Below are 141,290 nucleotides of genomic sequence, written 5' to 3' on the forward strand. Positions count from 1 at the left end.
AATACCAAAGGTGGCAATGTCGTTCATTTCGACGTCTGTTGTTCGTTGTCGCCAATGTTTGTTTAATTTGTTCGCCGGTTGTTGTTAAAAAATTGCTTATCAATATTTTTGCTCAACGATTAGCGGGTGATTTCACGTTAGAGATAGGGGTAGTGTTGACAGGGAAGGATTGAAGGGATGTACATTGATTTCAGATAATAATATTAAATGCCACTGCAGCTTAAGCTCGTTCGACTTAATTCATAAAAACATGTTTAGCTGAGTGTATCGAAGATGACGAGGGGATGGTGTAACGTTCGTTAACTTATGCCCCGAAAAAAGCATGAATTCTGAAATAAATTTTTGGGTTATGTTCTCATAAGCCCAAATTGAATATGGAGAATGAATAAAATTAAGGTCAGAGATCCCGATCAGTTAGCTCTTGAATTTCGTACAAAGAATGATTTCTTATAGATATGAAATTTTTTCAGTTAAACCGGCAAAATAAAAATTTAAAACTAAGTATTTGGATACCACTAAAGCATATTGATCCATTCCTAGTAAAAATTAAAAACAAATAAACAATATGACCGATATTTTGACTTAATAGCTTACAAATTGAATGGCACAACTGTGTGCCACCTAATCAACCTAACATTCCTTAATCGTATGTGTCGAATGACGGCTTTTAAGGCATCCAGCTTAGCTGATTTAACCTACAGTAGACCAATGATTTGCTATATCATAGCCAGACGACCCATTTCTTGAGTTGATTCGGTCACCTAAAGGCTGTCCCGGAAAAGTAATGGTTTTGTACGCTGCATAACACAATACACCACCCTCTGCAGCGTTCATCATTGAGGGTACTGCGTCTTCATCTGCAGTTTAAATGACGCAGGTGTATGATTGTATTTGTATGTTTTGAATGAATTTGTGCAAAGGAATTTTAAGCGCTCGCTTTTTACTTGTTGGCTATTAAATTTACATACATAAATACGTACATTCGATGCCGACTACAGATGATACTTAATCATTCCATAATACGCATATGCTCGCATGTATGTTCATAAACACGCATTCCTACATAAATAACTTCAATTGATAATATTTGTTTCTCATGTTTACCTCTTTACAAATATGTATTTTGCGCTCCGATTATATGCAACTGTTTTCCTCTCATCCTCGTGTGAGTTAACTTAATTATTCAAATTTAATTATATTTGAGTTATTTCGTTTACGAGTATATGTATATTTATATACTTCAGGTTAATAACGCATTAAAACATATTTCATATGAAATGATCTTATTTTGGCGTTTTCAACAGCATTTTCGGAAAAAATTAGCTAATTATGCCACTACTACAAGATTCGAACCGAAGGGGGGTTTCGATCTCCAAATGCAGCCACTTTATTTTTTAACATTGCTGTCGAAATAACATTGCTCCTCACTGAAGAAGTTAACTTTTGGGTAATATTCCACATCCGATAGGAAACACTTTAAAATCTGAGCTTAAGTGCTGTTACTGAAGTGGATAGGCATTTAACTTCAATCGGCTTTTGTAAAGGGGTAATCCAATATCTTACTGCGTGCAATGTTGGGTTGCTGATATTTCTCATACGTTTTTCCCTCCTCCAATTCGCGTAAAATTAACATACCAGGGATAAGGAACAATAGTCATACCTCCATCTTGAATGGATGTTGAACATAAAAGTAGTTACTATTAGTTCAAGAAAATTGGCATTGGACATCCACTCTCCCAACGGGAAGGCTGAGGATCTGACTTTTCAAAAATGAATATTGGAGCAGTTTCAGCATCTTCTACCAGTAACTCTCACTGGGGTAAGCTTAGAAACAGTCAAGCAACTTTTGTATTCTCAAATCGAGATCTGTACTATTGACATGGAAGCGAAACTCGTGAGCAATATAGACTTCTCTCCTTTAAAACTCGGCTTCTTTCTTTGTTAATAGACAGTAGTCAGTGCGTGGAAGAATTTCGGTCTAATGTCTTCGGCAACACAACGTAATAATATTATATATAGTTACACAAATGGATTAATGCATGACTACCATTCGAATCTCCGTACATGAAACGCCAAATAATAAAAAAAGTTTTTTCTAATAAAGGTCGCCCCTCGGCATTTGGGGTGTTCGTCTTGATGTTGTTTCACAAATGTAGGAAATGGCAAATGGTTTTTTGTGGCGAGGGTTTTTCACAGTAGAAATACTCACGGAGGTTTGCCATTGCCTGTTAGGGGCGGCAGCTACTAGGAAACCCTTTTTTTTTGATTATTCGATGATTCATGCCCGAAGTGGGTGCCGAACCCATTTCCCAAATGGTAGTCACGCACAAATCCTATCGACAACGACGGCCGCCAATCTATACTTAACTCTTAGAATTAATGATGTTCGCCGAAGCAAACGAGTATACATGAAGAGGATCTTGGGGGAATCAAGTCCAAGCATAGAAGCTTCTCCATATTTTCAGCCAGTAACAGTAGACTGACTGGGTTGATTGTGCTAATATCGCTTATCACGAAAAATACAAGCTAATTTTCTACTTGCCAATATTTGAATAATAAACTCACGAAATTAGCACCAAATTTGTTATTAAATAGACGCTTATGAAAACGACTAATAGCAACAATAAATGCACTGAATAATAATTTGAAACTAATTAATTTGGCATATATTTTTGTAAATAATAAAAAGGTGTATACTCGTATGAATGCACACATCCAGTTTGCTCCGGGCTAAAAGAGATGTCAATGAAATTATAATAGCAGAAATATTTGTTTTTGTATTATATTATTTATGTGTGCACTTGGGCACTCTTTTCTCTCTTCTTCCTCATTGGCGTAGTAACCACTTAAGCAAATTTCGCTGAATTCAACAGAAGGTTCCAGACGGCAATTAAAGGCACCAAATGAGGCTTAGGTCTTCCTCATTTAATTTTGCTTCTTTCTCTGACACCAGATGGTACAAAGATGCTTCATGAATTATCTTTTCCAACATCATATTGAAGAAATTACGTGATTGGGAAAAATATCGTGCGATATCAAATGGCCAAAGAGAAGTCTTTCCCACAACAGAATAGCCACAAAATGCGGGGATACAAAATTTGTACTCTCATGGCATATAGAGTAGTAGTTTTTTTGTTGTCCAAAGTAGGTTTTTTCTAACATTTGGTGAATAGTGAATATCTGGCCGATGGAATACAAGGTACAAGCAAATAAACTGGTACTACAAAATAGTTATAGTTCACTTTCGACCATATTCTCAACAAAAGTTGATGCATACTTCTTACCAGATCCTCGCCGAGTGTTTGCATAGATCAATTTACATTCCAACAGTTCATGTGAATTTTTGTTTCTTAGCTGCGTTATTCGAATTCGCACTTTATTATGGTCAGTTAAGTAATCGTCGGCTCCATGGTCCCCAAATTGGAGTTTCGGGGTCTTCACTATCGCTTAAGCTTTTCCCATTTACGTTTTTCTATTCGGCTCTCTAAAATTGCGCTCTGAGACCAACAGTGACTTAATGAATGAATGAATTATATTATATGATACTACAGCCTACCGTATTTCAGTACCATAAACTTACATATACGTTTTCACTTACGCCTTTTTTCAGTAAGTTGAAAACTTTATCTCGTCTAAAAGATGAAATTAACTCGTGAAAATGTTCGTGCGATGATTTACTACGTTTTTAAACGTGGATTATCGAGGCAGGATTGTATGGATCAATTTACTTTGACTTTTGGCGTTGAAGCATCACAATTAACCAACATGAAACTCTGGTACAACGAGTTCCAAAGGAGACGTCGATTCTTGCAGGGTGAATTTCGTGAAGGTTGTCCACGGTTGTTGTATCACAAACAAACGACGCTGTGCGTCAATCGATGACGTAAGATAGTCGTGTGACATATCGCCAGACAGAGGCATCGGTGGACATTAGTGGGCTCAGCATGCAATTAATATTTGATGAACATTTGGTGGTTAGGAAGATTTGTTCGCGGTGGATACCGCGTAACTTGACAATTACCCAAAAAAGGACTCGTGTCGGTAGGTATAAATAGATGTTAAAGAAATTCCGCCACAGTGGTTCAAAGCTTACGTGGGTTAACATCCTAACTGGTAATTAATCTTGGATCTATGCACATGAGCCGGAAACAAAACAGCAATCGCATAGTTTGGATGTTCCAAGACGAGATTAATCCAACAAAAGTTGTTCTTGGAAGAAGGACCTCAAAGCAAATGTTCGCTTGTTTTTTCAAAAACTCTGGTCATGTCGCACTGTACCACTACAGAAAATTACATTAGTCAATTCTAAGAGGTACACAACAATTTGTTTGCCAGAGTTTTCGTAGAATTAAGAGAAAGCAACCGGCAAATGCGAATCATCCTTCCCAAAACAATGCGTGCTCTCGCACAAGAGAGGTTTTGAGCACTCAAATGATCGAGTTAATGGGGCATCCACCTTACAGCCCTGATTTTGTGCTTAATGATTTATTTTTGTTCAGCACATCAAAAAAAACCTGCGGGGTCAAAGTCTTTCAACGCCTTAAAAAGCTGTTAAAACCTTTAAACCACTACCTTCAGATGCAGAAGTGTACTGATTTCCAAGTAAAATATTGTGAAAAAAATAAAGCCATTTTCATCAATATTTTACTGTATTTTCATTATTGGACGCAATATATAAAATGCAACTTGTTCATCAATGTATAACCATATGAACCAAACTGACCCTTCCCGATTAAGTTTTTTTCTTATTTTTTAACAGACTTGGCTCTTCTAAAAATGTTTTCTTTAGCTGCAACTCGATTGTTTTCTCGACATCCCTTTAAAATCTGAAACGATAAAGCGCCTGTCTATGCGGCAAACTGCGGGGATAGCTTCTGCGGTCAGCGAAGTCTAAGAGCCTTATTTTTCCATAATTACTCGGCAAGAAATAACATTTCGTAAGCCTTCCATTAAGTTTTTCTTCAAATCCGTATATATTTTTTATTTCACCATAAAATATATTCTTTCTCTTTTCATCGGCCAACAATTAAATAGAATCATATATAGTACATATTTTTACTTATTGGGTATGGGAATAAAGCTCCGTCCTTTCTTAGCCAAAGTTAGTTATGTGAAGTATGTGCCATTGGAAGCTACAACTTTACTCCATCTTTCAGGCAGCATACGGATTCCTCTGACGAACCGCTCTCCATACGGGCTGACTGCATTGATCGGAACAGAAGGTAATCCCAAAGTGCAATGACTGCGGAATCCGGCGGGTGGGGCAAGATTTCCCAATTCAGTCTCTCTAAATATTTCTGGACCGATTTAGCAACGTGTGGCCTGGCAAAATCAGTTTGTCATATCTACCGTCTCATTCCGGCCGCTTTTCTTTGAGATCTCGATTGAAACGCATTAGCTGCAGTAAAGTAACCATCGCCAGTGATGATTTCAGATGGTTTAAGGAGTTCATAATAGATGACGCACTTCTGATCCCACGAGATGCACAATATAACCTTTGAAGAAAGAATATTTTTTTCGCAGTCGATGGACCTGGTTCACCTGGCAAGCTCCAATTTTTTTACGCTTATGGCTATCATAATAGATCCATTTTTCATCGTCAGGACGAACGTAAACATTTTTGACGTCAGATAAAAACGGATCTTTACGCTTCAAACGAATGTCAATTACTCCGATCGAGACCTTACTTATACACCTTCACATTACCAGTATCTATATTACTAGAGCGAACACAAAAATAGTATCAGCAGCGACACCTCTTTTACGAGGGCTGAAACTTATTCCCATACCCAATACATTCCGCGTAGTTGACTTAAAATTGAAATAAAGTATTGAAAAAAAAACGTGAAGCGGTCAGTGCCGTTTACACGTGCACAAAATAGGAAAGCTGATGTTAATTTGAAAAAGAATTTCCAGATGATCGAATATAATATAATATATAATAGCATTCACTAGACAAATGATGTCAGACGGTTTTTATGTGAATTAAATAATATGCAAATATTCGTGAGCATATTCTCCCGTACTGTACCTTAGTGTTTTCATCCAAGTATTTTGTTTGTTTATATTTGCTACTGAGAAACTGTAGCACAACATTATTAAATAGATCGCTAATTTAAAATGTAAATTCATTTATTTAATGCGATAACTCAATCGGCTGAATAAATATGTCACCGTAATACATTTAAGTAGTATGAGGTGCACGGTTGAATCCCTCACCGAGCAAGGTGCGGTGGACCGGGGAAGAGACACTCGGAAGCGCTAAACAAGAATACTAGTATTTTTCAAGCGGAAGTCTACGCAATATAAACTTATGGTTTTTTGTGAAAACTTTCATAAACAAGGAAGAAATACGAAATAAATCAAAGAGGAGTTAAACAAATTAAATTAATTACAATACGTTACGAATTGCTTCTGTTTTTTCCAGAATGGCTCCGTATTTCGAAATTTTCGACAAATGAAGATGTAAGTGATCTATTTTTTATAGAGTTTAAGGGAGAATATAGTACTTTTCGAAAGGCATAAAAAATGAAAACGCTTTTGAAACACAAAATATGTTAAGTACATAGTCTACCATTAGTTACAGAGTAAGTAAGGAAGACTAAATTCGGTCCGGACCGAACTTTATATACTTATACATTTTTGGAAGCAAATAAACTCATTGACAATGAGAGTTATAGTTTGTAACACCAAACGGACAGAAGTATAGTCTTGACATATAAAAAGTGAGTGTGGGTTTAGCCGATCACAACAATAATTATATTGGATCTAAATGAGGTAAGGAGCAATAGTTGTATCAAAATTTGAATAATTTTTCTCTATTTATAACAGAGATATCACGTTTTCTTTATTTTTTAATTACCTTTATATGGAAGGTGGAGTCTATCTATTCTGTCTATTTACTTATATATCTACCTTCATTTCTTTATGCTATCATATAAACCCATTCTGCGAACAAAGTTATAATGACCTTGTGCACACACAAGTGCACGCCGGTATGATTTATATCTACATATGTGCGTACTTATGCTTCATTGTAAATACCTATAATTTTTATTATTATTGAACATTTTTTGCTCATAAATATTGCATATGCAGGGTCCTCCGAGTTCGAATTTAAACACATTCACTCCCTATTTATAGGCATAGGTATGTACGTAGTAGAAAATATACATACTTAGTCCTGCCATAATGAAGTTAGTTCTATTTAATCATATAAATATAAAAAAAAATAACATTTTTATTCGAAATGGTCACCATACGATGATTGATAAATAATATTTTCCAAGTGTCTTCTACGTTCAGGCTTACAGATGTTGATTATTTTGGTGAAATTTCCGATGGCATTCACGCACTCACAAGGCTTTATCTCGAATTTTGCGTGGACTTTTATGTTTCAAAGTTTCGTATACTTCGGTTTACTCACATATGATAAAATCTATCTTTGATTTGATTCTACAGAAAGTAGTCCAAAGGCGTTGAATTGGGTGAATTTTCCACCTAAAATACAACAGAATATGGGAAAATTTGCTACCCGGAAATTTTATTTACAATAAATTGATTATTTCGTTGGTTGGTGTGAAACCTCTCCTAACAGACACCTCTATTAGATGTGCATCTCCCTTGGAAGCAGATATTTTCTTATAACAAGTTTTAAGAATTAATTTCGGAGCAAACTACTCTCTCTTAAGCGGACACTCTCTTGGCCGCTCTGTTGAGCGGACGCGAATGCCTCATAGGCGGACAAAATATAAAAAATGTGAGTGAACAATTACTTGCATACATACTTACTAAAAGAGGAAAAAAAGGACTTCCCTGATAAGGTGTGATGATGCAGAGATTTTATTAACGCTTGCGAAGGAATATTTCTCCATACCTTTATCCGTTAAAAAAACGCAAAGTTACTATAAGCGATTTAGTAGAAACCCTACCGTCATCACAGCAAGGCACTCAGTTTACCAGCGTAAATATTTACAGAGTGCTTCATAAATGTCGTATAGAACAAATGTTCCATAGCATCAAAGTTTAGTGAAGGTCGCATAAAATCTTCGAGAAACTACGTATCTAAATATGGTTCTAGTGAAATCCAGCATTGTCAAAAACTCAATATTGAGCCAGGGAATTATTGTCAAGAAAATGTACTTGGATTCAAAGGATGTTTCGCAAATATATTTTTATTCATCTTAAAATTAACAGCTTAATTTGCCCTTACCAACAGGGATTCATCCCTTGTTTATTTACACTGGAAGTAATCTTTCAAAGGAATTTGTCCATTTGTTTAGCCCTTTGGGTAAAAAAAAATTGTTGTAAACTCTCGTCGAATGTGGCGAACTGAAGAGTTAAGCGTTAAAGAAATTTCCCTTATGATATAACAATGATTATGATATAACTGATTAACACATGGACTGAAAAGTCCCTGGCCCATCAAAGAAAAGACTTGAATTGTTTTTTGTCAATTTTGTTTAAATTTTACTCTAAAATATTACATTTTATTCACCTTTTCGGCATTTGGAAGTAAAAAACCAAGAACAAAATACACACTGATGCTTTTCATTTCAATTTAACCGGGCTATTCGGGTCATGTTCTTCGATTTCGATGTAACTTAAATATGTTGCTCTCTGGTCAAAATAATGAGGAACGTATTTTTTTGTTCGCCCGAAAAAATTTTTTTTCAAGATTTATCGGCAATTTTGTTTTTCGGCTCGAACTCGATTTTTTTTAATTATATAAGAAAAACATTTTTTTAAATGCCCATAACTTAGTCGAAAATGAACCGATTTAAATAATTCTGGGTTCAAAATGATCGTAATTACTTACACGAGCGACTTCATGTAGAAACAATTGCAAAAAAGTAGTTCGCAACAAGTTTGCTCTGTCCTTTTTATGTATTTTTTTATATTTTGTTTTTTTAATATGTAAAATACGAAAATTTTTGAGTTAATTGAAAACAAGCTAAAAGAATAGGTACGGAAACCAGACCGCCAATATACTGGAAATTTTTGAAAATGCATTTCAACACCTTTCGCCGATTTCACCATTGTAGGAGTGTGATGCCACGAGAAATTGAGGACTGGAAGAAGAAGAAGAATGCCGCGAGCAAGCAATTATAGTATATTAAAATTCATACCCATCCAACTACCCCATATATGGTATTCGACCAAATATTATTCGTTTGCGATATTTTTCAATGGAATTAAATTTTTTTTCAATCTATGTATGTATCTTTGTATATTTCGCTATGCATGTATATTTAATTATAATTGTATTAATTTAATTTTTTTATTTGCACTTCGTTTGATGATTTTTCCATAAAATTGTTTTATTTTTGCTAAAAATCATATCCACTGGGAGGGAAATGGTCACATCACAAAAAGAAGCGTTGCATATTTAAGCAATTTTACCCAGGTATCCTTGCGGCTGCCATAGCCGAATGGGTTGGTGCGTGACTACAATTCGGAATTCAGAGAGAGAATGTCGGTTCGAATCTCGGCGAAACACCAAAATTAAGAAAAACATTTTTGTAATAGCGGTCGCCCCTCGGCAGGCAATGGCAAACTTCCGAGTGTATTTCTGCCATGAAAAAGCTCCTCATAAAAATAGCTGCCGTTCGGAGTCGCCTTAAAACTGTAGGTCCCTCCATTTATGGAACAACATCAAGACGCACACCACAAATAGGAGGAGGAGCTCGACCAAACACCCAAAAAGGGTGTACGCGCCAATTATTATATCCTTGCACATATAATTTTGTTTTCTTTTTATTATTTTATTAAAAAGACTGTTTTTCCTTTTTTATCTTTTGTTTGATTTTTTTTAAGGTCTTGCAACATTATTTATTTATTGTAGCTGGTAGCTTAATTAAAATGAAGATGTCATAATGCCAGCAAAAGTCAAATGGGTAACACGGCAACCAATTCCTACCTATCAATCTCGCTTGCTTTTGATCAATCTAAAGTCTTTAGAAGTAAGTAGATCAGACCTCTCGCTTTCATTTCATTGACTGTTCATTTCTTTTGGAAAGAATTAACTTTAATATACCCCAGTGTAATCTTCGTAGCTCTTTACCTTTCTATGGTGCTAAATGTAAAACGGAGTATTCGAGTAATGCTTGTTCGAGCGTTAAGTGAATTTAAGGGGGGAAGCTGGTCTAGAGCGCAAAAAATGGGCATATTTTATGAATTTATTTTGACTCAACAAAGGAATCAATCGAAAATCTGTGAAATAGGTTTAATAATATAGCTTTCGTGGTACAAATACGAAATTTTTCGTCTGAATTAATTTCAAAATGGCCGCTGTCCAGCAGTTCTCCTAAGGCGCCTTTTTTCTAGTGGGTCCATTGCCGAAGACGTAAACTCCTTAATTTTTGTCCTGGATCAAAAAATAAAATTTTTTTAGTTTCTATATAACAACAGAAAGAGACGTACGTAGGATTTTTTCGATATTTTGTTTTTTCGCGAAATGGTGCACGTTTGAACAAAAAGTTACAATTTTCACTATAAAGAACGACATAAAATTGTTGATTAAAAAAAAAACTATGTAATATAAATAAAAAATCCTACGTACGTCTCCGGAGAAAGGTATTTCGAATGTATTGTCAAAATTTCGTAAGAATCGGTAAAGATTTGTTCGAGTTATGTCTTCGGCCAGTTTAAAAAAAGTGATTTCGAGAAAAACGCGTTTAAAGTTGTAAGTAGCGTTCGGGGCATACCTGCGAGGCACTGCCGTCGAATGAAAAATTTGGGCATTTAGACATTTTTGCTGGCATCCCTCATTTGGTATATTATTTCTGAGACCCTAAAGCACCTTTTAAGACAAAAAAAAATTTTTCGAATTTTTCAAAATTCTAGACCAGCTTCCCCCCTTAATTCGATCTCGGATGCGATCCAACTGGATTTTTCCTCCGAAGAGTGTATTTTTAATTACTTTATACTCTCTTTTTTAGATATTTAAATGCAAGAAGCTTGCGTTCATAAACTAAATAAATAAATAAAATCATTGAGTGGAACTACCTTTTATTTTTCCAATTTTTTTTATCATAATTTACTGCCTTTTTTGAAGCACGCGATTATAGGCCTCTTATATTCACAATTTCCCCACTCGCTATCCCTATGCTTAAGTAACGTGCGAAATATTTGCATGCGAAAGCAACAACAAAGCTATCGAGCATGATTCGCCGCTAGCGAGTATGGTTATACCTCATTAAACTGGTATAACTCACTGCCTTACAAGCACATGTAATATAAGGCAGCTCTATTCCAGCATTGCCAATATAAATTCATTTATACCAGTTGTTTCATCTATTCGCCACTTGCTAACTTTTGGCTAAAAGAAGAGGCCTTATGTCGCTAAATTCAGATTTTCGTATTCAAAATGGCGGATATATTCCGAGAAGGCCGCGAAGAATCGTTTCGATTTTCTATTTCTGAAGCTTGATATTCACGTTTTATATCGGAAATGATTTTGAAATATTAAAAGAATTAATATTTGCACATTAAGATATATATTTATTTATATGTACTTATATGCATGTATATACGACGAATTGAATATTCGAAATTTACAATATATTGAATATTACTTTATTTTATATGTAATTGAGTATGTTCTTATGCACAGATGGTGTAAAATTATTACCAGAAACAATAAAAAATAATCATGAACTGGTGGTAGCTCCTGTTACTAAGAACTATTTGAATCTGGTACTAAGAACTATTTAAATCACAAGGAATACGAGTGCAAATAAAAATTATTCTTAGACTTTTAACCACCTTCTTTAAATTTTAAACCTCCGTGTGCTTGTATATGTAAGGGATTTCATTTCACAAACTATTTTCATACAATTTTCTTACCTTCTCAATCAAACGTCCAATAATTTCACCACCACACATAGTTGACTCCATATTTTTGTTTTTTCACTGCACGAGTTAAACCCCGTTAGCATTTGTATGTGAATAATAAATTCAGTTTAAGAATACGTTCTTTAAGTTTAATCTACCTTTTTTCAAAATATTGGCTTCATGTAGTTTATTTCAATTTAAAAGAAATACTCCTTTTTTACTAAACACTCTGTCCAACTCGATTGATGCCTAATACACTAATAGTGGACTTAACAATAAAGTGAAATTGAATCAGCGGATCATCTAATGGTGATTTTTCTAATATTTGCATATAAAAATTACATACTGACGAATTAACATAAATATCAAAACCACAGGCGAACATAAATCACGATTTGCTGAAAAAGCTGATTGATGTTATAATAATAATAATAATATAATAGTATATTTGGGGCTTTCAGCCGTTGTTAGGTGTTGGGCTGAGTTCCTCCTCCGATTTGTGGTGTACGAATTGATGTTTTCCCACAAATATAGGGATCTACAGTTTTACGCCGTCTCCGAACGAGGAGAAGCTTTTTCATGGCAGAAATACGCTCGAAGGTTTGCCGTTGCCTCCCGAGAGAGACCACTATTAGGAAAAACATTTTCACTCATTTGGTGTTCAAAATACGCGGGGTCTCGAGCACCAACCCATTCGACTACGCCGGCCGATAGATATTATTACGGTCAATTAAATAAAATGTAAATATTTATATACATATATAAGTAATATGTATGTGCATATGTATAGTATTTACAAGTATATACTATATGGGTAGGCGTAAAAATTGTCACATTGTTAGATGACATGGTGTAAATCCCAACTTCAACTGTGAAAGCTCATTTTATACTATATTGAGTATTCATAAGGTTTTATATAAAACAAGAGAGCAAAGTTAAAACCTTTTTTTATTTATAATGTGCTTGAATCGGAAAAGTAGCTACATACATATGTACACTTAAGGTGACCTGGTGGTCTAGAAATTTCAAAAAATCGATTTTTCGTTTTTTCGATATTTCGAAAGTATAGTATCTTAAGAATATAGTGTGAAATTTTCATACGGAAATTCCCAATATTATAGCTTCTACAGCCCATTAACTAGGTAGAGAGCGGTCCGCGCGGTCCTGTACCTCAAACTTTATCTCGAAATGACTTTTTTCGGCTTGCTGTGGTAAAAAAAAAAACTATTAAACCGAATCGTCAGAAATTTTAATATGTTGTTCACAACATCAATCGCTATAATCATATTATTTTTTCAATTATTTCGTATTTTTTTGGTTAAAAAACTGAAAAAGCCCGATTTTTAGAGTGTCAAATTCAAAACCGTGCATTTTTTCAATTTTTTTTTTTTCTGGTAGCGGGAAATGGCTACAGTCGTGCTGATTAATAATTTTTTTGGTTTTTGTGTTTCAGATGAATAGAAGAGCCAAAATAGAAACACCGTTCAGTTCCAATTTTTCGGGAGAGTCAACTTCAACGCCATTTTTTAAATTATTAAAACTAAAAACATTTTTTTTTCAGTTTTGTATGAAGAAGAAGTTAAATAAAAAATTTAAATATCGTTTTCCATTTATTTATTATAAAAAACAATTTTTGAAAATACCCTAAATTTTCGAGCTCTAGAACCCGGGAACCCTTCATCAAGGTACTCGCACAGTATCTTAATATAAAAGAAGAAAAATGTTGTTATGTGGCAGCAATGAAAACGTGTACGGCATAACGAACCGCTGTTTGTTTTATTAAAATTTATTATCTCGCTTGTGAAACTCATTGCATTTGGTAAGTTTTGCTAATGATTACTAAGAATTTTAAAGATATAATTATTTCAGACTTAAAAATGGATATATAGGGTGGGCCATGTAAAATTTGCTTTTTGAATCGGCTATAAAAAAAAACTAATCAATATTTTTTCAAACTCTTTTTTTTTATTTTGAAGATTGAACATTGTCATTTATATATAAAAAATAATATCGTTCATATGACTGCCACGACTGGCTTTACAGTAGGCCATTCAATCAACCCAATTTTTAAGCACATTTTCGATTGTTTGGGCTCCAATTTCATGAATGGCAACTTCGATTTCGTGTTTTAAAGCATCAATTGTCTCTGGATGGTTCGCATAGCATTTGTCCTTAACGGCTCCCCACAAAAAATAGTCCAACGGGCTTAAATCACAGCTCCGAGGCGGCCAATTGATATCGGAATTCAAAAACGGTAGCCAAAAGTTCGAGTGTAACTTTGGCAGTGTGACAAGTTTCATCGTCCTGTTGAAACCAAATATCGTCCATGTCAGCCTCTTCAATTTTTGGAAACAAAAACTCGTTGAGTATGTCACGGTAACGCTCGCCATTTACTGTAACTGCGGAAGAAGAAGAAGACTCACCACTTTGGAAATAGGTTTTCAATATTTCCCAATTTTGTTCAAGCGTATAGCGTCCCATTTCGTAGATGTCAAACCTTGAAGTAAATTGTGAACACATTTGACATGTCATTTGTGTTACCATTCTCAGGAGGTCTGTCTCATCGTGTGCCATTTCAAAAGCACTATGGCCTCAATACGACATAAACAGAACGCTTAAGGTGATGGGAACCCCCCGCCATTCAATTTCCAAACTCATCGCGGTGATCACTGGCCACTGGGTGATCGGCACTCACGCGGAGAAGCTTGGAATTCCGTACAACCCCCATTGCAGAAGCTGTGGGGATCCTACAGAGAAAGAGACTGTGGAACACTTTCTCTGTAGATGTCCGGCTTTGGCGGCTAGGCGCTTGAGATTCCTCAGCGTCCCCTTTGGGGATGACTTGAAGAAATTCTCCAGCCTAGATCCCTTTTCTCTCCTCCGCTACATCAACAGCACTGGATGGCTGTAGACGGTCTTATCTCCTCCCTTAATCCTTTCACAGGTAGTGGTCCACTCTATGGTATCAAAACGGCACGTAAGTGCTACTTGTAGCGTACCTGGGGTACTCTTGCCATCTTACCTACCTACCTACCTACCATTCTCAAAAAAATAGGTGGTTCAAAAAGCAAACGCTATATGGCCCTCCCTGTAGATGGAGTTTTGTTAGAGGAAGTACGCAGTCGTCTACTGAGAAATTATTTTTCCTCCCGAGTCATTTTAACAGGCCGTCCCTCCAATCTACGCTTGCTTCCATTGAGCTTATTCTACGTCTACGCTTCGTATGCTGGGTTTGATATATATGCAATTTATTAATCGTTGCTGCGAAATTGGTTACAATTTCTGTTCGTTCATGTTTAGTTTCTTTTTTCCAAACATAAATGCTCGCCACATAAATTTTGAATTAATAAAATCCCACAACCTCCAAATAAGCTGTTTTGCTTGTAGCTCCCGCCTGGAAAATATTTATAGAACTAACCTTAAGACGGCATTGCCGGAAGTGCGGGGGCTCGAATCTCCGCGCCTAAAACACCAAAATTATGGACAACATTTTTCTAACAGCATTCGTCCCTCGGCAGCCAATGGAAAACCTCCGAGTGTATTTCTGCCATGAAAAAGCCTCTCATAAAAAATATCTCCCGTTCGGTGTCGGCTTCATACTGTGAGTCCCTCCATTTGTAGAACAATATCATAATGCACGCCTCAAATTTATTTATTTTATTATAATTATAATTATTAGTGCAAGTCACAACAGGTAACAATTTTCGTGGTAAAATTAACATGAGTTTCAAAGAAAACAAATCAAGTTAGCATTAATTGTGAATTAAATACTTATGATTAAAATTAAAATTATCTCTCTTATACTAATATATCTCTGAAGATCGCATCTAAATGTGTTCATGTTACTTATAGATACTAAATTCCAAAGTCGAGTCACATGCCAACCAAGAACTGTCTTTCCAATATTCATGTTTTGTAACTAGCAGCAACACGTTTTTAGTTTTTCACTGACTTCGTGGCAGTTATTCTGAGGGCGAGGTACAAAGGTACTTCCGAGTATTCGATTTTGTGAAAAGTAAGAGGGATTTGAAGAAGAGAAAAAGCTTATCTCAGGACATGGAGAAACGTAGTTTCTTGGCTTGATCCCGAACACATAACGAGTAATATTATAAAACAATACATTAAGCTTGTTTTTACGCGCATAACCACAATTTATAAAGATTTCACAACCATACAATAAATAGGAATGGGAGCTCGGCCAAACAGTCAAGAAGGGTGGTAACGCTGGTGTGAATGTAGGTGTAGGTCAAACTTTCTCTTTTTTCCGGTGTATACACTGATGTCTACCTTCTTACAAGGGGAAATAAATAGTTAATAATACAAAACCATTGAAATTGTAAACCGAACAGCTTCTTAGGGAATCTTAGGAACATAGCACTTAAAGTAAAAATATAGAACTATGTATTGAGCGCACAACTTGACCTAGACATAATTATTATTCAGGCTTGCTTGGAAGCTCACCTGAAATATTATTTTGGGTATAAATGTTTGTAATTACTATTGTGTTATCTGCTTAAATATAACCCATTCTATAGAGTTATAATTTCATTCTGAAAATATTTGATTTCGTACATATTCATATTTTATTTGGCTCATCGTAATTTACCCTAAATACTTTTCCGTTTTTTATTGCTTAATTTGACATTTTTGCCAGGGACGAATGAGTTTTAACCCATGATTCAATGATAAAAGGTTTGCTCAGTAAGCAGCTTTCTCGATCTCTCTTGACAAATCGGCTCCCTTAGCAAGACACTGGGTTGCTAGCTCTAGAAATTTTGAGTAAAAGTGGAGGAAAAGTAAAATTTGTACAAAAACATTTCATTTTCAAAATGGTCTGCTTACGAGCAACAACTCGCTAAATAGTTTTCATCGGTATGTTCCGGACTATGGTAGTATGACATGGAATACATACCGCTTAAGTCAGGACGAGATAGAGTAATTGACGCAGTCTGAGATTGATGAGTGTATTGTATTGAATAATTGGATAGTCCCGACACAATCGATAACATTGCAGACCTCATTATACAAAAGTTGGGATTGACAGAACTTGTTTGAGCCCACCTTCCAATGGATGGATGAAGCGTCCAGAGAAGGCTTAGCAAAGCACAGTACCAGCATGAAAAAGCTTCTCATAAAAAACCATCTACCAGAATCGGCTTAAAACTGTAGGTCCTTGCAATTGTGGAATGCGCGCTACAAAAAGGAGGAGGATCTCGGCGAAACACCTAACAGAATCGTACGTGCCAATTATTTATTCATTTTTAACAAAATAGTTTCATATTGGCGAAACTTCGCGATCGGTTTTAAATTTAAAAATTAATTCACAAAACAAAATCTTGGATTATGTGAAATAATTTCTTGTTTTAATATTAGACTTGGCAATTTCCGCTAATAACTTCTATCTACGAGTATACCATTATTTACATTCAAATATTAATTAAAATTTACTTTTTTAACCGTTCGCAGTTTGTTTCCATTTAAGTAAGAAAATACTTTTTTGCTACCATTTTTACCAAAAAGGATTTAATTTTTTCCACTTTAAGCACCTTCTTAAATGCAACCTTTTGTAAGGGAGTGTCAAAAATCGAATGTCACTAATGAGCAAACCTTTAATAATTGAATCATGGTTTTAACCTTTAATTATTTAGAAAAATCATCCCTAATACAATCCCACAATACATCCCTGATACTTTACACCCTGCTTGGACGAGTGGACGCTGATCCCATGCATATCGAGACCATTCATCGCAGACCTAATGGGATAAATCGCAGAGCTTATGGCATGAGGTTTATCTCATACAATGAACTGACACTTTGACTTTTTGACAGCTATATTTTCTTTATACGAAATATTTTTATTGACAGCATTATAAAATCAGAGGAAAATTTAAAGAAGATGATGTGTCGTCTAATTCCATTAGATTATTTAATCTTTTCATCGTATAAAGGCAGCGAATAGATTGGTTTCCCGCATTTTTGAAGGGAAACTTCTTAGACGTCGATGGACGAGCGAGAATGGAGAGTAAAATTTCAAGGTCATCCAACGTTTTGGGCATTTTCGTTCCGCAAGAGAGAAAAAAGATATAACGTAGAGGAAAAGGAGAGAGAGAGCTATACCTTACCATATATATATCTTATAATACGTTCACATATGCATTAATCATCTATAAATCCACCAAATTAATCTACCCGTTCACATATGGCAGATTACCTGCAAAATTGACAATCAGCTGTCAATACTGCTTTGAGAGGTTTTTCTGCATAGAAATTATTTTGGTGAAATATTCGGTGTTTTTGGTTTCTTTAATTATTATTAATGATATGAAGAAAATTCAAGGAGAAGGAATAGCTAATCTAATTTCGCAATTGGCTGCTAATAATAAACAATTTTTGGAGGAAATCCGTATGCGACATTTACTGAGGTAGCAAAAAATTATGGCGGCAATGCGCATGAGATATTCTATATTACATTTTATTGTATAATAAGTAATAAGAGGGCAAAACGTTTATGGGAACACGTTTTTTTCTGTAAAATGAATTCATAATTAATAATATTTAACAAAAATTGTATTACAATTATATTTACAGACCTGTTTTCTTTGCCGGCACCCATTTTATTCATTTAATTTTTATTTTGATGTTTCTCCTTACATTCGTAATAATAATTATCGATGATACAGAAAACACAGGCTTGTATGTCAAAACGTATCGTTATTATCTAGGACTATTTTATAATCTCAGATTTTGAGAGAGAAATTTTGTATGGGAAATCGCGATTTTTAATTACGGACTTTGAGTTAAGCGCGAAAAAGTAGAACATCTACTTATATGTGAACGTATTATTAGATACACTTTAGGCTATTTTTCCTGAGTTTTTCCTTGAGGTTGCTAATCTCTAGTTAGAAATAATACTGTCTACTTTTTGGCGCTTGTTTGTTGGTGCAAACCTGTAGAAAACATATTTTTGGTGCCTATTTTTTAGCGTTATATTTCCTTGGTACCTACTGTTTGGGGCGTTTTTTGGTCCCAATTTATTTGGCGTCTTTTTCTTTTGGTGCTTACTTTTTGGCGCTTATTTCCCTTTCCTGGCTAGTGCTTGTGCGTACTATAAAGTGCTTTCCATTCCGGCGTCGGATTTATTGGTATTGCCTTGCGGTAATTTGTGCCGTTGCAGCGGTCCTGGAATCGCTGCGCTTGTGCGGGTGATAAACGCTCGGAGTAGTGCGCGTTGTTGCCACGGTTTGTGTCCGGCGATTACCTACACCGGTCGACCCTTCTCTGTTTTTTGTAAATTTTTTCTATTTGTATTCTCTGCAAATGTTATGAATTTATTTAGATATATAGTATTTCTCTCTCCCTCTCTCTCATTTTCTCTCGGGTCTCTCCCTCTTTCTTTGTCTGCCCTGAACGTTTCACTTCTGTTGTGTGTACTACGCTACACGTACTTTTTTTTAACTTTCATTCAATAAAATGTTTCCTTTTGCTCGAAAAGCAATGAGTGTTTTGTACGGAATTTGAAATGAATGAAAAATTATGCTATAAAATGCCCACGTAAAACATATTTTTATGATAATTGATAGTGTCATGCGACCACAAAATTGGTAGTTCATATTAATAGCTTGTCGAAATTGGAGATGTGGGGTTATAGTTTGCGTTCCAGATATCTCTAATGCTATGATCTCACGCCATGTAATTTCTTCCCTCATTTGTTATTCACTTCCAAAATAACACCTCCGAATTACGTATGAATTACGTATTTCGTCATACAAAGTGAATTACCTCATTTACAAGTAATTCAGTCTCAATTACCTTGCGATTAGAAACAAATCGTTGTCTTCTCTAATTATGTCTTATCTAATTTATCGGAAATTTATTGAAATCAAGGCGCGTTCATTAAAAGTTGTGCCACTAGACCATCAACAATGTTTTGTACGTTTGATTGTCAAAGAAAAGTATTGGCAAAGTAGAAAACAAAAAATTAATTCGCCTTGTTTCACTCTGGGCTGACAGTCACATAAACACGGCGAAAGAAAAAAACCAAACCAGCTGATTTACCGATAACATCTTAATAGATTCGCATTGATTGAATTTTTCTGTCAAATAAAACGAAAACAAAATTCACAAACACCAATTAAATTTTTGATAATGGAAGCAAAATCACATATTATGAAAAAATATTATATTATGTCGCGAAATTTGTTGAACACCTTAAGAATTATGTTTTCTGAGGAAATGCTCCACTTCTATAAGGAGTAGTTACAACTATTGTAGCAAGGGCATCTTCCAGGAACTGTAAAATTATAATCTAAAATTTTGGTGAACTGCTGAATATTTTCATAAAATGTCTTATTACAAATACTTTAGGAATAACGCCAATCCTTCTGGGAGACATGCTGTCAGCACCGATGAACTTTCCTTTAAAAATAAATTTCGGATGAATCGACGACTTTTTTATAAATTGTGCGAGCTATAAGGTAAAATGAAATCTTAGTTTTAAATTACTTTTGATTTAAAAATAATAAAAATTAAGGAAGAAGAAAGAGATCTACCAAAGTGAATTATAAATGCGTCGTGGAAACAGGGTAAACGCGTATTACGCGTCATTTGAATATAGCATAATATATTTGTATTTTCTATTTCAGTCAAATACAAAAATATAATCTTTGCAAATGCGCATATTCAAAATCAATTACAGTACTGCCAACTCAATGAGTTCCAACAATCGATTAATCGTTGGGCAGCATGCCATCCACATGAGATTTCATTTTGACATTTCTACCTTGCTTCGCGTTAAATTAATTATCACCAACTTCGCATTCATTTACTATTTTCGTTTGTGAAGTTTTCTTCGTTTGTAATTTTTATTTAAACATTAAACTGTGAAAGATTTGAACAATATTTTCCATAATGCCGCCAACTATCATCAATACGACAACAAATGCCGAAAAGCGACCTGTTAGGCCTGCGGAACGCAAGTGGGTGTAAAAGCAACGTGCCAAAATCATTTAGAAATTGCCCGCATTAATTAATAATACTTACTTTTATTAGATCTGAACTGATTTGCCGCGTGAAATATGGCAATAGTCTGCCGGACATACCCTTCGACTTGAAATTTCTACAGTACCCGTTTGACAGTAATCGATTTGTGCAATATAATCCAACTTCCTTGGAGCGCAACTATAAATACGAAGTACTTACTGAGCATGACTTGGGTGTGACAATCGACTTAATTAACCGCGATCTATATCAAGCCGACCCATATGCTCAACTTGACCCAGGCGATGAAAAGCTTCTGGAAGAAGATGTGCACACACCTCATGATTCAATGCGTTCACGCCAGCATTCGCGAAGTGTTTCGTGGTTGCGAAAATCGGAATATATTTCGACAGAACAGACGCGCTTCCAACCTCAAAATCTTGAGAATATTGAAGCCAAAGTGGGTTATAATGTTAAGAAGTCGTTGCGCGAGGAAACGCTGTATCTTGATCGTGACGCACAAATCAAGGCTATTGAGAAAACATTTAATGACTCGAAACAAGAAATCAACAAGCACTACTCTAAACCTAATGTGGTACCTGTGGAGATACTTCCGGTGTATCCAGATTTCAAGAATTGGAAGTATCCATGCGCTCAAGTAATATTCGATAGTGATCCTGCGCCTGCCGGCAAAAACGTACCAGCACAACTGGAAGAGATGTCGCAGGCCATGATTCGTGGTGTAATGGACGAGAGTGGCGAACAGTTTGTTGCTTATTTTCTGCCTACTGAAGAAACTTTAGATAAAAGACGCAACGACTTTGCCGAAAGTGTTCTATACAAGGATGATGAAGACTACGAGTACAAGATCGCTCGTGAATATAACTGGAATGTTAAAAGTAAAGCTTCTAAAGGATACGAAGAAAATTACTTTTTTGTTGTGCGCCAAGATGGTGTATTCTATAATGAGTTGGAGACACGTGTACGTCTAAATAAGCGGCGTGTAAAAGCTGGACAACAGCCCAGTAACACTAAATTGGTAAGATTGTACATTGGAAAAATTATATACATACATAAGAAAATATTGCTATTTAATTTTTTAGGTTGTTAAACATCGTCCCCTGGACTCCAATGAGCATCGTATGCAACGCTACCGTGAAAGGCAATTGGAGCCAACCGGTGATGAAGAAGATGAAGAAATGGAAGAAGAGGAAGAGATTGAAACCCCCCCTCAAGTTTCAAATGAGAAAGACAATAATAAAGCCCCTGAAGTCGGTGATGCAGCCGAATCTGACAATGAAAATGCTGAAGCTGCTCAAAGTGCCAGAGATCGCCAATCTCGTTCACGTTCTAAGTCGCATGCAAAATCAAAATCTCGTTCACGTTCAAATTCTGGTTCCGGATCACGTTCAGGTTCAGGTTCTCGTGCTTCCCGTTCTCGTTCGCGCTCCAAATCAGGCAGCCGCAGTCGCAGTGGTTCCCGTTCTACAGCACATTCAGGTTCGCGTTCGCGTTCGCGTTCGCGTTCTCGTTCTGCATCTAAATCACCGTCACGATCTCGCTCAGCCACACCCGCCGGTTCCCATAAATCGGGTTCGCGTTCACGATCCGCTTCACGTTCACCATCGCGCTCCGTCAGCCGTTCTCGCTCACGCTCCGGCTCCCGATCGCGTTCGCCATCAAAAACACCTGCACGGTCACGGTCTCACTCCGGATCACGTTCGGGCAGCGCATCAGGTTCACGTTCTGGTTCAGCATCACGTACACCATCACGTTCAGGTAGCGCTACACCGAGCGGTTCCGGCAGCGCCTCGGGCAGTGGCTCAGAAGCCGAAGAATAAATATCTAAAAACTAACGATGAAAAATATGTTTTAAATTAGCGACCTTCTGACAGAGTATGCTATCTGTAAAATTATAATTGATGCAAAATTTTATTGAATAAAAATCAAGCGGACAAAAAATAGATTATTGAAAGCAATATTAAGGTTGGGAGAAATCAATCGATACAACTGAAGGTTGTATCGCGAGGCTGGTGCTTTCCGATGTAGATGAACGAGTGGTGGAGATGGGCATATCTGTAAGTTAAAAAAGAAGTATACAACGAACTATTTAAGAAATTGGTTGGCTAGCACCTCTGGAAGAAGAAGTTTCGGACAAATCGCTACGCCAGGAGGCAAAGCTACGCGTCTTCTGAAGCAGATGTGGCATTTTCAAACCTTTCTCTAACATTATGCGTATGGCTTTGGGACCGATGCCATCATCGTTCTCTGCCATATCGGCCAGTTGATTAAGTGCGCTGGAGTTGCGGTATTCGAGTTCACGCAAATCTAATTCACGTTCATAGCATGCGATAAACTCTTTACCCAAATTACGTTCTTTTACCCTCTTTAAAGAGTTTTTTACTTCACGCTCGGCGCGCTGTAATTTTATCCTCTGATCGTCAAGTTCCTTTTGCAGTTTCTCCAATATTTCGACATTCTCGACACTGAAAAAAGTAAAAAAAAAACATTTTAAAATTGTACGAAGATATTTAAAATCTATTTGCTGTACTTTTTGCCCGTGGAAATTTCCAATTGGCGTTGCAGGTCTTCGCATACTCTAAGATTTTTGTCATTATCTTTTTCTATTTGTCGATGCTTGCTACGCAGGGCCTTAAGTTGATTCAAAGCTTGGCAATAGTTGGATTGCAATTCTTTCATTTCTTCCAAAACTTGGTCTGAGGCGATATAAACACAATGGATGATGGATGATCTTTTGCGATTCTTCAAGCTGAGCCATTATTCTGTCAGTGTAAAGTTCTATACATTCAAAGTATTTTGGAGGCTCGTATTAAATATTCCAGTACTCCATTTAGAGAGTTTTGCAATTAGCGAAACGAAGGATACTCTGAGAGCGTAAATATTTTAGAATACTATTGGTTGAAAAACTGAACCAGACACAAATGCACATACTAAAGTCTCTTCATAGTTGATGCCCCCAAATTAGTGCGTTGGCTATACATTGTTGTGGTTAGGCCTACAATCGTAACATCAAGGTGCGTTGGGCCTGCACCTAGCATTTACGGAAGTAATGCATCTCCTATTGAACTTTTTACTCTAAGATATTCAGGTTTCAGGCGTATAGTCATACGACCAGGAGGTTTCTAAACTACGCTGTGCTTGTCTGGTGAAGCCACTTCCCAGGCACGTCAAAAGATGCCTCTTCAACTACTCCGACGAGATGCAGGACAAAACAGACCGACAATTACTGGACCGAACAGTGTTTAAACAGACAACAACATTCATCGGGAGACACTTACCACCTTCTTAAGCTCCCGACCCCCGAATGCCGTAATCGGAGTCCAACCACCTCTCACAGCAGATGAAGAGCTCCAAACACCCCGAGAGACCCGCGTAACCTTGGCACAACTACGTTCTAGATATTCTAGCAGGTTAAATCCCTACTTGCCCAAAATTGACCCCGACATACCAAACGTATGTCCAGCATGCGAAGGCACAACACACGACACTACCGACCTTTTCACATGCACCTTCAAACCCATTCATCTAACACCCCTCTCCCTCTGTACCCAACCTGTCGAAACAGCAAGTTTCCTAGACGAAGACGACCGGTAATTTTCATTGCACTGACCGGGTTCACTGTGCTGCTACAACAACAACGAGGAGGTTTCTGGACCTAGCGACGCTATTCGGCTTACACCGATATTGCCGTTGAGCTTAGTTAACGGCCTTTCATGAATCTTTGAAATATACGGCCAAGAGTAATTACAAAACTACAGCAAATATAGCCAAATAACTTCGAAAGCATTTCGCTATGTCTCAAGAAACTGTGTAACTGTAGTTATTTGAAGTAGATCTTTACAAACGGTTACAGTTCGCTTGCTCTTTGCCTGGCTCGGGTCGTGCCACAGCATATCAGACAAAAGGTCACCTCTGTTGCATGGTAAGGATTAGGAATGCCCATACGCATTTACAAGCTTATTTTAAAGACCGTTTTTTCTCAAAGAAGCGGGTATACGATTTAAATAAATTTCGCTATAATAACTATATTACCAACATCGAGTTAAACATTAAAGCAAACCCAAAACCTTCTGGAAATACATAAAATCTAGAAGGATTAGTGCCGGTGTTCCCACTGGTATCTTTTCCGATAATAGTCAAGCGCGAAGCCGAAGTGAAGCGGCAAACTTATTTGCTGAGATTTTTAAATCTAATTTTGTTGACGAAGAATTTGATCCTCCGTGCAACTTTTCTTCTGACTTAGTTTATGCCCTAAACTTTGGAGCTCTTTGCTTCTCTGCTGAGGATATTAGTAATGCTCATCCTCTCAAGCTGATGCTGATGTACTATCAGCAGTTTTGATAAAAAATTGTCCGATTTTGGTCTATCCTCTGAAAATTATTTTCAACAAATCTTTATCGTCGTAATGTTTCTTTGACGCATGGAAGGTCTCTTTCATTGCGCCCTTCTTTAAGAGTGGCAATAAAAATTACGTTAGAAATTATAGGCCGGTCAATGCTAAGCTGAGCTTTTCGGTTAAATCTTTAATTTGCCTGCATCAGCATGGTTTTGTTGCGAACAGATATACTTTGATTAATTCTTTCTCCCCTAGTTTCCAGGTCGACTGTATTTACACTAACTTTTCGAAATAAAAAAATTACCTTGTTTGGGTTTTTATTCTGCATTTCTGTAATGGATAAACTCTTATTTGAGTAATAGACGTTGTGTTGTAACGATCGAGGGTATTTGATCTACTCCCTTTGCTGGGATCGCTTGGGACCGCTTTTATTTGCTTATCATTTGCTAAATATTTGCTTTATGCTGATGACCTTAAGATCTTTTTAGCGATCACAACTCAAGAAGATGCCATTAAAATGCAAGCCAATATCGATAGGATTTACTTGTGGTGCCAGAATTAACGTCTTTCGCTGAACTTATCTAACTTATCTGCTTTCAAATATCTTACTCGAAAACATCTAACATTTTGTGCACTAAGTATAGTACCTCGACATGTGACCTGCTGGGTGTTAGCGAGTTTAAGGACTTTGGCGTTATCTTTGATAACAAATTTTCTTTTAATAACTATCATATATAAATTATATTACTTTAAAATCTTTCTCGATGTTGGGCTTCGTCAGACGTAACACCACTAAGTTCTCTGATCCATATACCATTAAGTTACTCTATACATATTTTTTTAGATCTCATTTAGAATATGCTGTTTTTATTTGGAGAGCTTGTAGTCAGCAAGCTACTGAATTTTATTGATCCCATGCCATCATATTGTGCTCGTCTCATGCTTATAAGTTTCATGTTCTTAGAAATTCGAAGGTTTATGTTGTGACTGTCTTTTACTCATAATACATACATATTATTACTGGACTAATTGATTGCCCCTACTTGTTGAAACGGACTCGATTTAATGTTCCCCAGCGATCTCTTAGGAACTTCTATCCTTTTTATGGGGGAAACTTTAAAACTAAGTATGCCAATAAACACCATTCATATTGATGTTGTTCTCGATTTTTCGCTTTCAAGAGTAGCATTTTTAAATATCTTGAATTCTATGTTATAGTTGCTTTTAAATACATGTATGTAATATATCAATAGTTTAATCTAAGCAACTTTTGTATCATAGTCTGTAAGGATTTTAATTCATAGACTTAAATAAAAAAATAAAGATGGAAACTCATTAGTCGTGCTCGGCAGCACAAAATTGTAATATTAATACATATTTCCAATTTTTGCAAGTGGGCGTTGGTTGGCGCCGAAACATTATCCATCATCAAAAATTGAGAGAGCAAAGTGATAGCTCGATAGAGGAGAGACGTTCATTTTGTGCTGGAGCGTGTTAAAAAAAGCATATGGAATCTATTCTAGGCACGTAACAAAATCGGAAGTAATACATCGCTTACAAAAGTTAGCAACCCTGTTGCAAATGCTAAGCTGATACTTTTCGATGTGCGGCACTTATTTTGCATAGACAGAGAATTTGAATACATACATATGTAAATAAAAATAATGGAGTTTTCTATAAATATTTTTCTTTATAATTTCGATATTTATAATAGGTCTGTTCATGAAGCAAATAATTTATAACAATTGTTACAAATTATCACATTTTGGTTTTCATGTTCCCAAAAAAATTTCAGAAAGTAGGGGAAAGTGAGAGAAAAAAATTACATTTCATTTCGAGGGGAAGCTGCAAGTTTTTATTTGTAAGAAATTGCAAGTGAGAAAAACAGCTGATATTCTTCTTCTTCTTAATTGGCGCGATAACCGCTTACGCGATTTTGGCCGAGTATAACAAAGCACGCCAGTTGTTTCTTTTGGCCTCTGGAGACGATACAGCATGCTTGACTGAGTTTTGTGTGTGTTAGTGCAGTCGGGTGTCGTCGTGTCACACATACTTGTTGTCGGCTTTTGAATGATGAAAATCAAAAATTTTAGATATTAGCGTCAATCAGCCGACACGCACACATATAAAGTTCTTGTCAAACAATGCTTGACCGTTACCAGAGGCCATTTCTCGTGCTAACCGGCACCAGTTGGACACACCAAGTGAAGGCAAGTCCTTCTCCACCTGATCTTTCCAACGCAGAGGAGGCCTTCAAAGGGAAAAATATCAAAAAAAAGTACATGAACACAAAACCAGTAACAATTTGCAAGTTTGACGAACAGCTGATTAAATTGTTGGCAGGAAAAACTACAAAAATTAAAATTTTTTTTCACCTGAGCTACCTCGTATTAAATAAAAAAAAGCAAATAAAATGCAAAATTATTTCTTCCATTTCATCATCGCTGTTTTGCAATTCGCCATTTTAATTCGTGTTTACTTTTACTTTGCGATCAGCTGTTTTCCTTACCTTCAATTTCTTTCAAGTAAAAATTTATCCAATAAAAACTTGCAATTTCCCCGCAAAATGAAATGACATTTTGCTCTCTCACTTTCCACTACTGTGCAACTTTTTTGGGTACATGAACACCAAAACGTGATAATTTATAACAATTGTTACAAACTATTTACTTCATGAACAGACCTGAAGTATAAAATAATGGGCAAATATAATATTTTGCTGCCGGTAGTTTGGTAAAATTCAAATATGGTTAAAAGCTTTATATAGTCTGATTAAATGTTATGAAAATTGTAACAGTAATTTGTTAGATAAAAATATTAAGTTCCAATTCAAATTTTCATTTCGTTTTCCGAACAACGTAGATTTGGCCAGGGACAACACTTAAGCAGTATTATGCAAAAAAATTTATTTGGAATGTTAGATAGATATATGTATGGATTAAGATTTGCACTTCGACCCCTGCTTCAGAATACCTCAGCCAGACTCCATCTACACTAATATTATAAAGAGGAAAACTTTGTTTGTTTGGTTGTAATGAATAGGCTCAAAAACTACTGGACCGATTATAAAAATTCTTTCACCATTCGAAAGCTACATCATCCACGAGTAACATGGATTATATTTTATTTTGGAAATAGGGCTCGAGATATAGGTCAAAACGTGGACCCGGGTAACCTTCGGATGTGCATGTACAATATGGGTATCAAATGGAAGCTGTTGGTGAATGCTTTAGTCCAGAGTATTTTTCATGCCGCTCCGTGACTAGGGTCTCGAGATAGAGACCAAAACGTGGACCCTAGAATGTGTTTGTACAATATGGATATCAAATTGAAGCTGTTGGTGAATGCTTTAGTACAGAGTATTTTTCATGCCGCTCCGTGACTGGGGTCTCGAGATATAGGTCAAAACGTGGACCCGGGTAACCTTTGGTTGTGTATGTACAATATGGGTATCAAATGAAAGCTGTTGATAAGTGCTTTAATACGGGGTAATTTTCATACCTATTGATGACTGGGGTCTGGAAATATATGCCAAAACGTGGACCCGCCGTGTCTTTGCACCAAATTAAACCAAACTTACACACATTGTTAATGAGGTATTGAAGATGGTTTCCGTATAGTTTGGATACCTATTGGTAGATAGGGTCTCGAGATATAGGTCAAAACGTGGACCCGGGTAACCTTCGGATGTGTATGTACAATATGGGTATCAAATGGAAGCTGTTGGTGAATGCTTTAGTTCAGAGTATTTCCATCCTCTCCGTGACTAGGGTCTCGAGATAGAGACCAAAACGTGGACCCTAGAATGTGTTTGTACAATATGGATATCAAATGAAAGCTGTTGATAAGTGCTTTAATACGGGGTAATTTTCATACCTATTGATGACTAGGGTCTCGAAATATATGCCAAAACGTGGACCCGCCGTGTCTTTAAACCGAATTAAACCAAACTTACACACATTGTTAAGTAGGTATTGAAGATGATTTCCGTATAGTTTGAATACTTATTGGTAGGTAGGGTCTCGAGATATAGGTCAAACCGTGGACCCGGGTAACCTTCGGACGTGTATGTACAACATGGGTATCAAATGAAAGCTGTTGATAAGTGCTTTGATACGGGGCAATTTTCATACCTATTGATGACTAGGGTCTCGAAATATATGCCAAAACGTGGACCCGCCGTGTCTTTGCACCGAATTAAACAAACTTACGCACATTGTTAAGTAAGCACTGAAAATGCGTTTCGTAAAGTTTGGTTGTAATTCGGAGCACTGGCAACGGGTACAGCGTTCTTTTGAACCAGAATGTCGCTTAATTTTTTAACGCTTGGGGCGGAACTGAACTGTCAAATTGACAGTGTGAGTTACAATGTGTCAATATTTCTTTCTGATTTGGATGCCATAAGGAAAAAACGTAAGTGCAACATGTGAAAATTGTTTGTGAATTTTTTTGGAGTGGATTTTGGAACAGTGAATAATTTCTGACGAAATTTGAGAATTTAATGTGAAGTCCGAATGAACTTATGTGTTCGTGGAAAAAAAAATTTTTTTCGTTTTTTTTTTTGAAAATATAAATGGATAATGGTTAAAAAAGCTCCAATGCTTAATAAAACATATAAATTGAAACGAAAAATTCATGGATGATCAGGAAAAAAGACGATTGTTTATTCATATGCGTTGATTTGAAATTTAAAAACAATCTTCTTTTTTCCTGATTTTCAATTTATATTTTATATTTACTCAAAAACAAATAGAAAAATAAAAAATATTGTTTATGCCAAAGCGCTTGAGTAAAGAATAAAGAAATAAATAATATGAAAATCATATATTTTCTGTTCTAAACCATATCTATTCTATTTTAGTGTGCCCAGCGAAGGGGGCCGGGTTTGCTAGTTCTTTCAATAAATCTAGAATGGCAATGGGTTTGGTTGAGCGCGTGTGCCTCCCTTCTTCTAGCAGACCGTTTTAAATTTATTATAGTCTCTATGTAATCGCAGAGATTTTACAAAGAAATTTTCTCTATGTTAATGTTTTCCAAAAACATTCAAAATGCCTACGTTATAGCTATACAAAAGCTAACTTTTCCAAATGACACGGCAGTGCATCCTACATCGGAGTCTCACTGTACATTACATGAGATATTCGCGTTCGAAGCCACTTATCGGCAATTAATATATGTATATTCAATTCCTGGGTTCTAAATATCACCTATTGAACAATTCTGATTCAGATTTCTGTATTTCCCACTCACCTTCATCTACTTTCTTATTCAAATTTCTTCGATAGGAATCATTCGAATTATTGAGCAACATCAAAGTATTTTCCATTGCTTTAATATCCTCTTCCGCTTTGATTACCTTTTCGTTCAAATTATTACCCTCATCCAATAGCATTTGCTTCTCTTGCGCTGCTTCCACCTTCAATTGTGTAGCCGTAACCAAGGTGCCGTCCTCATTGATACCCATTAGCTTGGAGGTCAATTCGAAGCGTGCCCGTATCACATCAATGTGTTTCGCACGTTCTCCGATATCAGCCAACAAAGTGCTTCTCTCATCATTCAAATGTTTACGCTTCAGATTTAATAAATCCATTTGACTTTTTATCTCCACCAAACGATCCTTCATTGTCCGATTTAATTGCAATCGGTGTTTACCCAAGTGATAGGTATTCGTTTGGCATGCAACTATTTCATTATCGAACTCTTTTATGCGCATCTTCAAAAGACTCAACTCGACTATCTTCTGTTGATTCTTATTCTTCTCGATGTTGAGACGTTTAACACCACCCTCGCAGTACATTTGCGCTTCTTTGATATCGAAAAGCTGCAAATAAAAATTAAATGTAAAATTTTTATTTTTGTCTTGAGGTAATCCATTAAACTCTCACCATGGTTTGCAAATTCTTGTAATCGGCATTGTAAACATCGGTTAAGCTACGCATGTTGTGATCCAGTTTTTTGTTCTGTGATTCCGTGGCTTGCAATCGTCTCTGTAGTAAATTATTTTGAGTCTCCAACTTAGCCAAATATTGCTCTGTCTCCTCCTCTTCCATCGGATCAAACTCCCCACCTTGCAATACAATAATTTTCCTTTCCATTTGCAGACATTTAAACGACTAAACAAATGATTTGGAGCATAGTTAAAAGAAAACGGGTGCTGTAACTGAACATTCAATTAAAAAGTAAGTAGCAATACGCACGGCTTCGTAGTACACTTCAGTTAAGCGGTTGAGCTCCTTTTCCATTTTTTTCGTGTTTCGGATTACGCTAGCGGTGCTTGCTGACAAACCGTTGTTAGAAATCTAAAAATGATATTGAAATTTGAAAACTATTGGGTTAGGTTAGACGAATAGTGCATTGAACCCATTGGAAGGCGGAAGAAAGACCTGTCCAATCATATTCCCACATATCGCTAAGCTATTCCGATAGGCGCATTGAATCAACCTCCACATCCGGGAAGAAATGATTACTTGGAAATCTAAAGCGCTTTATTCGAAGTAATGCAGAGTTTTCGCACGGGAAGTTTATCATTTTTAGGGGATAAGAAATTCATCTGCAGAACGATGGCGTCGAATGAGTATATCAAAACCCCAAAGGGTTCAACCCATAGAGGTCCAAATTTTTTTTTGTTGGTCAAATTTCATATTTGTAACTAAGGTTGTTTCAGAAATCAGAAATAATGGTTAAAGTATCAACCTGAATTAATATTATGTTTGAACACATGAAATAAAACTTTAAAAGAAAATTTTATTATCTTATCTTATTGACCCTAAATTGTACCTAAAATGTTATATTAAACAAGAAAAGAAACACATTTTCACAATATACCTGAATTATACTCCTACTTACAGCTCGTATAGACAACATTTTAATCCTTTACATCTAACGTTCCCCCACCCCGCCCGTAAGTCTTAATCATTAATAAATTCGACGAACAGTTTTAGGATGTTGCTTAGTAAGGCATTAGACCGGCATATGCTTTTAGTGAGGCACTAGCGCGCAAGAGAAAGATACTTTTCTGACACTACTCATCAAATCGACGAAGACTAGTAGCTAGTGTTAAGTGACTCCGAATCTGACAGTCATACGGTCAATTATCCAGTCCCTCAATAGTATTTATTACTGTCAATAATCGTCTTTTGACTTTTGAGAGTTGTTGTTCTTGTAGCAACATACTTAACCCTGTCAGTGTATTGTTTCGACAGGTTGCGTCCAGAGGGTGTTAGATGAGTGGGTTTGAAGGGACATGTGAAAAGGTGGTTAGTGTCGTGTGGGGTGCCTTCACATTCCGTACTTCACTTTTGAGAGTCTTTGAGATTGCCTTAATTTTCGCTCGTCAGACTAATGAACTAATTTAGTACCTCGTCTAGCGCTTTCTTCAGCTTGTGAATATATGAATTCAATTCATCAAATTCACTCTCAGACTTTTCGGGTGCCTTGGTAATATGTAGCTTGTGAAAGTTTGAGCTGAATTATTGTACAGCTTTTTGATAGTCCGTTAGATAACAAGGCTTTCAAAGTTACGTATGTTTATTTAGTTAAATAACAAAGTGAATCAAGAGCATTACAATAGTAACAAAAAGTGAACGATTAAAAAAAAAAAAAAATAACAGAACATAAGAAACTCAATGTATTAGCCTTGCAATTTAATCCATATATGTATAACAGAGAGAAGGATGAACTGTATAATGAGGCAGAAAATCTATTAAATATAATAAATATAACTGAAGGATGAGGAGACGTCTCAACATATTTTATGTAAGTCTCCAGGCCTTGCTGGATCTATACCGATTTTCCGCAATAAATTTATGTGCTCCTATTTCTGTTAGGAGTGCGGCAACCAAGAACCTTTTGGCCTTCAGTAGGGAGTCTGAATGTGGCTTGGATATAAATACAAAAGAGCTTTGGACTCTCTTTAAATACAAAAGAGCTTTGGACTCTCTTTGGATTAACCAATATCTGAACTTTTTATTATTACATTATCTTACGCCCTCAGATTTTTGCAAATTATAACGTTTTACTTACTTCCAAACTTTTACTTTCATCCTTTAAATCTTGCAATTGTTGCTGACTCCGATAGACCAAGCTATTAAAACGGATTTTGTCCTTATTTATTTCACTCTGCGCCTTCTGTTCTGTATCATTCATCTCTTCTAACATTTGCAGCCGCTGTTCAGCACTCATATGCTTATTCGCCGTATGGTTCAAACGACTTTCCAGCTTCAGAAGTAATGATTTGAAATCCTCCAACACTTTATTACGCTTATCTTTTTCTTTAGACATTTTACGGTTTTCCATACGTTGCTGTTGAACTTTATTTGAAAGATTTTGTAGATCTCTCTGCAGTAGTTCCACCTTTAAGAAAGAGAAGTGAAAAAGTATTTATATGATTTACCGTTTACCGTTAATTCTATTGGAGTACAAACCTCAGCTCCTTTTAAAATAGTCATATCTATGAATTTTTGAATTTGTTCTTTAACCTCCGAGGTTTCCTCGTTCAATACAGATATGGTACGCTCCACTTCATGATTATTATGGATAATATTATCCAATTTTTCATCACAACGTTTACTCTCTTTTAACATTCGTTCTGCCTCGCGCTCCAAATAGTACAGCTCATCCTCATTGCTCTCTATCTCGCGTTCTCGCTGCAACATTTGTTTCACAGCCAGCTTCCAGGTATCTATCATTTGGCGACGTTCTAAATGTGCTGCGCGATATAGTGTAGCCGTAGATTCAATACTCTGTTCGAGTGATTTTTGTTCATCATATAATTTCATCAAATCCTTGCGCAGCTTCTCCACCTCGTTATGCAGAAACTGGCGACGTGCGTCCTTCTGCCGAGCCAGCACTTCATCTTCTTTAAAGTACTTATCAATCAATTTGTATCCCTTGTTGGTGTCCTCCATGGCTTCGCGCCACTCCAATAGCACCGTTTTGGCCCACTTGACGCGTGAAGTCAAATCGTCGATTGCATTTTTGCGTCTACACAGCTCCTCTGGAAAAGAAAGTGGTGGAAAAGAAGGAACATAAACGGTTTTAAAAAAGTTTTCCATAACATTGTCGATGTATCTTACTCTCTGTAGTACTCAGATACTCAGTGTAGCTTTCAGTCTCCTTATTTATACGTTTAATGTCGGTTTTCAGTTTCGATTGCACTCGTTCAGCTACTTTGAAGAGGTGTACCTCAGTATGAACTTCAGTTTGATGGGCTTGCAGGAGTTTCTGCAATCACAATATATGCAAAGATGTGTGAAATGCATGCTAATGCATTTGAAGGCATTCTTACCATATTCTGATTCATGCACATTTCAGCATTTTTTGAATGCTGCAGCAATTTCTCCAAACGATCTTCGGATTGTATATTGGATTCCAACAACTGTATCTTCTCTTCAACCATCTGCTCCATTTCGGCTAGTATACACAAATTTTCTTTACTGGCCATGGGTATCTCCGAATTGGGGTCCCAACCCATGGCCAACATTGCCTTTTGTATTATTTCTTCTTGTACTGTATGAGGTTCCTCCGTAGGCGCCATTGCTCTTCTCTGGGATTGAACTTACAATACTTTACAATACAAATAATAATTATTTTATTTTTATGAGTACTCAATAGAAATATAAGTGGAGAAAGTTTTAATTTTGCTTCAAACGTTGACTATCAAAACTTGAATAAGTTTGAAATTGAAATCAGTTCTGAGTCGATTCACGTTTTCATTGCGTCTCTACGTTTTATCAATAACATGCTATGTCACTCGTATAGCAACATGTTTTGTAACCACACACAAATATTTGGATGTATCAATAAAGCAACCCCAATTTGCATACTCTCACAGTCGCTTGTGATTTCAAAGTGTTAGGGGTCAACACAAACAAAAACCAGATGAGCACGCAACAAGGGGTGGTAAAGGCATAAAATATGCAACTTAGAAAAATATTGGTAAAAAAATATAAATCAAGATTGGATCAAAAGGTCTTTCTAAATAAGAACCGTTTCATTTGTCACCATATCTCCTTTTTAACTCGATACAGTTTCTCGATACACCCAATGTTTCTCCAATTTTTTCATGTCCTTCAAATAATGCATGAAATTGTTCTCTAGTCCCTAATAATATGCGTTTGTTCTATCAGTAACCTGTACATTCGAACTAATTCACTTATTGTCGAGAAATTTCCTCGAATTGGAAACAAGAAGTAGTCAATGGGGGCTTTATCTAAGGTAGTAATTTGGAACCTCATTCATCCAATTTTGCCATTAAGGCAGGGGGCTTGTACACTGTATGTGGTAGCCATTGAAGTGTTTGAAAGAAGACTCCGCAAGCATGAGCGTTTGTGTCGCTAATGTAATGATCATTAGAAGAAGATTTTCGATTAGTTTGAGGGCCACGACAACTTTTATAGAAGCTACAAGAATGAAGACTGGTCAGATACCTTAAGGTACATGCTTTGTAAATGCCACACACTCTGCAGGAGAAGACGAAAATAAAAGGTATCGGATTTGTGTTTTTGGTTTTGGGCAAAACCCTTGAGTTCAGAATACAGCGATTGACACCATACGCTAGTTCCAATAGGAGGGCGACATGATTCCTGCAGCCACAGTAGAACAAATGGTCTAAAAGTATTTGGTGCAGTACTTGCTGTTGGCAGCCAAAGTTCTGACTATTGAATAAACGATGATGATTTGCTTGATCTTTGGCCTATTTACTTACAACCCAACCGGAAATGGTAATATGGTTTATGGTAACTGGTTTAAATAAGCAGCCATTTTATAATATATTGTAACATGAAGTTCTCACCTCTCTTCCCTACAACCGACCTCGCGTTTCCTAAGTATAAGGTATAAGTATATTCATACATTCCCATTCACATGAGAGTCAGTTTTCAGTCGCAGCGGACAGACCCAGTCGATTGTGAGCGGTGAGCTAACCTAACGGCTCTACTAAATTGATTTACGTCATTCCAACTAAAGAAGTATTCAAAAAGTGTTTCCTCCCCGAGGCCTACAACGACTCCGTACATTCAACCATAATACAATATTAAAACGATTACGAATCAATTGCAGTTAAAATGGTTTATATTACTTTAAAGTACAAAATTTACAATATTGACAGTACCTCTTAGCGCATATATCAGAATTGAGTTAAAAAATAGGAGCTTGGAAAGGAAAAAAGTGGGCCCTTTTTTGGCACACATTTCCCGCGTTCACAGCATACTGTTTCCCACATCGTCTAGGAGAAATCTTGGAAATATATTATCTACGCTATCACTGTCGCCGTTGCTCAGACCCGTCACCGGCAGCTGTGGAGAATACAATCGCATATTTTGGAGTTTCTGTGTTGGAGAATGGCAATCATCACTGCAGGCTATCGATGACTCCCCGGTGCGAGGCAAATTTGTTGGCGACAAGTGTTGACTGCCAACGTGATGATTACCAATACCCATTTTATTACAAGATTCCACAACTATATCATCAATAGCTTTGGTGAGCAGCGCCTCGTCGACATTGCCAGTGATAGCTGAAATCTCAGCGCTGGCCGGGGAATTGTGACCCTCATTTATATGCGCTTTCGTATTCTCTAGAAATTCTTTGATGAAACATTCCGATATATCATCGGCAGTATGGTCAGGTGTATGGTTATTCGTGCTATTTCCAGTTTCATTTTCAGGCGTACGACTTTCAGCTTCATCTGGAAAACTCGGTAGTGGCTGACATTTGTGCGTTCGCTGTGAGACCTTATAGCGAAAGCTCTTTTGACACACATCACATTTGTAGGGCATGATGCCGGTGTGGATGCGCGTATGTACCAGAAAAGAAACCCGTTGACGAAAACATTTGCCTAGAGGTATCAGAGAACTTAGAACTTGTCTTTTAAGTAAATGCCTAGAAACTTACCACACACTTCACACTTGAACGGTTTTTCTCCGCTATGTATTCGTTCGTGATTGTGTAGAGTCGAAAGCTCCTTGAAAGCTCGGCCACAAGTTGAACACACATGTGGTTTTTCATTGCTATGATAGAGCAAGTGCTTGTGATACGATTGCTGAAAGGTAAAGGTGCGCGCACAAATCACACAAGTGTAAGGCATCTCGCCTGAAAGTAAGTGAGTGCATATGAAGTGTTATTACTAAAATGTACAATAGAAAGTCGCAAATTATATATATTACTGATTTTAGCTTAACCGTTAATATGTTTTGTAACGTACTTTGAAAAATCTAGATTAAATAGCACATTAGGTAAAGGTTTTAAATTTTGCGATTACGGAATCGATTCTGACGTCAAGTTCAAGCGAAAGGATTGCTTGATAACCTTAAAGGAGGACCGGATCCAGCCTCAATAGGATTAATAAACCGGCAACGGGTTCAGAGAAAACTCGTATGATGTGAATGTTACCTTTAGAGGGGACCGGATCCAGCCTCAATAGGATTAATAAACCGGCAACGGGTTCAGAGAAAACTCGTATAATGTAAATATTACCTTTAGAGGGCACCCGATATGTTACTGAATCTCAGGTCTGACGCTACGAAGCTACCACACAAGGCAGAGTATATCTAATAATTATTACTCGTAGTTTCTTTTTCACGACAATGAACCGGCTCATACGCCTTAACTTATACGCGACCATTTGACTAAAAACAAAGACCTGTTCCCCATTATATGTCACCACTTGGCGGAACGCTTTTTGAGATGATTGAGGTTATAAAAGAGAATTGCGAAGAACTAACATGTTCTCGAAAGTTACAGCGCACAAAAATTCACTATTTGGTATACTTTATTCTTTGGTAGAATCAATTGCTCACATTTTTTCAAAGATGATGCCGGTTAAAACGTCTATGGTGAGCGCTTGAAGGCCCAGCATACCATATATCACGCCAAGTAGTCCTTTTACTAAAGAAAACCTTCAATGACCTCATAATTTCATGTATTAGACCTGTCAATTGGTCCTCTCGGTCGTTTTATAACACTCCTATGGCTGGAACCATCTGAGGCCAACATTTGTTACTTTATTCCCGATATACAGTTCCCTCAGCTCGTAAAAGTGCTTAAGAATCGGACCTCCAGGTTATGCTTCATTCAAGAAAGCCTCAACACCCATATACCCAAAAATATAAATAATATATATAAAAGTAAGTAAGTAAATACAATCACCGTTACTGTCATTTCATTTCAATGTCTTGTATACTCTTTGAATTGGAAAATCATAGTGAGATATGAAAGTACAACAGAGAATAGATTTTTTAGTCTTACCGGTACATTTCCAGCTGTTTGACGATTTTACTAAGATAGATTTTTAGTTTTGTATTTGGAAAGAGCGAACCATTAGAATATGCAACAGTTGATTTCTGTTGACTGTATTACTCAACCTGGTATCCTAGTAACGCTACCTTCAAAGTTCGAAAGAGCTTCATAACAAATAAAAGCGGACTGATGAATTAATTCTCATTTATACCATGGACTCTTTAACTGAAAATTTACTTTGGGAAGACAAAGAAATTAGATTCGACACACCAAATGTGTAAGTGCTCGTTAAATTAATTTACGAATTAAAATAGTAAACAAGTTCTTCATAAATATCAATTCAGACAAAACCAGCTACGTAAAGGCGAAAAGGTTTTGGACACCATTTACCATATTGAGGATACCAAAGGCAATCCCGGTAATACAGGTCGCCTCTTAGCAACCAATTTGCGCATTATTTGGTATTCCTTATCGCACAAGAAATATAATTTGTGTTAGTCAGTGAGAAGCTAAAATATTTATATAAAAAAATTAAGTACTTAATCACGTTCAATCGATTTTTCCCACAATTTAGCTATCGGATTTGGCCGCTTTGTCAATACCAACACACGTTCGGTGGTGTCAAAAGTGGGTGGCCCTACACAAGCTCTCTACATACTGGCCACCGGCAGTAATACGCGCTTTGAATTCCTCTTCACCGATGTCTCTGGAGATACGGCGCGTAGGAATGCGCCAATTTTTCAAGGCATTTTCGAAATCTATCAGTATTACAACATTTATTTGTATACATAATATTTATTCGCGTAACTGTACCGTATGGTTACCCTTTATCTTCAGATTATATCAACGCACATACCTGTATAGGGATTTGAAATTACGTGGCGCCATCGTACTATCGGGACAATTGATAATTATGCCAGATGAGTTGGTCTACAGTAATGTCAATGGGGTTTGGAATTTATCAAGCGATCAAGGCAACTTAGGTTCATTTGTGGTGACGAATATTCGTTTAGTATGGTTTGCTGATGCAAATGATACCTTCAATATTAGCTTGCCATATTTGCAAATCGCGAACGTAAGTGTTTAATCAAGAATAAACTTGTTTTTGTTTATATTCTATATTTATAAATTTCCATTTATTTCTCATTTATACTATCGATATTCCATGACAAGTAAAGCGGAATAGGTAGGAATCTTGCTCCACTTTAAATACAGTCTATGAAAAGGCTTCGATACCAGGCTGGCGCAATAACTGAGTGGGTTTGCATAACTACATATGTGACTGTCACTCAATTGCTCTGACAGCAGACGATAGAAAAAGTTCCTCTTATAGTAGTCGGTCCTCGATAAGCAGTTGTTGTTACTCAAGTGTATTTCTACCATTGAAAAGATTCTCATAAAAACTACTCGCCATTCGAAAGCGATATAAAACTATATGTAGGTCCCTCCATAAAGGCACACGCCACAAATTCGAAGAAATTTTCGGCTAAAAGATCTAACAATGTATGTTATTCTTCTAAGTCGGAACTTGCATGCAGTATATCTTTTGCACTAACTCCGCCTCTAACTGAAGTTGAAGGACTAAGTTCGCCAATAGCTGAATTAACCGTACATAAACAAAACAGCTCCAAAAACCGTTATTGTTTCGGCTCAGTCCAGTCGCCGTCACCGCTAAATTAAATCTTATGGGACTGAGAAATCATGTGTGATGTCTCAGCATTTATTCCTCGACTGTCCTGCTTTGTGAAGTAACCTAACCCTTAGTTTTTGATCGGTGTAAAAACCTTTTTAATTTTTTGTTCAGTTATTTAATTTCGTTGCCGATATCTACACCTTATACTTTCTATAGATCCGCATTCGTGAATCGAAATATGGACCTGCACTTGTTATTCAGACTGCCGAGACCGGAGGTGGATATGTACTCGGTTTTCGCATAGATCCCGCTGAACGTCTCAATGAAGTCTACAAGGAACTCATTTCGCTGCATACCATCTATTCGGAGAACCCAAACTTTGGTGTACGTTACGACTCAGCCGAAGCCCTAAAACGTCTAGCCATCATTAAAGAGGCCGAGGAGTTCAAAACCGATGAATTTCAAGAGATCGATGAGCGCCAAGAACGTGAGGTTAACTCGAAGCTTAATACCTACTTGGCCGAGGGCACAGTAGTAGCCGGTACTGAAGCACCTGTACGAGAACCTGTCTATTGCAAGGAGTTGGGCTTTGCTATGGAACGTATACGTGAAGGTTACAAACTGCAAGATTTGTGGGATGTTTTGCCAAGAGTAGAGGGAGACTAAGAAGAAAATATGTAGTCAAGCGCAATATACGCTTCAAATAAAGAATGAAAAATATTTAAATAAGTTGTTTTTTTACTCGATTTACTTCTCACCAGTATGCAAACGCTTGTGCTTTTTCAAAAAATATTTTGTAGTAAAGGTTTTCGCGCATTCATTACACTTCCACATTTTTGCACTTTCGACTGTGCATTTACTTTGCAACTCCACAGTCGTACCACTAGGAGCTGCAGTCACTGTCTCTGATCCTTGTCCAACAGTTGGATTTGTATTGATTACTAATAGAACATTTGAATTCAACGGCGCCCCATCCACAGTATGCACAAAATCGCCGTTACTATTCAAATTTAACAAACTACCCGTTGCATTAGCCGTAACAGTCGTCGGCGCCGGTAACAACGTCAATGTGCCAAACGTGAATCCATTAGGTACCTGTGCCGGCACTTGTGTTGTATTCGCGGCCAATGTTATTTGATGTTGCTGCAATGACGGTTGTGCGGCAGATGGCGGCTGCAATATTTGTGTGCCACTATTTTCCCCCTTCAATGGCGTAGGCTGCGCTATACTAGGCATACCCTTGCTGGCAGTGGTCCCAACCTTGGTTTCTTTGTGTCGTATGCGATCACATATGTTCAGCTTGGGACTGTTGCCCGTGTAGGGCAAACACATTAGGTGGACCACTTTTAAATGTACACGTAGTGAACCCTTCATTTTGAATGTTTTCGAACAAAGATGGCATTTGAAATCGGGTTCTGAAGCGGAAGCGGTGTTGGGATTCGTTGCGAGATCGTTGCTGGTATGACTGACATTCTGATGAACTAGGCGAAAGTGCATATCACGCAGTTGCTCATCACGAAAGGTAAATTCGCAAATATCACATTGGGAAAGAGTGACCTCTGGTGCATTGTTGGTTTTGTCATTGTTGCCGTCAGCAATTTGTGTATTACATGAAGCACTGACATTTGCCATTTCCACTATTTTGGGCATATCTACGACGATTTGTCGCGACTTTTTAGCATTTTTCCCCCTATTTATTCGTTTCGTTGCGGCAGGTGAAGAGATCGCCACATCTTCCGTTTCTAATTTAACCTCTGGCTTTACCGTTGCTGTCTTTTTCACTGTTTGACTTGTACATGGACGATTAGTATCTTTCGCTTCGGCAGCTGCTGCTGCAGTTGCTGCTTCAGTTGATCCGGTCATCATGTCGGTGGTGTGACTAAACAGGTGAATGGTCAACTTGTCCAAACCCAAAAACAGCTCATGACAAATCGGGCAGACCAGCGGTCCGTTGGCGGCCTTTATTAGACTGACACGTAGGGCGTCAATGTTCGGAAAATTTGTTTGCGCACAAAGCGGACACTTCAACGCCAACAATGAACACATTTTGCTGAAATTTCACAATATCACTTTTGGCTGTAAAATTAGACAAAATCTCTCACTTGACGTCTGATGCATTCACAGAAGGTTTCCAAACGTGCTACATATATACATGCCACATCCGTTATTCTTTTATAGTAAATTAACTGTAATTTTAAGTTTTAATAAACTATTTTATTAAATATCACAATCGGTACCGAAAAACAATTCGACTCAACAAGAACACGTCTTTCGTACACGTGAAAGAATTTCTTTTTAAGAAAGCGGCCCAACGAAATATATGCATATTTGAGTTTTCTAAAAATAAACTAAAATTCTGTATTAAAAATGAAAAACGAAAATTTTCTCTCTTTCGGCCTATAAAATTTTCATTTGGCCATTCGTTGTCGATCCTACAGCAACTGTTGGTGCCGTTGTTTTCATCGCTATCGATCCTCCTCATCTCATGCTGTTTGCACACATTCTTACATGTGTATATGTATATGGATATGTTTGCATTTTCCGAGCAACTTTATTCGTTACTTCCAAATTCTACTCAGCTATACTCTTTTGAAATGATTTTGTTGTGGTTAATTTTAACCTGATTCCAACTATGTAGCCACAATTTCTTTTTACCTTAACTTTTGTAAACAATTTAATTTAATGTTAGGCTCTGAGAGCTACGAAAATTCATGTATAGGAAATTTTTAAAATGTTTTCGAAAGAGCAGCAGCCGAGCAATGCTATGTATATAATTACACTGGTCGACATAGTTTTTGCCACTCGGATTACGTATGCTAATTACTTTACCGCATACTCTCATTATAAAACAGAAATATTTTTTTTATATCACCCAGATAGCTACTTATTATTTTACTCGATTTTCTTATAATTTACCGTACTTAGTGTCAAATTGTAAATTAATGCAATATCATGCAAAAGAAGTGCATCAATCATTGAGCGAAAAGTTTTTGCTGTGGATTTCGTGAACTAAATTCAAAAACCATGACACAAAATTGCGCCACATTTTGTCTATACCTGTTTTGAACCTTAAGGAGTTAAAATAAAGTAAGAATACCAAAAAAGCGCGTGTGACAAATTAAAAGTTAATTGTTTTTGTCGTTGGTGCAGCAGCATAAACATTCTCCATACATATACGGTGAATGCTGCTAAAGTGACAGTCCTTGGCCGGATATAAATCCGGGTCCTTTCGGTTACGTAGAACCGACTGTCGTGGGAACGAAAAAGTTAATTTTTGTCGATCAGTGTGATTTGCTGAGTTTGGTTTCAATACGATGTTTAGCTGTTAGTATGAGAGTATTCATGATAGATAGAGAGAGAACACTGCAGTAGTTAAAAAAAAACTATTTTGCATTAAATGTTCGTTAAAACTAAAATTTCAGTTAGTACATAAATTTATTACACCTTTCGATGTAAATCAACCTTGTTTCGTTATCCAGGAAAAACTTCATTTGCATGTGAAACTACAGAACTTATAGTAGGATGATCAGATTGAAGGTACTTTTTCCAATGGCTTTTTTGACAGTTCACGCGTGACTACTGTCAAACTGTGAAAAGTGATCATCGCGCACTCAGGCCTAATTATGGTGTACATAACCGTCCTATGTTTTCGGCTTAATGGCTACGTCAATACGCAAAATCGCCGTATTTGGGCTGAAAAGCAACCAGAAGTCATTCAAGAACAGCCAATACATTCATTTAAAACAACCGTTTTGTGTGGCCTATGGGCTGGAGGAATCATCGGCCAATATTTTTTCAAAGACGAGGCTGGCGCCAATGTAACAATTAATAGCGAACGCTATCGCGACATGATGAACAACTTTTTGATGCCAAAAGTTGAGATCCGTGATCTTCACAACATTTGACTTCAACAAGATGACGCTACTTGCCGTGGGTTATTTTCAGCTTTTTTAAAAGTTTCGAACGTCTTTTTATTTCGTCATGTGCGGCATTCGTAATTTATGTAAGTGGATGAAATTTCATGAAAGATGATACGCCGTCTTTTCCAATGCCTTCCACTTTTCATCACGAGTACGATAAATCCAATGTATGCGTTCGTGCCAAGCTTCAGTTACCAGCTTAATTGGTTGTATAGATATATGGATTTTCATATTTTGATCAATATGTCAATAAGTTATTTCCTTCTATTGGTGCATGTTTCATTGGGATCGGGCTAGCGATACACTCAGTAAAGGGGATTAAATATTTTAGTGTGGCATATTTATATAATTATGATATAGAAAACTGTATAAATACTAATGGGATGAAAAATTCCGGGTCTAACATGTTTTCTGTTCAAAATTAGCTTTATTCATCAACGTAATTTCCATCAAGAACAACGCAATCATTACAGAGCCGCTCTAACATTTCAATACCACTTTTGTAGAACGGTTTAACTTTTGCCTCGAAATAGGCTTCAGTTTCGGCGATAACCTCTTCATTCAAACAAAAATTTCTTACCGGCGAGCATTTTTTAGGTCTGCGAACAGCCAGCAGTCGCTGGGAGCCAAATCTGGCGAATATGGTGGACGCGGGAGCAATTCGAGGTTCAATCCACGTAGTTTTGACATTGTTTTGATTAAGTTGTGACACAGTGCGTTGTCTTGATAACAGTCTTTGAACAGAGCTTTCTCATAGTCAAATGCTCATGCAATATAAAGTCAACACATTCTTTAGATAACTTCAAGATGTCAGCTAACTCTCTCAATTTCACGTTTTGATTATTCAAAACGATTTTGTGGGTTTTTTTGATGTTTTTTCATATAAACGTCCACTGCATTATACATCATCGGTTCCACCATCATCTACGGCCACGTTAGAAGTCAGCAAACCATCGTTTTATTGTTGTTTGGGATGGAGAAGAGTCCCCATAACACTTTTCAAGCCATGGTTTCGCTTGAACGGTATTTTTCCCATCATTCATTTAATAGGCAGCCACGCTAGAAGGTTAGGACTCCCGTACTTCGATTTCTGTAGAAGCTGTCTTAATACAGAAGAAGAGGAAACAGTCAGACACCTTTTATGTGAGTGTGAAAGCCTAGCTATGAGAAGACTGCGCACTCTTCATACATCATTTCTAACCGATATAGCGGATATAGCGAATCTAAAACTAACGAAGCTCTGCTCGTTTATTAAAGCAACTGGATGGTTTGAAAAGGAACACGTAGAGTAAGGATAAGCTCCAGTGGTATCACAATGGACCTGCGGAAGGTCTAAGTGTGGCTATGTTCAGAAACGCATTATAATGCGCAGTACTTGCAGCGCTGGCAGCACTGTCAATGTGACAATTCATGCAACTGATAGATTTGTTGAAAAATTGCAAATAGATTTGTTGCATTTATGAACGCGCTGTGCAGTAAAATGGAATTGTTACTAAGTTTGGTCATGGACGATATATGTGAGGAAAAACCCGATAGTCTTTTATTAAATTTAAGAAAAAAAAAAACGTGTAAAGCTTAAAAGAAGGACATATCTTGTCAAAAGTTTAATATCAAAACGGAAAATACCCAAAAATAAGTCTTTTTTTGAAACAATAAAATCGTTTCCCGAGAATATATTGTATTTTATTCTCATTTTCGAATTTCGCTATTTGCAGTTTTTCGAGACTGTGCGGTTGTACGACTTGAAGTTTGTGGAGAATTTGATGGCTCAACATCATTAGGTTCCGTTAATATCGACATCGAGCAATCGGTCGAGTGGCGTTCGCCACTTTATCTCTGCTTCATCGACTTTGAAAAAGCTTTTGATACTCTTAACCACGAGGCAATCTGGGGAGCACTTTACTGCAAAGGAGTACCTGAAAAAATCATTTCACTTGTCAAAGAACTGTACAGTGAAGCAAGCTGCCGTGTGAGACATGAGGGCATCCTGAGCAACGCTATTCGAGTTCGAACAGGAGTAAGACAGGGATGCGTGCTATCTCCGCTCTTATTTAATCTGGTACTGGACTTAGTGATGCGACAAGCCTCAGCGGCGAACAGAGGCATATCCTGGGGCCTGAGCGGCAACCTTGAGGACTTAGACTACGCTGACGATATTTGCTTGCTATCACACAAACACTCACATATGCAAGCAAAAATAGAGGCGGTGAGCGAATTCGCAGCGAGGGCTGGACTGAAAATAAACATTGCGAAGACAAAGATAATGCGCATCAACACCACCTATTCACATATCTTTCAGATACGCGGCACTAACATCGAAGCTGTAGATGAATTCTGCTACCTAGGCAGTGTAATAAATAAAAACGGCGGTTCAGCGGCTGACATACGTAACCGGATATCGAAAGCTCGCGTAGTGTTTGGCATGCTTGATAAAGTTTGGAGAGCAACGCATATAACGAGGCGCACGAAACTGAGAATCTTCGAGTCCAATGTGAAATCTGTCCTCTTGTATGCATGCGAAACGTGGAACGCGTCAACACGTGACATACAAGCAATGCAAGTATTCATCAACCGCAGCCTTCGCAAGATCACGCACATTTTTTGGCCTAACGTCATATCAAACTTCGATCTGTGGACTATAACGAAACAGATACCAGTCTATCTCGAAATTCGACGCCGCAAATGGAAATGGATCGGTCACACACTTCGAAAGCCATATGGTAATATCACTAGAGCAGGATTGGAACCCCCAAGGCAGCCGCAGACCTGGCAGACCATCTAACACGTGGAGGCGACTAGTAGAAACAGAAGTGCAACAAGCAGGCCGCTCCTGGCGGCAAATAAAATTCCTAGCTTCTAATAGATTTAACTTTAACTTGTTTATTGAGGCCCTTTGTTCCACCTAGGAACCACGGGAAAAAAATATATATATAATATCGACATCGGCAGCTCAACTGAGCTTTGTAAATTTTGAGTGGGCACATTGATTGAGTGCCTGGTACCATACACCTCATCAAAGTCTTCGTAGTGAAGCCATGATGTTAATTCTCTACCGGATGTATTGTTTCTTTTTTTTATTCGCTTATATGTGATGAGTAAATTAGAAAATTTTCGCTGGGCGATGTTTCTATCTATTTTTAAATCTTTATTAACTTTTTTTACTTCATCTACGATCTTAGCCCAGAGCACGCTTTTTTTCCTCCTTCCCGACGTGAACTCGTTCTCCATGCTCAGTCGGACTCTGAGCAGTAATTTTATCTCCGATGTACTAAAGTAATCACTAAAACCAAGAAAAGTATAATAAAATAATAATAATAATAAAATAAAACAAGTTTAAATATCGTATTTTTCATCAATTTTTGTATTAAAAGCTAAAATAAATAATTAAATTCCCACTTTTCATCAGACATTGTACTAGCGTATTTATTGGCAGTGTGAAAATTTTTGCTGCAAATAATGCACTTTTGATACAAAAATGGCGTTTAAGAACGCGTTGCATTTGCAGTACTACCATATTTGCATTTTTGAACGCACTGCTCACTCTGAAATGGTATGTTGCGCATTATAATGCATTGTTGAACATACCCTGTGTCTTATGACAACCACCCTACCTATCTACCTACCTACGTTCTCTCTGAATTCCGAATGGTAGTCACGCACCAACCCATTCGGCTACGGCGACCGCTCCTACATTAACTTCAACAAAACTAATTGGGCCGGCTTCGCGGAATTCACCGAGGACACCTTCGCCGACCGATGTGCGCGTAGGCGGCAAAGACGCATTCCGCAAGGCGAAGTAGCCGTTCTAGCAAATGCGCGTGACAACCTACACCAGCCTGATCCCGGAAACCCGGAGATTCGGCAAACCCGTCAGCCACACAAGTGGAAAAAATTGGCTGAGTACCTGAAAACCTGCGATGAGAGTAAGCTCTGATCCACCGTAAGACCGCAGCACTCACAGTAAGCCACTGCACCTTGCCAGATAATATCCAATAGTCCACCCTCCCGCCGGTACTGAAAATGTGGTTCGCGATCCCTTGCACTCAAACATTTCATATTAAACCAAGCGCTTTTTAAAACAACTTTGTCTTCGGCACAGACATTTTTATTACACTGTCAAGTTTTTCAAGATTTATCATTTCTCCTCGATTTACTAAAAGATTTTTGTTTAGGTTTAATAGATATTTTGATACATCTTTTTCTTTAAGCATTACTTTTGTGAGCAGGTTTATATTTTCTATTTCATTCAGCGCTCTATCTATGTTTAATATCTGTTTAATTGGCATATGATCAGACCTTACTTTCGATTCGATTTCAAATATTTCAACATAGCTCAACCCTTCGTGCGAAACTACACAGAAGTCATTTACAAAGTGGCCTACTGCTCTTATAAGCGTAAAATTGTCTTCCTCATCAACTGTTCTGTCATTCAAAAGAGGTCCTTTTGCCGATGTCTGCTTTGAAAGTGGTTCTGTACATGTCCTCGATCTCTTGTTGTCTATTTCCAATTTTGACATTCAAGTCACCCATAACAACTGCAATTTTCTCTGGAGTTTTCTGGAAAATGCCTTCACTACCTCTGCTTCCTCATGCCAAGCTGCTCCTCTTATATACAAAGGGTATGGCCGGATAAAAATCCGGGTCGTTCCGGTTACGTAGAACCAACTGTCGTGGGAACGAAAAATAATGTTGGTCCCCTTTACGTTAAATCTTCGACTATATCGACGAGAGCCAGGACCAAATACAACTGCAACTAACATGCCCTCTTAAACCCATTCCCCTGTTGTTGTTGTTGTAGCAGCATAAACATTTCCCATACATGTACGGGGAATGCTGCTGAATTGACAGTCCTTGGCCGGGCAGTTCCGGTTTCGTAGAACCGACCGTCGTGGGAACGACATTCCCCTAACACCCCTCTCCGTCTGGACCCAATCCATCGAAACGTCATGTCTCGTGGGACTACCGTTACTATCCGCACTGGCATGGCTTAATGAACTAGTACAACAACAAAACAAACCGTATTTTCAAATATCAACTGAAGCCAACTCAATTAACACCACTTTTCGCCTTGGCACGATCTTGTCGAAGCGCTAAATTTCTTAGCCCGACCGTTAGATAGCTTCGTTAACCAAACTTAATAGGACACAAATCTAGGCGGGGCTTAACAAAGCCATTAAAACAGAAACAATAATAAGAAGCGAAAATAAATAAAAACCATTTGCTTTATTATTGAATTCAATATTGATTATATTTGTTATTGAGTTCTTTTATGTATTTTTATTTTCCGTTTAATACATTTCACTTTTTTGATTTGTTTAAACTAATGTTTAAATGTTATGCAATAGTTTACAACTAAATTACGAGTAAATATATTTCAAATATTCCATACATATATTTTTAAGTAATATTAATAATATTTGTATTTATATATATGTATATATTGAATGCATGTATGTATAGTTTACGCGAATTTTCATGTTTCAATTATCGATATTTCACTTATTAAACATTTAACTGATAAATAGAAGTAAATATATGTATTTAGGTATAGAATTATGAATGTTAAATATGTATTTTTCAGCTTTTTCCATGAAAAGTGTATAGCAAAAGGCGAGCAATAAAATCAAACATATACGTGTGGTACAAATAACAAACAAAAAAGCCTATAAGATACGTTAAGAGAAACCTAAAAAAGCCTATGATACGATAAGATAAAAAAAGATAAATAAAAATCTAAAAGAATGTTAACACCAACTTCAATTGTACGGGATTTTTGCAAGGGGGAGGGAAAATTTGGCGTCACGGCTAATATGGCGCAGGTGGGGAATTAAAGTGACAGCAATTAATTTGTGATTTTTCCAATTGATTTGTGCTAAACTAACAAATCTGCACTATTCATCAAGCCGGCAATCTGGTTTATGCGCGTTTTAGCTGTTTACAGTACACTTTGAGCATGGATCTTTGAAACGTTGCACAAAATCCTTGTATTCGCTTAGCCTAACCTATTAAATTTTTTGTATGTATGCTATACGACTATGTATGTTTGTATATTTTTTGTATAACTATGCATATGTTCCTTTACCGAATAACAACTCTCCCTCCTCCCCACTTATTAATAATTTCACTTTGCTTTGAGTTATGCTTAACAAATTGAACATTGAAAAAATCTGTATTCTTCTAAAGAATTTTGTTGCTGGTTGGTGGAAGTAAGAGCAGATAGATATTATCCACACATACAATTATATATATAATTGTATAGGGATGTAAACTAAGCAAATTGGAGTTTCTCTACTCTATGCTAGTAGTACATATTCTGGTAACTGCTTTTAGAATAAGCAAGTGGGCTTAGAATTATGCTGACTTCTTTATTCAGCTATTAAGATTATATAGGTATATTTTTTTATTTAAGCATTACTGGCAGACATTACAAAGCCTAGAATCGCGTGCTTGCAACAGTTGCAAGATTTTTCGTTTTGCTCTTGTATATGTAAGTATAAGTATATGTGTGTCAGACTACCACTACTTGTAAGCATGTACATGCACGTACCTGAAGAGAGTTGCACAAGAATATATGTATTAACAAAACGGCTACATGACATAAAACTTAGTAAAAAGAAATTAATTAACTAATCATAAAATAGTAAACATAACTACCTAGATGCGTTTTAAACAAAAGTAAAGCACTTCGCCATAATAACAACATATTCACATCTTCATTATTTTCAACAAAAAAAAACATGAATTGTATAATTTAATTATTAAAAAGTTTGATTATCTATGAAATTTTCGTTTTCTTTTATTACTCTGTTCCTCTCTTCTATTTCTAACTTTGGGTGTGTTCGACGAGCTGTAACAATTGCGGCCGTGTCACTTTTTATGAGATGCTAGCATTACGCGTTGCGTCAGTAAAATGTTGACAATTTGATGGTCATCACCAACTGGTCAAGTGCAATATGAAAGTTTGCACTGCGGAATTGAAACTAATGAGGAAAATTTAGTTTTATTTAATAAATACTACCTCGAAGTACGATATTGTTTATTTATTATTATTTTAGCGCAAAATTTATTCCGAATAAAACGAAGTTTTTGACGCATATTTCGATATTTTTAAGCAACACGTTCGACGCGAAATAACTTCTGCAATCTTCCGACGGCTATTGAGTCGAGTATCAGGAACAGACAACAGAAAAAGTAACAAGGTCGCAATATTGCTGTAATTATTGAGAGCGACGAACACATCCTTTACTCTCCATATTAATTTGCTTCAAAATGTTGCTGTCACATTTTAATTGATTTTAATTTATTTTTTATATACTTCTTACATTTCCTGTTTTTTTTCTGCATAAAAAATGTTTTCATCACAATATTAATAAAAATGTTAATTTATATGTATTTGCAATGCACATGGAAGTGCTACGAATTTACAACGGTGATAAGCACAATTACTGCCTAATTCTCTAGTAGGCTGCACTTGAGTTTCCTTCTCTTTATTCAAACTTTCATTCAAAAGTTTTGCCCATATACATACGCAGTTTACGAGCGCCTACAATTTTCGAAAACCTATAACATCACAATATCTTACCTCGTAATATCTATGCAGTATATATATTTATGTCGGGCGATTATACTTGTGCGTTACTCGCTGTTTTAATTCTATAACTTTGTAGCGCAAATTATGCTTGCAAGCTTTCTTTTTTGCTCAATTAATATTTTATTTATTCTTTTTCCGTTAAATTAATTTCATATTAAATACAGTAATTAAGAATATGTTTTAAATGTGTGTGAGTGTGTGTAGATGTGAATGTGTATTTTTTTACTATACATATAACGGTTTTTGCCTTTAAAATATTTCCTTTGCTTGCTGAATAATAATTCTACATAGTTTTCCAGTTTCTTCCAGTTTCATTTATATTAAACTAAAGTTTAACGATATCACCCTGCCATTCGAACTGATTTTCACAATTTTCATTTTCGATACATTCCTGTACTTACGATAAATGGAATGACATACTACCCTCATTTGCGGCGACTTTGAGTTTCTGTCGCATCACTTCTCGACTTGAATAATCGGGTAATTTTAAATAGTTCACACATGTCATCACCGATGGCAAATAATCGTTTGGATTTTGATTACCGTCTAGTGTTTTACGCACAATTGTTAGCGGTGGTGTTAGAGATTTAAAGCCGCCCGTTGGTAGGCGCGGCGAGCCGGTGACAAATTGCAAAAACAGTCGTTGCTCGTCGCGGTTATACGATGAGAGTATATCGTATAGATATTGTATAGCTTGTGAATCTTGTGTAAACCCGTGATCAGTGCGGCAACAATCTTGTAGCATTTTGATATCCCAACGTTGATAGTTGCTAGCACCAGAACCGCAAAAGACATTCTCCAACTCTTCAGGATAGAACATGCGCAGACGTTGTGTGGAAAACACTGAGTCGAAACCTATTACGAAAAGCGTAGGAAATACACAAATGATTAGATGAATGTTAAAACTTATGTTATTGCCATATTTTTTAAGCCGCGAATTTACCTTCGCGCAATGCCTCAAATTGTTTCTGCACGCCTTCGACGAGGAACCAATATGTCACTAATGAGATATACTGGTGTAGATTATGTATTGTAACTGGTGTATCACGACCACCCCGACACAGTTCAATGTTTGCATAGCCGGGTAAAACAAAGTCTAGGCCCAAATCGGCTATAGGACAGCCATCCAAGTCCAATGATTCAATCTGAGAGTAGCGAAAAAATTAGAGCATACAAATTTATAATTACCTATTTTAACATGTAATTGTGTTTTCTTACCTTTTCAGTCTTTTCCATTGCATCGAGATTGGTATCGGTTAGTATGACTTCGCGTTCATGTACTACGTCCTGCAGCCGTACTAACGTGCTTTGTACTTCGGGCGCAACACGTGATAAATCAGCTAGACCTACTGAGTGCTCCTCATTCAATAGCCAACGATAGAACGGTATTGAGAACGGTAAATCCAGCTGAAAGCGAAATAAAATATTTTGAGTTAGTTAAATACAATAAAAAAAAATTATTGTATTAAGAGCGAGTAAAATCGAAGTTCGTTTGAAGGAGATACGGTCGAAAAATATTAAAAATGTTTGGGTACGATTTTTTTATTATATAGATATATATAATTATATATGTAAGCGCTACACCCTTTTTGGGTGTTTGGCCGAGCTCCTCTCCTCCCCTATTTGTGGCGTGTGTCTTGATGTTGTTCCACAAATGAAGTGCATTTTTTTAATACGATTTGTTTTTGTAGAGAAAGGTTCATATCAACAAAAAAAAAATTAGATAAGTGCCATTTAGGTTGACATATTTCTAAGTTATTCATCGCGTTTGCTTATAGGATGCCGCCCAAGGTTTTCAGTTCAATTATTGCAAACACCCATTATATGCACAAATTTACAAAGTTTCTCTTGGTTTAAAAATTGTTATTCTAATGAGAGTTGTCGCGGTCACGTAAACCGGTGGATTAGAATAAAATAAAATAAATTTTACCTCATGATCTTTTGTGCCCTCTAACAGTACCCATACAAACCTCATTAAACTTAAGATAGATAAGAGAGCTAGGTTGGGCTGAGCATATGTTTTGCTTCTGGCTGCAATTGAGCGATATGATTCAACCTTATCTACGGTATGGCGCCACATTCAAGGAGAAGGAGAATCTGCAATGGCCTGTGAGAATGCCTGTGAGCAGTTATTGTCGACAAATGACCAGGTTGTTGTTGTAGCAGCATAAACATTCCCCATACTTACATACGGGGAATGGTGCTGGAGTGGTAGTCCTTGGCCGGATATAAATGCAGGTCGTTTCAGTAACGTAGAACCGACTGTCGTGGAAACGTCAAGTAATATTAGGCAAATTAAAATCGCCAAATACGCAAACGTTGCAGCCAGAATGAATACGCACAAGGGTTGTTACATTATCAATGATTTACCATGTACTAGGATGCAAAGCTGATCCAGAATTGAGTTCTCGTTGTCTAAGTGCACCAACGATGATCGATACTGACAACAAATAGCTGTTAAAACGGGGTGGAGGCCTTGACAGTCCGGTTTTTTGGCAATCTCGGTCTTTCCGGTATACATTAAAAAAAATTGGAGTCAAAGTATACATTTTCATTGAATTCAGCGTTTAACTAAGTTTCAATAAGAACATATACATATGTCATAGTCCAAGTGAGCACTCAGATTAAGTAGAGTCTTAGACTTAGTTCTGATTCCGGAAACATTTTGGAAATAAATCCTTAGAGGCTTAGAAAGAATTTCTTTGGGAACGGAATCTATTATAGTTTTACTGGTACAGAAGCTTCTTTCCGAAAAAAACTCGAACGGACGAACAATCACATCAGTAGGCCATAATGTTGAATTCAGAAGAATATCATAATTTGATGCCGGGATGTTTAGCTTAAAATTAATCCGCTTCAATGTTGAAACATTGACATATTTTTTAACAAGCATATGGCAAGAAATCAAGCTTGAATCGATTGACTTATGCTTTGAACTGTAAGATACGATACTATTAGTAGTGACAGAATTTGCAAATCACGCGACATGCGACCTTCAATTCACTATTCATATTACTACTCACTATGCCTTTTGATTTCCTACTGGAATGGTCGTCAATTTTATCATTACCCTTTTTGGCAATAGGAGCAAAGTTCGCACTAGAAGAGCGCAAAGTGACCGTATTAGCAGTAGCAGCATTAACAGCGTCAGCACCGAGTACATCTGCATAAGTAGAGATGGCTAGCCGCAGCCTACCTAGCCGATACATCCGCTACTTCGTTCCCAGTTATACTCCTGTGTCCTGAAACCCATATGAGCCGGATGCGATTGTGCGTTCCTAACAAGCTCTCGATACATTCAAGGACTAGTGAGGACTTAACCGTGAGTGTCTCAGAATGCCAATCCGCTTATTCCCGAGGCTTCTCTCTAAGTTCAACTCTTCACATCCACTTAGAAGATGCTTGGAAAACTACCCATCGGCACAAAATGCTTTATTTGGGAACCATGTATTCCATTATGGTCGATCTTTAGCACTTCGCCGATGTCAATTTTGACCATTTCTTTGATTTTGTCGACATTTTCGACGACGGGTCTGCCTAGGCGAGATGCATCTTTAAAATCAAAAAAATGCCTGAACGGAATAGTCATTTCCACGACAGTCGGTTACGTTACCGAAACGACCCGGATTTATATCCGGCCAAGGACTGTGACTCCAGCAGCATTCCCCGTATGTAAGTATGGGGAATGTTTATGCTGCTACAACAACAACAACGGAATCGCCGAAACCCAAACGATATATCGATCACTACAGCCATCTATCTACCGAGAAAATAATGGATTTCTGTTTCCCCAAACTAATATATTAGTTTTAATAATTAATTTAGTTTAATCTGCTTTAACTTCCACCAATGTTTCTAACGTTATCTAATTTGCGTAAAGTTTCTTATATTCATACTTGGGCAATTTACTTACCATTCGACTGTCCATTACAGCTTTACCCATAAATTTGCCGAGGAATTTGAATTTCGCCTTGGATTTTGATACATGTGGCAGCTTCGATGATTTGCCCAACGGCATTGGGAAAAGTCCATGTGGCGAATTTACATAGGACACCGATGTGCTTGTCGTTATTGTGGCAGCAGATGAGACACTATCACCGATTTCAGGCGGTGAGCTATCGCCAGCGTCGGAGGGCCCTAGATGTTGCTGTTGTGACTGTTGCGTTTGATGTTCCAATTCATCCCCGCCAATTTGTTGCTCAATTATCATATTCAAAGCATTCTCGTTTGATGTTGAGGTGCCAACAACATGATCCATTGACTGTTGGTATTGTTGTTGTTGTTGTTGCTGCAAATGTTGGTGGTGACTGCGAGTAGACACACCCATGCCACTGCCACTGCTGCTACCGCCGATGCTGACAGCGCTATTATTAGCATGTTGACCATCCCCACTACGATGAGCTCTAGTACTTGACCGCGTAACGGTGGTAGTACTTGCAGTCGTTGTGCTATTCGCATGCACAATTGTATTTGTTGCCACTGTCACAGCAACAGCGTCATCTTGCCGCGCTGTCGTAACTTCATTAACCTCATCGATGTGGACGCTGCTGCTTGATTTCACTACATCAGCTATGGTTGAGGAATTTTGCTTATAACTATCACTGCCATTCCAAAGTCCCAGATCACAACGCTGCAACTCAGCTGACACCAAAGCATAAAACTCCAATGTTGGACCAAGTCCAGTACCAACCTATATACAGTAATTATTAGTAAATGAATTAAAACACCTTGGCGCAATTCTATTTGGTACAACTTACCTCGTTCTCATATTGAATTTCCAGTAGTGCTTTCGAATGGCCGACATCTTGAATAATATGCTCCGCCTGTTTTAGTATATCCTCACGTGATATAGCACGTTTCCGTCTATCCAAACGTGGTGCCACACGCTCCGACGATTCAGCCGCATTTAAATCGGGCGTCGTATCCAAAAGCCGTTGCAAAGCACGATCGCGGTCAAAACTTGTCGCATAGAAGAGCAGATGACGTGTTTCGAAGGGGAAGAGGAACGCGCATGCCATACCAATTTGTGGCAACCACGGTGGCAAATTGCCAGTCATTATAACAAGTGGATCTTGCAGTTGACGATTGGCTTTAGCTGTGATTTTGGGATGCACAAACTCCGATTGCGGTATGATATGCTGTCGGTGTACGCATCCGTATAGCTGTTCCCAATGACGATTTAGCGCATTTATGATACGTAGCATACAGAGCGCATCTAAAGAAGCGTCTTGCACTGTTACCACATCGAGCGGTAGTGTGCTAGTAAGGAATGCTTTCAGCACCGATACTGTACTGGGCGCTATGCCTTCATGCCACAATTCGGTCTTCTTGCGCAACAACTTGGACGATAATTTACTGCTTTTCTTTGCAGAAGAGGGCGTGGCCGACGATGAAGTGCCACATATAGGTGCATGCAGTCCCGAGCCAGAAGCGCCAGCGGCAGTTGAAGATGACGCCCCTGATACACCGCCATGTTTGCCAATACTTAGGCTAGTTGTAGAACTGGTTGTCGCACTGACACTGCTGCTGTTCGCCTCATCCTCTACAGGTCGGTAGTAAATTGTGTGTTGTTGTACCCAAACACTGGCATTGCCCAAAGGCGTTTCGGTATCGGTGTCAGTTTCCGACTGATCATTGACCAAAGGCGAGAACTGTTTAACTGCCTGGTAAACAGTCATGTTGTAGGGCAAGGCGTGATCACCGATCATGAACTGTAATTTGTGCTTAAAGCCACTTTGTGACATCACAACAGCGGCCACGTTATCATCCATATCCTCCTCTGAGTCATCATCTGAGTCTCCGCGTATACCACCGTAGCCACGTACAACCAAATAGCGCTCGATCGCTTGTACCATGGCAAGAGGATCGATCTTGACGGTGCCACCTTTCCATTGTCTGAGATTAGTGCAGTCGGGGTGACGTTGCAAGTTGCACTTTAAAAAATAAAAAAGCAAAAACATCAAGAATAGTGAATTAAAAAATGTTTTTGAACGGATACGATACTACTTTAAAGGAATTAAATATTTTGGATATAACGCAACAATTAACAACATAAAATTACAATTTCTTCATTCATTACTCTGAACTCACCTTTAGTTGGTGTGTATTAAAGAATTTAAGCGCACTCGTGTTAGAACGTCCGCCTGGCCCAGAGGGAAAGTCGTGCACCTTTACAGGGAATTGTTCCAATTGAGTGACGCAACCATTTAACTTCGCAACGAATGCGTTGAATGCTACAGCATCTATGTTTGGCATTTGCCCAACCTTCTTTAATGGTTCTAATGGTAAACCCGCAAACACATGCATAAACGCTCGCAGGCGTCCATCTCGGTCCACGATGCCATCTTCACATGTCATGAAATTCAGCATTGCCTTAATCAAACCTGAATGATTCACCTCAAATGGTGATATATCACTTTCCAGTAAAATAGTTTTCAGTTCAAGCAACGCATCTAAGCAATCTTGGAAGCTTCCACTTAGCTTAAAGATAATGGTGGATAAACGGTGCAGCACATTGGTGCCTCCGCTAATGGTGCCAGCTGAACTACTGCCACTGGCACCCCCTTCAGCCTTAGCGCTTTCTTGTTCGGCATAACGTTTCACAAATGAAATGGCTTGTTCCCGCACCCATTGACGTGCCTTCTCACGATTGCCTGCAGCAATAAGATTCGCATTGGATATACTTTTGCTGATACTATTTGCTGCACTGTTCGCACTGTGGCTTGCAGCGTGCGCCGCGCTCACGGCGCTGCCGCTGGTGTTGCTCCCACTGCCGGCATGATTTGAGCTGCCCGCATCTTTGGTAAATGAACTGTGGTGAGATCCTTGACGTCCCCAACGTGCGGGATTCAGCGATGCGAGGAATGAAGTTTTCGTCGAACTACTTCCATTACTACTAGTTCCCGCGCTATTGGCAGTTCCGCCGCTACTGAAGCGTGATTTGCCGCTGCTTGCGCTGGGTGTACTGCGACCAGTGCTACTGCCAAGACCTAGAAAGTATACAAATATAGCATAAATATTCGCGGTAATGAATTTAAATACAATCAAAGGTATTCACTTGTAGCACGACTGAGCAGATCATGCATCGAAGACGTGGAGGAACCGCTTTCATCCTGACGTGATTTCGAGCGACTGCTCGATTGTGATTTTCGTTTCGGTGGGACCTTTCGTTTCAACATATCGGACATTTTGTGCTGCAACGCTGACGCGGACGAAGATGAAGGTGTGGATGAGCCTGTGCTTGTGACAGCCACACCACTATTACCACTGCTACCGTGATAGTGCGGATCGCAAACGCTTGGCGTTGGCGCGAACACCACTTGTGACAAATGCTGCTGAGGTGGCGGATGTGCCATCACAGTTGGTGAATTGACACTAATGGCTGCATTAGACGATGACGGCAGTAATTCAACATGGTGTGTTGACGGTGGTGGTGCATGAGGTTGGAAGTGCGGTGGCGGATGATGAAAGTGACCATGCACGTATTGCCGTGGATCGCCGGGGGGTAATGGTGGCGCCGCTGCGCTAGTAGAGTAAACAAAAAAATTGGGTGCCTGTGCAAGATGCGTGTGCGTGGGTGGTCCTGCAGCAGGCGGTGCAGAACTGCTGTAGTGATATTGCAATTCGGCGGTTGTGCCTGCAGCACCAATCACTGTGACCGGTGGAGTGATTCCAGCGCTGGAGTTAATAGTAAGGGCAAGTGAACCAGCAGATTGCTGACGTGGCTGCACACTTCCAGCAGGCAATTGTGGCATTAGCAGTGGACCAGTGCTTGGCGGCATAGCCAAGGTCACTTTTTGGCCATTGCCACTACCCTGCGCATTGGCAGTTAAAGCATTCATTGCGTGTGAAAAGCTCTTAACTGTGTATTGGTGATGATTGCCTTGACTTGCACCTGGCTTTGATGTATTGGGCGTAGAGTTGACTGCAGTTGAACAGCCTGCTAACGGCGCATTGTCCATGAAGAATGGATTCACTTGCAAGCCTGATGCGGATGGCGGTGCACTCTGCGAACCACTAGCTCCTGGTAGAGCTTTCGGTGAGGGATTGGCACATATAGGATTGCTGGGATCAGTGAGCTGTGTTATTTGATAAATTACACCCTCGCGTCGGAAATGTGTGCCAAACACGTCTGGCAGTTTTTGCATTAAAATCTCGGCCATTTGCAATGCACCGACTACAATGCGTAAATCGTTGCTGCCCATCATGCCAGCAATGTGACTGGAGACCAACTGATTTTTAAGCACATCTCTCAGCAATTCGGGTGTGGCATAGTACACCATCCTTAAAAGTGCACGCAAGCATTTATAGCGAACATTTGGTCCAGCAGATGAGCTATAAACTTCGTACAGTACATTGAAGAGGTTCTTGATGAACTCTGCTGCCAAACCGCGTTCCTCTTTAAGACAAGCAATACGTGCATCCACCGAGGCTCGACGGCGCTGCTGAGCGCTATTTGTTGCTGGCGTATTGGGCGTAGTACTAGGTGTACTAGATTGCGCTGATGTACTTGCCGATGTATTCGCTACTGTACTAGTTAGAGCTGTAATTGCTGTGGCCACCGCAGATGCCGACAAATCCTGGCCAGTTGATGCTGCAGATGCAGTCGGTGGTGGTGGCGGAGGCACGTAATTTGGATTTATCTTACGCTGCACTGGGCGCGTAGTGCCAGTGTCCTCGTTTATCTGCTGCATTGAATGAAAATCGACTGTGTATGTGCGACCCAGTGTACTCAAACTGAACTCATCATCGGAATTTAGGTGTGCTGCTTCAATCATTCGCGAATCAATGGTCGAATAGTTGTGCCAAGTGCCGCGATCGTCACGCCACTGCCATTGTACTTGGTCCTGAGTGTTGAGTGTTGGACGATCCAACAGTGCGTCCACAGTGAAAATACCATCTGTCGGTAGCCGTGGCATTAATTCACCTATCAGGCAAGTAATCTCGTACAGCTCAGATGGTGAGCGTGTGATAAGCTCTACATGCGATGTGGTCGATGTGTTGGGCTCTGCATTGCCGGTAAGCAAGTAAAGCAGTGTAGATGCAATATCGTTCTTCAGCAACGAAATGGCCAGGTCAGGGCAGTTGCCGCACATCAGACTCAGCATGCGTACGACGGATGTAAACGTGCCACTGTTGAGTATGGTCGGCGTAACAACCAACAATTGCTGGCAATTTTTTAGCAACTCTTTGCTAGCAATCTCTTGCAGACGCTTCGGATCATGCTGGAAACTTTCTACCAAACGGCAAAATGCCGAGCAAACACTCTCCACGCACTTCTTGTCCTGCTGTGACAGCAAACGAGCCAATAGTGACAGACTCTCCGCAGCGAAATGAAACTCCTCTGGGTGCAGGTTTAAGCAACAGTTCGCCGTTATTGCAAGAGCCGCACGCTGTGCATTGATCGAGAAGAAATCGAGAAAAGTCAGACATGCTGAAACACCATTGGCTTGCAGAATTGCTTTATTGTGGCGACGCGATAAAATTTCAAGCGCTGTCAAACTCTGCTCCGCAACATCCATACATTGAATAGCTTCCAGTTTTTCGAGGAATACCGGGACCGCTTCTACCACAGTGCCCGACGAGCGCGGCAGAGCTTCCAACATGTAGGCGAGAGCACGACATGCATTGTTCATAATATCGAAATTATTTTCCATACGCAGCAGCGTTATAAGCGCCGGTACCACTTGTTTAATTGGAAAACCAGCTAGCGTGTCTTCATTGCCCATTACCAACATTTGGCACATCTCGATGGCAGCCTGTAGTTGTTGGCTCTCATCGTGTGATTGCAATCCTTGCAGCAGTTGTTGTGCCTTCGACGAGCTGCTATTGCCAATGGTGCGATGCAGAATGTGCGTCATGCGTGGCCCCAAAGCGCCGAAAAGATGCGGCGGTAGACCACGCGCCTCCAATAACGCCTGCAGACGCCCCACTTCGCTGTCATCGCTCTCCGAATCGGCGTGCGAAGTGGCGGCGGTAGTGGCGCCCGTTCCGGTGTTTGTGGCCGTCGCGATAGAGGAAGCGGTGCCCACACCGGCACCCGCACCAACTGCCGCGCTTGCGTTATTTGCTAGATTTGTGTTGGCGGCGCCCAAGGCGGTAGAGACGCTGAGGTTTGCTGCAATACAAACAAATGAGAAAATTAATTCGATAAGTACATATGGACGAGTGCGCACATATGCATGTAAAGTACAAATGAATTTTAAATAAAATAGAAATAAATTAAAGAGTAAGTCTACAGTGCTGTCACCGCTTAGCAGAGCATGTATTGCGGTTCAGTCGAAGGAAACGGTTAGCGAGGATGAAAAAGAGGTGTTGTCATATAAAATAAAGAAATCAAACTCAGTATTTGTATTTTTGTGGGCAACCAAAGTTATTGTAGAATAATTACAAAGAATAAAAACTCAAAAATATGCATATGTGCATGCGTGCATACATACGAACATATATACATTATCGAAAAGAAAAGGGAAGTAAAACTTGTTGATAATGTGGATGATGAGAGGAGTTGGTTACAAGTATTCGGTTAGCACACGACTTATCGTCATCTGTTGTTGTTGTTTTTTCCTTTCTTTTTTAATTTACCTGTGGTCGATTGTCCACCAGTATTCGGCGGTCCGATCGGCGGTTGTTGTGCCATTAAATTATAACTTAACGCATCCGCAGAAGCTGTTGTGTACATACATATGTATATGCGTGCGTGGTGGTGTGGTGGTAGTGGGTGGAAGAGCAGAATACGCCATGAAAGTAGAGAATATTTCTAGGTTCTTATTAAAATCATTTAATATACTTATAAATTACTACACAAAGCTTAAAATAACTTCAAAAGCACCCATTTCCACACTCTGACCACGCCCATTCCCATTTCCTCTACCGTACTACGCCATACCTACGCTTGCCAGCCTTAAAACAAATATTACCACACTAACTCCCTATACATATCTACATATTACAGTGTTTACAAGCCATCGTAAATCGTACATACCTGTACATAATTGTATGCATTTGTTTTTTCTGCCAAATGCACTGCTAATGCGCCTAAAAATATCTAACGGTTTTTTCCTACATGTTGGCGGGGCACTGAGCACCACGTTTTGAGTGATGGGTTATATGTTGATAAATCTAACACATACAACCCAGCAATTTAACAATTTTTTCAAAAGGATTTGTGTTTTATGTATCCACCTTGCAGTCTCATTGCAAATAAGCTAAGGTTTTGAGATTAAAATTTAAAGTGGCTTCCACCATATTTACGTGTTTATGCAAATATCAGGTGAAGTAAAAAGTTCCGACCATTTTCTATAAGCCACATTTCCCGACGTCGTACTATACGGTGATTAAAGGTGGCATTACACTTCAAAAAAGTTCTTTACAGTTTTGTATTTCCTAAAGACAGTTGTGTGTCACACATTCTGATAAGTCAATCATCTCAAATGTCGATAAAATCATGCAAATCGTGAAGTGTGACCGGCATCTGAACATTTGTGCCAGAAGCTGAGAATTGGTTACAAAACCATTTGGAACCATTTACACAAAGCTAGTCCGCAAAACATTATATATATATTATTTTTTACACCCTTTTTTGGGTGTTTGGCCGAGCTCCTCCTCCTATTTGTGGTGTGCCTCTTGATGTTGTTCCAGTTTTAAGCCGACTCCGAACGGCAGATATTTTTTATGAAGAGCTTTTTACATGGCAGAAATACACAAATACACTCGAACGTTTGCCATTGCCTTCAGCGGTGCGACCGCTATTAGAAAAAACTTTTTCTTCATTTTGTGATTATTAGGTAATTAGCTGATAATCACAGTTATTAAGATTATTAAGCGCAAAATAACCAACAATGAAAAATAGATCAAGAATAGCAGCCAAAAAAAATTATGGCTTAAACAAAGTCATGGCTGTGCTTTTTATGAGATTGGATGGGAATCATCCATACAAATTACCAGATTGAAGCGGGCGATTCGATCAGCAGCATTTCTTCAAATATGTATGGGGAATGTTTATGCTGCTACAAGAACAATATCATCATCAGAACAACCAGATTTAGAAATTGGGAAAGATGTTGTGTTTCACAAAGGCAAAGGGTATCTTCAATAATAACAGCAAATAAGAAAAGTTTGCAATAAGTGTTATTTTAATGCTCAATATGTAAATATTTGTACGGTTTCTATCGAAAAATTTACTTCGACTGGAACTGGAAGCTGTTGGTCTGCTGTCGATTGGACTTTAAAGACGCACTTAATATGAAAAAGATATTGTTTATTTAAGAGAAATTATTGGGCAAAATGAAAATGAATGGCAAAGACTTTTATAAGAAATATCGTATTTTTCATTACCTTTCTGCATTACCAGTTCAGTTATTAAGATGAGAATTGCTACACTTTTTTTTATGAACCTAACTCCAGCAGCTCTTAGAATTTGGATGGAGGAGAGGTTCCACCATATAACGCAGTACTGACGACAACGGAATAAATAACTCCTGTTCAAGCAATTGCAACATTTTCTTGATGGTACCAAATTGGCTTCAACCGGCTCTATCCCTTATACCATATTTCCTATCTCTTGATTCGCGGAATTATGAAATTGTCGTCAAATATGGCAAATGTTATTGAACAGACGATAATCTTAAGTATGTTAATGTTGTAGTCGAAAATATGGTCAGAAACTTTTCCCTTGAACTAACATAATTGGCATATAAGCCTATTCGGTCAAACAAGTGGTCGTACAAACGAAGGCGCCTACAGCTTTATACCAGTACCGAAACGCAGATGCTTATTAGAAGCTCTTTTTACAGAAATACACGGACGCTTGCCTTTGCCAGCCGAAAAATGTTGGGCTCAAGCAACATTCAACATCAAATGTTCGTGTAAAGCACAAACAAACTTGTGCCTATGGTAAAGTACAAACCCAGTTCGATCCCCCAACAGACGGTTCTACGTTACCAGAACGACCTGGATTTAAATCCGGCCAAAGACTTCAGGAGTATTTCTCCAAAAGATATGGAAAATGCTTTAAGCTATTACAACAAATAGCAATATAAACACAGTAAGGAATAATAATAATGGTTTCCGTCACATTAGTGAACAATGAAAGTCCATTCATTTTTTGTGCCCAATTTGTTCAATTAGTTTAACAATTTTGATCACAATTGTCATTTTGACACCGGAACATTTTACTTTGGAAGTAAAAAAAAAAGTTAAATACGATGTACGCCAAGAGACTACATAAAACGTTTTAAAACACTTTTCTTTTTTCTCCTGTATTTGTATATAATTGTTATAGAGGAGCCCCCACCTGTAAAAAAAATATTAGGGCAATTCACAACTGAGTGCAAATAAACTGGCATCATGGAATTTACGAATTGATAGCAAATAATATATATATTTTGTTGTTGTATTGTCATTGTAACTTGTAGTAAATATTATGCTACCTGGTTGTTTTCTCTTAATTGTGTACTGTCATACTGTATTCTAAAGGGTCGAACATTTTTGGACCTCAGATGATTGGTATAACTTCACCGTGTAAAAAATGGCGGGGTATACTACAAATATTGATGCTGACTCTACCAAATATTCCAAATTCTTACTCATTTTATATTTGAATACTTTATACACCAACACCTTTAAATTCCCTTTTATCATTATTTACAGTTATAAATAATGCAACATAAATTACAATAAATAAGAGAGCAGAAATGTACTGTGGTTTAAAAGGAACGGCCTATGACATATCTAAACTCTGAACAGGCACTGGTGGCAAGGCAAAGTGACAACAAAACAAACAAAAATAAACGAAAACCAAAAACATCAACCCCGCATTCGCTGCACACACTTACCGCTCGCTTTATTATGCGTATTCATATTTATGTGGCTACTATTCGTTGCGACAGTGGCGACGCTAGCGGTGGCGGTGTTGGCAGCAGCGGTGGTAGTATTGGTATTAGCGTTGACGATGGCGGCAGCGCTTGCAGACGACGCACCAACGAGATGGCTCGACGGCATCGCATTCAAATGCGCATTGGCAGCAGTGGCGCGATAATTATAGAGGAAACCAGGCTGTACAATAGTGGTGCGATGATGGACTTGTTGTTGTTGTTGCTGATGTTGATACATCAGCGTAGGGGTGGTTTGTGTTTGTTGTGATGTAGCGATGGCAACAACAACAGCGCCACCAGGCGCGGCTACCGAATGATGCAGCATATGATGATGCTGTTGTTGTTGCAGTTGCGGTGGCGGTAGCGTTTGATGATGATGGTGGTGATGAGTAGCATGCGCGGGGGCGTGTGGATGTTGCGGGTGGTGGATATGATATTGATGGTGGGGTCCGATAGCAGCGGCGGCTGTTAACGGGGTACTACCGCCGATACCTCCGCCGCTGTTATTCCCACCGCTCGTTGATGCTAATAGCGTTGGTGCTGATACGACTGCAGCGTTTTGTACGCCCTGACCGCAGCTACCGCCACCACTGCCACTGGTGCTTCCACTCCCGCTGCCACTGCCGTTTTGCGCTGCTGAGCTGACGCAAGAACCCGTTTTGCTTCGTGAACTTCGCCTTAGCGAATGTAAAGAATGTTGTGACGGTATCGCGCCCGAGGCTAAAGTTACTGTCGATGAGCTGGAGCCTCCCACTCCTGCAGCGACTGCTGGACGCCCGTGCCCGTAACTGTGTTGCTGCGGTATTTGTGGGTTCAAATGTGGTGTGAAAGATGGTGTGACAGCAGATGAACGATCAACAACCAAGCTGGCGCCTATCCCAATGTCAATTGTCGCCGGGTGTATTTGGTGAGGATGTATAGATCCTGTTGCTGTAAGCGGTGGCGTTGGATGTGGAATGCGATGTAAAGGCTGCGCTTGAATATGTGCCAAGGGCAACGGTAACGCTGAAACAGGCGGTGGCTGCTGCTGCTGCTGATGTAAATGAGGATTTGAATGATGATAGCGACCACCGAGTTGTGTATGCAGCGAGTGTTGCGCTATTTGTTGATGCTGCTGCTGCTGCTGTAATTGTTGCGGTAGTGGTGGCGGCGGCGGCGGCACTTGATGCTGCTGTTGTTGCTGATATATAAGCGGTGCAGCAGCTATGGGGACTGTGCCAGCAACGTTTCCTGTTGGTTGATAGTGATTGAGATTTAAATTTAATATGGCAGAAGTTGAGGCGGCAACTAAACCAGTTGTGGCTGTTGTTGCTGCTAGTGTGCTATTGCTGGGGTATGTCGCATGATAGAAATGCACGGGTTGTTGCTGTTGTTGCTTTTGCGCTTGCGCGTGTTGTTGTTGTTGTGGATGCGCTTGCAATTGTTGCAGGCGCGATTGTTGTTGATGATGATGTTGGTGTAAATTATGGTTTTGCGACTGCAACTGCGACTGATAGTGCGCCTGCGAATTGTAATAATGATGAGCACCGGCAGCTGGCTGCACGTGCAAATAATGAGATTGCTGCGGCAACTGATGAGGCAGCACAACCTGTGGTGTCACTTGCTGTTGACCGGCCGGCTGGTTGAAGTGTCCAATTAGCGGGTATGGTAAGTGTGTATGGTGTGACAATGGTTGCTGAAGCTGTGACTGTGGTTGTGGTTGTGGCTGTGGCCTTTGTCCAACTGTTGTAGCTACTGCTACACCCGATATGGACGCGCCACCTCTGTCACTACCCGCTATTGTGGCTGTGCCAGTTAAACCGCCAGCAACAAAATCTATGCTGCCACCACTGCTGCGCGTCTGTCGTGCCCCCAGATTTGGGGCTCTGTTGTAACCCGTCGCCGTAGCTGTGGTTGTGACTGCGGACTCAGTAATACCAATCTTCTTATTGTTATTCCGCTCTCTGTCGACGCTCCTACCGCTGCTGCTATTGCTGTTACTACTACTGTGGTTATTCTTACTGTTACTATTCTGGATTTGGAATTGGACTTGCCTTTGCCGTTGGCGTTGCCGCTGACGTCGTTTTTTCTTATTGTTGCTATTTTTCTGCTTATTGCTTTTATTATTACTCCTCTTCACAAGGCCTAGAAAACCAAGAGCTTTTGTCTGGTTACCTTTAAAACGCGTCGAAAGGAATGTAAACAGAAGAAAAGTCTTGTTGTAGTTGTTGTTGAAGCAACTGATACTATTTTGTTTTGGATTTCGATTTATTCGATTATAAATAAATTTAAGTTTATTTCCTGAATTAAAGGTGGTAGAGCGTGTTTGGCGTATTGTATTTGTTGTAAGTGATGCTGCTAATGAATTAAAAGAAGAATGGATGTGTTGTTTGTTGATGACTGTGATGGCTTGTGGGGCGTGGGCCGTTGGGTGTTGCTTGATAACTGATTATCGGTGGCAATGAGTTCAATCGGTGGTTGATTTAAATTGCTGCTGCTTTGTGACGACGACGATGATGTTGTTGTTGCTGACGCACGTTCCGCGTCGCAACCAAGCTGGTATGTAAATTGAAATGTACTCTCTCCTTCGCATATTTCGCACGGGAGGCTTTCTCTTTCGCTCTCTCACCTGCGTTTCAAGCTGCACTATATGTATGTATGTATGTAAGTATGTTTGTGGTCTTATTGCGTTCTTCTCGTAAATAATTAATTAGTTCTTTGCCATTTAATTCATTACGTCTTTTTTTTTGGTTCGCATTAGCCTTTCGCGTTATTATTATTGATGCTGTTGAATTGCTTGTGATCTTGAAATGGTTAGTTATTGCACGGATTACACACGCGAGAATGTCTGTAACAGAAACCTTGATGACGACGCAGACGCCGCTGACGACAACAACAACAAAACAACAACAACAACATCATCATCATCATCCTCCACAACAACAAATTATAATTTTTGACGCCGAATAATTAATGTTTTTTATGGAAATTGGTTTTTGTTCTTCGTAAAAAACTTTTTGGTTAATATTTCTTTATTTTTTATATCAAAATTTTGTTTTGAAAACAAAAAAAAAAACAAAAAACAAGAATTGAAAGCTCAAATCGAAATTTTTTAACGTACAAAAACAGAAAACATAAGCAAATTATAGTTTAAAAGAGACAACACCAAGTAATAATCTTCTCAACAACTACAACTGCAACAACAGCAACGTGCAAAAATTAACCCTCGATTTATTTTCCTTTATAGTTATTTTATTTATTAATTATTTAATTTTGAATTAAATTATTTTCTTATTTAATTTTCTTTGGAGAGTTGGCGCATTAGAGCGCTACTTCTTCAACAATAACCCACTGTTCTTCTGCTCTGCTCTTCTGTTGTATATTAGGTTTTTTTCTTTTGCTGCCTTATATTTTTTCTCTACAGCACTGAATATAGTAGCAGCATTTTGAATCTCACATTTCATTTTAAACTAATATTTATTTGTTCTCTGTCTTGAAATCAATTTTGAAACATTTCGTAATAGCTAATCCACTGTGTACATATATCACATTTTTGTGGGCTACAGCTAAGATTTTAATAGGAAATACGACTGGTCTTGCACTTTTGAGATGCCTAAAATTATAATTTTTTCTTTGCTTTGTTTCGTTTGTCGCCATCGTTGTAGTCATCTGCCAGAGCTGCCACCTCCATTCGCTATCAATTCCTTGTTCTCAGTAAACAGAACTTTAAAAATTAACCTACCTTCTTATGAATCCCCTTTGTTTCGTAAACAAAGTGAGTTATTAAATGATTAACTAGACTCAGAGAGTGTGCCTTATTTATATACATATGTATGTAACAAGAAGAAAACTTAAAATATAAGAAAAAACCAACAACAAAAAATAAAAAAATTAAAAGTTCTTCACCCTCCCACACGATTATTCCAAAAATATAGATAAAAAGCCATGTAAGTTATGGACAAAAGCTCGTGTTAAATGTAAGTAAGTAGTTCGGGTGTACAAAAGATGTTTGATCAATTGCAGTGGTTAGTAAACAGTGAATATATTAACGGTTTGTTGCATTAGTATATAATCTTTTTATTGACAGCTGCTCAGCCCTGTTAAAATGTGACAGCACTGTTTTTTTTTTTTTTTTTTTCTATGCTTCTTTATAAAGTTTCAGTTGCACCGTAAAGGTTTAAAACAAATCTATTTTTACAAATATGTATATACAACACAAAATAAAACATGGTATGTACGCATGTAGTCTGAGCCAAATATACCATATTCACTAAAGAATACAATACGTGTATTTACAAAACGAATGAGTTGAAATTTACAACAAAAAAATAGAGTTTTGGTTAAAACACCATGCAATGGACATTGCGCCTTGGTATCTCAAAAATTAAATGTTCTAACTAATGAATGAATAATAAGCAAGCGATTTAGTATAATATTTTTTACCATTAAACAACGAATTACTTTCAAGAACTATTGTCTTCAGCGTGTCGTCTCGCCTATCGATCACTATAAAACCTAAGCCCAGCAAATTTAAACGCAAACAATTCTGAGATTTTATCCCCCTCAGACATTGGCAGGACTAACCAAAAATATAAGATATTCGGACTTGTTCTATAATTCATTTGGATTACAGTACCTGGCAGTATAGCCCAAAACACTTCACTTTATTTCGCTTTAAAACTTACTCGTACTACAAATAATAAAAAGTAAATCAAATCAACCATAGTTTAAATATATCGGCAATATCAAGTGTGTTGTCATAATAAAGATTAGTTCAGAAAAGGGCCTTAGCCGTATTTTCAGAATCATGACAAATTAATATTTATCAACTTCAAGCATCCCTGATTTTATGTCAATTTCAAAAGTCCTCACGAAATGTCTAACATTTTTATTTCTCCCTCTTGGATTTTTCCTTCTTTGCTAGTTTTTGGAGTACGTCAACAGATCTTCGTCAACAGATACGTCAGATCTTGCCAAACTGTAATAATTGTAAAAAAATCGCAGCTATGCAAAAATACCCTGCTAAGTAAATTTCCCTGCAAAGTTGCTTTTTAGTATTAAATATTATATACAATTTTGTCGTCCAAGGGATTAAATACACTTCGTCAAACAACAAAAAAAATACCTCATGGCATTCCAAATTGTGATGGCAAATATGTTATTTTTGCATTGCCATCGTAATTTGTTAATGCGATGATTTCGAGTTACTTGCTCTTATGTAGTTGTGAACTGCAATATTATATATTTTTGATAGTAAATTTGTAAGGACTCTTTTTAATAGTAACGCTAATTTAAACGTTTGAAACTAATTAAATAAGTTTGAATAATAAAATTTAAGAAATGCAAGTATTATTATCATTATTATTTATTACAATAATATAAAATATTACACTAACTTAAAAGAAAAAAAAAAAGCACACCAGCTGCTTGGGCCTTTGGTGCTTGGTAATTACAAGGGTATCTTTAAGTTTTAAGGTATAGGATAAATGACAATTTTACAAGCTTTCAATTAGGCCGATTACCTTAATAAAGTTATATATTTTAATGACATTCTCTGTTGTGGTATTTTTCAAAAGTTCGGAGGGGTTTTTGGAACCAAAGATAGGTACACGTTTAGTATTTAAATTTGCACAGATGTCTATTATGTGTATAAGGTTAAGTTGATCGTTACAGAAAGGACATGTGGGAGAATACGTGGATAGAAGAAAATGTTCATGGGTTAGCCAGGAAAGACCGATCCTTAAACCCACGAATACAGAAACTTCATTTCTTGATAATGAGGATGCATATATTGCATTTTCACATTCTGGGTTAAAAGCTTTATACGGGTGCCTGAATTGCGCCCACGATGCATATTTTTGTCGACGGAGATAGCTGTTTATGTAGGCTTGAAGGTCTTTAGAGACAAGTGGAGTAAATGGAAAGACTGGGGATTGATGCATGTATTTGGCCGCTAGATCTGCCGATTCATTTCTCAAAATGCCTCTGTGACTTGGAATCCAGGCGATACGTATTTTGTCTCTATTTTTTATTAAGTAATCCCGTATTTGGGAGAGAATATGACTACTACCGTAAATGTTGGATAGCCCTTGTATTACCGAAAAGCTATCAGTAAATATGGCAAATTTACCTTTCGATTTCGACGCAAATTCCATTGCTTTAAGGATAGCGGTTGGTTCGGATGAAAATATTGAGCTATAACTTGGTAACAAGCCTCCTGTTATCAGTGCACCATTATTGTGTACTACAGCGAAAGTTGTGCTATAGCCGGATTTAGACCCGTCTGTAAATATGTGAGTTCTACTAGCGAACTCTTCTCTGTTGACTAGTTCGCCGTAAAGTTGTTTGAGCAGTTCGAAACTAGTGTTTATTTTTTATTTTTATAGAATTTGTGGAGGTCAGAGTTTATTGAGGTGGGCGAGAAGGTCCAGGGGGCCTGTTGACACAATTTAAGCGATGTTTTTGGGATTTGAATTCCCAAGGTATACATTGATGAACTGCACTCTCATATAGCGGACTTTATCTTGTATGTTCGTTTGTGTTTGGAAGCAGTCTTCAAGGTATTAAAAATAAGTATATTGGTGGTGGTCAAAAGCTTCGGGGTTAGCCTAAAGTTGAGAATTCTGTATCTATCAGGCATAGAGGGTAGACCAGCCTCGGAAAGTATGCACTTAGTAGGAGATGTTGGAAAGGCATTAAGGCTTCTGCGAACTGCGGTATGGCAAGGCTTGTTTAGTAATTTTAGGTTCGAGATTGCGCAATTTCCATAAATAGGTAGTCCATAGTCTATTTTTGATACTAATAAAGCTCTAGTTATGTTAATGAGGGTGTTTGTGTGGATATGAAGGTGCTTAGATGAGAGGTATTTGATGATGTTAAGTCGGCTAGTAAGGCTATTCCTGAGGTACAGACAATGTTCTCTAAAAGTGTATTTGTTGTCGAATACAATACCAAGTATCTTCAGGGCATTAACCTGAGCTGCAGGGTATGCCATATAGCGTTTGCTTTTTGAACCACCAATTTTTTTGAGAATGGTAACACAAATGACATGTCAAATGTGTTCATAATTTACTTAAAGGTTTGACATTTACGAAATGTGGAGCCCAAACAATCGAAAATGTGCCTAAAAATTGGGTTGATCGAATGGTCTACTGTAAAGCCTGTCGTGGCAGTCATTTGAACGATATTATTTTTAATTCATAAATGACAATGTTCAATCTTCAAAATAAAAAAAAAGTTTGAAAAAATATTGATAAGGTTTTTTTAATAGCCGATTCAAAAAGCAAGTTTTACATGGCCCACCCTATATATTTGTATTTTGATGATTAATTTGTATTTGTGGACATCGTTTCTTCCTGCAGATATGCAGTGTCATGCATTTCTTGTAAGATAAAATTGCTCCTGAATGTTTGCTCCAGGAGCTAATATCGTCAAGCAGCTTTTCGAATATTGATTGTACTTAATTGATGTCTTCGACTTTTGTGTAAAAGAAAGCATCATCAGCATATATCCGGAATCTAAACTTTTTTGTTTGGAGGCAATTTTATTTAGAAGAGTGCTTTTGCAGGAGCTGGGAAGGTTCCGTAGCAAGGGGTAAGATATCCTGTCTCTGCCTGGGGTTTTCCCTTTTGCATGCTGGAGTGAAGTTTTTAGTTCAATATGGCTAAAATCAGTTTCCAATGCAAGAGCATCGCTTGTTAGCTGTCTCGGAAGGTATGACTGTTGCAGAATTTTTCTTTTTTTTATTAAGATATTCTGGAGGGAAATTAAAGTCACTTGAATATTCTGACCAAGTTTTGGCGAACGTGTTAGCAATGTCCAGGGAATTGGTTATTAATCCGGATGAGAGTTCTATGGAATTGATAGGTGCTGAAGGGATACCCGTAAGAGCTTTGATAGAGGACCAAATTTTGTTTGGTTAATTTCTTTAGTGAAAGTTTCTATTGATGCTCTTTTGGCTTCTTTGACACGTTTTTTAGAAAGGGCGTTAGCTATCTTATAGGCAATTAGAGTACGGTTGGAAGGCAAAGATTTGTAGGTTTGCCAAAGGGATTGTTTACTGGTTCGAAGATTGTTAAGGTCTTGGTTCCACCATGCAGAATATTTTTTAAAGTGGGAAGTATTGCTCTGAGGTATAGCTTCATTGGCTGCTGATTTAATAGCTTTAGTGATTTTTGCTGCGAATTGATGAACGTTGGTGGAGCTACAATCAGAGACATTATTTTCACACAAAAGTTGATATCGATTCCAGTCTGCGGCATCCGTTTTAAATTTGGGAGATTTATTAAAGTCACATGTAATTAGTTTTGTTTGTATTGCGCAGAGAATAGGATAGTGATCACTGCCATATAAGTCTTTTAGCGTATACCAATTACACCTGGGGCTTAACTGTGCCTCCACTAGTGTAAGATCAATATGTGTGAATGAATTGTATGAGGAAAAGTGCGTTGGCGACCCATTGTTCAAAATAATGAGATTTTTTGCTGAAAGTAATCGAGTAGTAAAATCGTCAATTGTCAAATATCTTTAATAAAATATATAAAACTAAGGAACTTGCAGTTTACACTATTTATAAATAGGATTACCATGGATTCAATTTAAAAACTTTACAGCTCTGGCCATTGTCATGCAAATGTAAAATAATATATATTAAAAATACTTCTTTCTAATTAAGTTTTGTATCAAAAATTAAAAAAAATGTATTAGACAGAGTTGCTAAATACCTTTTAAAAAATAATAAACTAATACAGTTTTATGACAACAATAAAAAATAATTTAATGCTTATTAATCTTTCTTGGAAACAGGGTTGAAATAATTTTCAAGTTTGTATATTTCTCAGTGTGTATATTTGAAATTAACTGAAATTTCTCTACGGTTCATGTTCAACGAAATCTCGATAACTAACTAAAAAAATAAATAAACAGAAAGAAATTAAATAAAAAGCAAACAAAAATTTAGTGGTCCAAATTTCTTAAAAACAAAAGTTGTCTATATCTCCACAACGCAAATTATTATTCAATATTTTCTTACAAAGTGCAACTATTGGTTTCATTTACGAATAGAATGTTTCGGTTACATCAAGGACCAAACATTTTGTGGATTGCCCAGCATAGTGAATATTTGATATTACCTGCCGGGAGACGGCCGCTGGTAAAAAGGTTATTCAATCAATTCGTTGCTTACTGCTTGCTATAGGAAACGAACATAAGACCTACTGTGGGTATGACGGATTTCTATCCAACGACCAAGTATTGTCACTTCAGCAGAATATCACAACGTTTTTAGCGATCGTTTTGTGATATTACAGAATCGCATAAAAAATTGGGTGGAATTGATATTTGGCCGATTAAGTTAGGTTAGACTCACAACAACTAAGCTTGTTATAAGACGGGTATAGCCTCTACCAAATAAGTGCACGATAAACTGATGGAAAGATTTTTCTTTTTTTCTTTCATTTAATCCCATTAGTTTTGTGTCATAATAACTCTTCCAAGTAGAAACCAAGTGCTATTTTTAAATCTATTTGAAACTTTATCAATTTAATTAGTTATTGGAATTCCAACTCAAACTGCCCTCTTTTGCGTCTCTTTTTAATTAAATTAAAGCTTCTAAAGCCTTTCGAGCCATACACATTGCAAATGTTAACCAAAACTCGCATTTTTATAACCACAACCGCAATAAACAAATAATTGTGTTTGTATGTATTCAAGTTTGCGCTTTCACATTCTACAAATGTACGGTGTACAAGTCAATTTAAACAATACAGCTACGTTTATATTAAAGGTTAAAAATAAATCGGTGCCAAGTTGATATATTGTACATTTGTGTGTATGTTTATATAATTTATATTGTTGTAGCAGCTTATTTAGCCGAATAAAGAAGAAAATCTTATGACAATCCGCTTTCGTTCGAGCTGATTATCGTATAATTCTGCTTTTGTACAAATTGTCTCGTCTCCCGTGTTTGTTTTTGTTGATTAATTTATTAAGACACTTTTTATTTCATTTGCCACTATAAAAACTCTAAGGAAAAACTCACCTTCAACAGCTTCCTCAGAATCCTCTGTAGCTAGTTCTTCGTCTTCTTCTTCTTCTTCAACGATATCGTCGTCGTCTTCCTCCTCGTCGTCGATATCGTCGTCTTCCTCGTCGACGTCTTCCTCTTCTTCGTCTTCGTCTTCGTCCTCTTCGTCGACGTCACCGTCGCCGCGTATAACGACGTCACCGTCGGCTACGATCGAATCGTCCTCTAGGTCAGCCGCCTCGTTATCGTCTTCTTCCTCGTCGTCCTCGTAAATCTCAACGTTATCTTCAGAATTTTCGTCCTCTTCCTCGCTGGCGTCAATAACACCAACAGCAATAACACCACCACCGTTTACAACACTCTCGTCAACTGAATTTTTGTTCGTTGCGTTCGATGCGTTGGAGGCGTTGTTAGCGGTAGACGAACTGCCGCTTGCGGTTGTATTGGTAGTGTTGCTTTCGATTGCAGTATTTACGTCGTTCGAAAACGCAATTAACTGATGATAGTTGCGTAAACTCTTACGATATTTACAATATTTATCAACACTGGATAAAGCACCAGTGGTCGTTGATGTTCGACTTAACGACTGTCCGGCTGAAGTGCTGGCAACAGCCGTAGCAGATGCAGCTATACTATGGCTTTGAATTGAATTTGTTTGGGAGTGTAAATGCGTATTCCCTGATGTATTGGTAGTTGTTGACTCAATTGACACACCAGTTACTGTTGGCGTTGATTTCGTATTAAATTTGATACGACTGCCTACAACAGATAAGAAATTTCGAGTGTTGAGTTGTTGAGACGGCTGTTGTTGTCTCTTATCACCACTACCACACTCACTTTTGCGTGTTCCAGACAACGATGTTGTAGCTGTATTGGTGCTACTCTGAAGACTCTTACTTTGCCTTGAGTTTGATTTGTTATTCTTCCCCTCTGCGGTTGTGTTGAGCTTTCGATTTTGTTTTTCTTGTTGTTGCTGCCGATGATGATGATGGTGGTGGTGGTGGTGCTGCTGCTGCTGTTCTCGTTGGTTGTTATCGCTGCTATTATCGGCACTGTCGTCTGCGAAAGTAGCTATTACTCGTTTGTTGAGCTCTACAGTACGACTATAACTGATTTTACGTGTTTTGCGAAAATAATTTAGTAAGTTACTTTTTGTATTGCCGCTGCTGCTGCTGCTGCCGCTGCTACTAAAACTGATGCGTTGTGCTACTGTTGCCGAGGCCGAAGTCGAAGTCGGTTCTACAGCTACTGATGATGTCGCTGATTCACTCAAGTGGCTTCTATTAGTTTTGGGTTTGTTTAGGCTACTCCCAGTGCTAAGATCACCACTGCGACGCGTGCGTCTCTTTGACAATAGTAGTGGAAAAGAATGCCTGTTGCTTCGATTTGATGAACCGCAACCAAAATTATGTATATCTTCAGTGGAAAGTGTTTTCGAACGTGTTCGCTGTGCAACACAATCGTTTTGATTAATAAGCGTTGAGGTGGAGTTTGATGATGTTGTTGGTCCTGATTCGACAGCTGATGGAGTTATACAGTTTTTGTTGCGCGCAGCTGTATTTGTGGATGCTGACGTTGATGCGATCGGAGATATGTTATTATGATAACGTCGCTTCTTAAGAGGTGAACTTGAATCTGTTAAATGATTCACAACCAGTGTTATTCGGGGAAACGAATAAAAAATATTCATGAGAAAATATGGAATATATGGAAAATTTAATAATGGTATACAGTGTTTGACAATTGTGCATCTTAAAACAAATCTATCAAATAAGTCATACCAAATTATAAGCTAATATCGTATATGCTTCAGATGAGCAACAAATGTCATTAAACATCGCTGTTTCACAATGTGCCCATAAAAAGCACGACAACCCTGTCACACCTCCCGCACAAAGTTAATAATATATTTCCATCTAAAGTCTTTCACAGTGCCTTTAAGTTCAAAACAATTGTCAAACCTTAATAGACTTCTTCTTACCGTTATAGTCTTTCTGCTGTTGCTGTACAGTAGATTTTGTAGCTGCAGTTGAGACGACCGCAGATGTATGTGAAGTTGAGGGTCCTGATGCTGTTGTGTTTAGTGGATGATGCTGATCGTAGTGGCGTTTGCGATCACTGCGTGTGACACCAATCTGGGCTCTGGACGAAGCAACTTCAGTTATAGTACTGCTATTATTATTTAAAGCTCCCCGTTTTCCCGAATGGCTGCTATTTGTTTTATGGCCGGTTGCACTTGCAGTTGTTTTTGAACGACTTTTACTATGGCCACGTTTATTTCCACTACTTACACTTGCTGCTGATTTGCTTGACGTTGCTGATGTGTGGGATAACTGTTGCGGATGTTGCTGTTGAGATAGAGATTTTATAGAACTGATATTGCCGCCACCGAAGCCACTTCCGCCACTATTGGATATGTTTTGCTGCTGGTTATTATTTTTATTGGTGTTTAGTTGTAATTTGATTTGTTTATGCTGCTGAGGATACTCGGTTTGCTGCGGTTGCTTCTTTTTCAATTGTCTACTGCGACGGGTTGTTGTATTTGCAAGCGCTGTAGTAGCTATTGTGGTGCTGTCGTCGTGCCCCTCCGTCACTGCAGAGAGCGATTGACTGTTAACGGATTCGGCCATAGACGACACTTAACCGCTCTTTCGATCACACTAAACATGCCCTCGCAACACTTGTATCCTTTCGTGTTATAGCCAATTTAATATTTCCTTACACGATATCAAAGCAAAAATAAAATCAAATAAACCGCGTGTTATTTGAGCTTTTGTTTTGAAATTTTTTTCTATTATGGCTGTTGTTATGCTTTGCCTTCTTGAGCTTCACAATATGTAAAGTTTCTTAGTCAACTTTTATACGCCACAATGAAATATGTATATTGACGACGCCAAACTGCCGGACAAGACTGTAGTGTATTTGCGACAGCCTACAGCGTTTGTCTAGTTTTTGACTACAAGGTTCCTGTGCCACTTTTCACCTCTCCTTTTTTGGTTTGCTGCTCAGCTGCTTAGGGAATCTGGAAATCGTAAAAATTGGATTTATTATTGTAGTAAATTCAATTATTTTTGTATGAAATAAAACTGCATCAATTTTTTATACACAATAAATTTTATCAAAATTTCCATAAAAAATCAAAATAAAAAATAAAAAGACTTTATGGCAGATATTTTTGATTTAAAAAGCATTGCATGAATACGCCAATATCTGGACTAAAAAACTTAGAGGATGAACATACCTATGTATAGACATAAATTAAGAATGAATAGTAATTAGCAATACGTGAAACAATATTAACATTTAAAAGTAAGTTGCCATTTCCCGATTATGAATTCTAAGGTAAATTTTATTCATTTAGATAACAGAGCCTATGCCGAAAATTCGGTTTCCTGTCGTGATCAAATTTATCTTTAAGAAATCAAAATCACCTCAGGTAGATTATTACGAATGAGATGTCATCTGCTTGCGGCCACTTTTACACAGGAAAACACGTCATCTTAATATGCATAATAACTCGTAGATAGTTAAAAGATTTTTAGAGGTTAGCGCAATTTAAGGCAGACGACATTTTTATTTCTGAATAGTACTCATGAGATCGTCTTGTCTGGATTTGAATGTTTTTTTCCTCGAATCTAGCCACATTCTTGAAATAATGACGTCTAAGTCGTTTGACGCATTGAGTAAGTAATAATATAAAACTTACTCCACGTCTGCAGTTAATTTCGCTATCGCCATTTCCTATTTGGAGTATAAATGTATCAACCACTAGAAAACTACCTCATAGATTTTTTTAAACTACCTATTATCAATATACATACATATATGTATATAATATATACATATGTACGTACATCAATACCGAGGAACAAAGGAGCGAACTCGGAACACGACGTATACATTTGCAATTATATTGTAGCAGATATGCGCAGATAAGAGCCAACAAAAACTCAACGAGAAGTCAAAGTTAGAAAATCAAGACAACCACGCTGCGTGGGCCACGCAATAAAAGCACACTTACTGGTCCCATAAACTCAAATGCAGTTTTCAAAAACAATATAAGATAGGACGTCCAAGAAGATAAAGAGTGAGCATTCATAAAAGAAATTATGATATATCAAGTTGCAGAATGTAAGCAATCAATGAAGTAGAATTACGCTCTTTTGATATCAAACGAGAATGATTTCAGCTGCTTATTGACAGCTGAACTGTTACAAAGGTGGATAGAAATTGGCAGAGTAGAATTAAAAAATTATGAAGTAAATAGGGTTGGTCGTATGGATGGACTGTGAGATGTTTGTTGCTAAAGATTGAAACTTATAAAAAACAGGGTTACAAGGACAATTAAAAGAAATTGTAAAAGCCTGAATCTAGGATCAATAATAAAAGGCACGCAGTCTAGAAACAGCATTTTTTTCCCATCCACAGAATATAATCACGTATATAGCGTGAATGAATGAAGTTGAACTGACAGTTAAAATATCTCATAAAGTACAGAAAAAAAGAGACAAAACCCCTTAGAATAAAAAAACACCAAGAATGCACGTTCCGTAAGCAGTAACCTCCTTAATGTGTATAGGTATATACCATGTACATACCCGATTATTTTGATAGCATACAAAGATGAGAGAATTAATTAAGTGAGCCAGAACGCTTTGAGTGCAATAGTAAATGAGTGATTGAGCAAGTTTTTATCAGTACACCCCGTGGTCGAGCGATTTCGTACTCTTCCGAGTATCTGCAGCTGGTTGGGTACATATGTATGACTATTAGTGACGGAGGATTTATACTGGCCACAAACAAAAAAAAAACGAATAACAAGAGAAAAAAAGCAACGTAACACAAACAAACAAACACAAAAACTCGCTACACACCCATACAATGTACTGTGAGAACAGCTGTTTCGAGTTTGTTTATATTTTGTTTTTCCATTTCTGCTTTGCTTATCGCTTTCGTGGCAAATAACAAAACGACGCAACGAACAAGTTTACACTAAAACAACAACAAATACGGATAATGCAAACAGTAATTTATCTATGAAGCTAAGTAAGCATATATGTATATATGTATTCGCACTTTTTGTTAAGAGATTTGTACAAATTGAAGCGCAAATTAGTATATATACACAAATATTTATATAAATATATATATATATATATAAATAAATATATATAAATATATATAAATATACATATATATATATAAATAAATATATATAAATATATATAAATATATATATATATATATATATATTCATATATTTATATATATATATAAATAAATATATATAAATATATATATATATATATATATATATTCATATATTTATATATATATATATATATAATTATATAAATACAGTACTATCTCGATAATCCGAACACCCTTAATGTTAGGGGTCGTCCGGATTATGGGGGTGCCCGGATTATAGATGATTTTTGTTTTTCAACTAAACATTGTTTTTTTGAAATGAACATAACGCAATTCAGATATATGTATGTACATAAATAGTTTTATTAAACACAGTACAATCATACTTACATAATAATATGTACATCTGTACATAATCAAACATTTTTTTTATTTAGTATGTACTATTTCATTTCACATTTAGTCGCGAATTTTCTAATGGCATCACGTTTCTTTTTTATGTCAAAAACAGTAGATTTGTTGACACCAAATCCACTCAATTCAGTTTGTCACTAAAGAATAAACACAACGCGTGATTTATGCTGTTGCATTTCGTATACATATATTGTTGTTAAAGTACCGCTATTTTACGAAAAACTCACAAAGCAAACTAAAAATTAAAATACATATGTATGTACATATTGCGAGGCAAATTTGAAAAATGTCCGGATTATAGAGTAAAAAATGTTAAACTGTCCGAATTATGCAGTTGTCCAGATTATAGATGTGACCGGACTACCGCGTGTCCGGATTATCGAGATAGTACTGTATATATATATATATAAATATATATATATATAAAAATATATATGTATATGTGTGTATACGTATGTATATAAACATTTTTTATTGCATATAACACCATTTGCTCGTTATTGAGACGGCATGACGTCAACGAATTATTGTATTATTACAAAAACAATTAAAATAAAAAGGGGCACACAATCAAGGTAAGAATAAACATATTTAAACATGTAGTAGCTCAAAATCAAAAGTAACAAAGGTACATATAGTACATAAGTTTGTGATTTTCCTTTTTGATTATGCAGCAAAACAAGTTTGACGCGTCATCCGAGCAAACTGGTAGATCGGGTGTATTGTATGTAGCAAGTTCAAACATGGCAAGTATGCCCTTTTGCTCACGAGCCGTAGCGTTTGGCGTTACCTCCAGACAAGTTGTTGGACGGGTTGGCAGGCACTCAGCTTAACAGCCAAGTAAGTCTGAAGCTCTGACAAGGGTCGTAAGTCTGTCGGTCAGTCGGTTCGTCTGTCCACACTAGTCGCTTAATGTTTGCCTACTTACAAACACAACTATGTATGCTCTTATTTAGCTCTGAGCAAGACAAAAAAGCACAAGCAAAAGCAGCCAGAGCGCAGCACTTGAGCTCTGCCGAGAAGACAAGTTGCTATCTACAATATAGAGTGCGCTACACTCAGTCATCGTTATTAGTATACACATACATCTAAGTATGTAGTACCCAAAGTGATGATCACGAATTAAGCACTCTATGCTAGGTAACATTCTCTCTTCTTTTTATCAAACTAAATGGATTCTAAATAGAGTAGGGCAAAAACCGCTATAATCGTCTGATATATTCGTCTCTTCCTCTCAACGCAACAAACTCATTTATATGCAAAAAGTGCGAGTGAAAGCTGGGCACGTATTTAGCGCGAGTAAGAGTATCATATATTTAATTGAAATAACAGCAAATTACAAGAAAAAACTTAAATATAGTTGGATATCCCTTAATTTCAATGACATCATCACATCACCGAGGCAAACTCTTCACCAGTTCTACACATCGTTCCTGGAGTATTGCGTCCCAGGCGTTTTGAATTTTTGTTATTCAAATTGCAGGATTTTACTGGTATCATTATGACTGTTATGATGGTTTTTTAAAGGTGTTGGTCTATATGGATTTCTATTTTAGGAATTGAAAAGATGTCAATACCATAGCATTAGCTGAAGTGACAGTCATTTGGCCGGATATAAATCCGGGTCGTTCCGGTTAAGTAAAACCGACTGTCGTGGGAACGCATATCAACTCTATTTGAATGGTTTTTCGAGCTCTAAGTGTTACTTCACATTTTTTACGTTAACATATTTCTGAATATGAATTTGTTTAGAACAACGTTGATGCTTTACTTTTTGTTTTTATTCACAACTAATAGAAATAATCTAATGTTAAAAATTACCAAAGAATTTTAATCAGCTAAATTATAGGACATGAAAAGATGTTATCTTCGTGCAGTGCATGAACAAACGGTCCTTCAATACAAGCGTTTGCATACTTTATTAAAATCATAGTGAGACGAAAGTTGGAATAATATCCCACTCATTATTTTCAATCCTAATTTGTTCGGAGGTTTGACTACTACACTTAGGCACAGTTCCCCACCGGGAAGATGAATACTTTTGTTAAAAGTATTGTCTAAAATAATATTCGTTAGATAAAAAGCGCTTTGCTCGTTTAATTTGTTGTTGCTTCTTTCATACAAGTGTTTCGCTAAGCAAGCAGAATCGACCCATATATGTATGGGGAATGTTTATGCTGCTATAACAGCAACAACAACCATTTCAAGGAAGCAGAAAGGGAAGTTGCTGCTGCATTCGCATTTCCCAAAAACTTGGGGGGGATTCTGCGAAAGTGACACTCCTTGGCCGGATTTAAATACGGGTCGTTCCAGTAACTCAAAACCGACTATCAGGGTACGAGAGAAGTGGCGGCTTTATTTTCTAACAAAATTGATTTGAGAAAACTTGCACATGCAATAAATATTTATTTCGGTTAAATAGGTATGTACTTACATATGTGCCTACATATAATAAATGTAGGGACAAAACACAACAAGGAAAGAGCGCCAAATTATATTCTCAAAGCAATTTTATTATATTTATATATCAATAGAAAAATTACCGTATCGTCATGCGACCCCGCTTTCAATGCTCGATCATTAATGCCGTGTTGTTGTATTTTCTTTTTGCTTTATTTTTTATATTTACTTTCGTACGTTCGAGTGCAAAACTGCTGACTGCCGCAAACAGTTGGCAAGAAAATGAGTTCAAGGCCGTTAAAATGAAACATGTACGCGATTTCTCAACGCCAAGCATGAATAATGAAAATATGTATGTACATACATATGTACATACATATGTACATACATACATGCCTATTTCTATGTATGTTTATATACGTACCTATATGCAATATGTATGGCAGGAAAGAACAACACAAAATGCCACGATTTAACAAAACTTGTAGCAACAAAAACAGAACACGTGAATATTAGAAAATTTTCTCAACTCATGAGAAGCCAGTTTTATTTAACGATTTACTAATAAACAACAATCAATTGCAAATATTTTCAAAAGCTCTAAGTGCACACACAAACAACAACTACAATTACGTCAGTTTCATCGATTGTGTAGTTATTCAGCAATTAAGTGCCAAAAAGGAAGAAAAAACAATAAGTATAGCACCCTGGAAAAGGAAGCTGACTGAATATTTTGTAGGTACAATGCATATCAGTACACAAATGAAAAATCAATTGAATTGCTACAGTGTGTATATTTATTAGCAGATAAGCGTTTTGAAAGTTTTGTTCTCTAAATATGTACTAGCTAATACACGACGTGTATTGCTACGCTTCATAAGTAAGCATTTGAAATTTTAGTTTGTGGAAAACTTAAAACAAAAATTTTTATCAATTCATATTATAAATTTTATTATTCGATGTGTTGAAAGTTAAGTGTGAACCGATTGAGCGTAGGTAGGTGTCAGAGAAAATACTCAAGTTTAGAAAAACTAAAAGTGCGCAATGAATTAAAATTTTCAAATTTATATTAAAATAGATGGCAATTTAAAAATTTCTGAATTAATATTAAATTAGCTGAAATAAAATAAGTTGTGTTTTAAATATTTTTCGGACAGCGAATTTAATACTTAAAATTAAAGAAAATAAATAAAAATAAGAATGGCAGCCCTATTCAATAATATTCCTACAATAAAGCGTAATAAAGGTACTTAACCTCTCGTTTGGTACTCTTATTGCAATATATATTTTACATAACTTTAATCAATTTTGGTTTAAGATTTGTGCAAACCTTATTCACAAATATTTTACTTATACATATACATACTTATTTGGATTACAGCTTGTGATTAAATCAAATTAATTTTTGGTTATAGAAAAGCTGAGAATATTGAACGAATCGTATACATTGTCAAATCGAACCTGATGGCCAATTTTTACATTATTTACTTAAAATTTAAAATTTTTCCCGCAAAACAAAAGGAAACTGTAATTTTTTAATTATTAATTCATTTATCCATAGATCACTAAACTTAATCAGTGTTACTCTGCCACTATTTATATATTTGTTTTATTTCAAACAAACGAGGGTAAATTAAGAGAAGTATTTTATTATTTCTATTTAACTACATACATACGTATACATTTATGAAAGTTCTGTTAGTGTCGATTTACATACGGAAACATCTGTCCGGTCACACCGACAAAATTGTTTCCAGCAGCATTCGTTTCTTTTGGCGTTTACTTATTCAGCATCTTTTGGTGGTTCGAACATACGAGGTCTGTTCAAAAAATAGGATGAATTTTCAAATTTCGAAGGCTACGTACATTCGACTTTCGAGTATTATTATTTTTTTATGTGGGTACACTCGTCTCAAAGATATGTCCACGGTTGTAGCAATATAGTATGTTTAGTTTGTTTGTGAGAGCTGAGCTGAGAGGAGAGCTGAAAAAGGAAGAGAGACGTATTATCCGAAAGAAGAAACGAGAGGCCGAAATACGTGAGTGCGAAGAGCTTGAGATGCTGGCCAATAGGAACAACGCCCGAAAATTTTAACAGAAAGTTCGGCGACTTACAGAAGGTTTCAAGACCGGGGCGTTTTCCTGTAAGAACAAAGACGGCGAACTGGTGACTGACGTACAGAGCAATCTTAAATTATGGAGGGAACACTTCTCGAACCTATTAAACAGTGACAGCTGCGCATGTCAGCATGTCAATCGTTGACGACGGAATTGTCGTTCCGCTACCCGATCATGACGAGGTGAGAATAGCGATAACGCGGCTAAAGAACAACAGAGCCGCGGGCGCCGACGGACTGCCGGCTGAGCTATTCAAACATGGCGGCGAGGAGCTGGTAAGGTGCATGCATCAGCTCCTATGCAAAATATGGTCGGATGAAAGCATGCCTGCCGATTGGAATTTAAGTGTGCTCTGCCCAATCCATAAGAAGGGCGATCCTGCGATTTGTGCCAATTACCGCGGGATTAGTCTTCTAAATATCGCCTATAAGGTTCTAGCGAGCGTATTGTGTGAAAGGCTGAAGCCCACCGTCAACCAACTGATTGGACCTTATCAGTGTGGCTTCAGACCTGGAAAGTCCACCATCGACCAAACATTCTCAATACGCCAAATCTTGGAAAAGACCCATGAAAGGAGAATCGACACACACCATCTTTTCGTCGATTTCAAAGCTGCATTCGACAGTACGGAAAGGAGTTACCTGTATGCCGCGATGTCTGAATTTGGTATCACCGCAAAACTAATACGGCTATGTAAGATGACGTTGCTCAACACCAGCAGCGCCGTCAGAATTGGGAAGGACCTCTCCGAGCCGTTTGATACCAAACGAGGTTTCAGACAGGGTGACTCGCTGTCGTGTGACTTCTTTAACCTGATGTTGGAGAGCATCGTACGAGCCGCAGAACTTAATCGCTCAGGCACAATATTTTATAAGAGCGTACAATTGTTGGCGTATGCCGATGATATTGATATCATCGGCCTTAACAACCGCGCTGTTAGTTCTGCCTTCCCCAAACTGGACAAAGAGGAAAAGCGAATGGGTTTGGTGGTGAACGAGGACAAAACGAAGTACCTCCTGTCTTCAAACAAACAGTCGGCGCACTCGCGTATTGGAACCCACGTCACTGTAGACAGTTATAATTTCGAGGTTGTAAAAGACTTCGTCTATTTAGGAACCAGCATTAACACCGATAACAATGTCAGTCTTGAAATCCAACGTAGAATCTCTCTTGCCAACAAGTGCTACTTTGGACTAAGTAGGCAACTGAGCAGTAAAGTCCTCTCTCGACGAACAAAACTAACACTCTACAAGACTCTCATTATGCCCGTCCTAACGTATGGCGCAGAAACTTGGACGATGACAACATCCGATGAAGCGACGCTTGGAGTGTTCGAGAGAAAGATTCTGCGTAAGATTTTTGGACCTTTGCACGTTAGCAACGGCGAATATCGCAGACGATGGAACGATGAGTATGAGCTTTACGACGACATAGACATAGCGCAGCGAATGAAGATCCAGCGGCTACGTTGGCTGGGTCATGTCGTCCGAATGGATACAAACGCTCCGGCTTTGAAAGTATTCGATGCGGTACCAGCTGGTGGTAGCAGAGGAAGAGGGCGGCCTCCTCTGCGTTGGAAAGATCAGGTGGAGAAGGACTTGGCTTCACTTGGTGTGTCCAACTGGCGCAGGTTAGCACGAGAAAGAAACGACTGGCGCGCTTTGTTAAACTCGGCCAAAATCGCGTAAGCGGTTACAGCGCTAATTAAGAAGAAGAAGTTTGTTTGTGAGAGGCATAAATAAGACAAATGTTTTGCGTGTTTGGCGATTTCCGGCTATCGAAATGAATAATTTGTTGCTTTTTTATTTACATACATATATATATATAAATGTTTGTACTTGAATAAAAAAATTTAATTAAAAATACTCATATATATACCTTCTGCTCAAATATGAACGAGACGTTATCAATAAAACGGTCCGCGGATGACATATGGCAAAAATAAATTTTTTGTTTTTTGGTAGGACATGGCAAATTTCAGCGTGATATGTCACATAGTTTGTTTTCTGTGCTACTGTAAACAAGTCAAGCTCGAGTGTGTTCTTCGAATTCTCTTTTATGACTTCAATTGTCTCAAAATGTTTTCCACGGAGCGGCAACTTGAGCTTGGGAAACAGGAAAAAGTCACATGGAGCCATATCAGGCGAATACGGTGCTTGCGGAACGATATTAACATTATTTTTGTTCAAATAATCGCGAACAAGACGTGAGGTGTGAGCTGGTGCATTATCGTGATGCAAGAACCATGACTTGTTGTCCCACAATTCCTTCCTTTTAAGACGAATGTTCTCGCGCAAACGCTTTAAAACGTCTAAATAATATTCAGCGTTAACCGATTTTGCGATTTGTGCGATTTTCAAGCACAATTTCCTTTACTTTTCCGATGTTTTCGTCGTTTACTGATGTTGCTGGACGACGTTCATGAGGCAAGTTTTCAACCGATGTACGATTTGTACCACTGGAAAACACGTGCACGCGATAGAGCAGAGTCCCCATAGGTTGTCTGCAGCATTTTTAAGGCGTCTGAAGTCGAAATTTTGTTGGAATAACAAAATTTCAAACAAACTCTTTGTTCAACTTGAATTTCCATCGTTAAATTCGAAGAACACACTCGAGCTTGACTTGTTTACAGTAGCACAGAAAACAAACTATGTGACATATCACGCTGAAATTTGCCATGTAAGCTTATAACAGTCCTACGTCCTACCAAAAAACAAAAAATTTATTTTTGCCATATGTCATCCGCGGACCGTTTTATTGATAACGTCTCGTTCATATTTGAGCAGAAGGTACATATGTATCTTGAAATGGGGCAAAAATAGAATTAAACATAAACATGACATAAGTTTTTAAATCATGGCTACTTTACTAGCAAAAATCATACTGTATTTCCCAAGCATCGTTCTGATGTTTATTTATTTATTTATTTAATATATGGAAAATAACAATAAATTGTTATTTTACAATAAAAAAAAGGAGCACTAGCTGCCAGGGCTTACGGCTCACTACTCTAATAAGATTATTTTTTTACTACAAAAGTTAAGATATTAGAGAGTTAATTTTCTGGAAACGATTATTAGGCACTATCAACACATGAATTAAAGAAATTAAGTTATGTGAAAGGTAAATTCATAGGATATACGGAAGAATATTTACATAGATGTTTAAGTAAAGAGACTTATGGTTTAAATCAATTTTCTCAGATCCGCTCTAATTAAGTAATCTGTCATTTGTTCTGATGTTTAACATCGTAGATTTCTTCCATTTGATTGAAAACCAAGACAGAACTCAGAACTTTCTCCCGCAAAAAAAGAATGAAGCAGCTGTCAAACATTGTTTTGCAGACGACTCCGACGGCAGATATATTTATGAGGAGCTTTTTCATGGCAGAAATACACTTGGAGGTTTGCTTGCCGCGGGGCGACCGCTATTGCAAAAAACGTTTTCTTCATTTTCGTGTTTCACCGAGATTCGGACTAACGCTCTCTCTGAATTCCGAATTGTAGTCACGCACCAACCCATTCGGCTGCGGCGGCCGCAATATGCAATAAGTGCTCGTATGTCGGCCCGACTCAAGGATTTCCATGACTTTATCAACATTTTCGACAATTACTTTACCAGAAAAGAATTGGTTGAATCACGGCTTTGCTATTGGATTCGATGCCATGAATCCTAAAAAACTTTTTAATCCGGAAATCTTCTTTCAATCTGATCACCATAGTTGTTGTTGTTGTGGTAGCAGTAACTTTGCCCTGTTAATGTAGTGTAATCACCGGTCGTCTTCGTCTAGCTCATCTAACGCTAGGCCCAGAAAACCAGCTGCTTCGACAGGTTGGGTCCAGAGGGACAGGGGTGTTAGATGAGTGGGTTTGATGGGGCATGTGAAAAGGTGGTCAGTGTCATGCGGGGTTCCTTCACCTGCCGGGCATATGTTTAGTATGTCGGGGTCAATTCTGGATAAGTAAGAGTTTAACCTGCTACAGTATCCAGAACGTGGCAATGATCACCATAGTATTCATATTCATATCGGATATACATATGTATGGTTTTGTTGGATGTAAGTTCTCAGGCATACTTTCTTTTTGTAGTCTTTGCAGCCTTGGTCGTCCTGATATGACATGAAGGTATTTCCACAATTCACGTTCTCGTTAGTCTTAATAACAAATATATTCCTACTTTGGATTATTTTTGAAAACGCTCAAAAATAAAAATTTAAATGCTCAATTTTAAAATGAAATAATTGCAATGTAAGTTTCTTTCTTTCTAATTCTTCTTCACAACTCATTCCTCTAACTTCGAAACATTAGCTTGACGAAGTTCAAAATATGAGAACGGGAAAGGAGTAAGCATCAAAAACTCATAAACCACTCTGTTCTTTTTAATAGTAATAAACCATAGACAAACTTTTCTCCGGGTGCTTTTCACTTCGCCGCATGAGTACTTACACTTTTGATAGCTTTGTAAATAAACAAGCTCATCGGTATTCGAGCAAAGTTACCCTCATATCAAGCAGTAGATAAAAAGCCAGCCTAACCTAAAAATAAGCGAAATGAGTTGCGATGCAAAGCCAACTTCCACTCGCTAGATAACTGCGAAACCCCCTTAAATATAAAGCGTACATAGGTGAAACATTTATATGTATAAATAAATATATCTTGATATGTGCTAAACATTTACAAATATGCTATGTACTAAAATATACAGTGACTCACAAAAGTATTTTGCATGAGAAGACAAATAAGTTCACGCTTCAATTCCTGTATATTTTTTAAATTCATTTGTTAATTATTTCATAAATTCTTAAACATAAACCTTATATCTACATAAACAATGTATCAAAACTTTAAAAGAAAAATATGTTCCAATGTAAACGTAAAAAAAGTAAAATAAAATAGAATTCATTGCTCACAAAAGTATTTTGCTTTTGACTAGGTGGTGTACAAATATACTAATTTCTATTAATTCAATATTTCGTATGATAACCATTATTTTTGGAAACTGCTTCCAAGCGTCTTGGCATAGATTATATTAACTTGCGACAAAAGTCAAGAGGTATTTTTTCCCATTCTTGGAGTAAAACATCTTTAAGGCCACTTTTTGACGAAATTTTGTGTTCTCGCACTCTTTCTTCGAGATAGGCCCACAGATTTTCTATGGGGTTGATATCGGGACTTTGGGGAGGTGTTGGCAAATGTTTTGTATTAAAAAGTATCCACATTTTGACATCATGAGCTGTATGCTTGGGGTCGTTGTCGTGTTGAAACAAAAAGTGGTTAGACGACATTCCCATTTTTTCTGCACTGGAATGTAAGTTGTCTTTGAGAATAGACAAATAAAGATGTTTATCCATCGTTCCATCTATAAACACCAGCTTTCCGACTCCTTGGGCCGACATACAACTCCACACCATGACGGAACCTCCACCGTGCTTAACAGTGGATTTAACATTTTTTAATCGCAGCTCTTCATTTGGCTTCCGCCATACCATACGACGTCCGTCCGGACCAAAAATGTTGTATTTGCTTTCATCACTAAATATGACGGTTTTCCAAAACTCAAAACTTTTGGTTTTATAGGTGTTGGCGAATAAAAGCCGCTTTGCTTTATTGACTTGTGAAATCAGTGGTATTTTCCTTGCTGCACGACCGTGAATATTGTTGCTTCTGAGGGCTCTGCGCACTGTCTCATCGGATACTTCAATCTGAAAGGTTGCTTTTATTTTGTCATTGATTTTTGGGGCTGATAAATGTGGGTTTTTGCGATTTTCTTTCAATATTTGGCGTTCTTCTCTCTCAGTTAGCAACTTTGGTCGACCAAAACGGGTTAAATTTTCTAAATTACCGCGTTCTTTACACCGTTTTATTACATTTTCTATCGTTTGGCGGCATCGACTAAACATATTGCAAATATATTTCGTAGATTTTCCTTCATTATGGAGATGTAAAATAATTTTTTTTTCAGCTGTAGTTAGTTCTTTACCCTTTGGCATTTCCGATATGCACAGTACCACAATTACAAACGAAATGAACTCAATTACAAATAAAATTTATTATAATACGCACTTGTAGCCGCAACTTCAGCGAAAACAGAAAAAGTAACTGAACTGCGTCCAGTAACGGTATCTATAAACAATAAGCAAAATACTTTTGTGAGCACACATTTTCATTGCTACGCACGTTTTTTGTTATATGCACCTAACGGTACAATTTTTGTGCATGATGTGTAGCCCAATTGCTAAGACAGTGCTCAATAATGCGTGTAAGTATTAACATTTTTATTTTCGGATACTTAGTACATACAAAATCTTAAATTTGTACATACGCGCTATTATGCAAAATACTTCTGTGAGCCACTGTACATACAACAATAATGTGGTCTATCCACAATACTGTATAGATATACAAGAGAACTCAGCAAATGAAATAAATAGACAGATATAGGACTGATAGACATACGAGTGTATGGCTTTGAGTGGCGTATGATACCATGAAGGAGTGCACAATAAAAATGTACAGAAGAGGAAATAAATAAGCAATGCATTGAAACCACGAAAACTACAAGGCACCGTGAAATGCAAGATAGTGTGCGCGATACGGAATTAAAATACCTACATACTTTTACATACATGTGAGTAAAAATACACAAAGGTATTTAATAAAGTTTTATTTTTGATTCAAAAATTCGTATAAGATTGTTCATGTGTTTACTATGTACACACCATACATTCGTGCGTAAGCTAATTCCGAAATGTTATTTAGAATAGTCGACTGAACCGATGAAAACATATGTAACTAGAGAGTACAGAATCAGAATTTATAGAGGGCTGGTAAGAAATACAATGATAAAGGTTATGGGACAGAAGGTTCTTGAGAAAAATCAGGGTATTACTATAGGATGATATTTTTGGCATTTCGCAGAAAAGTATCGTAGGTTCCACCATAGAAATCGAGAACACCATGAAGTGAGTTGACGCTGATGGCTATTCTATTGCACGGGCCGTGATAGACGTAGCTTTTGTAGGTAGCGACTGTTTCAGTAGACGACTATTCCTAAGAGTGAGACCAGCCGGGGCATCAATAATACCATTTACCACTTTATAGAAGAACGCCAGATCCGTTATGCGCTGCGAGCCCGCAGACTGTTGATGTTGTACCGAATGTAGATATCTTCTGTGGTTGAAACGGTTGATGAAGAATGCCGGAAGGCTAAGGTCTTGCAGAGCTTACACTGCACTCTTTCAATTCTAGTAATGCCTGCTTCAGTATATGGAGACCAGATTATGGATCCATACTGCAGTATTGGAAGAACTAGAGTTTTGAAAAGACAAATCAGGGAGTAGGGGTTTTTGAAGTCCTTACTATTCCTAGTTATAAATCCGAGGATCTTAAAAGCTCTCTGAGTTATGCCGTCTATGTGCCTGTGGAAAGTTAGTTTGGTGTCGTGACACCGAGGTCATTGATGTCATCCACCTCCATTATTTTATCACCATTGAGAGTGTACACTGCAGGTATGGGAGTGCGCGATCTCGAGAAGCACATCACAGCACACTTTTTAAAGTTGAGATCCAGTTTGTTGCTTGTGCACCTGTCAGAGAGATTATCGACGTCCTGTTGTAGTCATCAGTATCAGGCAAAATTGGTTACAATCACACCTAAGCTCACGCTATTTTTAAAGTGGAGTTCGAGGAAGTCCCAAACATTAAACTTCTTTGCTATATGTTGAATATTGTCTCATAAAAACGGCAGAAAAACCCCATATCAACGTACGTAATCGTAAAGCAAGGCTGCGATTTGCCAAGAAACAAATCAAAATGTCTCATTTTGGCGGAACGTGCTATTCACTGATGAATAGTTCAACATTTTTGGTTCAGATGGCAGACCCTAAGTATAGAGAAGATCAAATGAAGCGTTACTTGCCAAAAATATGAATCCTACAGTAAAGCACGGTGGTGGGTCAGTAATGGTGTGGCGTTCATTTTCTGCATCTAGCCGAAAGAATTGCATTTTATTGAGGGTATATGAATCAGGCTATGTATCTTAACATTTTAAATGAAAAATTTCCAATTGGTAAAAAGAAGGGAAGATTTGCATTCTTATCAGGACATTGGCCCGAAGCATAAAACCTACCATTGAGAACAGTGGAGCTATCTCGATTGGAAAGTTCGCCAGCATAGCATAAGTTCAAAGGATGGCATAAAGAAGGTCCTTCAGCACAAAAATGTCAAAAAATTGAGCTCAACTTTTGTGAAAAACTTGATAAAAGTATGCCAAATAGATTACAAATGGTTATCAGAAACAAAGGCATGCATATTTTATTTATATTTTCAGCTCACTTAAAATGTAATTGAATTAAAAATTTGAGTTTAATTATTTTGTTCTTGATTGATACCACTGTTGTAATCGAATATGCAATAACTTCTTTGAAACGTTTGTACAATATAATACAAAATCCTAAGGATTCACTTAATCGTCTTTACAGTCCAAATACTTATGCGAGCCACTGTATATATTTTCACTTTGCATTTAACATTTAGTAACATAGAGCTCCGCCAAAACTCTGTACAAGGATAAAACCAGTAGCAGCAGTAGCAGTAACAGTACATCGACAGGAGTTCAACAGTTGGTAGTAGTTGCGAAATGAAATAAACAAAATTCAGTAACAAGCTCATGTATTTAAAATTTAGTTGGAAAATAAATAAATGTATGTACATATACGCAGTGGTGCATACATATGTACTCGTACATATGAATGTATGCCTCATATGTAATACGCAAAATTTTTTACTCATCTTTAGCGGGGTTATTAAAGATCAGTAAATTTAGTGCACAAATTGCAGCTGATGCACGGGTATGATCTCACACCAAAGCAGCATCAAGACAGACTTGAGAAAGCGAAAGAATTGCTTCGCTTGGCCGAAAGCGGTCAATTTCCGAACATTGTGTTTTCTAACGAGAAAATGTTTCAAGTTGAGCAATTCGTAAACTGCCAAAACGATAGGGCTTATTTAACCGACTTTTCATACGAGAATTTGAGTCATCGATTGGCCACCAAGAGGCAGCACACGACACAGGTAATGGTTTGGGCCGCTGTAACCGTAGATGGGCGCTCTCCAATCATTTTTATCGAGCCTGGCGTCGATGTAATAGCGAAATATTATCGGGATAGTATTCTGGAGGTTTCTTTGAAGATTTCGCTGGCAGACCATGGACGTTTCAACAGAACTCGGCACCGTCCCAAAAAGCTCGAGTGAACCAAGAATGGGTAAAAAAACAACTTTCCGAACTTCATAACGTCCACACACAACGGTTCTCAAATTCACCAGACGCGAATCCGACAGATTATTTTCTTTGTCTGCGAGTGGGCCAAAATACCTGCTAGCCACATTCGGGCACATTGCGATTCGTTTCTGGACCATCTCAAGGCCATAGTCAAGGCAAATACATACATTTGTGCTATTTATCTGTCCATGGCTGTATGTGTAACGCGCGCTTTTTAAATGAACAATTCCCGATATTTTTTTGACAGAATGTAAGTCCGTTATAGATATGAAATTAAAATATTTTTTGAATAAAGTTAGTTTTATTTAATCATGTAAATATTAAAAAAGAATTTTCATTTTTATTTAAAATGGTCACTATTTGCTTTGACACAAGCCTTCAAATGATTATGACATTCAGCTATTGGAGCATGCACGGATTCCATGAATATTGACGTCGCTGCTCGAACCAATGATTGCTTGAGGCTCTACATATTTCTGTGAGGCCTTCGACATGCCAAGTTCTCCAATCCCCCACCAAACCATTACGGTAGCTGGATGGTAGTCACACTGAACCCTTGCAACAACATTTTTTACGGCTTTAGAGGTTTTACTATAGATTTTGTCGTTTTTCTTCTAAAAACTTTTTTAACAGTAAAAATTTTCTCATCTGTAAAAATAATATTTTCATGAGTAGCCAACGTGCTAGTTGAGTTAGGGTTATATTGTATATATCTCCATTAAATAATAATAATATTTTCATGACCGTTGACCGCGTGCCGTCAAAGAAGCTTTCTGCATCTGTGAAGTATATTTTTCTTTAAGCGTGTTGTCAACAGATAACCAGTTGAGCGACGAAAGGCTTTCATGTGGAGATCATCTCTAATTAGTCTTTACATGCATCTAGTCGATACATTCATTTCCCTGAACATGATTTTCTGCTTTCTAAGGGGATTTCTGCGAATTCTTTCTCTAACGGTTTTTATGGTTACACTGGTTCGAGCCACGCGAGGACGATTACTTCTTTTTCTAGGTTGTCACCTAAAAAAAAATAAAGTTTTTTCAGCAATTCGTAAATCTCAGTTGCACTTTTACCACACTTACGTAATGCTATCACTGCAAAGCGATTTTCCGTAGCTCCCAACTCTATTGTTAACAAACGAAATTTGCCATGAAACTGAGTAGATATAATTTAGGAGTAGACAATGCATACGAACAAAAACAAAAATAACTGAATTTCTTTCTTTCACGGAATTTTTGGCAAGACTAAGTACTGATGACCTTAGGATTTAAGGGTCAGCCAGATCAATGGATTTACACTTAAAAACAAAATGGTTTAACGAGGTAAATTCTCCGACTGTCGTAAATTCCTGTAGCGGGTAAATTGTCCGACTGTCCGTGAGACCAAACGCTACTTCTACCTGCTGTACTGTATTTTGTTTCTTTGTAATCAAGTTTTTTTTTCTACTTTGATTTCTATAACTACAGCCATAGACTGCAGGCCAAAATACCTATATCTTTAAATTTTCATGGCAGCTAGTTCTACGTACCGAAATGACTCGTGTTTTTCCTCGACCAAGGGCTGCCGCCTCAGTAAACTAGCTCTGAAGTACTGTCACTCCAGCAGCATTCCTCAAAATAAACATTTATTTCCGTCCGTCCATCACGGAAGTGCAAATTTCAATATAAATAGATTGCGAACACTTTTTTGTATTAATTCACATTTTAGTGATTTTGCACACTATTGTAATTACGTTACATGGTGAAAAACGGAAAATTTTCTACTAAATATAAAATCGATGTTCAAGTAATACAGCTGCGCACCCCAAAGCAAAGAAAAATTAAATAAAATAGAAAACGATGTCTGGCGCTCTGTTGTTGGTAATGTCGAACGAAAACACTGACAACAGCAACAAACACAGCAAGCAATAAAAACGAAAATGTAGTCTTGTTGAGGGAGGTGAGGAGAGACGAGCGACTGGCTCGGCACAACAAAATGTCGTGTTTATGTTATGTACAACAACAATAGTCACATTGTAGCAACAGTAAATATATAATACAAATACGTACAATATATATGCACATATTTAGCTAGATGTGTGTATATGTACGCACATGCACACATACACATTTTCAATTATTTACTTATCTCACCTCATAACGTCTGCCTTCCAACCAACTTATAGTCAATGCACAGAACAGTAGTTTAATATTGTTGCAACTTTATTTTTCCTTCAATATATATGTTATATACATACCTGTGGTCAAATCAATATCTGCCTAAGTCAACTTACGAAATAATTCAATTACATATGTATTTGTATATGCGCTATCGCTATCGCCTACTAACAACACTATAAATTTGAGAAATCCCTACCTTTGAAACATTTAAAAAACGTTATTAATAATAACATACAAGCTCAACGCATTCGCATTTGGATTATATATGTATACATACATATAGTATATACATATATAAAGTGATTTTTCTCAAAAGTATAATTTTCGACTTAGGTGATTATTGCTTGTGAGTACAGATATGTATATTATTTATTCTCGACGAGTTTCTAACTCATTTATTTCATTATTTTAATATTCTCTTACTTTTTCACTTAAAATCGCCTTGTAGTTTTCGACGTTGTCTGCTCCTTTGTAGAATTTTTCGCAATTACCCAAGAAACTGCTACAGTTTTATATTAATTACGAAACAATATTGGATTTAATATATTTAGCCTTATGTTTTCTTGTGAATTCATTTTTAATAAGATATTCCGGCATCGTACGTGTTCACTTAAAATTTCTCAAACTTTTGTGCTGATATATTTTATCCATATACTACATTGTTACATTTAGTATACGTGCATGTGTGTATGTATGTATTGAAACTTCTTCACTACCTTCGTTGCTCTCCTCCACTGTTGTTTTATTGTTGCCTTTAGCTTTATCGACAATCATTTCTTTTTACAGATGGCGAGAGTAAGGAGTTTGCTTTTTCTATATACAACAACATACTCTTGGTTTCTACGTCTACCGTTTATATCCTCTTGCACTGCCACCACTAACTGCTTCCAAACACAAAAACAGCCACAACAACAAAGAGTAAAAAGTTTTATGTAAAATTATAATACAAGAGACACGTCTTTTATGTCGTTACCGCACTGAATTCAAAATAGAGACTGAAGGCAAAATTGTACTGTGCTGGCAGCCTCACAAACGCAGGCCATTCACACGAGTTGGGCTCACGAGCTTGTGCATGCGACTCGACTCTCCCTTTTAACATTTGGCTCGGCTCATACAGTGAGTAGGAAAGTTAGTAGCACTACAGTTTATCAGTTCACTCAACTCTCCAACCACACTTGTGAGACACTCGAATATATTCATACTCAGGAACATGTTCGTGCTCGGGGTTTCCGCATATGTAAAGTTGTGTATACGTACATAAATATGTATAAACATATCAATATAATCGTATCCTACAACTTGGTACTACATACTATCGGTACTAAATACTGAACGGTCAGTTCTGGTTTTGTTAGCCTTTGTCACCGGAATGCCCACATGCACCTTTTTACCTCTGCCACCATCGCCATCTCAGCATGTGTGAGTTTTTGTTTGCGTTCATACTGCATACTGGCGAGTGTGTAATAATTATATTGATCAGAGAACAGTGCAACCTTTAAGTACATGGATGGAACGGTGTATTGAAGGGGAGAATCATTTGGCCTGAGCGTAAAAGCAAGCACATGACAGCGTTGCTGCAATAGTCACCAACAACCTTGCAACCAGCAATTCATGGGCGAATATAACAACCAAGCTAGTAGATATGTTTATATGTAAAATGGTTACATATGGATGCTTTGCTAAGCAAATATTATATTCACATTTGTTTTCATTTGCTTGGCCAAGTAACCAAAGTGATTTATCAAAACAATCGCTTCTTTTTAACATTTTGTTTCTCTCTATTCTTCGGCCGACTGCCTGCGCCGTAGGTTTGGCATATTTTAATACTTTACACTGCACATATTCATAAGGTGCGTAAATCGTATAGGTCGAATTCACCCTTCGCGTCTTCACTCCACTACTACGTCGCCGCATACGGTCTCACCCCGGGCACGACCCCGAAACACATTGAGTCGCTTCTCATTTTCAGAATGGGGTCAACAAACTGCGTTTCAAGTCACTTTAATATTTTCGACCAATAATTTGTCATTGTTTGCCGCCGTTTGGTGAAAAGCGACGTCTTGCTGAAAGTACGCAGTACTTCATAGTTCCTAAAAATGCAGCCGCATGTGCTGATAACCAAGTAATATTATATTTATTATACAGCAATATTTATTATACAGTTAACTGCGTAGAAAAACTGAAAGGGAAAATTTAACATTTAAACTCGCTGAAATAATACTGAGTGTACAGTAAACTGAAATTTCCTTATTAGACTGGCAATATGAGAATCTTGCTAAATCTAGACAATAAAATTTTAGTTAAAATACGCTCCAGTAGCCTTGCCAGATGTTGTAGGGTGGTCAAGTGCTACTTACTAGCGATGTGAGGGCTTTGTTGCGGTTTTGGACCATAATTGTCGAAGCCTGTAGAGATAGTCGTTTATTTTTGAACACGAGCCATGGATGTCATTGCCGGACGCTAATATCGAGCAATCGTCAGAGTATGAGATCAGTGAAACTCCCTCTAGTTTCTAAGAAAGCTTTGAGATATAAAAGTGGAAAAACAAGAAAGAAAACACGCCACCCCTTGCTTTATCCTCCTCTGCTTTGAAGTTTGGTCTCGAAATCCGAATGACGAGTGTCGACCACATAGATACTTTGCGGATCACCTGTTGTTGTTTGTTGTTGTAGCAGCATAAACATTCCCCATACTTACTATACATACGGGGAATGCTGCGGATCACCTCTTCAGACCCGGTGGAAGAGTAGTAGTGTGGAATGGCTAACTGCTTTCATAGGCCCAAGGCTGGGATTTGCTATAATGTAACATGGGCAGTTTCAGGGAAGTATAACGACTTGTTTAACTAGATAGAGATGTTAGGAAGTGATTCAGGAACAACGTTTATAACTCCCAATTATTCCGGAAATAACAGTTTGGTAATTATTTGCCTTCAAAGTGCCCTCGCGAACTTCACTATAGTTTGACAGATTATAATATTATACAATATACATATATTTTTCTAAACTTGTAGTATACACTCACACGCGTGTTTTTACTTATTTTTATACTTGTATTCGAAATGTTTCATTGAAAATTAAATGCAAATGCATTTACCCATATCATCACTTTCCAATTTTAAATTTTAATATCTTTTCACCAGCCCCGTTTTTTATGCCATCTTAATAACTGTATGTTCAACGGGGTCTTCAAATTTTAACTTATTATCTATATAAATTCCAAGATATTTAATTACTTTTACTTCTTCAATTCTCTCATTTTTTATTTGTAAGCTATGGTCCCCGAAGCTGGCACTTATTGCTCTAGAAAGAACCATAAACTTTGTTTTTGTCACATTTAATTTAAGTTTATTTACGCACAACCAATTGTATAAGGAGTCAAGACCTTCTTGCATTTTTGTTACTGCTCCATGCAGATTTCTATCGCTGACTGTTAAGAGAGTATCGCAGCAATATTTCAATGCTGTATTAATATCATTAATATAAACATTGAAAGTATGGGAGCTAGGACCGACCCCTGCGGTAAGCCAATTTCCACTCCTACCTTTCTTGACATAGATGAGTTTATAAGCGTTTGTTGCTTCTGGTCTGACAAGAAACTACGGAACAATTCAAGTTCAATGTTCTCCACATCAATATATTTCAATTTTTTTAACATTATTCTTTTTGGAATTGAGGTCTTCCTTCCACTGCGACAGTACCAAGTTAAGTGCAGTTTCGCATGAATGTTTTACCCTGAAACCGGACTGCTCCTTTATGAAAATATTATTGGACTCAATATAGAATATTAGTTGGTTTTTAACCACCGTTTCTAATATTTTTTCCACTACTATTTACTAGTAAAAGTGACCCATATATTCCACTGAATCCTTAATTACCCCTTCTGATAACAAGTTATATCCACCCAATTTCCTCTTTGATTTCCTAACAAATTTAAACGTAGTTGAGAGTTTTTCCTGCCTTGTCAATTCAGAATCAACATTTTCTATGTTGCTATTTATGTCAATAATACTATCCACAAAGAATTCGTTTAATTTATTAGCCATCTCGCTATTATTTCTATATATTTACCCGTTGATAATCACTTCTTTAATGTTTTCTTTGTTATCTGTGTTATCAATAACATTTTTTAAATATTTCCACATTAAACGACTATCATATCTATTTGTTTCAACCTTGTGTTCCATATACTGAATTTTTTTAACTTTAACCATTTTCTTGTATATTTTCTTTATTTCGTTGTATTCTACCCAATCTCCTGTCATAATGGCTTTTTGATAAAATGTATACTTTCTTTATTAGTTTCGACTAATTCTCTATCATTTATTTCTAATTTTAATGTAAATTGCTTTTTAGTAGTTAACTGTTTCATTATGGACATCAGACAACTGCTAATCTGTTCTTGCATAACATCAGTGGTACAGCTATGCAGATCAGCAAAGTTGCACTTTCAGGCGATTTAGAAAGTTTTCAGGGCTGTTTCCCTCCCAGGAAGTTAACTCTGACACTCTAGCAAATGGGCTTTGTGTTTTTATGTTGCACCGGAACAATATAGTTTCATGATCTGATATTCTTTGTTCCTCTGACTTTTCACATTCTACTTCATCAGTATTCGAGTATACAGGTTTGCCCATATTCGACGGACCGCGTTGGAAGCGTCAGTCCAAGCAGATTTTTACCATGGAACAGTACACGCCACGCGAGCGCTCCCAAATTGTTGAAATTTACATTCAACAAAAGAAGTCAAAAGAAGAAGAAGAAGAACAAAATCATCATGCCCGATGAGGCTCATTTCTTATTGAATGGGACGGTAAACAAGCAAAATTGCCGTATTTACGCCACTGAAAATCCTCACGAAATTCAAGAGGTACCTCTTTTCGACGATAAAGTCACTGTTTGGTGCGGCGTTAGTGCGAAAACGATTATTGGGCCGTTTTTCTTTGAAAATGAAGATGGTCAAGCTATTACCGGCAATCAGGAGCGTTATCGCGATATGATAACCACTTTTGTGATGCCAATTATTCGTCGAAAGCGTATGAGGCAGTTCTGGTTTCAACTAGACGGCACTCCACCACACACAGCTCGCACCACAATCGATTTTTTGAAGAAATTGTTTCTTCGTCGTTTGATGTCGAAAAATAATATGACTGGCCACCGCGTTCGCCCGATTTAGCGCCACCTGACTTCTTCTTGTGGGGATATTTAAAATCAAAGGTTTATATTAATAAGCCAAAGACCATAGAAGAGCTCAAGAACAACATCCGTGAGGAAATAGCCGCTATTCCAGCCGAAATGTTAGCTAAAACTATGGAAATCTGCAAAACGGGCACAATACGCCGTACAGGCTCAAGGCGGCCATTTGAGAGATATCATATTCAAAAAGTGTTGTCAACAAATCTACTTGAACCAAATAAAATGATTATTATCCTCAACATCAAAAAAATTGTGTTTTTCTTTGATTAAAAAAAAACACATGGGTCCGTCGAAGATGGGCAACCCAGTAGTAAGTCGATCAATGTTTCAGTGTGTTCAGTAACCCGTGTATTAAAATTTATTAGTTGTTTTATTGGTTGTTGAGCGAAAATCTCATTAAGTTTCTTACTATATGTCGAAACTATGTTAAGGTTTATATTAAAGTCGCCAATAATAATAGTATTTACCAAGTTGTCGCATATTTCCGACAAAATGGCCTCCATATAAGTAAGAAAATCAGCATCACTTGCACTAGGTGAGTGATATATCTCCCCGATCTCCCATTTGGTTTTGCAATTTTTCAACTGAATAACTAAGCACCATATATTTTTATCTATAGATTTATTAAATATTGTTTTAAAGTTTAGCGAGTTTCACAGGATAATTATTACTCCGCCTGTATGTCTACTGTATGAATCGCACCTTACTAATTGATACGTTTTGGGAACTTTAATTCTGAATTGTTTATGTCATCTGTTATACATGTTTCAGAACATAGAACTATATCCGGGTCAACAGTCCCAATAAGCCTTTCGAGTTCAGCTTTATTAGCTATAATACTATTTATATTAAGATATACGCATTTTAAATAATTGTGTTGCCTTCTGTTGATTTTAGTTGCTAACATCCTACCCTTTGCTTTTCAAGTTTAAGTCGTCTAATGTAGACCGGACACTCCCGACTAAATGCATTGTGTTCGGTATCAAGATTCATCCCTAAATCTTTGTTGGCATCACAGCAGTTACAACAAATTTGTTTTGGATTACTCTCAGCGCAGTTCTCTGATTTATGTTCCCCCATACATTTGCTATACCTTAATTTTTTTCTGCAGTTGTTAGAGCCATGGTTGAAACCCAAACACTTGTAGCATCTTTTTATTGTTTGTCCATCATAGGCGGGACAGCGGTCCCAACCAATATTTAGTTTATTTGACTCTAAGAGCTGTTTTAAAAATTTTTTTTTGAGCAAGGTAAAGTTTTTTTTTAATTTTCCATAACGATATCGCAAAGTACTACTATTCAGCTTTAAAATCCATTTTTAAAAATATTTTTACGATTAATATAAAAAAAGTTAGCCATTCCTTTACCACTTTGGAAGAATGTTTCGGGTCGTTGTCTTGGAGAAGTATGGAATTTTCTTCCAAATTTAACATTTACACACACTAGGGAGGTAACTATCCTTTAAAATTTCAATATATATTACATAGCCTTATCCATTAAACCATCGATAATCCTTAATTTATCAACGCCATTTGTGGCCATGCATCCCCATACCATGACAGAACCGCCTCCATGTTTGACTGTTGGGTTTATATTCTGGGGCAGTAGCGCTGCATTCGCTTTTCGCCAGTTTTATCATTAATTGATAATTAATAGTTCTAGGGAAATTTCAGCACCACGGCCCATTTTGGCCTATGTCCGTTGAAATCGCGATCAACAGTGATTGCGACCGTATGCAATTCCTAAAACGTACGAATAAGTAAAAAGCGACAGTGAAAATAACGCGAGTTTGCCGTTAAGACACCAAAAGCATAAGCTAACATAAAGAATGTGCCATACTTTTTTGATGTAAATTTGTGCCTTATTTCACCTTACAAGGTTGAGCTTGTAAATCTATGTTATTAATTTTTTTTTTTTGTTCAGATACGTAATAAATAAATACATTTAGAAAATACCGTTTTCTATTTTTTTTTATATCATACTTTCATTAGAAGAAAAGTTATAGCACTGAGAAATTTGATTTTTCGAGTGTGCCAATACTTTTTTAACTCACTGTATACCAAGATAGTAGTATTTTTAAATTTTACGTTCTCTTGATCTAAACGCACCAGTTGTCATAGAAAATTACAAAGTATGTGCAATGTCTGCAGAAGGCCTTACACCACTTTCAAAATCAGCAAAAAGTAAAAAAAGTGAGCCGTTTTCTTTGAAAGTGGTGTAAGTCCATTTTCACAAAAATACTTGTCGAATACGTGGTAATTCTTAAAAGTACAAATCCACGTCATCTATGGTGTTGTAGAAATTCTTCTACAAGGACCGGGTCCAGTCAACCATTTATCAACTTAGCTTGGGTTAATCGTCTCAGAAAAAGGTGTTTACCTTAAGGAACTTGGCTCCGAGTAATTCCGATAAATTAAACACAAATGTGGTGGAACGGAAACATTCCAGCTTTATCTCGCCCATCTCCCTAGTGGCCTCAACCCTCGCTTCTCAGTATAACATTGATTTATTATGGTCATCGTGGTTACACACCACGTGTATTCAGTATACATACATATGTTTCTGATGATTATGTTGTAATCTTGTTGTTGTATTTTTACTATTATTGTGGTAGATTTACTTTTTATCGCTACGCTATTTTGTTGAAAACCATTTAGATATTCGAAAGCAAGCATATATCTATACAAAAACCATTGCAACACATAATAACAATATATAAATATAAACCACCAAAATATCTAAGCTTCGGAATGCATGTGTGCATGGGTATAAATGCATACATAGGTGACCAAAACAAACGAGTTAAATGCGAATACGATGAATATGAAATTAGCAACAAAAAATCAAAAAAAAAAAAAAAGTTATAAAAGACCAAGCTCTATAAAATCAAAATGAACGCCAACGAATAAGGAAGCTTTAAAAGCGAAACGGAAAAGCAAAATAGGCCCCACACGAAACACATTTGGAGAGCAGTTACTGTATTTTGTCAGAGAAGAGTACACAGTGAGACCACTCAATTACTCAAGGCAATCGGGCGGACCAGTTACTTGCTTACACACACATGTATGTACGTGCAACAAAACAAAATTCTCTTAAAGAGCAAGTAAATTCTTACATATAAATCCATGCATATATGTATGTACATTAGGGCGAAACAATTTTTTTTACTAAGACTTGTAGTATATTCGGATGCCACATGAAATTCTAGGTGTATGTCAGATGTTCAATATACATATATACAGTGCTGTGCATATGCTAAGCAACCAAGTTTCAATAAACTGACTATTTACTCTGAAAAAAATAGTCAAACGGTAAGTATTATAATTTTTATTTATTACTTATATGAGTACAAAAAAAATATATGATGACCAAAATAACAACAACTTCTTTCTTAATTAAATAGAACAACAAAACAAAATAAACTCAATTTTAAGCTGTGCATAACTTAAGCAACTGTAAAGAAAACATAGAAGCAAGCATATTCTTCTTCTCAAGTAGATAACGGTACTTTTCAATTCATTTTGCATTGCTTGTTCGCACTTCAATTATATCAATGCAATTTAGCCGTCTAAAGGTTACAATTGTGCCAAAACTGTGAAATTAAAACATGCAGCGTGTTAAATACGATAATAGCTTTAAATCTTATGTTATTTCATTGTACCAGGCTGACAAAAGTCAATCTGATATTTCAAAATCATTGAAAATTAATAAATCCATGGTTTCTAGATGGATTCATAAATTTAACTCTACTGGTAATGTTACAACATTAAGAAGTGGCGGACGTCCACGCAAACTATCTTATCGTGCCGATATTCAAATTAAAAAATTGATTTAAAAAAACCCATTTATTTCTTCAAAAGAAATACAGGGTGGGCCATATAGCGTTTGCTTTTTGAACCACCTATTTTTTTGAGAATGGTAACACAAATGACAAGTCAAATGTGTTCGTAATTTACTTAAAGGTTTGACATTTACGAAATGGGACGCTATACGCTTAAACAAAATTGGGAAATATTGAAAACCTATTTCCAAAGTGGTGAGTCTTCTTCTTTTCTGATGAAGCTCATTTTCACATCGGTGGCTAGGTCTATAAGCAAAAGTGTCGGATTTGGGGCTCAGAAAATCCACACGTTACTGTAGAGAAGCAAATGCATCCACAACGAGTCACTGTTTGGTGCGGTTTTTGGTCTGGCGGCATCATCGGGCCATTTTTTTTCGAAAATGAACGAGGAGCCGCGGTTACAGTAAATGACGAGCGTTACCGTGACATGATCAACGAGTTGTTTGCAAAAATTGAAGAGGATGACATTGACGACATTTGGTTTGAACAGGACGGTGCAACTTGTCCATACTGCTAAAGTTACACTCGAACTTTTGGCTACCGTTTTTGAAAACCGAATAATCAGCCGAAATTCCGATATCAATTGGCCGCCTCGGAGCTGTGATTTAAGCCCGTTGGACTATTTTTTGTGGGGAGCCGTAACTTGTTTGCTATTGTAAAACGATATACGAACCAAACTGCCTTGTTCAAAGGATTTAAAAAGGAGTGAAAAAGCATTCCAAAAGTTATTTAAAAAAATTTAATTACCTCAATGCCAAAAAGATGTGCTACAGTCATAAAAAATACAGGTTCATATACAAAATATTGAAAAGTTGCTTAAGTTATGCACAGCTTAAAATTGAATTAATTTTGTGTTGTTGTTGTATTTAATTGAGAAAGAAGTTGTTGTTATTTTGGTCATTATATATATTTTTGTACTTATGTAAGTAATAAATAAAAATTATATTATTTACCGTTTGACTATTTTTTTTTTGGAGTAAATAGTCAGTTTATTGAAATTTGGTGCGAGTTGCTTAGCATATGCACAGCACTGTATATATAAAGGGTGGTTAAATTTCAAGGGCCGATGTTGAATGTGAACCACACCTAAACGTCAACGACACCGTTGGACTTCTTTCTTTGGGGTTATTTGAAAGAAAAGGTGTACGTCGATAAGCCAGCAACAATTCAAGAGCTAAAGGATGAGATAATTCAGCACATTAATGGCTTAGAACCTCAATTATGTCTCAGCGTCATCGAAAATTTGGACCATCGGATGGAGATGTGTCGCCGAGGCCGCGACGGCGATTTGGCCGACATTTTGTTCCATACGTAATTGAGCCATACCTATATTATCATAATAAAGAGAAATTACAATAATTTCCTACAAAAATTCTATTTTATTCAAAATCAACACCGGCCCTTGAAATTTAACCACCCTTTAAAATTCCCGCGTACACCCTTTTTGGGTGTTTGGCCGAGCTTCTCCTCCTATTTGCGGTGTGCATCTTGATGTTGTTCCACAAATGGAGGGACCTACAGTTTCAAGCCGATTCCGAACGGCAGATATTTTTATGAGGAGCTTTTTCATGGCAGAAATACACTCGGAGGTTTGTCATTGCCTGCCGAGGGGCGACCGCTATTAGAAAAAACGTTTTCTTAATTTTGGTGTTTCACCGAGATTCGAACCTACGCCCTCTCTGTGAATTGCGAATGGTAGTCACGCACCAACCCATTCGGCTATGGCGGCCGCCAATATATATTGTTATATTTGGTTCGCGAACCATATTGATGGATCGTGAGTATGTGCTATAATATTTATGTGAAGATAAACGTCTGGCATCCGCCTAAAACAAATTCCGAACAAACCGTGCCGGACCTAACCATTTACTTATAGAATCGTACTCATCGTGAATTTCTTACCACCTTATTAAAATACTGGCCCCCGTATATCGTCATCGGAATCCATCGACCACCCACCGCAGACGAAGAGCCTCAGCTGCCTCGTGAAGCCCCGCGTCGTCTTGACACACTTGCGTTAAGGATATTATAGTAAGTTAAACTTCTACCTATCCAGAATCAACCCGACAAACAGAATCCGCACGACACTAACCACATATTCACGTGCTCTTTTAAACCCACTCACTTAACACCCCTCTCACTTTGGACCCACCCCCTCGAAACAGCATGTTTCTTGAACCTACCGTTAGATGAGATCGACGAGGACGACTGGCAATTTCATCGTGTATGTACATATGTACAATGGGGGAAATTAATACAAATGGCTAATTGAATTTCATTAAAAGGGACAAGTTTTGAAAACTGCCTTCATACATTATTAAAAAAAAAAACACAAAAACCGTGTTATTTTAGCGGCATCAAGTATGCCTACCTACCTACGTATGCCGAAACACCATAGTAAGTTACTTTTTGACATGGGTTAGTCACGAAGATCATGTGTCCTTGCTACATTTTTTCTTGCTCAAATTTAGATGGTTCAATGCAGCAGTCATTGAAAAACGGACCTCTTGAATTAATGCACCATTAGGAGCCACTGTGGACGTGCTAACGATGACATATTCTTTACATGCCAATATGTAATATGGGCCCTTCAATACTTCACAGATAGTTTTTTTATTCCACTCCGGCTCGTCCTTATTGAAAACCCCTATATACTAAGTTAGGTTTGGCTCAGGTGGTTACTATTCTCCAAAAGGGTGTAGAGGGGGCTCACTTACGCCCCCTTTCATAATTTTCCTGGACGCTTTTGTCTACCCCTGTACGTACGAAAGTGAATGAAAATGAAACACAAAAATACTGACAAACAGGAAAACGGTGGAATTACTATATGTAGATGGGGCCTGGAACCAGATTCTGAAGGCGGTAGCAGCCACAAAAATTGTGATGTTGATCCAGACTTCCAAAATAAAACTGGATTTACATCTATGTTAAGTGTATGTACAATTGGAAACAAATCTACACAAATAAAATAAATAAATATATGCATATGAACATATGGTTGCTGCCTTCGTGGAGACATCGTTAACACAATCATAATAAAGTTTTGCTTTGTACTGTTCCTGCGGCCATGATTTCTTTATTACTCCTTGTTATTTTGAAAATGGCTGCAAAATGAATCATAAACAACCATACCTACCTAAATCTACCTACATGCATGTGATAGAAACATACGAGTATGTGTATGAATATAAATTCAGTGTGAGTGGAAATGAGTTTATCGAAGGCAACCTTCGCAATTTTCGAGTGTGAATACATAGAGTGAGCGCAAAGACACTTGCGGAGGAAGCTCATAAACAAAACCATATCCTACTCAATAAGCGACAACCGACAAGGAGTAATTTATTTATACCTGTAAATTCAAAATGCTCTACTAGAACTAATCCTTCTCAACAAGAGTGACCAAGTGCGTAGGTACTACAGCTACAACAATAAGGCCAACAGCAAGAACAGCTAATAGGGGTTGAGCGGATGCTGACTTTTTATTAAATCTATATATGTATGTACATACGTGTCATTTAATGCAATTTTCAATAACTATTACACAAGTTGTAATAGCTGTAAACACAGGCAACAAAATTCCCCCCAATTCGAATGTTATGCAGGTTTTTTTACGGTGCTATTACTCATAAGTGGCTATGAAATACCAAGAAGTTAGTAGAAAGATAAGATATAGAGCTTCTAATACTTACTTATATTGTATTTATTGGCAACAATGATCGCCCTAGAGCGGCAATCTTAATTAGCAATAATTTAACTTTCATTCCCATTTCGCAGTTCACTACCACCGATCTCGTTGCGATCTGGACCAAGGTGCCAACAGACAAAGGCGAGCACGAGGTAATCATTGCCTCTGCCTACCTTCCAGGAGATGAGGAAACTGCTCCAACAAGGGAACTTGTAGCCCTAGTCAACTACTGCAAGGAGAACCACCTACGCTGGATAATAGGATGCGATGCGAATGCCCATCATACGATATGGGGCAGCACAAACATCAATGCGAGAGGTGAGTGCCTTCTTGAATTCTTACTTAGATATAATGTATCAATAGTAAACCGAGGCAATGAACCAACATTTAGGAATGCAATAAGGGAGGAAGTACTTGATCTTACCCTATGCAGTCCAAATGTACTATCAGAAGTCTCAAATTGGCATGTGTCCGGGGAAGCATCAATGTCGGACCACAGTCTTATCAGGTTTGACTTAGGTGCTACCTTACCGCACATAACAATTTACAGAAATCCAAGGAATATAAATTGGAATATCTTTCACTTTAACTTGGAACAAAGTGCTAACTACTCTAAGCATCACCTGGTGCTTAAATCTGAGCTTGAGATGGAGGCAAATGAACTCCACTCAAACATTACGTCTGCATTTCATGAGAGCTGTCAGGAAAAAGTGAAAAAACCACGAAGGGATGTCCCCTGGTGGAATAGTACGCTTTCAAGACTACGCCATGAAACCAGAGTATTATGGAATAGAGCTAAACAAACAGGGGACTGGGTCTCCTACTCAAGAGCTCTAACCAACTTCAACAAAGAATTGAGGAAATCTAAGAGAGCTTCCTGGAGGGATCACTGTGATAAGATTTCAAATCTTCCTAATGCTATCCGCCTCCAGAAAGCCTTATCAAAGGATCACTCAAACGGCATATGTACCCTGAAAAAGCCAGATGGTAGCTACACTAAAAACCCAGAAGAAACTAGCCAACTTCTACTGGACACCCATTTCCCGGGATGCCATGCTTTACATGAGTCCACAATGTTGGTAGAACCTACCACTTATGCTGGCAGGGAGGACCTAAAGCTGGCAAATAAGCTATTCCATGAAAATCGGGTACAATGGGCTATATCTACATTTAGCCCATACAAATCTCCTGGACCTGATGGGATATTCCCTTGCCTTCTGCAAAAGGGAAGCCAATACATTGTCCCTACTTTGTCCAGACTATATAAAGCAAGCCTATTGCTAGGTTATATTCCTACGAAATGGGCTGAAGTAAAGGTCGTATTCATTCCAAAGGTAGGGAAAAAACCCGAACAATTGCCTAAGTCATACAGACCGATTAGCCTTAGCTCATTTTTCCTAAAAACAATGGAAAAAATATTGGATCAGCACATACGGGAGAATAACTTGGTTAATTTCCCACTGCACCAACTTCAATTTGCCTACCAACAAGGTAAATCTACTGAGACTGCAATACACAGTCTGGTAACCATTATTGAAAAAGCTATTGAGTCAAAACAAATCGCACTTTGCGCTTTTATTGACATAACAGGAGCTTTCGATAATACGTCCTATGAGGCAATCAACAATGCCCTATCTCAAAAGGACGTACCTAAACCCATCAGACGATGGACTATATCGATGCTGAAATCCAGAACGATCAGTACAGAATTAGGAGGAAGAATAAAGTCTATCAAGGCCACAAGAGGTTGCCCGCAAGGGGGAGTACTCTCTCCTCTTCTGTGGACACTAGTAATAGATGAACTTCTCCACAAACTGAACAACCTAGGATTCCACACCCAGGGCTATGCTGATGACCTGGTAGTATATATAATGGGCTGGCATGAAGAGACCATCTCTAACCGCATGCAACAAGCCCTTAACATAATAAACAAATGGTGCACTGACAAAGGGCTCTCTATCAACCCATCTAAAACTGCGCTAGTGCCGTTCACCAGGAAAAGGAATATCAACATCAAATGTCCTGTCCTGAATGGATCGACTCTACAACTCTCCACAGAGGCGAACTACCTTGGTATCAACCTTGACAAAGCGCTTACCTGGAACTCGCATCTTGAGAAAGTTACTGTAAAAGCCACAAGGGCATTCTATGCCTGCACAAGGCTTTTTGGTAAAACATGGGGGCTCAGCCCCAGAATGACCTACTGGACATTCACTACTGTTGTTAAGCCTATAGTCACTTATGCTTCCATAGCATGGTGGCCCAAAGTTAAGCAACGAAAGGCGGCAAGCGATCTTAACAAATTGTACCGCCTCATCTGCATCGGTATAACAGGAGCAATGAAAACATGCCCAACTGAAGCTTTGGGCGTGCTCCTAGGTATACCACCGCTTCCCATCTTAATTGAAAAAGAAGCAAGATTGAGTGCCTTAAGACTAAAAGGCAACGCCGATCTTAAAAGTGGAGATATGAGAGGACATCTAAAGATCTTAGAAGACTTTCTACACACTCCTATACTACACAGGGTGGATACAATATCTCCCAAACCCATTCTCTACAGAAACTTCCGAATTATTATTAATGAACGAACAACTTGGAGAACTAATTCTATCAATTTCAAGCCTGGATCTCAATTATGGTTCACTGATGGGTCCAAGCTGGAAGATGGTAGAACAGGGGCAGGAATCAATGGGCCTAAATTTAAAAAATCGATTCCGATGGGACTCTACCCAACAATTTTCCAGGCAGAAATACATGCCATTGAAATATGTGTGAGAGAATGCCTTCGCAGGAAAATGAGAGGTACTCACATCTACATACTCTCAGATAGTCAAGCGGCTCTAAAAGCCCTTCTATCAACAACTATCACCTCTAAATTGGTAAATGATTGCCTAAACCTTCTCAACATGTTAGGAAACCTCAACACAGTAAATGTAGTCTGGATTCCGGGACATGAAGGGCATGAGGGGAATGAAATGGCTGACGACCTCGCAAAACAAGGAGCAAATATGCAACTTACTGGTCCTGAGCCTTTCTGTGGACTCACGAAAAGCCACATTAATGAATTCCTCAGGAAATGGGAAGAAAGGAAATTTGCTGCACACTGGCTAAATTGTGCCGGTCAGCGTCAAGCCAAACAATTTCTTAGTCCCAACAAAGGAATATCAGACAAGCTACTCTCACTAAACAGAGTAGATCTGCGTCTTTTAACAGGATACCTCACAGGTCACTGCAGCCTGAGGTATCATTTAAATAACATTGGTCTATCAGAGACCAATGTCTGCCGCTTTTGCGAAATGGATATAGAAAGCTCAGAACATGTGCTTTGTGAATGTCCTGCGCTGGGCAGACAAAGACTTCACCACCTTGGTGGTATCGTAGTATCTCCATGTAATCTTTGGAACAACAAACCCACAATAGTGCTAAAATTTATAAAAAGCCTTAAACTCTAGGGTTACAAAAATAGGTCTTGCACAATAGATCAACTCTGGTCGCAGTGCGCAATGGCCTTCTAATAATAATAATTTATTGGCATATACTTCGATTATCCTACAGTGATATTTCGATGATTTTTAATGCTTTGAAATATTTTCCTGAGTATAAAATAGCGGAAACCGTTGCCAGAAAAAGGAAAGCGTGAAAGACTACTAGTCACATTGATCGTTCCCACGACAGTCGATTCTACGTAACCGGAACGACCCCGTATATGTATGAGGAATGTTAATGCTAATGCAACAACAAAACCAACTAGCCACATTGATAAGATGATCGTTAGATTGTCAAAAGAGGATCCCAGAAGAGTGCTGCTGATATCCATTGAAAAATCACAGAGTGATTTGGGTCTGCTTTTTGTGGGGCTGCTTTTCTTCGTATTAAAGTTAATATGGGTGCGCTCAAATACGTTCAGACACTTCTAAATGTAATGCTACCTTATACGGAGGAGAATTTACCGGTGTTGGATGATTTCAACAAGACAATGATCCGAAGTACACTTCTCAGAAGGGAAAAAGGTTTCGAAGACAATTTGAATACTTTTATGGATTGGGCATCTTCGAGTGCCGACTGCAAGCCAACAGACCATCTTTGGAACGACGTACGCCGAATATCATAGATTTGGATCTTGGATCAGTTATTTGAAAAGATCAATGCAGCATAGGAATCCATTCCTGTTGAACGTAGAAAAACCTAATAATGTCAATGCAAACGCGATGTGCAGCAGAAATAAACCAACAACAACATGTTAATAATTAATTTTCCTTTTCGCCTGCCTTTACTATTATTTTTCTTCGTTCTCAAGTATTTTTCTCAAAGGATTTTCGAATTGAATTAACTTTTGTACATGAAGTAAAAAAAAAAAATGTCTTAGATAAATTTTACTAGAAAATTGATACACACAATGCCAAATGGGTTGGAAGAAGTCATAAATCCAAAAGGAATACAAATTAAATATTAAACACTAAATACACTGTGCGACAGTGATATTATACTTTTATGGAGACCTAGTACAACTTGTAGGTATAGTAAAACTAAGAAAAATGGTATAGGAAAAATTTCCAAAACACCCCCAAAATCTCATTTTATGGCCATAAAACCGTTTTTCAGTAGGTTGATGTGAAGAATCACTCCTAACTTCGCCAATTTCCATCCGATTTCGAATTTGTTTTTTTTTAGTTCGAATGAACAAAAACAAGCCCTTTTGACAGTGTGTTGACAATTTTTCTGAAATGGCAACTGACGAGACTGTAGACGGAAGCATTTGGAATTTTTTTTATTTTTTCTCTATTTTTTCAACTTTGACATAATTTTTACGATATTATCCGTTATTGAGGATTTTTTTTAGTACACTATATTTGACTGTAATTGAATTAAAATTAAAAGAGTTGTGTGAGTTCTAAGATTCTATTTTTTTTTTACTAATTTGGTATGTAGGTATAACTTACGCTAAATGGGAATAAGGGCACGTTTCGAAGCATGAAAATGATAACAAATGTCATTATAAACACATAATATTTATTGGAGTATTGTGCAGTGCAGCACTATACGGTATGGTACGGTGCAGTACACAACGGAACTGGTTCCAAACTTAAAAATGCATTGGAAACGGCCCTTTGGAGTTTAGTATGGTAGGGTACATTTGTCATTCTCTTCATCAGTTTTGAATACTTCTCTGTAAGAAATTCAATCATCATCATTCATCTGAAGTCGTCATCAACTAAATTCCATTGTTTAAATCGAGAAGCGAGCGTTTCAGATTGTCTTCCCGATAGAAGTAAATCACGAGAAAGATCCTGAAAATCTGAATTTGATACAATGTGTCTTTCTGAAGACTTAGAACCAGACGGAAAGTACTCTTCATCATCAGGTTTATTGTTATCAGTTGGATCATCATCAGCAATGAGTTGAACTTCCTTCAGTTCATGACCTGCAGTTGAGTCAATCATATCGTCCAAGACTACTGGGTTCTCAACAGTTGCAACATCAGCATACTTTATGTGCTTTCGAGTTTTATAATGATGACCGTTTACGTCCGTTTTACAAAAACAACAATCATCTGGTTCTCATCGGAGAATATAAAGAAATTCGACTTTTCTGGCAACGTTTTGATTTATATCTCTTGAATTTCAGAACACTCAGTACAAGCGAATTCCCGTTCATACCAGCGATCCGAAGTATTATATCTAAGCTTAAAGAAATCGTTGGAGCCATCAACCAGAGCTTTATTACTCTGTAACTTCAAACAATGCTTTTGATCCACAAACCACATATGAAACAAAACTTATTGCGATTATCGCACATTTCTTTCTCACAAATTGAAGCAAAACAATAAAACTTTGACGTTTTAATAAGGTTAAATTATAATAACAAACTTCTTTTGTTAATCAATGTACATTGTGAACTTTGGTACACTTGGGAGCTTTTTCATATTTATATTGAAAAAAAAAAAATGTGTGATAATATGTCAGATATTTTCGTAAGTTCTAACCAGTTCTGTTGTATGCAGTACAGTGTACTCTTATGTATACATATATACTCCAATAAATATTACGTATCTAAAATAACGCATCAAAACACGTCCTTATTCCCATTTAGCGTAAGTTATACCTACATACCAAATTAGTAAAAAAAAAATAGAATCTTAGAACTCACACAACTCTTTTAATTTTAATTCAATTACAGTCAAATATAGTGTACTAAAAAAAATCCTCAATAACGGATAATATCGTAAAAATTATGTCAAAGTTGAAAAAATAGAGAAAAAATAAAAAAAATTCCAAATACTTCCGTCTACAGTCTCGTCAGTTGTCATTTCAGAAAAATTGTCAACACACTGTCAAAAAGGCTTGTTTTTGTTCATTCGAACTAAAAAAAAAAACAAATTCGAAATCGGATGGAAATTGGCGAAGTTAGGAGTGATTCTTCACATCAACCTACTGAAAAACGGTTTTATGGCCATAAAATGAGATTTTGGGGGTGTATTGGAAATTTCTCCTATACCATTTTTTTTAGTTTTTCTATACCCACAAGTTGTGCTAGGTCTCCATAAAAGTATAATTTTTGTTTTTTTTTGTCACACAGTGATATTTACGTTGTTTTTGTTAAGGCACCGTTCTGGTCTAGAGACGTGAAAATTAAAGGCGTTGAAAATTGAATAAAAACAATCGGTATCACTTGAAAATCGTTTTTATTCATTAGATCAATTGTTTATTTATAAAAAAAAATTTTTTTTTCAATGACAATAATAAAAAAAATTGTTTCCCCTGACGTAACACATGCCACTGGAGTAACTGATTGAGCTGCTCAGGTACGTCTGAAAAAAAAATTCGGCCGATTATTCATCAGGAGATATGTCGCCATGGTGGGTACCAGATTTCCACAAACAAAATTTTTTTCAAAATATTTTATCTGTTTATTGGAAAAACAAAAAAAAAAGCATTTTTTCACGTTCTCGCTCTTAAAAAAATAGAAAAATTGATTATAAAATTATAATTCTGCTACCCACAAGAGTTGTTGTGGCCTGACGTTGGCAGACGGCCGCACCGCAGAGGGCGGTTGCGGGTGCAGTGCTCTGCAGCAGGGAGCAACGAAGTCGCGAGTCCACGCGGGGTGGTGCGCAGGCCAGAGACCTCCGAAAGTGGCACCAGCCATTGCAAGAATTTCATTGGACTGTTGTCAGGTTCCGAGGCACTCTGGTCTGACACACGGAGCAGACTGTGCGGGGGATCAAGAGCTGCTGGTTTGTCCCCGCACTGGGGTAGGAGCAGGACAGTTGTGGGTCGTTGGGAGAGTTGTGTTGCTCAAGGGGGCTCCTTACCGTTAAGGTGTTGTTGGTGACGGCAGTTTGAGGTGCCGGTACTGAGGGCAGCAGCGCCGTTGAGGCATGGGCCGCCTTATGGCGGGAGCAACACGTGGCCACATACCTTGTGGACCACTCCCTATGATTCTTAAGGCCTGCACAGGTCTTAAGATGGTACCACTCGTTGCACTTATTACACGTAACTGAGGTGGAGTTCGGGTGGAGCCGTTTGTGGCAGATGCAGCAGTAGAATACCTCTGGTCCAGGGTTGGGTTCGACGCCAGGCCTGAAGAGAAGTATTCGGAGCATTCCCATGGCAGCCGGTTCTACGTTACCGGAATGACTCGGGTTTTTCCCGACCAAGGGCTGCCGCCCCAGTAAACTAGCCCTGTCTAGTGAACCACTTATCCTCAACCACCTTTTTACATGCCCCATCAAACCTAACACCCCCCTCCCAACTTGTCGCAACAGCACGTTTCCTGGGTCTACCGTTAAATGAGTTAGACGAAGACGACTGGTACTACATCGCACTGACAGGGTTTAGTAAGCTGCTGCTACAAAAAAGAAAGAAAGAAAAAAGAATTGCTCCTGTGACGAAAGATTGGGGCTAGTTTTCTGGGGCGGCAGCCCTTGGTCGGGAAAACCCCCGAGTCATTCCGGTAACGTAGAACCGGCTGCCATGGGAATGAAAAGGTAGTGGTTGTCTTCTTTACTTTGGAAGCACCTATAAACACAGTGGGAGTAATTGGGACTATCGACGGTGTATAGCCGTGATATGCGTGCAGTAGAGGAACCTGGACGCAGGTACCTGTTGTGTCTTCGTACATAAACGCGGTTCTATCCAGAAGTTATACTTTTGTGGTCCCAGGGTAGAATTAGCCGAGGTGGATGATTGCTATAGTATTAAAGGGAACGTGCCCCACTTACCATTGATGTGACGGCACCTCTGAGATGTTTCTGACATTTTGATTCCAACCTCCTTCCAAAAAAAAAAAACAAAAAAGGCAGCGTAAAAAAATTTTCCATCACAGCATTTTTTAATGGCGAGTCAAAAAAGGGCAACAAATTTTACGGTTGGCTACAAATTTATTAGCCATATCTACATATACAGCCTAATCTTGGTAATTCGGACACTTGATAATTCGGACAGCGCGGTAATCCGGACACCAAAACGTTTTCTATTGAAGTCTCTAAAATTCGGACACTTCTTTATTTTCCAGTGAATATGCTGAAATAAAAAGGAATTCCGTTATTTTTTATTTTATTTTATGAAGGGGATTCCCCTGCTAACTACTTTGCGTGAATAGTGCGTTTAAGTGCTCGTCAGCCTCCTAGTTCATATTCATAAGCATATTGCGTAACGTGTAGTTCAGTAGCTAATTTCAAACATTAACTCCATAATTTCTTTAACTGTGGACTGTATAAATTTAACTATGGCACCAGCAGGTAAGAAAAAACATACGTTTTTAACGATAGACCAGAAAAATGAAATTCTTAAGAAACTAAGTGAAGGACAGTCAGTTCGACAGCTAGCTGCGCAATACAATGTAGGTAAATCTACAATTTCGGACATAAAATCAAGTGGATTAAAGATTGATAGGTAAAAAACGAAAACATTTTGTAAGAAGAGTTTACACTCCTTTGATTATATTTTGCAGTTACATTGCTAGAACAGAATGTGGCCTTGGAAAGCGTAAAACTATGCGACCTGCGGAGTTTGAAAAGATGGAAGACCACTTGTATAAATGGTTTGTAAACGCAAGACGAAACAATGCACCGATTTCCTCGGAAATCATCAAAGAAAAGGCCAAACAATTCTGTTCCCAAATTTACGGACAAAGTGTGGAATTTTTGGTTAGTAATGGTTCGCTCCCGATATGGAATTAAATTCTTAAAAATATCTGGCGAAAAACTTTCCAATGATTCTACTGCTGTGCAACCCTTTATTGAAAAATTGCGAAAGAAAATTTCAGAAATGGGCATTACGTATGATCAGGTTTATAATGCAGATGAGACTGCTTTGTTTTGGAGAAAACTTCCAGAAAAAACCCTTGCATTGCATAATGAAAAATCCGCACCCGGGCGCAAAATTGGAAAAGAAAGAGTAAAACTTCTAGTTTGCTGTAATGCAACCGGAGAACATAAACTTCCATTGTTCATGATAGGGAAAGCCAAAAACCCCAGAGCGTTTAAAAAAGTAAACCTTCCGCTTGGGTACTCCCATACCAAAAATGCTTGGATGACAGAGCAAATCTTTAAAAATTGATTTGAAAACTCATTCGTTAAAGAAGTAAAGCGTTACTTAAAGGAAAAGAATTTACCAGCCATAGCCATTTTACTGCTAGATAATGCAACTTGCCATCCCCAATCACTGTCGGATGTCGATAAGGACATATATGTTATGTTTTTGCCACCAAACTGCACCGCTCTTATACAGCCAATGGACCAAAATGCTATCCGAATTTTAAAGACAAACTATCGGAAGAGTTTTTTGTCTCTACTTTTGTCCAGCCCAACGAACAATCTCCCGGAATCTTTAAAAAACTTTACATTAAAAGATGTGGCTTTTTTATCATCTAATGTTTGGAAAAATGTGGATGAACGCGTGCTCAGAAAATGTTTTAACAAAATTCTTTATGACGAAGAATGGGACTCAGATGCTGATTTGCCTCTTGCGATGCTACGGCCCAGCAGCTCAACTAAAATAATTGATCTTCTTGTTGAAATATCCCCTGATGTATATAATGATAACGAGATTACTGAGTGGTTGAATGACGACACTGATTTCGATATCAACGAGATTGAGGAAGAAGATAACGAGAACAGCAGTCTTGACGAAAATGAAAGTCAAGATCCTAAAATTTCGCACTCTCAAGCTATTGCCGCATTTAATAGTTGTATTAAATATGAAGAGGAACAGGAATTTTCATCCGGAGACATTTTAAAACTTGTGAGTCTCAGAGATATTGCCTTCAGAAAGAGAAATGAAACAAAATTGCGGTAAACGAATATATTGAATTATTTTACGGCCGAATAAAAACTAATATATGTACATATAACTCATTGAATATTAATCAATTTAAGATTAAATAAAAGATTATTTCATTTAATTACTGATCTACTGATTTCTATTAAATTTTTTACCCACTCGATAATCCGGAAAATTCGATATTTCGGACAACCTCTTTTATTTAATTGTCCGAATTATCGAGATTATACTGTACTTGTACACTCATATTGAAAAATTTCATCTTCCACTTTTCTTTACCTACATACATATGCCAAGTGTATATATTGTCGCGTGTTGAGCGATATAGATCTTTTGCATTTAACAATATGTGTTCAATTCAATGCCGATGATGGCAACGGATATGAACAAATAAAAATACATTAAGTTAAAAATTCAATTACTTTAAATCACTCCAGAATACAAACTAATATTATTTCAATTGATCGTAACTCGACCACCGGACGATATTAATGTATATAATTAGCCAAAAAATTAAAATGCAACATTTTCTTCTTCTCTTGTTGTTGTATTTTAGTTTCTAATGCAAAATAATTGCCAAATTACCATTAAATAATTTCATTATTTACAAAGTTTTCTGCTCGCATAGCAATAATTCAATTTATATTTTATGTGTAATGTAAAATCTTCAACGTTATCGTTTACCGCTTGTTTAATAGCTGTAGAAAATCAAGTGGCAATGCATTTAATTGTAATGATAAAAGCAACACCAAAGAAAGCGTTGGGATGCAGTGAGCTATTCTTAAATATACTCGTACTATAGTATAACAGATGTACATATGTATATTGATTAACTTATGATTATATTTTCCGTCCCAATCACTATATCCAAATAACTGCTATGCCTTTATCAGCAAAAGGAGATATTCATACGCAAACAGCTGGTAATATGGAGTGGATAGCAATGCCCTCTCGTATGTTTACTTCCAAGTGTATGAGGCGATCGTCAACTATACCACACGACAACTCTGTTGAGGGTATTTGTAATGCTGAAAAAAATAGAGCAGTCTTCTTACAATCCACCGAACATGATGCCTCTATTTGTTCCTTTTTCTTGTCGTCTTCACTAGCATTCATCGCACGCAATTCTAAATTCTGATAACGTGTTGTTATGGTTGCCATATCGGTTTCAGCCACTAAATTCATTTCGCCATTCGTAGTCGCATAAAAAATTATAGTTGGTGAAAGATTCTTTATTTTGTCTATTAGGCCGCGTATCAAGCGGTTAGATGGTACATTTAAGACAAGCTTACAAATTGGTTTTGTCGGCACTGCGTAATTTGACCAATCGCAACGAGGAACCACATCGACTGGTACATGGTGTGTGGCGCGGCGCGACTTATCCGAACTCTTGGAGGTCGCATCCACATCGACCGTTAAACAAGGAAATTGAAGGTTAGTCAATTTCAACTTACAATAGCACGGATTATTTCGCAGTAAAGAAAGTGCAGTTCCTAGATGTAAAGTTGGTACATTTAGTACAATATGCGAATTCTGATCATCGTCGACGCCCTGCATCGTGTACTCAGAAAAATATAATTTTGGATCAATTTCTACCCATACCAATGGCGCTGTACTGCCAGACTCCTCGTTCGCCACAAAGTAAACTTTGTCCATAGAGATTTTCAGTATGCATGTCTTCGCCAATTTCGATAGTGTTTGGATGATGTAGAGAAATTCTCTCATGTATTCCGGATCCTGCATCATAGCACGAAACTTCATGGTAGACGTTTATTTAGTTTATTATAATTTCTTCTAGAGTACGATTACGTTCGACGCTTTTTGTGTGGTTCATGCGAGAGAATGGAAAGAAGAAATACAAAATTCAAAGTTGTTTTGATGTCTATCTTTCACCTTTCATTCCTACATCTACTTCAGCAAATCTAGGCAATAGAGAAATATTAAATTCGCGCAACTTGGCCTACTAGTAGACGTAATAATATTGCCCTTAGCATGGTCGCACTAATACAGTTTGGCGACGGCAGACAGGATCTGTCAAATATTAAAATACGCACTTCTTATGCTGTCGCCATAACGCCATAGCCGTAACCATAACCCTAGCCGCAACATTACTGCTTTTGTCAATTAGTTATGCCGTAACTATCAACAGCTGAAAATGAAGTATAATTAATGGCATCATTTAGATTTAGTCATAAAAATATGGATAATTTCATATTAAGTCAATTAATTTTTCCTCGTTCATTTCTAATATTCAAATTTTTATCGCGAATATCAAAACGTACGTAAAGTATTTCACAGCTGCCTACGGTTACGAAAAACAAAAAATCAATAAATGCATTCGGCTACGGTTATGGTTATGGGGTTATGGTGCGGCACCTATAATCGTTTACAGTAATGCCGATATGTATGATCAGAACAGCGGATTGCTATGGTTACGGTTACGGTTACGGCGAAGGCACGGCACCAATTGTTTATGAACGCTATTATTTTGAAGACAGCACGACTTCAGGCTATACAACTTAAAATTGTCGTTGGCGACGAATTAAATCTATTTCTAAGTTTTCTAACGACAACTCGCAAAATTAGTGTTGTCTCTACAAAACTTTTTATGAATCTCACGTTATTTAATCAAAAAAAGGATAAAATAACAAATGGAATAATGCTCAATAATTCTAAGCACATAAACAATATTATTTCCTTTCTTACACTGCTAAATTTTACTTAAAACAAGACATCTTAATTTGAAAGAAGATAATGTTATCTGGCAGCAATGAATGTGTACGCCATAATGAACCACTGTTTGTTTTATTAAAATTTATTTATCTCGCTTGTGAAGGTTTTTATATTTTGCAAGTTTTGCTCACAATTACAAACAATTTTAAAGAAATATTTCAAACTTAAAAATGGATATAGATTAAGTTTTGTTGGAGGAATTATTCTTCCTCCCGAGTCATATTGCTTCCAGTGTGCAAGCTGGGTTTGGTATCTGTGCAATTTAAGCAATCATTGCTGAGAAATTGATAACAATTCCCTGGTCGTTCATGTTTAATTTTTTATTATCCAAACACAAATGCTAGCCATCCAAATTTAAATGAATAAAAACGTGAATCCTCTACATGAGGTGTTTTGCTTGTCGCCGCTTTAAAAACATTTAAGAGACTATCTTTACATTTGCAGACAAAAAAAATTGACTATCGCTACGCCGTGAAATGCCGTTGTTAATTAAAAAAAAATAAAATAAATAATTGGCGCGTACACTTCTGTTAGGAGTTTGGCCGAGCTCCTCCTCCTATTTGTGGTGTGCGTCTGGATGTTGTTCCACAAATGGAGGGACCTACAGTTTCAAGCCGACTCCGAACGGCAGATATTTTTATGAGGAGCTTTTTCATGGCAGAAATACACTCGGAGGTTTGCCATTGCCTGCCGAGGGGCGACCGCTATTAGAAAAATGTTTTTATTAATTTTGCTTTCACCGAGATTCGAACCAACGACCTCTCTGTGAATTCCGAATGGTAATCACGCACCAACCCATTCGGCTACGGCGGTCGTTGTTAATTAGTTTATATTACAAAGGTAGATTCGTAAATAAAACACTCTCTTTTTCTCTCATTTCCCTTGTAAAGTATATTCTGGTATGGTCTGGAGTGTTCAGTGACGAGAAGAACACATTTAAACATCCTCAATAAAGAGTTCAATAAAATAGGTACACATGTATGTAGATTTGTATACATAACTACAACACGCCGGAAAATGATTCGGAATACCCTACAAGTTTCATTTTGAAATGTGTGCCGTAGAAACAAATATTTTTTCGTATAGGATAATCCAGAAAATTCGCTTTATAAGAAAACATATGCATATGAATGTTTGTAGGCAAAATTTTACCTGCACTTCATTAAGGGGTCTCTGGTCTCGAGGCCTTGAAATGAAGGGTTTTTTTGGGGATTGATTGTGACAAATCCTGTGAATATTTAAAAAAAAATTTTTTTTTATTTTAAAGGTACATGTCTTGGCTTTTAAAAAATGGCTTTGACTTTGAAAAAAATTAACACCCGCGACCTTGAAATGGCGCTGAAGACGTGCACCTCCAAACGAAACAGGTCTCCATTTTGGTCACGGTTTTTCCACCTGGGTAATCAGAAAGCAAAAATTAGATATGCGTTGTCTTCAGAGTTGCCCTGGTTAAGTTTTCCCGTGACAGATTTTTTTTTTTTAATTTTTTTTCAAAAGTTATGCAACAATTTGCAAAAAAAAAATTTTTTTGCTCATTTTTTGAACTTTAAAAGGTTATAAAAATGGAATGAAAAAAAATTTCAAAAATCGTACACGGGGAAACTTAGCGGTAAGTTTTCCGAACCTTTTAAGACCAAAACCATTGAAATCGGAGTATAACTACTATGAAAAGTGTGACCAAAATGCTTAAAAAACACGATTTTCGGGGAAACGCGTTTAAAGATAAAGTTTATGATAAAACGGCCGGAGGAGGGTACACTTCGGTGCCCAGAAAAATGTGAAAAAATGCGATTTTCAAAAAATCCTTTCTGTGGCGTATTCTCGCATACACATACAACAAAATTATGCAAAAAAAAAAATCGATTTTTTTTTCGCTGGAGACCAGAAGACCCCCTTAATGATAAGTGCACAAGTTCTTTTTAACAACGTAAGTGCTGCGGTTCGAAACGTTTAAGTTTTTACTAAATCCGCTGAATTCGAGTATTTTGGTATTTGGGTAATCAACCTAGACAGGGTTTTTAGGGGTGTGCAACAACAACACACAAGTGGAGAACATGATATTACAGAAATCCAAATTTTGGACCTCTCCATAGTACCAATGCATCCTTATGTAATTAAAAAAATTTTCCAGTTTGCATCCCCCTAGTAAATTGGGTACACAGCACAACTATTACTTCAGGATTCAAGGAATTAAATATGAATTGAATTAGTAAATTATTGAAATGAATTATAATTATAGAGCAAATAATATTTTGCATTAATTCATTCTATTATTCATTTACATATATTCTAATACACTAATTCGTTCAGCAATTGTTCTTGCTACTCTAGTTCATACTTGATTTAAAAGTAGAAAAACAAAAATCTTACAAATCTTTTAATAAAACCGCTATTTTTAATACATTTTGAGTATTCTTCAGGAATAAATAATGAATTAGTGATAGTTTTATTCTCAAATAATTTCTTGTGAACATTTTATTGCATATGGTGTGGTTATTTTTTAATTAGACCCATGATTAATACCATACATATGTTTGTACATATTTGTATGTACAAAACATCTAACACAACGTGACGTCAGTATTCCCTAAATAAAAGTTTTCGATTGCATCGAATATAAGAATATTTAAACCCACCTCTAGATCCCAGTATACCAGTCTATCAAAATAAGTATATGTAGTGAAAAGTTGTTAATTAAAGCATACTAATTTTCTTATTTGATTTTTTTACGAAATCAAATGCCTTGTCTAATAAGGTAGCTGGGTCTCGAAGTGGAATACAAATGCAGGGAGGAATGGGCACTATGGTTAGTTCCGTTTTTTAAAACATCTAAATAGGAAAAAATAAAAATTATGGAAGGCAAAGGTTCAATAAAACAAAGAAAAATAGAATTTAATACTTAAAAGAAATTCGCAAATGTTGCTTGCAAACTGTTTTACTGCTTTGGTCTAACCAAAAGCACAAACGAACACAACCGAAAATAAAACAAAACGCAAATGCGAACAAACACGAGCTGGCTGAACACTAAATACAACGGGCACATGGACTTGACACACATGGAGTCAAGACACGCCATTTGCGCTGGAGGTTTACGTTGCAGATCGCCATGAACGCACGATAAATAGCAAAATGGGGGCTGTATGACTGTTGAATACAGCAAAAAAATTCTCAAAAGTGCTCAGGCTTGGGAGTATACAGCACTTGCTTTGGCATACAAGTACATATGTATGTACATACATGTATCAACAGTTAGGATATACACGATATTCTGTAATATATATATTTGTATTTATAAATACATGGTCAAGATGTTTAAATGGGATTTTAGCAGCGATCCTATACCACACCAGCACTAAATAGTAGAGACAAAAGCCAAAAAAAATCGATATCAATATGAAACGACTTCGTATAGACCGAGATTTCAGCAAATTTTAGATATCGTTGACTTTTTTATAACAAATCACTAATTACATATAATTTATATATTTCTGTTAAATAATTTGTTTAATCTGTCGACATTTTGTTTTAATTCGTGCGTCCATTTGTATGCCTACCTAGCTGCAGTCATCGTTGTTGCTACACTCGTCGCCCAACTCTTACCTTCGGCCAATGATGAAATAATCAAATTTTTCAGTGGGCTAAAGTACACACCTTTCTTCATTAAATTCAATGATCTTTTACTCTTTTATATAAGCACTTACCTTTTTTCTCTATTTTTAAAGTAATTTTTATCTTATTTTTATATTAAAAGCCACACGTTTAGTCGTCAACACCAAAAATTGATTCCGACAATCACTGCCGACGCAGCGTTGCCAAGTGCTTTGAACAAGTTTGACTCTAAATGGAAAATAGGCATAGAAATTTCTCGACTAGAGGGCGCCTTTTCGAATTGCCAGATTATAAACTATTTTGATGCGTGAGTCATATAGTGTTCACACTTTTAAATATGAATTAAATATCTCGGTATTGAGAGTACAGAAGGTGTGCTTTCCAAAAACTATGGGAGATGACGTCGGGGAAAGAAAGTGTGCGAATGTGTGTATATTTTTTTGTATTTGGCAGTTTCTATTGCTTTCTGGCCACTTCTCTTCCTTTTGTTTGCATATTCTCGGGGCATGAGGTCGCAGCGAATGCGGAAGACGCAATATACGTACGTTCACATATGCAATAAAATCACGAAATTAATCTTATCGTTCACATATCGCAGATTACCTTCAAATTTGACAATAAGTTGACAATACAGTTGTGAAAGGTTTCTCTTCATAGAAGTTGTTTTGGTGGAATATTTCGGTGTTTTTGGTTTGTTTAATTATTATTAACGATATGAAGAAAATACAAGGAGAAGGAGTAGCTAATTTAATTGCGCAATTTGGCTGCTAATAATAAACAGTTGGAGGAAATCCGTAAAGGACGTCTACTGAGGTTTCAAAAAATTTAGACGAAGCGTTTATGGGCACACGCTTTTTTCTGTAATATGAAAGCATAATTAATAATATTTAACAAACATTTTATTAGAGTTATGTCTTCAAACCTGTTTCATACATTTTATTTAGTTTTTCCTTTGACCTTTGGTGACTGGTGAAAACCTGGCCATCTTTAATCAAGACATTGATAATAATTTTCAATAAATCTCTATCATCTGGCGGTGTTATTAATGATTCGAAACCAACTCTAATTACCCCATATTAAAGCTATGTTGCTAGAACGCATCATGAAAAATAAATTGTTTGGTTTTTTAACCTTCAGCATTTCATTTGTATTGTAGCAAACCGAGAAATTTCGGCACTCGACTGACAACAATACCGAGCGAATGAGATACCAAACAAAAAACTTAATGCACCTTGACACCAGCAAGATAGAAGTTGCCAGTCGCGTCACACTGGCACAATTACGTTCTGGATTTTGTAGCAGGTCAAACTCTTACTTGCCCAGAATTGACCCCACTGACATTACCAAACATATGCCCGGCATGTGAAGGCACCCCGCACGACACTAACCCCCTTTTCACATGCCTCTTAAAAGCTACTCATCTAACACCCCTCTCCCTCTGGACCCAACCTGCCGAAACAGCGTGTTTCCTGGGCCTAGCGTTAGATGAGCTAGACGAAGATGTCCGGTGATATACCCTACACTAACGGGTCTTGTATTACTGCTTCAACAACAACAACATAGAAATCGCCAGAAGATACAAATCGTTTTATATCTAGAATTTACGATAGTTATTTTAAGCTCATGCATACGCGTAGGATATTCAGTTCACATATAAGTAGATGATCTACTTTTTCGTGCTTAACTCCCAATCCGTAATTGAAAAGCGAGATTTCCCATACAAAATTTCTCTCCCCAAATCTGAGATTATTAAATAATCCTAGATAATAACCATATTTTTTGACATACAAGTTAAAGAAAAACGTCGCAGTAAAAACTAAATACAATGGATGCCAACAGGTTTGTAGACATAATTCTAAAAAATGCTTGTTAGGTATTATTATATATGAACTCAACTATTTATTATTAGCAGCCAATTGCGCAATTAAATTAACTATTCCTTCTTCCTGTATTTTCTTCATATCGTTAATAATAATTAAACAAACCAAAAACACAACATAATATTCCCCCAAAATAATTTCTATGAAGAAACACCTTTCACAACAGTATTGACAGCAGATTGTCAATTTTGCAGCTAATCTGCCATATGTGAACGGGTAGATTAATTTTGTGAGTTTATTGGTATTAATGCATATATGAATGTACTTTTAAGTTTTGCATGTGAGCATGTAAACGAATAGTAAATCAATGAAGTAACCAAGTTGAGTTGGCATTAATTTGTGACTTTTATTTAGCAATCCAGTGATCGAACTCAGAGGAATCAAAGAAATGAACGTAACAATATTAACAAGCCATTCACTAAATATTTACAAACAAGTAGTTTCCCTTCCTTTTGTTTGTTTTATTGTATTATTATAACTCATGACGTCAGCCGGCTGTCAAAATCGCGAAAAATAAAAAAAATAATGTAATAATGCAATCGCAACTGACAGCCACTCGACTCTCACCTTTGCTCTCGTAGAGTACTACGCAACGATCTGACATTCACGAACAGTGAAACAACATTTCTCGTTCTCTATTTGCCGCCGCCGAAGAAGAAATCGGATTCCGGCGAGCCCAAAAAAACAATTGGTACGACGAGGAATGTCAAGCGGTCGCGAAAATCAAAAATGCTGCCTATAGGGCCACACGGCGATCGGGCACAACGAGTGCCATGTGGGATCGCTACCGGGACCTAAAAATGAAGAGAAACGTATTATCAGAATGAAGAAATACGGGGACCAAATACGTGAGTGCGAGTACTTTGAGATTCTGGCCAATAGGAACAACGCCCGAAAATTCTACCAGAAAGTTCGGCGGCTTACAGAAGGTTTTAAGACCGGGGTGTTTTCCTGTAAGAACAAAGACGACGAACTGGTGACTGACATCCAGAACGTGCATAGATTATGGAGGAACACTTCTCGAACTTTTTACACAGTGATAGCTGCGCATGTCACAGAGAATGTGAAGTTCTAGATACGCGAATCGGGACGAGGGGCCTGTCGTTCCGTTACCGGGCAGGACGAGGTGAGAATAGTGATAACGTGGCTAAAGAACAGCAAAGCCGCGGGAGCTGCCGGACTGCCGGCTAAACTATTCAAACATGGCGGGGAGGAGCTAGTAAGGTGCATTCATCAGCTCCTATGCAAAATATGGAGGAATGAAAGCATGTTTGCCGATTGGAATTTAAGTGTGCTCTGCAATCTGTGCCAATTACTGCTGGATTAGTCTTCTATATTTAGTCTAGAAGGTTCTAGCGAGCGTATTGTGTCAAAGGCTGAAGCCCACCATCCAGCAACTGTTTGGACCTTATCAGTGTGGCTTTAGACCTGGAAACAATTGACCAGATATTCACAATACGCCAAGTTTTGGAAAAGATCCATGAAAGGAGAACCAATTCATCTTTTGGTGGATTTTAAAGCTACATTCGACAGTACGAAAAGAAGTTGCCTATATGCCGCTATATCTGTATTTGTTATTCACGCAAAACAAACCGGACAAGGAGGCAAAGCGAATGGGTCTGAGGTGAATGAGGGCAACACGAAGTACCTCCTATCATCAAACAAACAGTCGGCGCACTTGCGTATCGGCACCCACGTCCCTGTTGACAGATATGATTTCGAGGTTGAGAGACTTCGTTTATCTAGGTTAGGTTAAGAGACTTCGTTTATCTAGGAACCGACATTAACACCGGTACCAATGTCATTCTTAAAATTCAAGGGAGAATCTCTCTTGTCAACAAGTGCTACTTTGGGCTAAGTAGGCAATTGAGTAGTAAAGTCCTCTCTCGACGAACAAAACTAACGCTCTATAAGTCCCTCATCTAGCTTGTCCCATCGTATGGGACAGAAGCTTGGACAATGTCAACATCCGATGAGGCGTCCTTTGGAGTGTTTGGGAGAAAGATTCCGCAAAAGATTTTTGGACCTTTGCTCGTTAGCTACAGCGTTACTCGCAATGGAAAAAAGAGCTGTATACGGTTTACGACGCCATAGACATAGCGCAACGAATAAAGATTCAGCGGCTACGTTGGCTGAGTCATATCGTCTGAATGGAAGATCAGGTGAAGAAAGTCTTGGTATTTTTAACTGGCGCCGGTTAGCACAAGAAAGACACGACTGGCGCACTTAATTAAACTCGGTCAAAATCACGTAGGCGGTTATCGCGCCAATGAAGAAGAAGAAGAAAATAAAGTACCAACTTTTAATATTCTGTACACTATACAGCAGCACTAACAGCATATCTTATCGAAAAGAAGTATCGAGTAAATTAATAAAAGACTTTCATACCCAAGTACTTCCGATTAATATTAACACGGTCAATATTGAACTGCATTGGTTTCTAGGGCCATTTTACAGAATTGGGCGAAAGGACAAACACTACGTGTAGAATAAAGTTGGAGGAAGAACCCAAATATAATCTTTTGACAAGGAAGTACTTCTAGCGTATTAATCCTCTAAATCCAGCAACGAAATGTCGGAACGGAAAGTGTTAAATGTACGTTTGAATAGTTTAGAAAGCTACAATGTTTTACGCAAATGTTTACATCTTTACAGAAATATTATCCGCCGGATTTTGATCCTTCGAAAATCCCGCGTATGAAATTGGCTAAAAATCGACAATACACTGTACGTTTAATGGCGCCATTCAACATGAGATGCAAGACTTGCGGTGAATACATTTATAAAGGGAAAAAGTTCAACGCTCGAAAGGAGGATGTCGAAAATGAAACGTATCTAGGAATACGTATTTATCGTTTCTACATCAAATGCACTCGTTGTCTTCAGGAGATTTCCTTTAAGACAGATCCGAAGAACACTGATTACGAAATCGAGGCAGGTGCAACAAGAAATTTCATGGCTTTAAAATTAGCGGAGGAACAAGCACGCAGGCAAATTGGTAAATGGAAATATAATTCATTTGATTTTACTTAAATTTAAATTCGTATCTTAGAGGAAGAGCGTGAAGAAGAAGCGAACAATCCCATGAAGTTGCTGGAGAATCGCACGCAACAGTCACGTAACGAAATAGAAATGCTTGAATCTTTGGAAGAGCTACGCGATTTAAATCGTCGCCAACACAACGTGGATTACGAATCAATGTTGCAACAGTATAATAACACTGAATCTGAACAGGAACGACTAAAACGTGAGGAAAAAGAAGATGAAGATTTCGTGAGGTGAGCTAAAGCTTATCTAAATTATTTTATCGACATTTTTATATAAAATGTTACTCTCTAACAGGTCCATAAATTTCAAAACAAATAAATCTAGTGGGAAAATTGTAGCTGAAGAAATAATAGAAGAAATTAAAGACGAAACATCTTTACCATCTGAAGCAAAGAAAGTGAAAGTCAGCATGTCATTAGCACCTGCCGTCAGTATTTCAAAAAATAAATCTTTCACAACAAAAACTTCGAACCTCGTAAAAAGGAAAACGCCGCTTGTTATACCGAAATCCAATCCACCAACTGCAGCAGTTTCTTCCGAAGTGGTGAATGCAAGTCCCAGTAAGTTAGAAAGTGCAAAACATGCTGAAAATAAAAATGGAGGGCTGTCGTTGCTTTCAAATTATCTCAGTAGTTCCGAAGAATCGAACTGAATAATAGAATGCCTTATAATAAATATTACCTTAAATCTGAGTAATCAGCATAGCGTCTTATTGTTGTTGGAACCGTAAAACAGACTCGTGGGAATTGAACCTTGCGTCTCGAAGGCTTTGATGCAAGTATCTACTTGAGATTTTTTTATATAACGAAATCGTTATACTCGTATATAATAGGTGGCGCTAAAGTAGTCCTCCTATGAGAAAATGCTATAAATTTTGCGATTGGCCCCTAATGTCAGTTTTGTTTTGACATTTGTGTAGTAAACACATGCGAAATACACGTTAATAAACAATGTTACGCTACACTGCTCCAGAACGCGGAATATTGCTGACTATTTATTTGACCAATAATCGGTCGGTGACTTTGGCACAACGTGAATTTCGTCGCAGATTTCCTCGCCGTCCAACGCCTACTGGTGAAACACTGCGACGTTTAGCCGCTCGCCTCGAAGAGACTGGTACAACACGAGATGCTGCCAGGCGTGGCAGACCCCGGAGTAGCCGTTCTGCAGAGAATATTGCTGCTGTAGTCGAGGATGTCATGGAAGCGCCGTCGACATCGACCAGACGACGTGCCACGCAAATGGGTATCAGTCAACGGTCTTTACAGCGAATTTTGGTACAAGATTTGAAGATGTTTCCGTACAAAGTCCAAACGGTGCATCAGCTGTTAGCTGCTGACCGCCAATCGCGACTAACATACGCTCAAGCTATCCTATCCACTACCAAGAGGAAGATGATTTTTCATCAAAAATAATCATGAGTGATTAGGCCCATTTCCATCTTAGCGGGTACGTAAATAAGCAAAATTTACGCTTCTGGGGCACTGAAAATCCGCGTGTAACCCACGAAGAGCCATTACACCCGCTCAAAGTCACTGTACAGAGCAATGATCAACGAGTTCTTTTTGCCGCAATTTGATGAATTGGGATTGGAAAACATGTGGTTCCAACAGGACTACGCAACGGCACACACTGCACGTGCCACAACCGATATGCTGAAGGATGAATTTCCCGGGCGCCTAATCTCCCGTTTTAGCGATTTGCACTGGCCAGCAAGATCGCCTGATTTCACCGCTCCAGACTTCTTTTTGTGGGGCTTTTTGGAGTCGCGGGTTTATGTCAACAAGCCTCAGACTCTTGCAGCTCTTAAAGACAATATCCGTCAAGAATGTGAGGACCTATCGCCGGAAGTTTTGGCCAAAGTGATGGAAAATGCCATAAAAAGGGCTCAAATGGCAATCAACTGTGGCGGCGGCCATTTACATGACATCATATTCTCGACTTGATGTAAAAAAATTAAAAGACCAGATAAAAATAATCCACAAGAAGAATCAAAGTTTTTCATTTTTTTTTTTAATTACAGCCAAAAAACATCGTAGGGTTACTTTTGCGCCACCTGTATAAGATCGGATTTATGTAAATTTTGCCAAAAACTTTCGCTTTAGCCATTACTGAAAAAAATTTATGTAGAATCAAAGAAAACAATGACATTTTGTATTGCCACTCATTGGATTAATGTTTATCCATGGAATATAAAATTATTGATTGGAAAGTACCATGTGTATTCTCCGGTACGATTTTTAAATACATACATAAGAACTACTCAAGTATAAGTTATCGAAATTAAGTTTTGTTTTATTTCTTTCGATTTTTTTTTTTTTTTTAATTTTGTCTGATAATCTATTTTAACAAATTTTAGTTAACAGTTCAAAGGCACCTGTTCCATTTCGCACCGGCAGCCCAACAATTAAACGACCTGATGGTGAGCTGAGGTCATCTATACGCCCGCTTCCAGCTGCATTTTTTAAGAATTGTAAACAAGATTCAAATGACATTTGCTGCAATGGCGAAGACGAATGTTCCATGCCTTTTCGGGAGAGTGGTTGAAAAGTGCCATTAAAAGTCATATAATCAGCAATTAACGATAGATGACGTCTATCAACAGTAATTCCGTACACCTTGAAAACATTTGTCACTTCTTTAATTATAACCTGCGCCGCTGCTTCGATTCCATATGTTTTTGCAATCGCATGTATATCATTAGAATAAAGGCGATTCAAATCTAAAACATCGTTGTATTTGAATACTTCGATAATGTTAATACCGTCAGTTTTGAGCAAATTAACATCATTGTCGCCTTTATATATAATAGCACGTTTTATATTCTGTACTTGATGCACCACACATTTACTGGCCAATTCTCGAATTATAGAAGAAATATCTGGTTTCTTGTACTTCATATTTAGCTAATATCAACAAGAAAATATCATATATTAGTATTTGACATATTTATTATTTAGCCGTAAAAACGTTTTTACTTACATTAAAGGTGAGCTTGCACCACTGATGTTTTTCTTTGTCGTAAGTATATTCTTGAACCAACTCATTGTTCAACACAGTCTCGACAAGAGCGTCAGTCGTGTCTGATTTGCCTGTATCCTCTTCATCTTCATTTTCTCCCACTCCAATCTCATCATCATCATCAGCATCTTTAATTTCTTCTAATTCTTCAGGGTCATCATATTCAGTTTCGTCTTGTTTGCGGGATTTAAACTTTCTACCAGTTGCGTCATCATCGTCATTCTACAATATGCATGTAAATATACAAAAATTCTGGATATGTTATCGATTTTATTTGTTTTTACCGCATTTTCGTCATCTGATGAATCCACTTCACCCCCATTCGTTGATTTATCTTTTTTAAAGTGATCGCTGACTTCATTTCTAGATTCATCTTCGTCTAAATCTTTATCATTGCTTTCCTTGTTGCTACCGACTTTATCTTCATTTATTTCAATTCTAAAACCATTAACACACATATTTTTTTAAATCCGAATGTAGTGTAACAATTCTAAAGTTACATAAATTCTTCTTAATTTCATCATTTATTATTAATATACTTACATAGATTTCTTGCTCTTTGAGGACCTTATAGCAGCACGAAACAGTACCTTGAAAAATACCTCGCTCATATATTTCAGCACCTTTTTCGGTCGTACACAGAAATCGTCCTGATAGGCTTCCCGGGGAAGAAATTGAAATCGTAAAATATATTGATGCGCACGTTCAGGTTTTAGCACCAGTTTGGTTTTTACCTTAACAACTTGAATGGAGAATAATGCAAGTTAAAACACTAGCAATACAAACAAAAACAAGAATAAAGAAAATACTTTTATAACTTACATTGTAGTATGTCCGCAAGGGTTACGCGATTCAACTTAATACGTAATTTATCGGCATTTTTCGACTGATTCATCTTTATTGGAATATCCATTGACGGCGTTTTGATGTTAGCAGAAGCTAGCATTAAAATTTCGCGTAAGCGGGGAATACCTAGTGTGACGTTCATTTCACCACGACCGGCAAAGTGAAAAGTATTCAATGTCATCTGAGTGGAAGGTTCACCAATAGATTGTGCGGCTAATAATCCAACGGGTTCTCCTGGCGAGGCCAATGCTTTCAAATTTTTTATATATATTATGTCATCTATCGCAGCTTTACTGTTTGGATATTTTTTCATATAGTCTTCTACTAGTTTTTCGAGTCGTTCAGAAGTACTACCGTAACAGTTGTCCTGTTTGTAAACAGATGTTGTGGGATCAGGACAACGCGCACTCAATTTTTTGTAAAATTCTTTTGTCTCTGCGTCAGCTTTTCTCCAAAGCTTCTGTTTATATTCATCTCCCATGCTACGTCCTGTCTTGGGATTTAATTCATCTAAATTGCCTTTTGCTTGAGAGTTTGCTGAAAAATTAGCAAAGGCTGAGGGTATCCTCTTTGTTTCAAGTGAATCGAGCTTTCCATTATGCTTATTTTGCCATTTTCGAAGCTTCTTTACATGTCTTGAGATTCTCAATAGTGTTTGCTCATCTTTGATACTTCTCAGTTCGTTTGGGTGAATAATTGCTGTAGAATTAAGTGCCAAGAATTGCATACAAAACTTTGTATTGAAGAATTTTGACTTCAGAATATCCAATCCATCTTCGCCATACAGATACTGCACAACGCTGCTATCGCTATCACGTACCGTCATATCATAACCAACTGTAAGCCCCTCCAGATGCTTTATAAGACAGCGTTGCAAATAACCTGAACGTGAAGTTTTAACAGCAGTATCAATGAGTCCTTCACGTCCGGCCATGCAATGAAAGAAAAAATCTTGCGGCTGTATGCCGGTCATAAAGCGGCCATCAATGAAACCACCCGATTTTGGCGACGTCTCAAACGCTGTGAAGCTTGGTAATGATTTGCCAGATATCATTAACGGTGGACGTTTTCCTTCCAATTCAATTTGGCCCAACAAACATGAGATTTGCATAGTATTTACCATGGATCCTTTTGCGCCGGATAACACCATTAATTGTAAATTGTTTTGTGGGAATTGGGAAATCAGACCATCTGGCAGGCAAGTTCGATTTATATCGTTGGTATAACGATCCAGCAAATATTTGTATTTGCGATCTAAAATAACACGAAATTTGGGATCTTTTGTGTACGCTTCTTCCATTTTTCCAACAAGCACATCAAGCGAAGGTATCTCGTCCAAATCTAAAGCAGCAGCAACAGCTGAGTCGCCAATCTAAGATTATTATTAATTTGAAGAATTCTTTAAGACATTTTCACAATTTTTTTCAACTTACTTTACGACATTCTTTGACAATTTTTCGCCTCTGCGCGTCTGCGTCAGCCGTTACTAAAATATCCTGTACACCAAGCGTAAATCCTTCTCGTTGCAAAAATGTTGTAAATACTTTTGTAAATGCAGTCAACAGACGCGTTGATACTTGGCCGCCATACAACTGTAAATATATATTAAAAGTACGATTTCATGTCAAATTCATGCAAAAAATTACCATTGACCTACCTCATACATGCAATGAATTAAACCATAAGTTGTTGCGCCATACTGCTGTTTGTCTAGGACCCCAGTAAGCAGCTCTCCTTTATGGATTATAACATTGCTTTCACACAGCTCGCCGCCACCTAAAGCACCGCATGCAGCTTCATGAGCCATTGAAACAATCCAGTGCTTTTTAAATTAAATATTGGAACAGTGTTCAAAAACTCTTAATGAAAAACATTACTTTTTTCTTACTTTTGAATTAATTTTTGCTTGTGTATGTAAATTTATTCTTGAATATCCTTCTGGTGTCAAGTTGATGATTATTGTTGAAAGAACCTAAGTGGAAAAGAAAATTTAACTCAATATGTAGGCAATTGACTCCTAACCATATTTACCTGCTTTCCTGACCAAAGCATGGTCGGCTTTAAAATTGTTGGTGGAAGGAGTTTTATTTTGTCTCTTAAATCCGAGAGACCCTGGTACACAAGTTGTTGATAGTCTTCTCGGTTAAAGAAACGTCCGCGTATGGATAATTTTACACCCGAAATAACGTGATCCTGAATTAAGCCTCCCAGAGGGGTACCGTCTTTAGGTACCAGATAATTGTTTGCAACGTTTACTACAAATAAAATTGAATCGAAAAGTACTTTCAATATCTGGCATATGCATTTCTAAGCATTAATTACCTAAATTATACGCCTCCGCTCTCGCTACTTCACTTTGCGGAAGATGAGCATTCATTTCGTCACCATCGAAATCAGCATTGTATGCCTTGCAGTTCGAATAATGTAGACGAAAAGTCTTTTCACCAGGCAGTATGCGTGCTTTATGTGCCATGATTGATGGTCGATGAAGTGACGGCTGGCGATTGAGCAAGAGTACGTCACCATTAAGCACATGACGATGTACCACTTTTATTCCATTTTCCGGATAATTAAAAAGTAGTTTAGCCATGCTTTCACGTTTTGCAGCGTTATCTGCGGGTATAAGGGTTGTATAACCCTTTTCATCTTGAATATAGTTGGCTCTGAGAATATAATATTAGGTTGTACATAAACATACATATATTCAGTATAACAATTAAGCATGTGCCAGCTCACCCAGGGTGGATATCAGGACCGTTCATAACCATTTTACGCAATTCAGCGACGTTCCAAGGTGTTACCGGTACGGGGTAACTTAATTTGCGTGCAAAAATATCTGGAATACCCACTTCCTCAACGTTGATATTTGGGTCGGGTGTTATAACAGTTCTAGCTGCATAGTTTACACGTTTACCCATCATATGCTTGCGTATTAGGCCTTCCTTTTTTTCTAAAACTTGTTTAAGGCCTTGAGAAGATGGGGAATCTCTACTAGCGGTTATATCCAACAATAAATCAACTGATGTTTGTAGAGTTTGCCATGCATTGTACAGCTTCTCATATGGGGATTCCCCTTTAGTACTTTCATAAACACGTTGCGCCTCTTCGGGTAGCTCTTCTCGTAGCCCTTTTAGATGCTTTATAACTACACGCAACACGGCGTTGTTTTCAATTATAGACCTATAAATTGCAGTTTGTGGATGCTCAAGAATTTGGTCATGTAAAATGTTGGGTGGACGGGCTTTAGGTGGTACTACTGCTATAGTATCCATAAAAAATATATCAACAGGGCAACTATTACCACTATTATTTAGCTTCAATATGGGACACAAAAGTTTTAATAAATCTGGGTAGTTCAAATAAATTTGTCGCAAAAATTTGCGGCACTCATCAGCGAAAATCGATTTGTTTTGTCCAGTGGACTGGCGTGCTTCCGGCATCCTAAACACATAATCAATTAGATAAAAACAATAGAAAATTGTATTAAGAGAAAATATACACTTACGAATTCCTCATCTCCTCCGCTGTAATGTAGTAAATAAGTTTTCGGTACAAATAGCGAATATTACGCAACGGCTTCTGGCAATGAATACATTTTTTAAAAGCTACACGTTGAAAAGCGGCATGAACTATAGCTGACCGTATTCCACAGGAAGTCTTCGTGTTATTAGATACATTTGAATGTCCTAATCAAAACCAACTGTAGTTCCATGTATTTGATTTTACAATTAAAATTACCTTTTTTCAAAAGTTCAAACATAGCTGCTATGCGCGGGTGCACATATTCTCCACTTTCCAGTTTAACCAAATTTTCATCATTTTGACACACTACCTCTGATTTAAATATTTCTAGCTCTTGCGCTTCGACGATGTATCCCGCATCTAAAAGGCGCAATTGTAATGCGAGTACTTCACATACATGAACTGGAAGAGAATATTTATGCTAGTAAATAAATATCCTCAAATATTATATAAAAATAGCAAATATACCTATAACAAAAATCTTTACCTTTTAATTGAATTTTGAAGCAGTTTAAGCAAAAAATGCTCAAAATTTTTTGTACAAGTTTTATGAAGAATGGATTAAATACTAAGGTATTTAGCTCAATATGACCCATATGTCCTGGACATTCCTGTATGTTATAGCAAGTGGCACACGGTTCCATTCGACGGCCGTAAGTGCCCATTAAGCTGTCGTACAAACCGCCGGGCAAAGGATGCCCCAGTGGATCGAATGTTAGGCCAGTGATAATTTTGACTACACTTAGTCGCTTAATTTCTTCACTGCTGAACACGCCAAATTCCAGATCCGCAGGAAGCATATCGATTTCCAACGCGTTGCCCTTCCTCATTTTTCCCTACTTTCGACAAAATTTAGTATTAATAAGCTTCACCTTTGTCCAAAAAATTTAGCGAAAAAAAACGTGTTTAGATACCAATTTTAACAGCTAAGCACATGAATTGTATTTGATTTAGTGTAGGTCGCTCGTTTGACAGAAGAGTAGAAATTAATGTAAATATAAGGCACAATTCACAATGAGACCTCAAGCCCGTGATAAATTACTTGTAAATATCGTATGGCTACACTGTACAAAAATAGAGTAGCATATTTTTCTATTAATAGTGAAGTTAGTCTATGTTCAGAAACATGTTTTTCATGCATGGAAAATGTTGCTGGAATTACACACCTCGGCCGAATATAAAAGCAGGTCATTTCGGTAACGTAGAATCGACTGCCGTGGAAATTGAAGGTGTTTTGAGTTTGCTCGGAAAAATATCGGTGTGAGAAATATGAAGATGGATGGAGGATGGTTCCATATGTAGAAGTCCACGTAAGTGGGGAAAGTTACTGATCGCCATTCACTTGGGAGTAGCTAGGACGATTTTTCTACATATGGTTCAAGCAGCTCACAACTTCCGGGACTAGCCCATGTATTCTCTGGGTAGCTTCCGAACACCCTTTCGAGAGCGAGCCAACGTGAGAAGCATCCCAGGATAGCTGGCTGTGTGCTGGGCTTGGGACCCGCCACGTAAAATGAAAACAGCAACAAAGCCTCGGATGAGAATTTCCTGTACTGCTGACGACCCCTGCAAACGAACTAAGGATAACGAGGGCATGCACCTGGAATGTCCGTTACCTTAATTACCTGCCCAGCTAGTTGATGTCCTCGAGAGAGTAGAGGCTGATATCACTGCCATTCACGAAATGCGATGGACGGGGTAAGGCAGGAAAGAGGAAAACCGAAACCTCCCTGGTGGGCCACTGACATAGCAACCTAAGAAGCGAATGCAGAACTAAGTATAATGAAGTGAGGAGAATCAACTCATGGGACGGATACAAAGACTCAACGCAGATTTAAGTATGCCATTAGGGCAGCAAAACAGCGTCTTGGAGAGATTTCTGTCAAAAGATAGAGAGCACTTCTGAGGCCAGCAGACTCAGGAAAGTCGTATCAATGAGCCCCAACAACTCTAGTTATCTCACGAAAGAGGTGAACCGAAGAAATACTAGAACTATTAATTCAGACACACTTTCCAGGTTGTCTATGCAATGAAGACGATAGAACTCATCCTAGAGTTCACAATTAAGGTCCCCCAATAGATTTTATAACGGAGGACAATATAAAATTTGCCATCGGCAATTTCAAACCTTTTAAATCACCGGGACCAGATGGAATTATCCCCGCTGACCTGCAACACACAATAAGTGCCTCAATTTTTGAGGCAGTAGTACAATTTAATTATATCCCCAAGAAATGGCTGAAGTAAAAGTGGTCTTCGTTCTCAAAGCAGGAAAAACAACACATACAAAACCGAAGGATTACAGGCCGATTAGCCTATCATCCTTTCTGTCAAAGGAAAGATTAGCAACAAGCTATCACCTTCTCAACATACATACAACAAAGGCAAATCAGTAAAGACAGCGATCGCTAGTCGGGCGGACGATACGCGCAGATTTAGGTGAAACACCCATAAAGATATTTCCAATCAGGTGTTCACCTCAGGGTGGGGTAATTTCTCCATTTCTGTCCTTTTTTAAAAATATTTTTACGATTAATATAAAAAAAAGTTATACTATTTTGAATTCGCCCTTTACAGGGGCATTAGAGAGTTAGAAAGGTTGAATTTGCATATCTAAAAGTCTCCAAATCAAAATAGAATAACTTTTTTTATATTAATCGTAAAAATATTTTTAAAAAAGGACCTTAAG

The 141,290-nt window shown here is 37.6% G+C and overlaps 8 protein-coding genes across 13 annotated transcripts; 3 read left to right on the forward strand and 5 right to left on the reverse strand.

The window, feature by feature from the left end:
• The first annotated feature begins 20,598 nt into the window (after nt 1–20,598).
• On the forward strand, nt 20,599–22,777 carry LOC128871789 (RNA polymerase II-associated factor 1 homolog). The gene is made up of 3 exons (XM_054113860.1): nt 20,599–20,810; nt 20,884–21,850; nt 21,915–22,777. Exons 1-3 carry the CDS (start codon nt 20,743–20,745, stop codon nt 22,650–22,652), a joined length of 1,773 nt encoding a protein of 590 aa, XP_053969835.1. The 5' UTR covers nt 20,599–20,742; the 3' UTR covers nt 22,653–22,777.
• Nucleotides 22,778–22,780: 3 nt separating this feature from the next.
• LOC128871788 (coiled-coil domain-containing protein 39) lies at nt 22,781–34,805 on the reverse strand. Its single transcript, XM_054113859.1, has 10 exons — nt 34,455–34,805; nt 34,243–34,390; nt 33,592–34,163; nt 33,191–33,520; nt 31,366–31,467; nt 31,054–31,281; nt 30,419–30,989; nt 23,363–23,528; nt 22,945–23,297; nt 22,781–22,887 (listed from the first exon to the last, which is right to left on the reverse strand). Exons 1-10 carry the CDS (start codon nt 34,701–34,703, stop codon nt 22,793–22,795), a joined length of 2,814 nt encoding a protein of 937 aa, XP_053969834.1. The 5' UTR covers nt 34,704–34,805; the 3' UTR covers nt 22,781–22,792.
• A 1,411-nt stretch (nt 34,806–36,216) lies between these two features.
• Nucleotides 36,217–42,657, reverse strand: LOC128871791 (zinc finger protein 91). 2 transcript variants are annotated; one of them, XM_054113861.1, is made up of 4 exons: nt 42,137–42,657; nt 40,793–42,084; nt 37,058–37,255; nt 36,217–37,001 (listed from the first exon to the last, which is right to left on the reverse strand). In XM_054113861.1, the coding sequence occupies exons 2-4, from the start codon at nt 42,078–42,080 to the stop codon at nt 36,367–36,369; spliced, it is 2,121 nt and encodes a 706-aa protein (XP_053969836.1). In that variant the 5' UTR covers nt 42,081–42,084; nt 42,137–42,657; the 3' UTR covers nt 36,217–36,366. The 2 variants fall into 2 exon arrangements, with proteins under 2 accessions (XP_053969836.1, XP_053969837.1); XM_054113862.1 differs by having other exon boundaries at nt 40,793–42,657.
• On the forward strand, nt 38,445–40,717 carry LOC128871792 (Bardet-Biedl syndrome 5 protein homolog). Its single transcript, XM_054113863.1, has 5 exons — nt 38,445–38,678; nt 38,746–38,894; nt 38,976–39,165; nt 39,239–39,476; nt 40,251–40,717. The coding sequence occupies exons 1-5, from the start codon at nt 38,614–38,616 to the stop codon at nt 40,698–40,700; spliced, it is 1,092 nt and encodes a 363-aa protein (XP_053969838.1). The 5' UTR covers nt 38,445–38,613; the 3' UTR covers nt 40,701–40,717.
• A 6,988-nt stretch (nt 42,658–49,645) lies between the features above and the next one.
• Nucleotides 49,646–97,906, reverse strand: LOC128871793 (E3 ubiquitin-protein ligase TRIP12). Of its 2 annotated transcripts, none has more exons than XM_054113866.1 (12): nt 97,659–97,906; nt 77,404–78,444; nt 75,438–77,057; nt 65,381–67,573; nt 62,130–62,213; nt 58,603–61,662; nt 57,636–58,534; nt 56,303–57,478; nt 55,459–56,235; nt 52,764–52,952; nt 52,489–52,690; nt 49,646–52,400 (listed from the first exon to the last, which is right to left on the reverse strand). In XM_054113866.1, exons 2-12 carry the CDS (start codon nt 78,050–78,052, stop codon nt 51,943–51,945), a joined length of 11,307 nt encoding a protein of 3,768 aa, XP_053969841.1. In that variant the 5' UTR covers nt 78,053–78,444; nt 97,659–97,906; the 3' UTR covers nt 49,646–51,942. The 2 variants fall into 2 exon arrangements, with proteins under 2 accessions (XP_053969841.1, XP_053969840.1); XM_054113865.1 differs by lacking the exon at nt 97,659–97,906 and adding an exon at nt 97,366–97,652.
• A 22,034-nt stretch (nt 97,907–119,940) lies between these two features.
• LOC128871794 (checkpoint protein HUS1) lies at nt 119,941–126,621 on the reverse strand. Of its 2 annotated transcripts, none has more exons than XM_054113867.1 (2): nt 126,377–126,621; nt 119,941–121,759 (listed from the first exon to the last, which is right to left on the reverse strand). In XM_054113867.1, the coding sequence occupies exon 2, from the start codon at nt 121,701–121,703 to the stop codon at nt 120,849–120,851; it is 855 nt and encodes a 284-aa protein (XP_053969842.1). In that variant the 5' UTR covers nt 121,704–121,759; nt 126,377–126,621; the 3' UTR covers nt 119,941–120,848. The 2 variants fall into 2 exon arrangements, with proteins under 2 accessions (XP_053969842.1, XP_053969843.1); XM_054113868.1 differs by lacking the exon at nt 126,377–126,621 and adding an exon at nt 126,230–126,351.
• Nucleotides 126,622–130,503: 3,882 nt separating this feature from the next.
• LOC128871796 (splicing factor YJU2) lies at nt 130,504–131,901 on the forward strand. The gene is made up of 4 exons (XM_054113872.1): nt 130,504–130,760; nt 130,820–131,162; nt 131,217–131,442; nt 131,507–131,901. The coding sequence occupies exons 1-4, from the start codon at nt 130,737–130,739 to the stop codon at nt 131,862–131,864; spliced, it is 951 nt and encodes a 316-aa protein (XP_053969847.1). The 5' UTR covers nt 130,504–130,736; the 3' UTR covers nt 131,865–131,901.
• Nucleotides 131,902–133,482: 1,581 nt separating this feature from the next.
• On the reverse strand, nt 133,483–139,579 carry LOC128871795 (DNA-directed RNA polymerase I subunit RPA1). 3 transcript variants are annotated; one of them, XM_054113871.1, is made up of 15 exons: nt 139,516–139,579; nt 139,089–139,437; nt 138,818–139,003; nt 138,585–138,765; nt 137,816–138,520; nt 137,402–137,742; nt 137,111–137,334; nt 136,968–137,051; nt 136,737–136,901; nt 136,513–136,671; nt 135,056–136,451; nt 134,777–134,975; nt 134,518–134,671; nt 134,195–134,455; nt 133,483–134,118 (listed from the first exon to the last, which is right to left on the reverse strand). In XM_054113871.1, the coding sequence occupies exons 2-15, from the start codon at nt 139,429–139,431 to the stop codon at nt 133,558–133,560; spliced, it is 4,959 nt and encodes a 1,652-aa protein (XP_053969846.1). In that variant the 5' UTR covers nt 139,432–139,437; nt 139,516–139,579; the 3' UTR covers nt 133,483–133,557. The 3 variants fall into 3 exon arrangements, with proteins under 3 accessions (XP_053969846.1, XP_053969845.1, XP_053969844.1); XM_054113870.1 differs by having other exon boundaries at nt 139,089–139,440; nt 139,516–139,571; XM_054113869.1 differs by having other exon boundaries at nt 139,089–139,573.
• Between the last annotated feature and the right edge of the window lie 1,711 nt (nt 139,580–141,290).

This window comes from Anastrepha ludens, chromosome 2 (genome assembly GCF_028408465.1).
Source record: "Anastrepha ludens isolate Willacy chromosome 2, idAnaLude1.1, whole genome shotgun sequence".
NCBI lineage: Eukaryota > Metazoa > Arthropoda > Insecta > Diptera > Tephritidae > Anastrepha > Anastrepha ludens.

Bases quoted from the DNA above. Each gene is read 5' to 3' on its own strand.
- LOC128871796 (XM_054113872.1), top strand. From the start codon at position 130,737: ATGTCGGAACGGAAAGTGTTAAAT. The intron at 130,761-130,819 runs GTACGTTTGAAT...ACATCTTTACAG, and splicing joins CGGAACGGAAAGTGTTAAAT to AAATATTATCCGCCGGATTT. The intron at 131,443-131,506 runs GTGAGCTAAAGC...ACTCTCTAACAG, and splicing joins GAAGATGAAGATTTCGTGAG to GTCCATAAATTTCAAAACAA.
- LOC128871789 (XM_054113860.1), top strand. From the start codon at position 20,743: ATGCCGCCAACTATCATCAATACGACAACAAATGCCGAAAAGCGACCT. The intron at 20,811-20,883 runs GTGGGTGTAAAA...TACTTTTATTAG, and splicing joins GTTAGGCCTGCGGAACGCAA to ATCTGAACTGATTTGCCGCG. The intron at 21,851-21,914 runs GTAAGATTGTAC...TTAATTTTTTAG, and splicing joins AGCCCAGTAACACTAAATTG to GTTGTTAAACATCGTCCCCT.
- LOC128871791 (XM_054113861.1), bottom strand. From the start codon at position 42,080: ATGTGTTCATTGTTGGCGTTGAAGTGTCCGCTTTGTGCGCAAACAAAT. The intron at 37,256-40,792 runs GTGAGAAGTAAA...ACTTACTTTCAG, and splicing joins GCACAAGCGTTTGCATACTG to GCGAGATGCCTTACACTTGT. The intron at 37,002-37,057 runs GTAAGTTTCTAG...TGATACCTCTAG, and splicing joins GTTCAAGTGTGAAGTGTGTG to GCAAATGTTTTCGTCAACGG.
- LOC128871795 (XM_054113871.1), bottom strand. From the start codon at position 139,431: ATGAGGAAGGGCAACGCGTTGGAAATCGATATGCTTCCTGCGGATCTG. The intron at 137,052-137,110 runs GTAAATATGGTT...TTTTCCACTTAG, and splicing joins TGCTTTGGTCAGGAAAGCAG to GTTCTTTCAACAATAATCAT. The intron at 136,452-136,512 runs GTAAGTTGAAAA...TAATAATCTTAG, and splicing joins TTGTCAAAGAATGTCGTAAA to ATTGGCGACTCAGCTGTTGC.
- LOC128871794 (XM_054113867.1), bottom strand. From the start codon at position 121,703: ATGAAGTTTCGTGCTATGATGCAGGATCCGGAATACATGAGAGAATTT.
- LOC128871788 (XM_054113859.1), bottom strand. From the start codon at position 34,703: ATGGCGCCTACGGAGGAACCTCATACAGTACAAGAAGAAATAATACAA. The intron at 31,282-31,365 runs GTGCGTATTGCT...TCATTTGTTTAG, and splicing joins CTGAAGTGTACTACGAAGCC to TCGTTTAAATGTCTGCAAAT. The intron at 30,990-31,053 runs GTGAGAGTTTAA...TTTTATTTGCAG, and splicing joins ACAAGAATTTGCAAACCATG to CTTTTCGATATCAAAGAAGC.
- LOC128871793 (XM_054113866.1), bottom strand. From the start codon at position 78,052: ATGGCCGAATCCGTTAACAGTCAATCGCTCTCTGCAGTGACGGAGGGG. The intron at 56,236-56,302 runs GTAAGTTGTACC...TACTGTATATAG, and splicing joins AAATTCAATATGAGAACGAG to GTTGGTACTGGACTTGGTCC. The intron at 52,401-52,488 runs GTAAATTCGCGG...TTTTCGTAATAG, and splicing joins ATTTGAGGCATTGCGCGAAG to GTTTCGACTCAGTGTTTTCC.
- LOC128871792 (XM_054113863.1), top strand. From the start codon at position 38,614: ATGGACTCTTTAACTGAAAATTTACTTTGGGAAGACAAAGAAATTAGA. The intron at 38,679-38,745 runs GTAAGTGCTCGT...ATATCAATTCAG, and splicing joins AGATTCGACACACCAAATGT to ACAAAACCAGCTACGTAAAG. The intron at 39,477-40,250 runs GTAAGTGTTTAA...TACTTTCTATAG, and splicing joins CATATTTGCAAATCGCGAAC to ATCCGCATTCGTGAATCGAA.